Source organism: Dermacentor albipictus, chromosome 3 (assembly GCF_038994185.2).
Source record: "Dermacentor albipictus isolate Rhodes 1998 colony chromosome 3, USDA_Dalb.pri_finalv2, whole genome shotgun sequence".
In the NCBI taxonomy this organism is placed as follows: Eukaryota; Metazoa; Arthropoda; class Arachnida; order Ixodida; family Ixodidae; genus Dermacentor; species Dermacentor albipictus.
In genome coordinates, this window is record NC_091823.1 from 46,896,531 (window position 1) to 47,039,617 (window position 143,087).

The 143,087-nt window shown below is 45.4% G+C and overlaps 6 protein-coding genes and 1 long non-coding RNA gene across 10 annotated transcripts in view; 3 read left to right on the forward strand and 4 right to left on the reverse strand.

Annotated features, from left to right (window-relative positions):
* The first annotated feature begins 1,447 nt into the window (after positions 1-1,447).
* On the forward strand, positions 1,448-45,012 carry LOC135898166 (uncharacterized). Of its 2 annotated transcripts, none has more exons than XM_065426958.1 (14): positions 1,448-1,609; positions 2,215-2,287; positions 2,429-2,480; positions 4,267-4,360; positions 5,393-5,457; positions 6,130-6,600; positions 11,940-12,208; positions 17,319-17,400; positions 25,627-25,695; positions 31,856-31,990; positions 38,351-38,540; positions 39,856-39,917; positions 39,996-40,121; positions 43,590-45,012. In XM_065426958.1, the coding sequence occupies exons 2-14, from the start codon at positions 2,235-2,237 to the stop codon at positions 43,773-43,775; spliced, it is 1,854 nt and encodes a 617-aa protein (XP_065283030.1). In that variant the 5' UTR covers positions 1,448-1,609; positions 2,215-2,234; the 3' UTR covers positions 43,776-45,012. The 2 variants fall into 2 exon arrangements, with proteins under 2 accessions (XP_065283030.1, XP_065283032.1); XM_065426960.1 differs by having other exon boundaries at positions 11,940-12,157.
* Positions 44,953-48,978, reverse strand: LOC135898167 (L-aminoadipate-semialdehyde dehydrogenase-phosphopantetheinyl transferase). 2 transcript variants are annotated; one of them, XM_065426961.1, is made up of 5 exons: positions 48,596-48,978; positions 47,527-47,749; positions 47,323-47,444; positions 47,045-47,251; positions 44,953-45,176 (listed from the first exon to the last, which is right to left on the reverse strand). In XM_065426961.1, exons 1-5 carry the CDS (start codon positions 48,743-48,745, stop codon positions 45,033-45,035), a joined length of 846 nt encoding a protein of 281 aa, XP_065283033.1. In that variant the 5' UTR covers positions 48,746-48,978; the 3' UTR covers positions 44,953-45,032. The 2 variants fall into 2 exon arrangements, with proteins under 2 accessions (XP_065283033.1, XP_065283034.1); XM_065426962.2 differs by lacking the exon at positions 44,953-45,176 and adding an exon at positions 45,978-46,106.
* Positions 47,928-64,338, forward strand: LOC135898165 (endothelin-converting enzyme homolog). Of its 2 annotated transcripts, XM_065426956.1 has the most exons (6): positions 47,928-48,284; positions 50,408-50,672; positions 53,878-54,911; positions 55,713-56,038; positions 62,089-62,435; positions 63,656-64,338. In XM_065426956.1, the coding sequence occupies exons 2-6, from the start codon at positions 50,505-50,507 to the stop codon at positions 64,070-64,072; spliced, it is 2,292 nt and encodes a 763-aa protein (XP_065283028.1). In that variant the 5' UTR covers positions 47,928-48,284; positions 50,408-50,504; the 3' UTR covers positions 64,073-64,338. The 2 variants fall into 2 exon arrangements, with proteins under 2 accessions (XP_065283028.1, XP_065283029.1); XM_065426957.1 differs by lacking the exon at positions 62,089-62,435.
* Positions 64,339-64,478: 140 nt separating this feature from the next.
* LOC135898168 (uncharacterized) lies at positions 64,479-67,210 on the reverse strand. Its single transcript, XR_010563276.2, has 3 exons — positions 67,080-67,210; positions 66,926-66,997; positions 64,479-64,962 (listed from the first exon to the last, which is right to left on the reverse strand). It is a non-coding gene; the product is annotated as an uncharacterized lncRNA (long non-coding RNA).
* A 1,724-nt stretch (positions 67,211-68,934) lies between these two features.
* On the reverse strand, positions 68,935-75,949 carry LOC135898081 (uncharacterized). Its single transcript, XM_065426825.1, has 5 exons — positions 75,810-75,949; positions 73,163-73,224; positions 71,847-71,951; positions 69,353-69,379; positions 68,935-69,223 (listed from the first exon to the last, which is right to left on the reverse strand). The coding sequence occupies exons 1-5, from the start codon at positions 75,913-75,915 to the stop codon at positions 69,146-69,148; spliced, it is 378 nt and encodes a 125-aa protein (XP_065282897.1). The 5' UTR covers positions 75,916-75,949; the 3' UTR covers positions 68,935-69,145.
* Positions 75,950-89,361: 13,412 nt separating this feature from the next.
* LOC135898163 (prominin-1-like) lies at positions 89,362-132,234 on the reverse strand. The gene is made up of 30 exons (XM_070535410.1): positions 132,217-132,234; positions 128,229-128,364; positions 124,832-124,896; positions 123,281-123,486; positions 122,505-122,625; positions 122,332-122,407; positions 121,474-121,563; positions 118,961-118,980; positions 118,116-118,187; positions 116,362-116,428; positions 116,156-116,238; positions 115,352-115,434; positions 114,798-114,950; positions 113,795-113,927; positions 110,802-110,923; positions 110,280-110,361; positions 108,238-108,387; positions 108,047-108,082; positions 105,718-105,807; positions 103,003-103,071; positions 102,808-102,897; positions 99,389-99,522; positions 97,640-97,693; positions 97,539-97,577; positions 96,488-96,505; positions 96,363-96,377; positions 96,249-96,278; positions 94,186-94,206; positions 93,963-94,040; positions 89,362-89,835 (listed from the first exon to the last, which is right to left on the reverse strand). Exons 1-30 carry the CDS (start codon positions 132,217-132,219, stop codon positions 89,664-89,666), a joined length of 2,508 nt encoding a protein of 835 aa, XP_070391511.1. The 5' UTR covers positions 132,220-132,234; the 3' UTR covers positions 89,362-89,663.
* The window catches only part of LOC135898164 (acetylcholinesterase-1-like), a 14,144-nt gene continuing 2,319 nt past the window's right edge, over positions 131,263-143,087 (forward strand). The window contains exons 1-7 of the mRNA XM_065426955.2: positions 131,263-131,501; positions 132,139-132,418; positions 133,236-133,453; positions 134,726-135,034; positions 137,782-137,986; positions 140,812-141,003; positions 142,038-142,318. Of these exons, the coding sequence (XP_065283027.1) occupies positions 131,263-131,501; positions 132,139-132,418; positions 133,236-133,453; positions 134,726-135,034; positions 137,782-137,986; positions 140,812-141,003; positions 142,038-142,318 (1,724 nt within the window). The remainder of the gene's footprint in view (positions 131,502-132,138; positions 132,419-133,235; positions 133,454-134,725; positions 135,035-137,781; positions 137,987-140,811; positions 141,004-142,037; positions 142,319-143,087) is intronic.

A 143,087-nucleotide genomic window follows, 5' to 3' on the forward strand; every position in this document is an offset into this window, starting at 1 on the left:
AGAATTGCGATATCATTTTTTCTTGCTGAGTTACGGAGTTGTAAACTTGATAGTTTCGTTCTCTGAAAATTTGCGATTTTTGCCAAATTTTTATAAAAAATTGACGACCTAAATCGAAAATTCGAAACCAACAGTCACTAGATTTTACGTTTTTCTTTTAAATGCAGCAAACCTCGTCAAATTTGGTGCAGTGGTTGCCTAGAAAAACGAATTCTCCTTTTACATGTATTTAGATAGGAGCACCCGAGCTAAAGCTTCCTCTTAATGGCGACCTGCACTTCCGCCGCGGGTCGGCCCGGCATTGCACTATCTTCGGGGTCGGCCCACGTATGGGGAGTGTTTAACGCCTGCTTCGCCTCCCCCGCGGCTCGGCCCGGCATTGCACTATCTTCGTATTTCTTTTTTTCTACACGCGGACACGATAGTGGGGAAAGTAGCCCTTAAAAGCTTCGCTGTAAAATGTTCACTCTGTTAGGAACATCACGATCTAACGTGTCATGTATGCGTGAAAACTTATAATAAAACGAGAAGCTTAAGAGAGAATTACAAAACGCATCAGAAACTGTTGATTGTGATATCGGTGTTTCCTTCCCTACTTTATATGTTTGATACGCTCAATTAAAGTAATTGTATAGCTTATATTGGGTTTATCAGTTAGCGTTAGCCAAGCTGTTCAACGAAACAAAAAGATTTGGGGCAAGATACGATTTTAAGGCCTTTTGCATTGCTGTTGTGAGAGCTCTGGCAACTGAACACCGTTAGTTTCTATCTAGCATAACATGTTCTTTCTATATATATATACATATATATATATATATATATATATATATATATATATAATTGAACAGCGCAATTGGCTAATGTAAGCTGGGACACACGGTATATCATATACATGGTCGTTCGTACAAGCACTCATGGTGTATATAAATGAATTTTAGTTGCAAATTAATTATTGTGAATAATCATACAGGTGTTCGTCCTCGACGATCGCTTTCTTCTTTTAGTGGGTCAGCTGATCTTGTCAAATGTCCACATACGCTGTTTTTCACCGTGGAAATACACTGCGGTTTTAGCTAAACGTTTGTTAAAGTAATTCAATCTAGCCACTTCTAGCTGAAAGAATCAGTGTTTGCAAGTCCTTCTCCCCCATCCCCCAGCTTTCTCTGTCCGATCTCGAGTGAGTCCCGCATCACTGCAAGTTGAAGCGCGGTAGAAGCAATGGAGGCCCTATTCCACAGAACACCTATACAAACTTCCTGTACGCCCTGGGGCCCCGCTCATAAACTGCGCTGTCGCCACTGTGCATGAGATATGTAGAAGTTGCGAAAGCGCCTTTTTTATAACTATTTTATCGTGACTCGTCGTAATGAGCTATTTCTGCTGTTGACTGACAGTTCGCAAAATTCGCGTATTGGACGCAGAACTCGGGTAATTCTTATGCGCAGGCGGCGCTACCAGCGTGCCCCTTTAATAATGGCGTAGGTGCGTGAGTTTCTGACCGTTGGTGGAGCACTCTCGTACTTAAGAGTCGTCAATTACTAACTTGTGTTAGTGATTGTTTGGCGTGTTCGCTTCGCTGTTCGACTCGTTGTATACAGAACGCTATCAGGTGAGTTCGATTTTACTGACGGTATCACACGTCGCCTCTCATCTGACACTGCTGACCAGGCGCGTCTGGTCAGTTGCTGTAAACTGAGGGAGTCGTCCACGTAAATCAGCAGAATGTAGTATGATTGACTTTTGCTACGCTATTTTTCGAAAGTACAATTCCCTTAGTGTCTCTTTTTGACCTCATTCTGCCAACATGTGCGTCCTTGGTGGCGGATGTCACCCTGTGTAGCGCGACAGGTGTTGGGTACTATAACGTTAGGTCGCGCCGACCGTTAGAGTGTCCCATTCGTAAGTTTCAAGCGCATATGGCCGTCGCATATGACCCGAAGCGCTTATCGAGGTAGTATGTTCGAGTCAGCTGCCGGCAGGCTCTGTGATCGCGCCCAGAGCACAACTCGCGCAATTAAATTGGCTTCTGGTACGTCTTGTTTCCGTTCGTTTAACTTATCACTGTCCGTCAGCCTTCCGCATAGATAAAGATTGAGTCAGCTGTTCGGTACGCAGTGAATAGTGTGTGCGATGACCTGTTTATGAACGCTCGCCAACAAGCAATCAAGGTGTTCTCGTCACTAAAGTTCTCTTTCCGTTTCTTCCTCGTCGCAGCTCCGACCCTATGTGCGCCTATGGCCACAAAACCGCTCCGCCCTGCGCCTCCACCACCAGTGCCGAAAGCTAGGTAAGGTAGTCTGGTTAGCAAACGGCGTTATTTGCCTCTGGAAAATACTTCTCATTCATCCATGCTATATCGCCTGGACCCTTTCTTTATAAGGCCGTAGTACACTAGCGTACGCAGATTTTCATTCTGCATTCATTTCAGTGCACAAGCTCAAGCGCCGCCACTAGCTCAAAGAGATAGCAACAATAACAAGGTAAGCCATTTTCTGAAAAATTTTCCGTTAAGGACCCTTTCCTTGGTCGTGAAATAATAAATAAAAAGGAGGCTCAAGAAATTTGGTGAACTGCATCATTTTTCAAAGCAAGTTTTTCTTTACAGTTGTACTTGTCCGGGATACATTAAACTATTCTAGCTGGTTGCCATGAATTCATGACGTACTGGTTCCGAACTTCTGTATTGGAAAGCGGCACTTGAGTGAGACAAAGCACGACTGATGTCATGTGTGCTCGTCAAATGAAAGCATCTCGCTGTGTCGCCAACTCTTGCTCAGAATTTCTAAATACGCTGAACGCTTCCAAGAAATTGCATCCATCAGGGGACGTATTCTTGGACAGTCACTTTTGGCAATTCCATCCCCTTGACATGACAGCACTCAACCAGCCAATCAGCTCATTTGGATTTGCTTAACTAATAATTAATTGTGCACTGAAGGTGATATCGCCAAAAGTGACCGTCCGAGACTACATCCACTGCGTCCACTGGTGCACGAACCATAGTGGTCACCTATGCAGTACTGTCTTACCGGCTGCACTTAAAATGCAACAAGGTGTGCCTTTGAAGTCAGAGGACGTAAAAGCATGTTAATATAGAGTCCTTCTTTTGTAACTCCTGATTAATTTTTTTTTTTTCAACAAACCTACAAATTTCACTTTCGGGTAACAATTCATGTGTGAAGCTAATTTTTAATGTTCTAACAATGCGTACAAGTACTTTTATGGGCAATTAAGTGCATTTCTTCTGGCAATAAGAAGTGAATGAACATGTTGACATCATGATCACTATCGTTACGTCCTGTAAGTGGCAGAGCTACAGATGCCAACAGTCCTCGAAATGCAAATGCAGTTGGTAGCACGAGGTACTTCTTTTCTACTTTGTTTGGCTGCAAGTTAACTTCAAAGCAAGATAAATTTGCCATCTCATTAAAAAGCTGTTTTTGTTTTTTTTCACTGACTGGCATGATTATTTCATTTGTGTATAGTAAAGATTCTATTCCTTGTTCACCTCTGTGGGAGCTGCAGTGTTGTGTGTAGATTGGTCTATTGAAAAAGTGTTGTTGGGGATGTCATATATACAGGCATGTAATTTTTGTTGCTAACATATCATACTTTTATGATACGTTTCAGAAGTTTAGTACACCTTTAAGATACCGCTGTTTATCATAGTTCTATGATTTAAAGGTACTGTCGCAAGGACACTTTTTATTGGGCTTTACTCAGTGCAAGTAGAACTCAGTTCAGATGTACCACTTTGTATCGTTTTCCAGCACACTTGACTTTGGTGCTATCTTTTGTAGTAACTCAGTTGCTATGGTGTCGTGCTGCTGAGCACGAGTTTGTGAGTTTGATGTTGGCCATAGCGGCCTCATGCATTCCGATGGAAGTAATGTAAAAGTGCTAGTATACGGCAAAAAGCCCCAGCTGGTCGAATTTATTAATAGAGTTCCCTACAATTGCATGCCTTATAATCAGATTGTGCTTTTGGCAAGTAAAATCTTGAAACAAATTTTCTGACTTTGTTGCTGGTATACTTGCCCGTGCTTTATGCTTTGACCACACTCTGTGTTGATTGGCCTTAGTGGGGATCAGAAATGCTGATCTCATGTGTGTAAATATGGCGGTCCCTGCTTTCTTACTTTTGCCTCTTGATTAACCTATTTTTCACTTAAACTATTTTTCTGCCCCGTTGTCACGTGGCAGAAAATACTACCTGCATATGCACAGCTTAAGAGGAAATAAATTCCGACTATTTGAACATTCTAGAATGAGCGGGAAAATGGCGTTGCACCAAGCCGGCCCACAGTTATTCGACCAAAGGTCGTCCATACACCCAAGAAGAAGCCACCTCCACGACCTCGTGAGTGCCCCGCTGTTACCCACTTACCTTGCCATTTGTTGCATAAGCCATTCGTTAAAGTTACTTTTTCGGCCTTGTCTTCCTGTTATCTTTCATTAGTTTTCTTTTTTTTACTCTCATTAACCAGTTCATGCAGTTAGTCTTTCCACAATTACCCACTATAGAAACCTCTAACATCTTTGGAGATCAAACTGGTATATAGCCTGCAGGAGTGGCTCATCAATGAGAGCTATATGTCATGGATTAAGCACACCGAATGGCACATGCATGAACCGTGAACTGATCGTCTTGTATGTGATACATAAATATGTGCATGTACACATAGACAACATAATTTTATAAACAAGCGCATGTATCAATTCGTGTATGGAAGAGGATGGGCTCGCTGTCGTCGTGAGGAGCTCGCTGTCACATCTTCGTTTAATGCCAGTCTTCTTCAGTCAAACTAACAGTGTGAAGAGGCATGCAATTTTTTTTCCACCACTTTATGTATAGTGTTTTGTAGCGCAGAAAACATGCACAATCCGTAGCCAAAGCTCCACAGAGAATCCAACAGGGAACCGCTCAGAACGGCACTTTACAATTAAAACTTCCGATGTTCTTGAACTAAAAGCAAAATTTGCTCAGAAAAATGTGCAAACATTGACCGTAATGTGAGCTTTGAAAGCATTGGTGAAGTAACGCAGTACACAAGAACGACACCACATGTAGAGGCTGCTAGCAGTGTATGGCTGACCATAGTATTTTTGGTTGTTTATTTGAGTTGCACCATACATATTCACATACCAGATCGTGTTTGGCAAAAATGTAGCCCAAGAAACCCAGTGTATGATTCATTATGTTGTGTGGCCTATTGTATGTTGTGATTTACGATATGATTCAGCATAAGATACTGGATTCAGGTCGCCTTGATCATATGCTTGGTTATTTCATATTTCGTTAGGGTTCTGTTGCTAAGCCTCAGTGCTGTTTTTTTATCTTCTTTATTCAGGTGCTTGATGTACAGTATGTAATATTTCCTTTCCTTTTCAGCACCACCTAAGGTTGGTGGCTTCCATTCACAAAGGAACTCTGCGCACAATGAATCTCACATTGGTGTAAGTACAGCATGCACACTGTTGTAACCAGTTAGGCATGAATGTGCCTAGTTTTGAAAACAATTGTACACATTATCAGCTTTGAGTCATTGTACAAACGATTCGTACAGGGTTCAATGTACTAGCATTAGCCTTTGTATCTTCTTTTTCTTCAATCACAGTTCAGTATTCCACTCTCCATGCACTACTTCATCCTGTCCTTGTCTCATTTCTCACAGACGATTACAGATCATGGGAACTGAGAAAAAACTTTGATTTTTCTTAAGACCGGTGCATGCAGTTTGCAATTGATCAGCACATTGCAGGGATCACATATCTACTTGCAGGGGCTCTTTTTTAGCTTCACGCACACTGCTTGAGCTGCGAGAGCAGCCAATCTTCTTCCTTGGTTTGATTTCTGTGTACAAGACACTTCTGCGGTAGGCTGCACAGTTGCCTTGCATCTTTTCAGAGAAGTAAACATTTTCTTACCTTACTTCCTGTCCATGTTTGTTTCCCCATTTTGAAAATTGAGAAAGCTGTTTGGCATTTGATTCAGTATCAAGAGCCCATGTTTTTCTAACACATTTGAATCTATTAGAAAATCTTGTTAATCAAACATACTTAGTTGACCACAATTCAGCTTAAGCTAACAGTTCACCATCTAAACACTGGCATCCTTATCTCTTGCAGAGCAACACTGCAGCAGCAGAGATTGATGCGTTTTTCGGTTCGTCAACGAAGAAAGACTCCTCTTGGACTACGGTGCCCAATGGGACATCTTCGAGCCTGTTCTCCCGGCGGACTGGATTTGTACGCGGCCAGCTGAACCTCTTTGGCTCAACAGGAAAAGGACAGCAAAAGGGTGCGCAAGCAAAGAAAGGGCCTGCACCAAAGCAGCCTGCGGCGGGTGCAGCCAGAAGCTCGTTTCGCAAAGGTGCAGCACCTGCACCCCCCGTGCCACCCCATCGTGTGGCTCTCTCTGGTGCTACAGGCAAAGACAATGGGGCGCTGCTGATCAGCTTCGATTCTCCGCCAGCATCACCGACCTGTTCGGTAAACAGTGGCTCGTCTGGTGCCAGCAGCGCAGCATCAGGTGGTGGCCCAGCTGTTAGCAACGGAGGTGCTGTGTCGCTACTTGACTTGGATGTGCCCCCGTTGCAGGTACGTCTCGCAAGGGAATGTTTGCTCGGGCCTGTTTACTAGAGCAAACTGTTGACTGTAGTGCTTGAGGACACCGTTTCTTTCACTTCACTTCACTTCACTTTATTTCCTTAAAGACCCTCATGTGAGGGTATTACATAAGGGGTGGGACACATATAGGTTAACAACAGTAAACAGAAAAATGTTGAACGAGTTATACAAACAAAAATGATTATTGTGATGCAAGCGCACGCGTAATTTGGTTAAGGAACATAGATGGGCATGTGATGGCAGCAAGTTCTTGGGGAAGGTCGTTCCCAGTCGCAAGCAGTCCGGGGGAAGAATGACGAAGCAAAAGTTTTTGTGTGTGCTCGTGGTCCAAATCCTGGCAGTCCAGAGGGCTCGCGACAGGGCCGTCAGGTTCCACCTGATGGTCCCCGAGTGGGCCTAGCCAGGTGGCGTGGAGTTTACTTACGTCTATAGTGGACAAAATAAAGTTGTTTCACTCACTCACTCACTCACTCACTCACTCGTGGTCGAGACACCTGCTGCTGATGTCCAGTGCGAAGAGAGAAACGTGGTGGGGGAGGGCAGATGTAGGGTTCCTGTGATAGCTCGGAATAAAAGAATTTATGAAATAAGCCCAAACTAGAAATGTGGCGACGAAGTGCAAGAGTAGGTAGGTTGGACTGCGATTTCAGAGATGATATGCTGATATCAAAAGAGCACGAGGAATGAATAAATTTAGTTGCCCTGTTTTGAACTGATTCAAGTGAATTAGCAAGGTATACTTGTTTCGGGGACCAGATGGGCGATGCGTATTCTAATTTTGATCGAACTAGTGATTTGTATGCGAGTAGTTTAACATGCAGGGGGGCAGAGTGGAGATGACGCTTTAAGAAGCCAAGCGTTTTGTTAGCAGATGAAATAATATTCACGATATGGCTATTCCATGTAAGATGATGACTAAGATGAACACCGAGATATTTATATGATTGGACAGGGTCGATAGGAACGTTAGAGATAGTGTAAGGAAACAGGAGAGGATTACTGTGACGGTGGAAAGATATGTATTTACATTTGTTTATATTAAGTATCATTAGCCAGTCGTTGCACCAGTTTTCTACCAGATTTAGGTTACTTTGTAGGGATTGTTGGTTAAAGGTGTCGGTAACTGTTTTGTAAATAACGCAATCGTCGGCAAACATCTGAATATGGCAATCTAATTTCTGAGGTAGGTCGTTAATATAAATTAAAAACAAAAGAGGCCCTAGGACGGATCCTTGGGGTACCCCTGAGGAAACTGGTAGTAAGTTAGACATTTGTTTATTAATGACGACTGATTGGGAGCGGTGAGTCAAGAATTCTTTTATCCATGCTAGTATGTCACAATGCAAGTTTAGGCTGGAAAGTTTCAGAAATAGGCGGTTATGGGGTACCTTGTCAAATGCCTTAGCAAAGTCGAGGAAGATTGCGTCAGTTTGGAGATTAGCATCAAGGTTGGCATGCAGGTCGTGAACGAAAATGGCTAGTTGAGTCTCACAGGAGTAACCTTTACGAAATCCATGCTGTGATGAGTGAAAGAAATTATTTGAGTCCAGAAACTGCATTGTTAAAGAGTAAATGACGTGTTCCATGAGCTTGCAGGGTATGCCGGTAAGTGATATGGGGCGGTAGTTAAGTGGTGAATCTTTTTTACCCGACTTGTGGACTGGGACGACCTTCCCCACTCTCCAGTCGTGGGGTATGATACCTGTAGAAATGGACTGCGAAAATAGCAAGCATAAAAACTTGCTAGATGTGTGGCGAGTGTTTTTCAAGACCTTTGTGTTGATTTCATCAATGCCGGTAGATGAAGAAAGTTTTAACTTATCTATAAGAAGGGATATGCCGGTTTCTGAGAACGTAACAGCTGGCATAGCAATTGTGGGATCACTGGCTGTCATGAGGAGTGGTGGTTTTTGTTCTTTAGTGAATACAGATGTGAAGGCAGAATTAAATATGTTAGCGCACTCAACGTCTGAAATAACACGTCCATAATCGTCAGTCAGGGTAACAACGCGCGAAGATTGGGGATTTAAAAGCTGCAAGAATTTAGTCGGGTTATCTGTATGTTTGGCAAATCGATGTGGTAAAAGGAACGTTTAGCATTTTTTACTGCGACCAAATACGCCTCTTCAGCAGCGTAATATTTTTCCCATGCGCAGTCTGTTCTGCTCAGTTTAGCACTACAGAAAAGGCGTTTCTTTTTATTTTCTAATCTTCCCAGAGTCTTCGTGAACCATGGCTTGTGGTGGTTAGCGCGGAAGCTGCATTTGGGAATATATTTATTAGTCAATTCATTCATTTTATGTTTAAACATTGACAAATTTCTGTGGATGTCTTGTTCGTCAAATGACCCCTGATATGATGGAAAAAAGGCCTCCAATTCCGCGTTGAAGGCCTCGTAGTTTCCTTTGTTGTAGAGAGAAATTGTTTTTTGGCAAGTTGCTTTTGTTATTGGGGTGAAGTTAAAGCATGCATGAATGACTTTATGATCGCTGATTTCACGGAGATAAGTAATAGTGTTCAGGCTGTCGGGGTGGCTAGATAGTATGAAGTCAAGAATGTTAGCAGTATCTCCGGCGATGCGGGTAGGCTGGGTTACTAGTTGGGCTAGGTTAAAGGTTAAGCAGACATCCATAAATTCACGGGATTCATCCTGTCTAAAAATGGGATAATTAGGGGCGCACCAATCTATGCCAGGATAGTTCCAATCCCCCAAAAGAGGAATGTGTGCCTTAGGGTGTCTAGTTTTAAGTTCGTTTAAAATGTTGTGCAGTTTACGGGGGAATTCGGGGCTATTGTGAGGAGGTCTATAACAAACGCCATTTAATATAGATACTGGTGTGGCGCGACAAAGGAGCCATAATATTTCAAGGCCTGATGAGATGTTTATGTGGGAACACTGTAGCTTATTGCTTGTAGCAATAAGGATGCCACCCCCTCGAGAGTTTGTGCGATCAGTGCGGAAAAGATTAAAGTTAGGTAGGTTACAAAGAACTTCAGCGTCACTTATATTATCAGTCAGCCAGGTCTCTGTCAAGATGAGCAGGTTGCTGCCCATTGAAGACACGAGGCTGGGCACAAGATCACTCTTTGGAAGCAGGCTGCGTATGTTGGTGTAGATAACCGAGAGGCAAATATTCTCTCGAGGGGCGGTATCGCAGAGATTAGGTTTGTGAGGATGGCGAGGTAAGCGCTATGCTATTTCCGTAACCGTTTCTGTGGCGGCATCGAAGGTGTAGCGTTTCTTTCCGAGAAACAAATTCTTGTATCGCAGGAAGAACGGTCCGGTTTTTGCTTTTGCAAACGCGACAAGGTGTTTGCATGCTTTACGAACAGGAAGGGAAAAGTCTTCTCCAATGCTAAAATTGGTGCCCTTTAACTTGGGCCCGTTTGAGAGGACAGTTTCTTTTGTTTTAGAGGACAAAAATTTAACTATAATTGGCCGCTGATGGCCATCTTCGTAGCGGCCCAGACGATGTGCACGCTCAATTTGACATGGGTCCACATTTATGCGTAATTTGTCACGACAATGGGGGATTAGCAATTCTTCCGATTCAATGAACGTTTCGCGCGAGTTAGTATCCGAAAGGCCATAAAATATCAAATTGTTGCGGCGTGACCTATTTTCGGCGTCATCTAACCGAGCTTCAAGGTTAGTAACAAGAGCAGCAGTCTTAGCGGATACAGATTGGGCAGACTGCAGATCGATTTTGAGAGTTGAGTCACCCTGGAAAACACTTTCTAGATCTGCTACGTGCTTGCTCAAATCAGAAATAGTTGTGTCAATAGAACGCATCTGATGTTTAAGGTCCTGTACATCGGTTATTATTTGGTCCTGGCCAGTTGACAACGTCTCCAGCTTAGCAAGAACACGGTCCAATCTGTCAGGACCAGGGTTCGTCTCTATATCGCCCGACAAGAGCAGGAGGGATTTCATAACACCAAAACATTCACCAGCGACACAAATGCAACATTGCAGGCTCGGCAGCTGTACCAGACAGTAGTTATTAGTTTTTTTAGCGAAAAGGCAGCATGGTTTACTGACCTGCATTGCGAAAGTCAGTGGATGAGAAGGCTGTGTCATGGCACAGCCACTGAGCCCACAAAGCGCAGGCGGGAGGCGGTGCTCTTTATACGCTGGCAGGAACGATGTTGTCGCTGCCGATTGCGCTTTCCATCTGATCTCGAGGATCCAGTGGGGGAGCGCGGCTTTCGTCGACGCTTCCGAGGCGCTCAAAACAAGGGCTCCGTAGTTCCCGTTGCAGAACAGCATTTCCAGCTGTGGTAGGACGACCGAGGAAACGTTGAAGAGTGCTGGCAAGATGTAGGCGAAGGTAGTCACGAGTACCTGCATTGCGAAAGTCAGTGGATGAGAAGGCTGTGTCATGGCACAGCCACCGAGCCCACCTGAGATTACTGAGAATACTGGATCACTATCTGGTGCAGCAAATGGCAGTTCCTTAGTAGCTGTTGTTTTAAAACTATGGAGCAAGGAATGCTTGTGAGAGGCCTCAACCAGCCCGGCGGTGTTGGAGAGAGTGTGGCGAAAGTTGTATGCTGTTTTTCACAAAGGAGCACTGGGACTGCCAGATCAAACATCCGTGTTTCCATAGCAACTGCGTCTGTGTAGGTCTTGCTGCTCGTGGCCTTCGAGAAAGGAAATCGAAGTTTTCGATCTGGGCCTTTCTCGAGGCACATTTTGTTCTTAAGACAAGCTGTGTTTAGAGTGTGATGTGTGAGCTTAAAGTTGCGTTTTGGATCTATGAGCTGCAAGTGTCAGCCAGCAACACAGGTTTGTGCATAATCTTCGTCATGTTGTTCACTGCGCAGCATCGCGATATAAAACCTTGCCAATAAACCATGCAATAAAGGCACACTAAAGATAAAGATACCAAGATAAGCTGTGTATTACTAAATCATGCTTTTAAAATACTGAAAAAAAAAACAAAAAAAAGCCGCTGTTACTGCGAGAAGAGGCTTAGTAGGCTACAAAGGACTCAAAAACAGCACATGGGTGGCGATGCTACCTTGAAGTTCCTGCTCCATGTTGCTGTGACATTTTCAGCTTCTACAGCATTTTCTAATGTCTCGGGTTTCAGTGCAAAATGAAATGAAGTTTCGGCCTTCATTTTCTCTTCTAGCAATCAATCTCTTGCATGGAAACTATTGAAAACAGAGGTGTGAAAGAATAATTTATCAGTCTAAACTGACTTGTGTTTCTCTCTAGTGTACCTTTGATGCACTAGTGAATAAATGGCACAAAGAGTAATCAACAGATGCTTGAGCTCTGTTGGATTTTTGTTTTGTCGAAGGATGTGCCATGGTCTGGAGCACGTGGCCTGCCCCACTCGCGAACGACTTTCTGGGGAATGTCCCACCACGAGGGGGGTGCTGGCGATGCAGCGCAGGATGATGCCTGGAACTTTCCCCGGAACACATCCCTGCCCAGCCTGTCCCAGGAGGCAAGCCTGCCTGCTCCGTGCGACCCCTGGAGCTTTCCTGAAGCCAACAAAACCACCCAGGATGACAGGTTAGCAGCTTACCGCCACTGCGCCCCTACCGAGCGACCGTTGGTGATGCAGTAAGTTCCCTTTAGATGGACTCTAATGGTCAATTCTCGGAATAAACTGGGCAGTTTATGCGCATTTGCTTTCAGTTTCTCATAAAACCAGTTCACTCTAAGTTGATGTTTCGGTAAGGCAAATCACATTTAGGTCTTCTCAAATTCACCCGCCGTGGTAGCTTAGTGGTTATGGCGTTGCTGCTGAGCTTGAGGTCGCGGGTTCGATTCCTTCTGTGATGTCCGTATTTCGATGGGGGCAAAATGCAAAAATGCTTTTGTACAGTAAAACCTCGTTAATATGTATTTCACGGGACCAAACAGAAATGTCCGAATTAACCAAATGTCGAATCATCAAGGGTATCAAGAAAACAATAAACAAGTGCTTACTACGTCAACAGACTTTTATTTACTGAATGAATGAGCCAATCCCGTCTCTATTTCGTACAAAAATAGTGCAGAAGTTGCCATTCTCGTCATCTCATGGCCAATTAGCCCGCACAGCAGCAAAAGCCTCACGACTTTCTTCACAGTGCAGCCGTGGCACGCGTCTTCATCTGAGGCAGACTTCTTTACTACCACGCATACATCCCGATTTTTTCACCAGTGAGCTGGTCACCGTTCATCATGATGTAGCCAGTGCTCTTCATCCTCAAAAGCTTGCCAAAACGAAAGCTGCAACCACTGCAGACAAAACCGTGGCGGCTATTGATGCGATCATGGATGGCGACTATGCAGTCATGAAGGCACATGACCAACGCAGTGCTGTGCGCGGCGGTAAACCCAAGGCATTAGAGGCACAACTAGGCACAAAGGTTTCTAGTGTTGCTGTCATTCACGTATGGTTTCCACTGACAACTATGGCGATGCGGACCTCGCCACTTCGTTTTGGTGGATGCTAATGCCATTTTCGCTCTTTTGCGTTGCACATTTGCAGCACTCCTGTGCTCGCCGAGCACCAACAGTTGTTCGAATTAACCTACGTGCGGCCAAAATACGTCCGAATTAACGAGAGTTTCAATGCAAAAAATAATGCATACGTCTGCCAGGACCAAAGGACAAGTCCGAATGATTCGAATTTCCAAATTAACGATTGTCAAATTAGCAAAGTTTTACTCTACTTATATTTAGATGTATGTTGGAGAGGCGTTCGAAATTAATGTGAGGTCCCCTGCTATGCTGTGCTTCATTGCCAGATCATGGTTTTAATACGTAAAACGCCAGAATTTATTATCTTTTTTCTTAGATTTGTTTTGACAAAAGTCCTACTGTTTTACGTATTTTCTTTGGTATTTTCTTCTGTGCAGAAACAGGTGTTGCTCATAATGTTGACATAAATTCTGCCCAACATACTATAAGTGTTTTAGTGCTTTTGACTATTAGCCCCGAGAACGAACTACAGGGGCGCTGCGAGCGCCGCTCGCGTGACGTCAGGGCTCGTACTCGTGCCTGTCGTCTGCTACAGTCCGGGCACTTTCTGCGGTGTTTTCATTTGTTCGCCCTCGTTCTCTCTGCTTGTATACTTATGGCGGTAATGTCAAATATTTTACAACATCTTGATTCGCGAAAATTTATTCAAAGAGCTCATTTCTTAGACGACAATGCAGCTCTCAACGGCAATGCTACAGTGCCAGCCGAAGGAGCACAGACCAGCCCATTGTGGGTTTTTCATGTGCGGATCGACAACCACAAAAACATAGCGTATAATAATCCAATTATGATACTGTACCTGCTGCGGTGCAACAAGTATGTCTTGAATGCTGGCTATATATGACTTCTACAACAGTTACCTTGGTTTTAATCTGCTAAAACAGGTTTGCTCATGACAAGTGGTTTGTGGTATAACATTGAATTTATGCATTTCTTCACAGAAACGCTCGGCAGTAACATGAGGGCTTCACTGGACTTAACACAGCAGTTTAGATTCTACAAGCACCACTTGCTTCTTTAACTGCTTCTCAAAATTAGGCGGTTCTTCACGTGTTTATGTGAAGTGGCAGTAATTTGAAGTAAAGCTAATGAACGCTTACAGCTATTTGCAGAATACAAAAAGGAATGTACCATTATATATTCCCTTTTCCGTGCTACACATTCAACTCACTTGAGAAATTTACTGGTGCCTGTTGCTTGGGGAATATACATGACGGCAAATATACTTATATATTTGGCGAACTGACACAGGCTGCTAGGCCGAAATTTTTTAGTGAAGTATGTCTTTTCGACTGTATGGCTACAGCCAGAAAGAAGTCAAAGCGTCAGTCATTAGTATTATGGGACATATTGAAGATATCATAATTCCCCGGTGGAGGGTCAAAAATCAAGTGAAATATGTGAGGCTTGTGGTGTTTTCTTTATGAAGGTTTGCAAGGTTCTCTTTTATGTATGACAAAGCGAATAGTTTTCCGTTTGTATAATTAAACAATGCTGCATCGAGACATGGTGAAGCAGAAGATGCTTGAATTTTACTTTTCTAGGCACCCTAAGCTGCGCTGTAGTACCTCGAGAATACTTTAGGCATTCCAATTGGCACTGTAAAAAAATTTCTTATGGTTCAGTTCGAAGTTCTAGTGAACTGATGGGTTTTGCGAAGAACACGTGCCTCGCCGTACCAACAGTTTGTTCCTACCGTTGCATGAGGGGTGTGCCATATTGTCGATAAAGGCTACTGAGGGCCACCATGAAACATTTCATCGCTTGCAATTGATTGGCTCTCGGTCTTAACCATGAGACATTTATCTCAGGTGATTGCTACTTTGGTACGTATTTGGGAGTCAACTATGTAAATACTCTACATGATGTGCCGTAGTGTTAGCAGCCATGAGCAATTCGTTTTTTGGAGGCCTGTTTCAGAGGAGGATGAAAATAGCAGCAAACTTTTCCATAAGAAATGCGCGCCTAACTCTTTCTTTTACGCATTAATAAACGGCCATATTTGACTAGAACTCACCAGAGTAATAAGAATCATGATGACAGTTTCGCTGGGCAGTGTCTAACACGGATTGCATGCTGATGCCAATTACCAAGATTTTTCGTCCATGTAAAATCTCTCATAGCTAAGTACTAAGTGAATGTCATGTGTTTAGCAAAGCATCATACACAACTTAACGTGTTGAATTTTCATAAATTCTTTTTACATAAAATTTATGGATAGACACGGCGCACATATGCATTGTAAAACTAGTAGACCCCTTCAACGCTATATCGCTTGCGATATCCCAGCCACAAATTTTCTCGACTCACTTCACTTTTGAAGAAGAAACTGTGTGGTTCAGGCATGGCAGCAGAAAAAAGCCGACATATCCTTCAATAAGTACGGCTCGAGCCGCCCATACCCCAAGCATACACAAAGGGAACGAGCGCGCACAGCAGCCGAGCGAGCTGCTTCCTGGCCGGGACATCACTTGCAAGAGGGCGCCACTCCAAATTCTCGCTGCTAATAAAGCATCATGAAAATAATGTTCATGGGAAAGATACACCAGCACACACAAAATCCCATTTCTTTCTTAAATTGGAAGCTGGAATTTTTTATTTTTTTTCAGGTGAACAAGCAGCGAGTTGTTTTAGTTCTTAACCCCCTGAATACAAAAATCGCCATTTAACAAGCCTTACATCACTGCAAGTCATTTTAATTTAGCAAAAACGAGTAGCAGTAGGTGCAGGGGATGCCATGGAGTGGATGGCGGGCTCAAATTGTTGAAAACTGTCTGGACATTAACCAAGGTATTGCCGAGGCATGGGATTCGAATGCCCTGTGCTGTGTCCTGTGCATCTAGAATGCCACACATTCTGTTAAAATTGTACTTTTATTTCTTCTGGAGCTTGTCACTGCTCTTTCCACGCTAGAATCAGCGAACCGGGAACATGGCTGTAGCAGTTAGGCAATTTGGTGCAGTGAGCCACAGTGCAGGAAAGAGCAAAGCATGCAGCCATGGGCTCGTTTGTGGCCAGTTTGTTTCACTCGTACCCATTTGATGTGCAAGAGCAATCAGCTTTGAGGCTAATAGCTGTCATGAAAGTGTTTTTTCTAAATGTGCGAATCTTTTTTTCTGAGGATTTAACTTCATTATCTTTTTTTTTCCACAGTGGCAAATAATGGACTCAAATTATTGTCATAGAAATGGAAATTATACCTGTGTTACCACTAGTGGTTGCATTTTCGCACGGGAGAACGCTGCACAATAAGCAAACATGATGAGCTTGTGATGCCAGCAACAGTATCCAATTTTTGAAGAATATTTATATTTATTAAGCAGTATTTTATTTTACCAGAAACTCGGTACAAAAAGCTAGAAAATGTTGGGCTACTGGCTCTTGCCAATTTTTATTGCTAACAAATCAAGTGCACTTAAGATTTCTACTTTGTTTAGGAGCTACTACGTAATTTCTAGGTTGCGTTTCTACTTTGGAGACATAGGAAGTGGGCCTGCATTTGATTCGGTGGCGTGTTAAGATAGGGCAAATACTGACAAATGAATTGACGATGTGTTTTGGTGTTGTTGTTTTTTTCCTGTTTCTTGTTAAATTTGACCTGCTGGATGATTCAGTCAATTTTGTCTCTCACGTCAGAGTCTAATTAATGGGAATCGACTGTGCTGGATTGACAAGTGTACAGAAAACATGCAAGGGGCATTGAGAAATACCTGAATTGCTTCTTTTGCGTGTCAACCCTGGCTCTAACTTCCGTGTGACTTTCTTTTTAGATGACAAATGTAAGCCCCTCAACAAACAGAATACTGTAAAAAGCTTACAGCAGTAGGAAAACCAAGCTATAAGATGAGCAGTGGATGTAGCAGGATTTTTCATATGTTATGTTGAAACCATTTTTAATGCCACGATGGATGTCATGGCTTGCAGTAGCTTTGCACGAAGGTTGTGTGGCAACTGTAAAACATCTATGATGAGCTGTAACACTTTTGCAGGCTGCTGCAACAGAAGTTGTATGTGATGGCAATGAATAAGCTGTCGATGCCGGGTTTGAACCTGTGACCTCAAGCTGAGCAGTGCAATGCCATATCTGCCGTGGCTGGCAGGGAGTGATTATGCTGATGAAAGCAAAATAACAGCTGAATGGCCGTAACTACATTTTTAATAAAGATTGCACATGGTTCTTAAGATTCTTTCCTATCTGCAGCTCTCCGACGGAGGAGTGGTCTCCACCTCCACCAATGCACCCGCCACCGGCACCACCTTTGGAAGAGGATAGCGCTCAGCAGGTAAAAAAATGCAGACATCGATTCATTGGAATTTTCATTGGAAGCACGTGAAAGGCTGGACACTACAAAGATATGGGCATGGTGGTGTTGTGGAGCCATCCCTGCCAAGACAGTTGCTGGACAGTTTTTTTGGTCGTTTAAATTTTTAAGATCCGCTCAATTACAGTAGAACCTTGTTGATACGTTCCCATTACGTACGATTTCCCGGCGCCGACGTTTGCAATTGAGAACGCAAGAAATGACCCAATAGAGTTGTCCTCATTTTTTAGTGATTCATACGTTTCTGGAAAACACAAATTTTCGCCACCAACATTCAGTATGTTGCCAAACTGCAATCATATGATACGTTTTCCAGCCATTAGATCCCATGTAAACAAGAAAATGTGCTAGGCGCGCGCCATCGAAAACAGTATATAGCTGCCCACCGTGGCAGCTTCACCACAATACTTGCCCTCCCATCTCACGTGAGAACGCCTGCACGTACTAAGTTTCTCATTTCAGTACCAGCAAATCTCCACAGTCGTTGCACGCAGTATGCACAACTATCACTGCCAGTTCCATTGCGATAAACATCTTCATTCATCTGTTCCACAGAGCTTGGTGCCATTGGAAGCGTGGTACATGCCTTTAGTAGGCGATAATCCAAACGCGCTGCCGTTCCCTGCTGCAGGCAGCGCGATGTGGCCATCACATTTCACTTCAGCAGCATCCGGCATGGTCTACCAGCTTGATTTCGTCTTGGTTTCTCACCGCCACCTTAAAACACCACACAATAGGAAAACAACAAAATGCGTCTCGGGCCGCGCAAGCACCACCAGTTTGACACACTTTGGCGTCTTGTGCCGCAACGATCGGCACAATGCTTCGTATTACGTAGATGTCAACAACAGTGGAGTCTGTCAGATTTTTTAGTTGCTTCGGATCGTACGTTTTCCCAGTTAGTATGCTTTTTTTCTTGTTTTTTCTTTAATGAATGAAGTAGGTTCTTCTGTATTTGGGCTTTTCTGCAGCACTGCCACATTCTCTGTAGAACAAAAGTGTAACGGTAATTTAAATTTTGGGTGCCATGCTCTTTCTTGCTTGACTTTTGGGCATGATCCACGCTCGATATCACAAAAACGGCAGCCACAATCAAATTTAGTGCTATTCAGATTGTAGCTATTCTGCCCTTGCTTTACTTGGTGGGGTAGTTCTTTGGCTTTCCAACTGCCGTATGGCCACTGCGAATAGGCCTGCATTGACCTGGCACCAAATCGTTACTTTCGTTGCTGAAAAACCGACAAAGCAGAGCTGGTTAGACCTGGAAGTGTGGCCATTGGCAGCAAGCGGTTGCAGGGAGTTTGCCACTAACTGTTTGTGCAAATTGGCTCACTGGTGGTGGAGTTTGCCTTCACACAAACATTCTAGTCTGACGGCAAAAGAGGCACTGTTTGGGTTCATCTGTCTCCAACCAAAGACAGACGAACACGTCTAGCAAGTTCATGCATTTGTAACCTTGTGTCTAGGCAAAAAGACAGCTTCAACTGTTGACATTGTGCAGCTTTGGCACTTTCATGCGCAGTGCACACACAATTCCAAATGACAACTGTAGTGGTGCATACTTCGCTGCTGAATTTAATTTGGGCACTAGCGCTGCTTTTGCATTGCCCACTTGCTTTGTTCAGTGCTCACCATGCTCTGTGGCTTGTCTAAATTAAGCAGTGCGCAGCCAAATTCCTGCAGATTATACAGAATTTTATGCAAGTGAATAATGCATATGTTTGCTCGAACTGGATGGCAAGTTCAGACTATATGATTTTTCAAATTAACAAGGGTTGCATTCGCAGGAGTTTATCGTAGATACTGCAACTAAGGTGTCCCTTCGACAGCAGTGAAAATGGAAAAGTCCCTTAGCTGATCAGTCAGTGGTGCCGTCAAATTGTATAAATAATGTTCCCGAATATTGGGTGGCATGACAGGTGAATCTTATTCTCCGTTTCACACATAACAGGCAGTGCTAGGAAGGCTGTCACTGTTCGCCTTCGCAAACAAAAAGAAGTGTTCATGTATGAAAAAAAAGGTGTTATGTATGCTTATGTAATTTGACGTAACATCAAGTTTCATACTTTTAATGTTGCAATGTATGACTTAATTATATTACATGGAGGGTGTTGCAGATCTGAACTTTTCAACACCGAATGAGCGGTGTGACGCATTTCTGCGACCAGCGACCACACCGCACTGCTTTATCTTGGAACCAAAACATAGCATGTTGTGTACAGGAAGCACAAGATTGCACAGATAGTGGATGATTCAATGTGCTTTATGTTGTAGTTGCAGTATATGAAGTAGTTAATCTGTAGAAAGCTTTGCAGATAAAAAAAAAACCGCACAACAAAACCTGTGCTTTTCTTTTTTTAATCTGCGTGGCCTCCACAGTGTTGCCTGGTTGCATGAAACGGAGTGTGGTGGCCATTTCATGTCAGTGTGATAATGGCCAGAACAATGTGAGCTAGAATGGGATGTCAGGGGAGCATTTCACTGCCACTAACTTGTACAGTCGAACCTATTTATAACAATATTCAGGTGCCACGAAAATTGCATTGTTATAACTAATAATTGTTATAACTGGGTTGCATTAGAAAATCAAAATAGGGGATGGCAGAGCTGTTGTGAGAAAACTGTAATGGCGGGGAGGGCAGTGCCCCCCTCTCCACCACCTTCCTCCATCCGGCCACTGATTGTGTTCAGTCGTTTATCTACTTCCTGGGCGCTCTGATCATGTGTAACAAGCCCGGCTGTTGGCATTAGAGAATGGCACAACTATAACAATTGCAAAAAGGTGTTACGGGTGGCAAGCAATATGCGAGTACTGCCGAGGCATCGTATTGGTGGCCCCAAAAGGGGCCTTTTAAAACTTGCAAGAGTGCTGCTGTGGCAGCCTGTCAGCTTGAGCAATCCAGAATAAACGCTGAGGTGAGATCGCCACAAGCATTTCGACAAGCTTTTCACTGGTGTGCAAGTCCCTCAGCCTTGCATGCTTTACGCGAAGCTTGCCGACATCCTTCTCCAAAGCATCCAGGTGCTCCACGTAGTGCAGCAGAAGGTTCCTCGCGAAAACGAAGTCCCTGAGCGACTGAATCATCTGCCGGACTTCCTGTGAGGACAACGTTGAGGCAGCCTGCCCTACTGCGTCTTTGTGCCGTCGTCGCCGTCGCTATCTGATGCAAGCACGTTTGCAACGATCGCCTCATTGGGCAGCCTGCCCTACTGCGTCTTTGTGCCATCGTCGCCGTCGCTATCTGATGCAAGCACGTTTGCAACGATCGCCTCATTGGGCAGCCTGCTCTGCCGCGTCATTGCTGCCATCGCTATCTGATGCAAGCACGGTCGCAACAATCACCTCATTGGTTAGAAGCACTTAGTTTCCAAATCTACAGCCGTGCACTTTCTTTTCACCGGCAACGTCGTACATTGCCGATGATCAGCGGGCAGATCAGCCCTCTTCCGTTTTGGCGGTGAGAAACCCCGTGGCGAGCAACGATTTCAACAGAAATAACGAAGACCAATGCGAGCAATTAAGCTGTTTGCAGAGAGCAGAATGAGGAGCCAGCGAGCAACATGCAAGCAACCTGTGAGCAGCGCAGTTGGCGTGGTCCATTTGTGTTTCAGAGGGTGGGGCCGCGTAGTACTGTAGACACAGCTGAGCTGTGTGTGCAGCCCATTCGTGTTTGGAGGGGGGGAAGGGCAACGGGAGAGAGGAGCACGGTGATGGCTAGAAAATGAGTAAACGGTTGTTGAAGCAGCGGTGCATCTTGCAGCGGCTCGAATTTCTCGTTCTCTTTTTTTCTTTTCAAGGATTTCGCATTTCACTACCTTTCACCTGGGATACTCAGCAGCCAAACTTCATCGTTCTAACCGATAATGCGGCATCGAACATTGTAGTAAGTGGGTTATTTCACCATGGAAAAGATGCAAAAGTTGACGGTGCAGCAGCTTCTCATTCTTATAACTGATATTTAGTTAAAACCGGTATCGTTATAAGTAGGTTCGACTGTGCAACATTGCATATGAAAACTTTTTGTTGAAAAGTGCCATATTTACTCGTGTTAGGCCTGCGCTTGTGCGAGAACCCCAGGCTGGAGTGAAAACTATTGGGAAAAGAGAGGGCTTCACTGAGCATCGCACACAAAGCAACATGCTAGTTAATTTCCTCTAGCTACTACTGGATGGTGTTAGTCGTACTGACGATGATGGTATTATCACCACCATGGTATCCCGTATTGAAATACCAGAGATGTGATGGAGTAACTGAGGTTGGACCAGACCACAACTTTTGTTGCCGACTCTGATGAAGCGGCACTGGTTAGGCTTAGCCAGTGGGTAAGACGGGCAGCAAACCGTTGCAGGAAGTTTTCCCTTGAAACATTTGTACGAGTAGACCATATCGGTGATCGGGCGTGAGATCACGGGCTGGACTGACGACCACGTGTGGAAGGCAGTGTTTGCATTGTGGTCCATCAGTTGGCAACTACAGTGGATGCCTACCAAGTTTGTGTGTGCATTTGCTAGACAAAATAGCTTAATGATGGACACAGCTTAAAGAGTTCGTGGAAAGCGAGAAAGAACAGCATTCTTTAAGTCACAATATTTGGAATGGCGCAACCGAGTGCCACCATCTTGATCTTGTTGGAAAGCGCATTTCTCAGTCTTCAAATCTGCCACTTCAGCTATCTCCTTCATACAGAAACAAGCACACAAAAGAATGATTGAAGGTTGTGCCGGAGTTTGCGATTCGCTGCACCCTCCACGTGAGTTGAGGAATGTTTGCCATTAGTCCGGCACTCACACCATCTTTTCGGCTCTTTGCACCTTGCGAGTCTGGACGTCTCCACTTGCCATAATCTCGACGTGTCAAAATGGGCACTACGCGGACATCGTAGTGGCGTGGCCAGTCCCTACGTTTGTGGACGTTTAAGCATACCGAGCATTAGCGATGCAGACATTGCATGCAACCAAGATTCGCTTGCGGAATTCTCTGACACGCAGCTAAGCCTTTTAGCACTCTGTGTTTTGGAATTTGTGACCAAGCACATTGCGCATGCAATCCTCCGACCCATGGCTAATCATTTCGCGTACAGGAGTCTCCGACTCGGTGATCAAGCACATCGTGCATGAACATCTCAGACCCTTGCCTAAGAATTTCGTGCATTGGCGCCTCCGACTGCACGACTACTGTATTTACTCGCACAATGATCGCACCCTTGAATTTTGTCCTTAAAATTCTATTTCTTTTCTTTCTCATCATCAAGTTCAGGGTGCGATCATTACATGATCGCACCCTGAACTTGTCGCAGCGATATGTCATGTGCCAAGTCTAGCTAATGATGATCGTGCTTAGCATCTGTCAAATGCTACGCAAACGACTCTTGAAGGCATGCCAAGCGGTCTGCACGAACCCAACATCCTTAAGCAGATGCCCCATTTCATTCCTTTCATCACTTTCCGCAGTTCCATGAAAAAAAAAAGCTACAACCAAACTTGCCTCGACTTTATTATTTGCAGACTTTATAATGGTTTTGTTCAACAACAACAAAATAAAGGACGCCTTTTGATTCTTCTAATTTGCGCTCTTGCACATGCAACAAATCGCGAGCGGCAACTGTGGTGACCACGTTTACACTGATACAATAGAAGTGTACCCTATTCTTATGCTGACGCTTGTAGTGCAGCTAAGATATTCGCCCAACCTTAGCGGAAACATGCCGTATTAGGATAGCAGTGAAGACAAATGCCGCAGTTTGTGCAGCATGCCCGTCATGTGTTTTTATGTCACTGGCAGCTAAGTGCGCCCATCTCCGTTTTTTGTCCCCTCAAAGTAGATATGGCTACGTTATTGTTGCAAACTTGCCAATATTAACGATATTATTCATTACTGATTCGGAAGAAACTGTTTCAATGCGCGTAATGTACTCCCAAGAAGAAAAATAATTGCATTTGGCGCGTTCGGCTTGCTCCGCCAGCCGCAATTTTTGTTCTGGTGTCTCGCACTGACAGCGGCAGCCGCCTGCTTGTGGACCCTTTGTCATCTCGCTGCAAATGCGGGATGGAAAAAGAAAATGCTTCTTTTTGTGGGAAATTTAACCCACGTAGTGATCGCACCCCTGAATTTGAGTCAATTTTTTTTACAAGAAGTGCGGTCATTATGCAACTAAATACGGTAAGTACATCAAGCGTCAACTCCTCAATCTCACATCTAGGCATTTCGCGCGTCGGCACCTCGGACTGCACGACTAAGCAGATTGAGTGTCGACTCCTCGAGCTCGCAAACTAGGCATTTTGCGCATTGGCACCTCAGAATGCACAGCTAGGTATTTCGCGTGTCGGCACCTCAAACTGCGCGATTAAGCACGTCGATCGTTCACTGCTTGTATCTGCAGCTAGGCATTTCGCACGTCGGCTCCTCGGACCCACAACCGAGCACATTATGTGTTCGCTGTATTAGATATTGTTACGAGATATCATGACAATGTTATCATACCACCCCTTCATAAAGAGAACCTCATCATGAGCTCAGTTCACTAGGCCCCTTGGGCTAGCACAGACATCTGACTGCAGAAGTGATGGAGGCATAATACAAGAGTACAAGCTGGAAAGCACCTAGCAGCTGCATATCTAGTGCTGGCTCTCTGATCCTGATTTCCACAGCCATTGTCAAGGGAAGGTGACTTAAAAGGCTGCTGAAACTCGGAGCCTTCATTCACCGACATGGTCGATTCTACCAAAAGAAAAATATTCCTCACTGATTGTAGCTGAGACTGCTACCAAGGAGGCAGCCTGCAGGTACTACACTGGAACTATATTCATGCCCACACAGAGTTCGGCACCTTACTTGGTGTGAAACCCAGGCACCACGCTCTTTGTAAAGCAGCAGCAAAAAATGCCATACAAAAAAAGGGGGGTGGGGGGGAACGGAGGCACACCAGACCAGAGGCCACATGTACAAGAAGCCGCACATCACAAGACACCCCAAGGACTACAAATTTGGGGCCTTTTAGAGAAGTGAAGAGAAGATGAAAGTTTGAGAGCCGTTTTCTCAAAACATTTTTTTTTTCCTTTCTGCTTAGTTTCTGGAGCTGATTTCTTTGTTACCGTTTAGCATATTTTGACTCCATTTTTTTTTTGTCATGCTCCTTGGGCCAGTGTAAGTCGTGACTGTGCTGCTTTCTTGACTTGTTATAAATTTATGATATGGCTGTTCGTCTACCTCGAACGTGTGCTTGATGTGAAGATAACATAAAAAATGATGCTCCAACAATTTGTGTGGTGAAAAAAGAAAAGCAAGACTGTCATGACCTTCAGCACACATTTAGGTATGCAGTCAATGTTCAGCAAGCCTTCTATTGCGTTTTTTAATCTCGCCAGGCCCTCCAGAAAGTTTGAGGGAGAAAAATTCTGCTCGGTAATATTCAATAGAATGTTCTCAAGGTATCGCTTTGAAACTTTTATGGGAGCATCAGGGAGACACTCTAAACATTTGTGCCAATTTTCATCAAGATCCATGAAGAAATAAGGATGTTAATTTTCAAAGCCACGTCCCCCCTTAAGCTTGCATGTGCACATAAAGTTAATAAAGTTCCATAGTAATTTTGCACTGCTCAGCCTAAACTGACAGTGTCGCGTATCGTAGTCAAGGCTGTGTGCACAATATTTGCACTTTACTGTAGCCCACAGCACATATCGTGCTGCTCAATGAGGGAACGTGAAACGCACTCGTGGTCTCGACCATCACAAGCTTTCAAGTGAATTTTATTTTAATGGAGCACACCGCTGAGCAATAGCTTGTGAACAAATTTTCTACTGCGCTGGTGCTCTAAAAAACAACAAAATCGATTTTACTGTTGCAATCTTTTTTAGGACTGCCTGATTGTTAGGACATTCTCGCGGCATTGTGTGTGTCCGAAAGGTCGGTCAGCAACTGTATGTGTGTTCATAGTCGGCTGCCAGTGGTTGCCTTATTCTGCATAGCAGTCGGAGCACAGTTTTATTCTTCAGTGAATATCCAAAAGCCCACCTCTTTTAAGACCTACACCCCATAAAAGAAATTGTGGGGATCACATGAGTAAATATGGTATTTCTGAGGTCATGTCCTTTAACATAAGAACACTTTCCACACATTTCTTGAAAGGTGTGGTAGGACCCCCTTTTCTACCAGTCTTATTCACGCTCTCCAATTGTGTTATGCAGGACCTTTCAGGAGCAGCTGTAGCAAGGCACGACTACCAGGCATCTGCACCTGGACAGCTCTCGCTAAAGGCAAGTGTCAGTTTTATCTACGGTAGGGCACACCCCCCTTAAAGAACACTTTGCAGTCATCAACAATTTTGCGTGAGTACCTGTGGTACATTATAGTTGAATCGAATGCTGCACTATATAAAACCAGTTAATCACATTTCATCTTCATCATCATCATCATCATGTACTTAAATACTATGTTAAATACACGGACGCCGGCCGGGACCTTCAATTGGGATTATATTAACTGGAGTCAAATGAATGTAAATCTGCTGTGTTTTGTTTTCTCCTATATTACTCTTGCCAGATTCAATAAATTTATTCCATCATGTGCGGGGTTATCCATAAGTTTCACCTTCCCATCTGGCTTCACTGCCGTATGGTCGGCTTCGTTGGATTCTTACCCGAATGCAGATTTAACAACTACAGTGCCTTTCCTTCAAAACTGGTACTACACTAGAGTGAGTGAAATGCATTTCATTGAATTTAGTATTCCTGCAGAAAGATTTAAAAATAACTGAAATGCAAAGAGTGAAATGTTCGCTTTCCCCATTTCCCCTCAACATGCTTCCTCCCTGCTGAAGTGGTTCCTATGGAAGTATCCTACGTATTGCTCCTTTCTTACTTCTTTCCCTGGTGAACTTATAGTAACCCTTCAACGTTGTCTTCCAAAATTATCTTCCACGGTTGTCTTCGAGGTTGTTTGTTCCTCTATGACGTAAGCATCGGAGAGCAACAAAGAAGCATTGACAGAAAGGGTAGGACGCATAAACAAATGCCGCTTTCCATTTTGCTGGGTGATTGGAGATGTGTGTACGCATGTGTGAGCTTTTGCTCGGGAAATTCATGGTCATGAAGAATTGCCTAATGGCTTACTGGTGACTTCGACATTCCATCAGTGAACTGGGATGGCGATTTTCCTGAAGCACTTTCTAGTTCCGCTGAACCGCTTATAGACATGTTTTTTGACATGGCCTAACACAGGTAATAAAAGCGCCTACATGAATACAAAATGACAGCCAATCAATCTTGGATCTTTTTTTTGTAATCGACAGTATACTTGACCACGACCCGAACATTGATATCTTCAAAAGAATCTCGAACCATAAGCTGTTGTGCTTAAATCTGGAAGTAAAATTCCAATTGAGGTTGACAAAAAAAAAGGAATGTATTGTTCCTGTGTTCTCGCGTGCTAGTGACGTCGATATATTGTATGCTTTAGATAATTCATTTTCTTTCTTTACCCCATTGTATGAATCAGATGCATATTCTGTTGAATATATGTGGTGTTTTTTTACGAATCTTGTATTAACTTGTGTAAGAAGCTTTGTTCCACAAAAACTTAAATTACAGCATACACATAATCCAAGGATGACTAAGGAGACCGCACGCCATTGGTGCAAACTAAACAAAGTAAGGACACAGCTCAAATTGTGTCCGTGTTTCCGCAGTTCAGATAAAATATTGGAACTACGGGAACAATTAAAGGATATCATTGAAAAGGCCAAAGGTTCTTATAAAAGCATTCACCTAAAAAATTTCATTATGTCTTCACCCAATAAGTTAGAGCGACATATTTTGCCAGAAAAAGAAATCCGCCCCTACTCCTTCCATCGATGGTATCCCTGTGATAGATAACACAGTAATTGCCAAAGCACTTAACACTTATTTTGTTTCTGTATTTTTCGTCGATGATGGCCGTACACCAGAGTTCAGAAGTTTGATAACGAAGGAGCTATTAATGATTTATGTATCCTCGAAGAAGGCATACTTACGTCATTCTTAAAATAGGTGTCAACAAATCACCACGTATATATGGTATACCTAATATATTTTTAACACGTTATGTAGAATGGTGCTCAAAATATTTGTTTACAATTTAAGAAATTGCCGTTTAATGCAGAGCTTCCGAGCGACTGGAAATACGTGAAAATCACCCCAATTCCTAAAGCAAGCGCGCCTTCAGATGTGTCATCACATAGACTGATGTCTTTATTATGCACATGTGCAAAGCTCTTGAAGCACATAATATTTAAACATATTTCTGCTTTTCTTGAAAATGAAAGCCCAATATGTTGCTTCCAGCTTGGTTTTCGCCATGGTTATTCAACGATAACTCAGCTCATCGAGACTATCCATGATATAGCAGCTGCCCTAGACAGACATAACCAGATTGACATTATATTTCTAGATTTTGAAAAGGCATTGGACCGTGTTTCCCATCGAAAACTATTATTGAAGCTAAAAGCAATGCTGAAAAACATCACCTTAATTGCTTGGATAGAATCCTATCTATCACATAGACGGTAAGTTATGTGTCCATTGACGCCGTAAATTCACGTGCCATTTCAGTACTTTCATGTCGTAAGAAGCCAACAAAATCGGGCCCCTCGGTTAACCACCTTTCTTCTTGTTTATTTCAGTACTTTTAGGCATTCCACAAGGATCCATCCTTAGTCCTCTCTTTTTTCCTCAACGTTATTCAGAACATACCTGTCAAGATACGGCTCTTTGCCAATGATTGCATTACATATCAGGAAATTACTTCACCTAATGACTAGGTTTTACTAAACATGCCTCTGGATCTAATACATACATGGGGTTCAGAGCACCTAATGACCAGGTTTTACTAAACGCACCTCTGGATCGAATACATATAGGGATTCAGAGTGGCAGATCACCATTAACAAAAAGAAAACCGTTGCAAATGACTATTACTCGCAAAAAGTATCCCATAAATTTCTCGTACAGCTTTGATAATCAGCCTTTAACAGTACTAACCAAGTATAAGCATTTGGGAGTCGTCATTTCTAACAATTTGACATGGAGTGACCACAGTGACTATATCCCAAAGGTGATGAAAAAACTAGGATACTGAAGGGGGTGTTTGGGTATGTCAACACAAGAAATTAAGCTTCTAGCATACAAAACCTTTATTCGGCCACTACTAGAATACTCCGCAGCTGTGTGGAATCCATACACAAAAAGAAGCGTTTCAATATGGAAAAAAAAAATACAGAGGAAATTGGTTAGATTTGTTTATAACAAATACAGTTGGCAAGCATCACCTACAGCTCTCTTAGAAAATGCTAAACTTGAAAAACTAGAAATTAGGCGACACCATGAGAGAATTAAACTTTTTTATATACTTTACCACAGACAATTAGACATAATGAAGGATACATATTAAAGCGACCTAAACCGATGGCCCACTCGCTCCTATCACACTAAAAAAGTAACTGAGCTTTCATGTAACACCAACTTGTTCCGATATTCCTTTTTCCTAAGAACTATAACCAATTGGAATTCACTTCCAGCAGCTATAGTCAAATGCCCGACAGTATCACCTTATTTAGATGTTTTCAATTCGATAACATATAACTCTGATGTGCTACATAAACCTTGATGTCAATTTTTTGCACCTCTTTATTTATTTATATATGTATATGTTTTGTAACATTGCCATACAGTCTTCTCATTTTGTATGTATGAAAACAATAATTGTAAGCCACTCCTGCCTAAGGTCTGAACCTAGACCGACAGTTCTAAAAAAAGTTTGTCTTGTTGCACGGGTTTGTGATATTTGATTTGCATGCTCTTGGCACCATTGCCTACAGTGTGTGAATGTTTCCTTACTGTGTTAAAGAAGTGTTGTAGTGCCCTCTTAAAGGGTCCCTCACCAGGTCTGAACATTTTGAGCTGACAAGTGCAGTGCTTACAGTGCGCGTTCGCAATCATGTCTGCTAAGAATTAAATTGCTACATGCTGCAGAAAGACCTGAAATTTCAGACTAAATGCTGTTTGCACTTCTCCTCACGGGCGCCACGCTCCGAGATAGCAAGCGCACCTACGTACGTATGTATGCTGTGACATTGCTCATATTGACACATGACTCCCCGAGAGTTATTCAAGGCAACATCTGTTATTTGTGTAATCTGTTGCTTCAATAGACAAATTAAAGTTCAGAGAAATGATAAAACACACAGACCGAATGTCTGCATGTTTTTTTTTTACTTCAAAACACAGTGAGAGATGTACTTCCATTTTGTCTGCTTGTTCCCACGTCATTGCGCATGCTGAGAGTGAAACTGTCATGAACCGTGAACATGAAACCGTGTTTCAGCGCACGATCATGCTCTGTGATCTGCTTGCATCTGCCTCAGTGTTTGTGTAGCACTGACTTAAGATGCTAGTCAGGCGTTCTCGTGCACAGCACGCAAAATCATGCACTGCGCAAAATGAGGCAAATGCAACAGTTCGCGTGCACAACCATCAGTGAAAGTGCACTGCACAGCAATAAAGCGAGAGAGGAAAAAGAAAAGAAAAAAGGTGGGGCCCGTGACGTATGGTTCACACGATCCTCCAGCTCTGCTATGGGAGAATGCAGGGAAGGAATTTCAATTGTGGAGGCTAGACGGGGCAAGTGTAGAGAGTCTCCTTGTTGGCGGCGACGCTCGCCACCTCAAATCATGGGTTCGCGGTACTGAAATATTTCTGTCGGGGCTATTAATGAACCAACTTGAAAAATGCTTGTGGTAGCATACTCCCGAGAGGGCATGTCACAACTTCCAGCGTATAAACAAATTTGTTATTTGGTCTGTTGAGGGGCCCTGCTTCTAATTGCTGTCGAGCTGTGGTAATTTAATTGGACAGCAGCACTGGAAGCAGCGTTGGTGAAAATATAGCTTTGCCTTGGGATTCCATCTGCTTTTGCCTTGGGATAAAAATGTGCTTGACTGATTTTTAAATTTCCACTGTACATGTGGTTACACACATGGTTCCTTTCCTTTCTTCCCCCTGTTTTTCTGACGGTGCTGAGTGTAGCATGGCAATACAGAGGCATAAGTGCTGAAAATGTAGTATTCTCAGATGTTGCAAGTTAGTGTGTGCAAAGTGCAGAGCATGTATACTGAGATATGGAGGCTGTAGGCAGTAGGATTAAATAGGCAGTAGGATTAAACATAAGTGCAGCACATAAAGATTTGATAGCTTTTCTTTCTGGAATCTTTGCTTGTTCTGTAGGCTGATGTGTTGTGAAGTGTGCAAGTACATCGTAAGAGATAAAGTTAAACCTCAATATAACGAAGCTGGTAGAATTGGCAATTTGCTGCATTATATCAAAATTTCATTGTGCTGAAATTCGACGTTTTATGCAAATGATTACAGTTGCCGATTAATTTTTCCTACACGGGAGGGGCCGAGAAATTTTCTGAATTATCGGGCAGTTGGAAAAGGCGAACTAGAGTGGAAAAAAATTCATTTTGTTGAATTTGAGAGTCGGTATCTTTACATTGGCAGTACGAGGCGAGACCATCCATTTTTCTGCATCCACTCCGCCCCCTCGGCTGATAGTGTCGCCGGCAGTGGCACGATGCTATCATGAAAAGTTCGCAGCAGGAAGTGAATGCTTCGTCTGCCTGTTGCTTCAACGTGTCTCCGAAACTTGACATTGCGCAACCTCCAGTACTGAACATGCGGGAAGACAATGCATGTGGTGCCACGCCTCTTTGCACAAGCTGCAAATTACCTCTAAAACAGGACATGCAAGCTGTGCTTCCGTGGGCTGTGTATGCCCTCAGCTGCACTAGAAAAGAAAACACCTGCCAACCTGCCCCCTCCCCCACTTCCTCCCCATCCCGTTGTGCGCACTTGTTTGCGTCGTCGCGAGTTAGCTCCCCTCCGGCCCTTTCCTCTTGCTGACACAGGGAGCTGGTGCTCATCAAGCACCATCTTTCTCAGCTCACTCTCCCACGTTTTCGCTTGCACCAAAACATACATCACGGGGGGCTTGATAGGATCTTTATATGGAACACGAAGCTGCTCCACTTCACTGGTCACTTTTGATCATGTGTGCACTGCTTGAAAGGTGCATTTGCAAGCAGTCACTTTTAGTTTGACCATCTGTCTCTGCGGAAGTTTCCATTTATTGTCTTGGTATCCCTTTACCACAGCAAGCGAAATTTTATTATTATATTGATATAGTGTATAAACACACTTTGTTATATCAAGAATTTCGTTATATTGAAGCGTGTTATATTGAGGTTTAACCGTATATCACTTAAGTTGGTACTCTATTTGATAGCAGTACCTGGTTATTGTGAGAAACTGCATTGTGATTTCGCTAGTTCCTTCGTTTTCTCATATGAATTGACTTCTCATGTTGCAATGCTTAATTTTCTAGGTTCATGACCTCGTTGCCCTCCTTTCTGAAGAGGGTGCTGATTGGTACCGAGGTCGCTGCGGTAATGAAGAAGGCCTGGTACCCAAGAGCTGCCTGGACGTACTGGTTCCTCCAAGGAGAAGTCCCATGGAAAATGTAGGTTGCATTGCTGGCGATGCGCATCTTTCAGTAGCTTCACTCGCATTGCTGGTATGGCCAATGCAACCCTAACGGGAGCTGGTTGGCTATTCATAACGATGGACAGTGTACTACTTTTTCTGACTTTACAATATCAAATTTGAAGCGAGAATGTGAGGTATGAAAAGGAAGTTCTTCTTAAACAATCTAAAAATTTTCCAATAAGTGAATGAACTAGTGTATCCAGAGTCGCACTGCTTCCAAACTTCCTAGATAATCTTCCTTTTACCCTGCCATATAGAAAAAGCCTCCGCGCAGGCTGTTGCAGTGAGAGAAGTGCAATGGTGAGATGCTGCTTGTGCAGCGCCACCATTTGCGCAGCTACGCGCGCCGTGAGAAAGACTAGTGTAGTTCGACGGCGTATTTAACAAAGGATTATTGAACTACCGTGTTGTACTGTGGTTGAACCCTGTGGAAACTGATGTGCTCGGCGCACAACTATCGGTATTTCATGGTTTTGGAGACGAATCTAGTTCGTTATATGTATTGGCAGGGCAACTTTACTTTATTGAAGCAGTTTTAAATTATTGATTAAATTTTACATTATTGAATGTATCAAGAAAAAATAAACTAATGCTTACTAATCAACCTACCTTTACTTGCTGACCAAATCTGCAACCCCCACTTTTATTTCACACAAAATTGGCACGGATACTGTAATCCTCGTCATCTTGTCAGTGTCCTGGGGCTCCCGACTTCCTTTGCAGTGCAGCTGTAGCACGAGACCCACATTTTCATCCAAGTAGAGGTGCTTTTCACTATCGCGCACACATCCTGATAATTTTTCTGTCAGTGAGCTGGTCGGCAGCAGATTTTGCGTTCATTGCGATCTAGCTGATGGGTTTGACACCAGCGTGCGGGCCAGGGCAATGTCGTGCTTCATCCTCAATGTTTCTGCCGTATTTGTGGCATTGTGTGTGCCTTGCATTGAGTTGCAGCAAAATTACTGTTCGCCCCAAATACTGCAGATAAATCCGTTGTTACTATCAAAGTGATCGTGGATGCCAACAACGTAGTTCCTGAAAACAAGCAGCCAACATTGGTAATGCTCGGCTGTAAATGAAATACAGTAGAACTGCGTTGATATGCTCTTGCTAAGTATGGTTTCCCGGCGGCAATGTTTGCGATCAAGAACAGACGAAAAATAATCGGTCGCCAGATCCCATGTGAACAAGAAACGGTGTGAGGCACACGCAGTAGGGAGCAGTTGGCACCTGCCACGGCAGCTTTCTTGCAGTACTTACCGACCCTTGTCATAGGGAAATGTTGGCACGCGCTCAATTTGCTCTTCTGGTACCAATATCCCCGCGGGTTGTCGCATGTTCCATTCACAGCTGTCGTCACCAACCCTATTGCAATAAGCATTTTTCACCTATCTGTTTTACAGCATGCATGGTGTAGTGCTACTGAAAGGGTACTGGATGCTTTTAATAGGTGATAATCCAAATGCACTGCCTGCAGCATGGAATGGCGGCACATTTGCGTTACAGTGAAACCTTGTTAATTCGACCGTCATTAATTAAGAAAATCGGATAATTTGAACTTGTTCTTCGGTCCTGGCAGGCGTATGCATTATTTAATGCACTGAAACTATCGTTAATTCTGGTGTATTTGGCCACACTTTAGTTGATTCTGACATTTCTCGAAGTTCGGCAAGCACCAAAGCACCGCAAATGTGACGCAAAAGAACAAAAATGACGTTAGTGTCCACCGAAACAAAGCGGCGGAGTCTGCATCGCCATAGTTGTCAGTGGAAATCGTAGGTAAATGACATCAATGTTAGAACGCTTTGTGCCTCTCTGTGCCTCTAAAGCCTTTATTATGTTTACTGCCGCGCATATAGCACCGGGTTGGGCACGTGCCTTCATGACTGCGTAGTCGCCATCCACGATCACGTCGATATCAGCCACGATTTCGTCCTTAGTGGTTGCGGCAAACAGTATAGTTTTGACTCGATATGTGCGTCGGCCGTGTGCCTTTAGAACTGCCAGGTCGCCATCCATGATAGTGTCGACAGCGGCCATGGTTTCGTCCACAATGGTTGCGGCAAACAGTACTTCCGTTTTGACACACTTTCGAGGGTGAAGAGCACCGGCTACATCGAGATGGACGGCGACCAGCTCAATGGTGAAAAAATGATCGGGATCTATGCACGGTAGTAAAAAACCTGTCTCAGGTGAAGACTAGTGCTGAAGCAGCACAGTGGAGGAAGTCATGAGGTCTTCGCCGCTGCAAGCGCTAATCAGCCACGAGATGACGGGAACTGCAGCTTCTGCACTGCTTTTGTGCAAAATAAAAACAAAATTGGCTCATTCATTCAGTAAATAAAAGCATGTTGATGTAGTAAGCATTTGTTTGTTTTCTTGATACCCTAGATAATTAGACGTATGGTTAATTCGGATATTTTTTTTGGTCCCGTGAAATCTGAATTAATGAGCTTTTACTGTATCGCCTGTTCCGTGCTGCAGGCGTTGCGAAGTGATTGTCACATTTCATATTGGTGGCGTTGTACTCTGGAATCGCCCGCCAGCTTGATTTCATTTTGGTTTCGTGTTTAAAATACTCCACAGTTAGAAAACGACAAAGCAGACTCTGGCCACTTGAGTCCCGCCAGCTGTGTGATGCGGTGAACCATACTGAGTGGGGAAAGGTGCCACTGTTACGGGACATAGCATGTGTTCCTTAATTTACACACAATGTGCCATCTCTCATCACAGTATAAGCATCGAGACAACTAATAAATTTACTGGCAGACCTTCAGAATTTAAGGTAGACCTCTGCCCTTTTGTTGGCTTTTGTTGCGAAAAATAGCCAAAATATCGATTTCTTTGAAAATTACATTTTCAGGTTCTGTAACTCCTTTTCTGTCTGATTTTGAAATATCGACACTGTAAACCACATAGAAGTGCCCTAAAAAATTTGTTTTATCAGCCAAGGTGGTGAAAAATTTCGTGGAAGTCAAGAAAGAACAGCATTTTTCAAGCCACAATATCTTTGAAACGATGCAACTGAGCGCTGCCATGTTGGTCTCATCGGAAAGCGCATTTCTCCGTCTTCACATTTGCCACTTCAGCTACCACCTCCATACAGAAACAAGCACACAAAAAGCAAATTATTGAAGGTCATGCCGAAGTCTGCGATCGGCCGCGCCCACCACGTGATTCCAGCACGGTTTGCCACTGGTCCGGTGCTCGCGTCATCTGCTCGGCTCTTTGCACCTCTCGAGTCTGGAAGTCTTCACTCGCCGTAATCTTGACGCGCCAAAACGGGTGCTATGCGTACATTGCAGTAGCGTGGCTGATCCCTACGTTTGTGGGCATCTCAAACCTACGGCTAAGCATACCAAGCATCGGCGACGCAGAGATCATGACCAAGATTTGCACGCAGAATACTCGGACACGTGGCTGAGCCTTTCAGAAATCGCCGTTTCGAAATTCGTGACTAAGCACATCGCACATGCAATCCTCAGACCTGCAGCTAAGCATTTGGCGCATAGGAGTCTGACTTGGCGATCAAGCACATCGCGTGCAGACATCTGGGACCCTTGCCTAAGCATTTTGTGCATTGGCACCTCCAACTGTGCGACTAATTACATAGAGCGTTGACTCCTCGAGCTCGCGTCTAGGCATTTTGCGCGTCGTCACCTCAGACTGCGCCGCTAAGCACATCAAGTGTCGACTCCTCGAGCCCGTGGCTAGTAATTTCATGCGTCAGCACCTCAGACTGCACGACTAAACACATCGAATGTCGACTCCTTGAGCCCATGACTAGGCATTTCGCACATCGGCACCTCGGATTGCGTGGCTAGGTACTTCGTGCTTCAGCACCTCGGACTGCGTGACTAAGCACATCAAGTGTCGACTCGTCGAGCCCACGTCTAGGCATTTCGCGCATCGGCACGTCGGACTGAGCAGCTAGGTACTTTGTGCGTCAGCACCTCGACCTGCGCGTATAAGCACATCGAGCATTGGCCGTCAGTGAGCCAGAAAATTGTCTCGTGTGCACGATATCAAAGGGCAGAGACCCAAAGGACCACCTGTAAGCAAAGATGGCAAAAACTACAATCCTGGTGCATTTAGAGAGATGTGAACTTCTCCAAAAACTTTGACAGACGTTTTCTCAAAAGTGTGTTTTGGGAATTCTGCATTGTCTGTGGAAAAGGTAGCATGGGAATGCCTGGACCAATTTTGATCCTGTTTGTTTTTATGTATGCCCTGAAGTGTGCTTGAGGGTATGACAGTCTTCAACATCTTGCTGAGGGCTTAGTTTTCCTTCTGCATGCTAATTTGTGAATGACAAGTTCTGGTACAATTAGTGAAGGTGAACATGGTGTTCTGTGTAAAAAAAACAAAGCGGTTAAAAAGTTTTTGAACTGTTGTACCCTTTAGTGCTCTTTTGAGCAAGGATTAAAACTACAGGCAGCTCCCTGGCATGTTTCGTTAAAGTTCCAGGTTTTCCACAAGCAGAACACGTGTAACTTTTTATAACTTTAAAGCTAGTCAAGGTATTGTAATGAAACTGCATATTTCTTTATTTGAGACACCTTTGAGTGTGGCTGCCAAATTTCATTGCTCTAGGTCAAAGAAAAAAAAAGTTACATCCCCACCTCCCCCTTAAACATCCCCTCAACTGTCTTTTTTTCATTTTGCCATCTTCTTCGCTAACTTCCCCAAAACACAGATGTTTTTTTTTTTGCTTCCTGGCGCACAGTGCATGCTCATGTATACTTAAGGAGCGCGTACTATGTCCTGCAGACAGTCTCATATGAAATGCATGGCAGGCGAAACAAGGGCTCGAAGCAGCACAAAAATGTCAGAAACAGCTCTGAGTGGGCGCCAGTATGCTTATTAGGCATCTAGGCACTCATACTGTGACCGGAGACAGCGTGTGTGCAGCTGTATAATTAAGAAACTTGTACTATGTCTCGTGACTGGCTCGTTTACAGCAAAGCTCTTTATGGCTAGGTACTGGCAGATCTCGTTTCCGTGGACATAGATCAACAATTTTTCATACATGTGTAGATCCCGAAGATAGTGCAATGCTGGGCCGACCTAGGGCAGAGGCGAAGCAGACGTTAAACACTTGCCATATATGGGCCGATTTTAGTACAATGCTGGGTTGACCTGCGGCGGAGGTGAAGCAGGCATTGAGCACTCCCCATACATAGGCCGATCCCGAAGATCGTGTAATGCCAGGCCAATCTGTGGCGGAGGTGCGGTTCGCCATTAAGGGGCCCACACAGCTTCGCTGGTCATCTTTCTTCACAGAGTGGAAGGGCACTGAATTTTTCATTCTTAGCATGCTTCACCTCAATAAATTGTATACGCTTCAACAGCTGTATTGTGGCGAAGCTGACCAATCAAGTTAGAACTATTTGGCAAAGGCCAATTTTGAGATCAAAATAACGGAAGTTTCGGCCCATAGAAATGTATGGACACTGGCTAGGACCTTCGGTCGGGATCGAATTAAACAGAGTCGCTAAGCAAGACTTGATGAGGAGGGGAAACAGCACTCACTCGGGCGTCCCAATAAAGTCACGGCATCAAGCACGTCGCTGACGTGCCCTCTGTCGTGAGTCTGCTCGCTGATAAGACAAAATACGTGTGGCATGCTCTCTGAAGAGGCAGTATATCAGACGATATCGCAATTTTTGTGTGTCACGTCTATAGAAGAACATATAAATGCAGTTTTCACTGTAGCACTACAGATGACGTGTCGGGCGTGCTGCGATCATTTCCTCCTCGCCCGACCGCACATGCTGTCGCAACCTAGCAAGTTTCTCTCCTCAAATATTTCTTTCTCCGTGACTGGAGTCGACTCAACGGAAGTTTACTGTATTTCTGGCGCTCTGCGCGTTCCAAGGGTCATTGAAATTAACTGGTGCACCGCCGAATACATTCGTATTAACAAGAGTTTACTGCCAATAAATAATGCCTACACCTGCCAGGACCAGAGGGCGAGTCCAAATTATCCAATTTTATGAATTAGCAATTGTTGAATAAGCGAGTTTTGACTGTACAAGTGATTCTACTGCAAGGAAGCGGCGGTTTCGAACAGCATTGTGTGTATAAATTTTTTTTTACAACATGGACTCCACAATACGCTAAATATGTATTTCACTTCACTTGAAAAAGACAAACTGTTTGGTATTCAACCTGATATTCGAAGGGCGTTTCTGTCTTAATATTTGCATTCGATTACGAAATTTCGTTAATCAAACACCCCTAAAAATGGCTTATTTAGTTTTAGTTTTGACCACGCACTTGTTCGCTAAACCTGCTTGGGTGCTTTTTCCCCTCTCTGGTGTTCTTTCCACAGGGTGTTTCAGTGGCATACCGCCGAGCTCTGTACGACTTCGAGGCAGAGTCCAGTCAGGAGCTGAACATTCGGCAAGGGGATGTCGTGCGCCTCCTCGGTGTCTTGGACGGCGACTGGGCCCTTGGAGAAGCCCATGGAAGGAGGGGCCGTTTTCCTCTTGCATTCCTGGAGCCCGAAACCCAGCCATCAGGCAAGTAGTGTTTCTCACTTATACAGGTTGGCACTGTTTATGTGAAATGTCAGTGAACAAACATCTTATGCAAGACACCTCTCTCCGGAATTGTTCCAGATCTTCTGCGTTCTCTTGTGCCAATGCACATCCAACAATTTGGAGTTGGGACTGTCTGGGATATTGAGTCACAGTTGCCTATAGACTAGAATCTGCAGCGCTTGTAGGTGGCAGCCATCTTTTGCAGGAGCCGCTAGAATTGGCTGAAGAAAATGGCCGTGATAGCACTCGGCGTTTTCTAATCACATGCTTGCCGCCAGAGTTCACTCATCACAGCTTTGCTGTCAGCTGACCCATCGCAAACCCACAGCCTCTGTGTAGGCCGGGTCGACAGATGGTGGTGGAGATTAAGTGCGCTTGCTTTGAACAAGAGTACAATATTCTTGTCTGTAAGAGGATTTGAAAATCTACAGCCTGGTGTGTATGTCCATGCCTAATGGCTGGCATCTATAGGTCGTTGTGCTTCACGAAATTTCATTACTAAAATATCTCAAAGGGTAAAAAAAAACGGGGTGTTTTCTAATGTTGCAGGAGAGAGAAAATGTGTTGTAATCAGTGTAATGCAAAATTGTAGGTTCCCTGCTGCAGAATTATATTTGCATACCTGCCAAATCTTCCAAATTTTGCGTAATGTTTATGAATTTGGGCTTTCCTACGATTTTGCAAATATTGTGTGAAGTTGTATGAAATATTTGTGCCGAAGGTTCATCATTAAATAATAATCATTAATAAAGTGTGTATGTATTCCGTGAAAGGCGTGGGCTCAGGAATAACTTCTTAAAATGTGTGCTACGTGCCTCACTACCCATGGTGTTCTATCCGCGGGATTTTTACCAAATTAAACACTCACAGGTTGGCAGGCATGTGTGTGGCTTGCATGTCAGCATTGTCTATGCATAATTTTCTTACCATGTTCAAAAAGTATTGGGGTGCTTTTTTAAAGCATCCCTTGCTTCGTTGAGATCTGAAGCTGTATGCGTAGACCCGCAGTGGTAGCTTAGTAGTTAACGGTTTCACGTTGCTGAGTGCGAGATCGCAGGTTCAATCCCAGCCATGGTGACCGCATTTCAGTCAAGGCGAAATGCAAAATGTGCTTATGTACTTAGATTTAGGTGCACATTAAGGAACCCCAGGTGGTCAAAATTAGTCCGGAATTGTCCTCTGTGGTGTAGCCTCATAATCACATTGTGGTTTGAGCATGTTAACCACCTAGACTTCAATTTAACTGTGTACATAAGTGGGAACTGTGTGTATGACGTTCCTTTATTTTTTCTAGGGTGCCCAGCAATTGCACTGTACAGCTTTAATGCAGAGCAAGATGGCGATTTGGGATTCTCGGTATGTATTGCTTTCACATTGCTTTCACTTGTGTTTGTCGTCCAAAGAAGCTGCCAAGTGACACAATCTGGTTTGCAGGAAGGAGACACGGTGGTCGTGCTTTCTCGAATCAACAAGGACTGGCTGTATGGAGAAAACGGAGACAAAAGAGGGCAGTTCCCGGCTTCCTTTGTGCAACCAATATCAAAGAGCCCCTCCACAAAGGTACTTTACCATTCCTCATGGAGCAGCCTGAATGCTTTTCAGACTGGAATTTCATGTTTTTTCGTGGTGTGTTCCTTGTTTAGTGTCAAAACATTGCAGTGCCTACTTTTTCTACTTTTTCTTTACTGGGCTATGCACGTGCGTGCATATAAAGTGTTCCAGGGACAGCTTGAAGAGGCATGGAGTAGTTTGTGTACCATATCTACATGATTCTAATATGCACTTTTTTCCTCTAAAAATAGCTCTCATTCGTGTGTGCATTAGTCTGGTGCAAAAGTAAGAATGGTTTCAGAAAATGTAAAAAAACCGGCTGCAAAATATCTAGCAGCATCGCCATGGATGTTAACTCTCCCTAAACATTTAGACGGGACAGCCCAATCAACATCAAGCAAGTAAATTTTTTTGCCCGCATGTGTGTGCCTGTGCTGTCGTCGCTGCCACTCCTGGCTCGTCTCTCTTATCATTTGATTTAGTTGCAATGGCTTCAAAGGAGTTGCACTATGAGGCATCCCTTAAGCAAGAAGTCGTTTAACTTGCCGAGGAGAAGGAAGGAAACCAAGTGACATCGCATGTTTTAGGTGTCCCGGAGACTTGTGAGCGATTGGCGGAAACAAAGCAATGCCATCTTTTCATGCATGGCTTCCTGCAAGAGATTTACCTGCCCGGAGCAGTGACATTTTCTGGAACTGGAAGACTACCTCACAGATTTCATCAAGGAGCAATGACTTATCCAACTGCCAGTCACTTCACAAATGGTGAAAGTTAAGGAGTTTCTGCTTGCGATCAACTTGAACATCTCTTGTTCTCGTTTTAAAGCTAGCAGGAGCTGGATCGCCAACTTCATGAAGCATAAGGGATTTTCACTGTGCCAAAAGACAAGCATTTTTCAGAAACTACCGGAGGTGTATGAAGAAAAGCTGATTGCCTTCCAGATGCTTGTAACTAAGTTCTGACATTTCCACGGCTGCCCAATCGGCATGATCGGAAATGCAGAGCAGATGCCAGTTTTTTTTTTTTACATGCTGTCAAACTACATGGCGGAAGCACAAGGCACGAAGCAAGTGTAAGTACTTTCTTCTGGGAAGAAAAAGACCAGAGTGACAGCACTGCTGTGCTGCTTGGTCGATTGGCACAAGCTGAAACCCTACCTAATATTCAAATAGGAAACATTGCCAGCAGATGTCACATTTACAAAAGATGTGTTAGTGCGGGTGCATCTGAAAGGGTGGATAGATGTTGATCTGATGATCAACTGGATAGACGTGTGGGGGAAGAGGCCCGTTGCAGACCTGGGTGTACGTGCCGTGCTAGTTCTTGATTCGCTCAGGTGTCACGTCAATGACCGTGTTCCCATGAACCAGAATATATGGCTAGTGCACCAACCGACATGCCTCGTGCCTTATCACGTGTGGTACGCGAAGTGTGGCTTGTAGCAGCGACGTTGTCATCGTCGCTAACTATTGGATGCTTCTAACAAACAGTAGCTCTACTCATGGCTGGTCTGGAGCGTGTTCCTGGTCAAACACCCAACCATGCCTCCCTCCTCCTCCACTGCAATGTGCGACACATTTCACCCATAGTGTAATCTTCAGTTGTTAGTGACTGTAGTGGTGATGCTACAGGTGACACAAAATGTGTCGGAGAGGCATGATCAGACCACGCAAAAAAGTTTCTAGTACACTCTAACCATGTTAAGGAGAAGCTTGTGGCCTGCCACAGCAACCTCGCAATCATCTGTTAGACGTGTGTTAGACATGTGGTAATAAACCTTCCAAGGACAGGGTACATGTGGCATACAATGATTGGCTGCTTGGAGGTGAACACTCATTGATGCTGACTGGGGGAATGAAAGGCCAGTGCTGGCAGACCTCATGACGTGGGTTTAAGGCATGTGGAAGGCACTCCTGTGAGCAATGGTGTCACATTCATTCAAGAAGTTGAGCATTTCTAATGCCCTGAATGGAAGCGAGGAGGACCGCCTGTGGTCAGCTGAGGGACAAGGAATATTCGCCGGAATCCGACACAGACTTGTAATGCTAGTTGTGTCAATGGTGGGACGGTTGTGTGCGTCAAATAAAACTTGTTGTGTCAGGTACGTGGTGTCAAACTTAATTTTTTTTATATCCGCATGGTAGAATTTGGATCAAATTACATTTTCTTAATTTCTGCACATAACTTACCTGTGCAATCATGTACATGTTAGAATCGTGAAAATACAGTATATGGATTGTTGTCAAGTTAGTTTCATATGGAGAATTTTCAGTGAAAGCCTGAGCATTAAAGGAAAATTTTTGCATGAGGGTAAAAAATTTTTCGGAGTTGTGAAACTGTAGTAGTGAAAGGGGCACAAAAATTGTGGTCAATTTCCTGCTCATACATAGCAGCTTCAGGTAAGCTGAAAAAAATTCATCATAATTTAGTGGCAGTGCTAAAGTAATTTACCTGAGGAAAACACAATGTAAATATATTATGAACTTGTACTGCAACCTGCATACATGTCGCAAGCACTCCAAGCAAGTAATGCACATAGCAGCACTAGAGTACTCTCCTGGCAGATGGCCGTATGACACCATTCATGCATATGGAGCGCTATCAACCAAGAGATGCCTGTGCACATCATTGTGGTTCATTTTTGTCACAGTGTTAATAACTAAATAAAATGTGCAGAAACTGTCGACGATGATTGTCAACATAAGCGAATAGCTCCAGCGAACAAGCAACAGTCCCCCCACTCTGTCCATCCCTCCCTTTTGCCCATTCTTTCAACTCTGTTGCACTAGACGTCTCACATGACAGCCCTGCCCTTCTCCACTACTCAGTTGCATGCGAGCGCACGCCCTTTCCCTCAGCACCTTTGTATCGCAAGTCCAACCATCACTCGCCATGATTGTTTAGTGGCTGTGGTGTTGGGCTCCTACGCACAAGGTCGCAGGGTTGAATCCCGGCCACGGCGGCCACATTTTACTAGCTGCATTTCGATGGGAGGGAAATGCAAAAACACCTGTGTACTTCGATCTAGGTGCACGTTAAAGAACCCCAGGTGGTCGAAATTTCCGGCGTCCCCCACTATGGCATGCTTCATAATCAGATCGTGGTTTTAGCATGTAAAACCCCATAATTTAATTTTTTTTAAAGTCCGACCATCGACCGCCGCCAACCACAAAAACGGCGAAAGAGCCAGATAAAGCTAGTCACTTTAGAAATGTTGTTGCCAAGATCCTCGTTTTACAAAACATACACCATCCATACCCAAGAAGCGTGCTCTAGCAAGTCACTAGTGTACAAGAAATGCCATCTCCCGACTGCATGTCACCATTAACAACAAAATCCCACCAAGAGTGAAAATTTTTCAACTTACTGCAGTTTCTCAGTGTGCTCATCAAATTATTCAGTATTCCACCTATTTCTTATTGCTTCTGCCTGATGACTGTGTTATGAAGCAGCATGTCCTGTGTTTTCTGTAAACAGGGTGTGGACATCTACCGAGCTGCATTTGCATTTGAAGCCCAGCACGCGGATGAACTCACCTTGCGCCCCGGAGACAAAGTCCAGGTGACCTGCAAGGTCAACAACGACTGGTGGCAAGGGAGGCTGCTGGGATCGACTTCTAGTGAGGGAATCTTTCCTGCCGCCTTCGTGGAAAGCCTGTCTTAAATGGTGTTGGATAGCAACCAAGTTCTCTCCAGGAGAAGAAAAAAACGCCTGTAAGGCGGCTAAATTGCCTCGCCTGAGGGTCACAAGACTGGGACACTCTGATGTTTCTTCCGAAAATGTTATGCACATTGGAAACTCGTCCCTCCTGTGACTTCAACAGAGCCTTTGTACAAGTATCATCATTGCAGGGCTGTGCGAGGGTACTCGTACTGGAAAATTTGTGCGCGCGTGATCTACAGACCGTAGCAATGCAAGTCGAACAGATCACACCTTTGGGTGGTTGGCATCTGTGTGTATGCATCAGTTGGTAGGCGTTGCCACAAATGTGTGCGTCCATCATGGCATACCGCACATGTAGTTACGTTACCATAGTGGCCGTGCTTGCCATGCCTAGGTTGTGTAAATACGTGCTATCATGTGTTTATGAAACTGTTAGGGTACTGTGTACAACATATGCAAGTTGCCAAGGAAATAACTGTTGTGTTCAAAGGACTGCAAGGTCACACCTTTCACGTAAAATAGGATGGCATGTTCATCGCTGGCCATCTGTATCAATGTACTTGATGCTTTCTGCGGGTACTCTTCCTCTCTGTGGGGGTTGCTTATTTTTTTATTTTTCGCCACAAATGCCCATAGAGAGAGATGTGCTAGCCTAGTCAGTGGGACACCTTAAAGAACAAGAGAGAACTAATGATGCTGTAGCGTTATCTTTTGGCTTCTGCCTCCCATGGCCAGAGGTTATTATTCTTTACAAGTGATTTGCTTGTCCATTGAATATGGTAGAGCATTTGCTTGTTTTGCATGCGATCATGTTTTGTGTGCCAGGCATTTAGCTTGTATAGCGTCACGCTTGAATGCACTGCAGAAAAAGAAATTAAACATTCGAGCAGTGTCATCATATTGAGATCTGCTCGTGTATTTCCAATGTGAAGAGCGCAGAGAAAATCTACTGGAAATCCTAGCTGATCAAAGAAACATTTGGGTGCACTGCTGTGCAGCTTTCGGCGTCGGATGACATTCCGAGTGATGATATTGTTTCTGTCAGAGAATGTTTGCACTTTTCTAAGTACCTGGTGAACAAAACGTGCAAACTGGACGGAAAGGTTTTTACACATCTTTTTTTACTAAATGACGCCTGCTCGACTAGCACTGCGGCTGTCTGATGCGTCAAGATGACTGTAAATTTCTGAAAATGCTTTTATTTACATGAAGAATAAACTGTGCGCAGAATATTTAATAGTGTAATATTCTTTTGGTTCAGCTTGGAAATTCTGACTTTTCTATGAACTGGGTCCAGTCAAAGTCATTTGAAGAACCCAAAGGATGACTTCCACTGGTAAGTTCATCGAAGGACAGCACGGTGAAGTGCTTGCAATTTGGTGAAGTGGCCTCGTTTCCAAACTGTAAGCACGATCATGTCATTATTATCACTGCAACACAAAGGCCTCTGTCAACAAACCCACCACCACCAGCCGTGCCCTATGCCAGCAAACTTCATAACCTCACCAGTTCATCTTATTCTTCTGTCCCACATTGCTGCTCCTACCTCAAAACATCAATTCTGCTACTTCAAAGTTAGGTTTACATGGCAGACCATAGATTGTGCGATGACTAGGGTGTGAGCATTCACATGACAAAAGGATGTGGGGCAGTACAGGTGAGTGGGTCTTGCTCTCAAACCAAATGCAAAGTTCCCAAGATATTTTTCTTACGATCCAAAATTGGGGGCTTTAAGTTACAGCAACGTTATGAATTTCTCCGCTAGGACGAGACAAGCACAATAGGAATAGGTATTGCTTGATCACATGGTCCACAGATGACATACAACTATTGGTCCAGTCTGTGAACACAAATGTGCCACCAGTTACTTTAATGCATGGCCTGCCCAACTGGACTTCTTCCTCTTATTCTGAATTAGAATATCAACAACTCTTGCTTCATCATGTACCATTACTGTTTCTGTCAGCAATGTTCCCATCTCTTTTTTCACGGCTCCTTTACAGTTCATGGCTTCCTTCCAGGATGTTTGGTCAGCTTTTAGCAATCAGCCACATAGGTGTGTACTGTTAAAATACAGTATTAAAGCAAACTGAATGTTAAGCCAGACAGTTGGGGGACCATTGTATAATTTCTCATATATACAGTACACTCCTGGCAAGCAAAAGTTTTGGTAAGTTCTTGAGTTTTCTACACCTTGAAGAGAGTTGAGAGTGCACTGTACCCGACATTTTGCTATCCAAGGTAAGCTGCTGTTCACGAGTTCAGAGTGCCTATCAAGTGCATCCTTGGCCTGTTCTTGTAGCCTTTTCTTGCTGCCGGGGTTGGGCACAGCTAGTGCATGTAGATAACTATCTTTCACTATGTACTTCCACAGTAGTATAAGCACAAACTATTATGTTTTTCCCAGGCTGCTGAGCATTAGATTAGCCTTCTGTATAATATGTAATTTCGTCCTCAATTCTTTTCTTTAAGTCTATCTCCAAAGCTGGCTGACAGATTAATTCTCTCATGTACTGGTTAGCCTACAGGTTGACATTTTACTTTGTTCTTGTTATAATTAGTGCACTACAGTCTGCACAAAAGACAGCAGCCATCTTTATGCACTCGTGCAGAACTAAGTTGCATGACATGCAAGCACCACATCATTGTGCCTTGCTAGAAAGCATGCAAGAAGGTGAGTGTTAAGCTGAGGAAATGCAATACACGCAGAATTCTGTATATGGCAATAAGCTGATCTATATCATGCATATACTCTGGATTTTTCTATGGAATAACTACCGCATATATTGCAACTTGTAGCGTTATCTCATATGTATTTGCACCTTTGTGCTTCCAGCATGCAATGTACAATTTTGTGGTCAAGAGCGCGAGCAGTGGCCACGAGTCTGAGAACCGCGTCACTCTGCTCATTCGGTGGTAAATACGTTCAGATCTGTAATGGCTTCAATCTCGGAAATATGTCGATTTCGTAGGCTGCGGAAGTGCTGATTGGCTAGGCAGGTGCCAACAGCCAATCAAAACTTCAGCAGCAGACAGCATGAACATGTTCATTAGGCGGACACTCGCGGAACACCTCCCCCAATGTACATTTCAATGTGTGACGCATTACTTTTCGGTCAGTAATGCGAGCAGTGAGACAGCTTCCTAGCCTTCGTAGCTGCCAGCTATGTATGAACAGGAGGACAGTTCATATTTATTTATGGTTTCACTGTATAACTTGCAATTCCTGAGATAAGACAAAATACAGTGGGGTGCAGGGCAGAACTTACGTTGAGGGCTGTACAGACGCAGTGGTCATGATCAAGCATTGTCTCTTGAAATATCCAGTCGTTAAGCAGCTGGTTGTCGAAATACAGCTTCGTGTCACTTGTGATTATGCCCTGCTTGAGGTCTTTTGTTGGGCAAGTGAAATTCAACCGCTGCAGATCAATAGTCAGTCCAGCGCCTGTAGCCTTGACAAAGCTCTCCTTCAAGCACTGTAAAATAAAAAGCTCAAGGACATTCTGCCAAATGTGTTTTGTAGCTGGAAAAAAAAAAATCTACTTGCCCAAAGTCGATAAAAACGTCTAAGCAAGTCACTCTCGGTGCCTGGCTGCTCAATGTAGCTCCATTCTTTTGGAGTGAACTGCCTCTCCATGACTGCGAAGAACTCGTGTATCGTTTTGCCGCCTGCACTGAAAAGTGTTAGGTCATCAAATGCTTTCATGAATGGAAGCAAAATGTTTACGCAAACACATTCAGTGATGTTCACCGGAATACTCTGTTTTCATGACGTCAACGCCGACGTTGGGGTAGTCGTCGGCTGCCAACACTGCGAAATCCCCTTGATGTGAGACATTGAAGTCAAAAGAGTGAACTGTAAGTTCCGGATGTTTTAAGACGGGCCTGTTATGCTCATTTCGACCGAAGTGGATGTCGTGGTAGGGCACGCCACGAAGTTCACTGATGCATTTTCTGAGCAGAAGTCTGCCGATCTATTAAAGACAAAAAGAAAACATAGCAACCATAACTTTTTAAAATGGGTAATGTCTGTTTCTCTTAAGCACCCTGCTCATGGCCACTCTTATACGTGACCATGTGCCACAGACATTTGCGAAAATAATCATGCAAACGTGAGCTGAGAGAAAAAAGGTGCAGTTGGCTTACCAGCAGTGCAGAAGCATTGGTGCACCTTAGTACGAATTAGTGTGGGCAGCAATGATACCCTACCAAGCTGGCTGTCATATTTGTTAGTGCAGTTAGCATTCTTGGGGGGAATGTCTATGTGTCTATCTGTATCTAGCCTCTTTTACATACCCTGTGACTCAAGTTGTCTGCTATAGCTTCGGCCACTAGGTATAATTTGCTGCTGGCTACTGTCTGGCCTAGTAGACAAGTTGGGTCATTGGGTATGTGCCCAAATAGAAGAATTCGGCGCTACCTATGTAACACCGGTATGTGCCCATTCTTGGCGAGTCCCCCAGAGTGAGTGTGCCAACGTGACACAAGGGATGTGTAGCCATGATACAGGTATACTACCGAGTTTTAACTTGGGTGCAGCGATCACAAGACATACTGTGTCGTGGTATGATTTGGCATTGTGGTTGGCAGTGAAATTGCCACTTCGTGTGTGTGCGGTGGCAATCGCTACATTGCTACGCTAATCGCGTTAACGTCAACATTTACCGTTAGACGGGTTCTGTCAGCATCTTTATTAGAAACATTTGAGGAGCAATGAAGAACAAAAGGGAGAGGTGTGCATCAACAAATATATTCGTAAAGGCAGTTTACATAACACGTCAGTTTAGCAGCCAAACAACACGTCACGATGCTTCACTAACCATTGATGCTTTGGCATCCTTAGTGAACACAAACTTTTGGATTCGCTCTTTTTCTTCGGGTTGAACACACCGCAAGGCGTACAGCCACTGTTCTCGAGTCGGTTGCCATGTACGAACGTTAAACGCCCACCTTACGGAGTTCCGAGGCATACTGCAGTCGCTGCGGGCTAATACCACTGCCGATGATTGGCTTCTACCCTTCACTTAAGCAGCTCCCCAACAGTACGTTGCCCAACTCGAGAACAACAGTATTGCAGGCAAAGGCTGTACTACGGCTAGTAAGCGAGGCACAAATTATTACGAAATTAGAATTTTAAATCACTCTACTTTCACAGCTTCGCCACAGGTTTCACGCACTGAGAGACTGGACGCGTCCATTTTTAATTTTCTACGTTGGTGATGATAGTCGTTAGCCATAGAGTTTTACATTTATTTAGAAACTCTATGTTGTTAGCGGATTTAAAAATCAAGTAATGTTTCTACTCAACATACTTTAAAGTGACAAAAATACTATTATTGTGACAATGCATATTAGTCATAGCATATAACGTGTTACAATTGTGTTCTGCTTCTGGTTTCGGTATGAGCTTATGCACGCAAACAAAATTTGCCGCATTTGCTTAGAAGTAAGTGTATAGAAATGAACAGCAAATGAACCTCTGCTGGTAAGAATCTGCAAGGGCTGCCACTCCATAATTTCTTTTTATAACCTGCTTGAGTATATCGTACCAATATTTGCATAACGCGTCATAGAGATTTCTTGCATGAAACTGTATACAACGCGCAACCATAGTCGCGTTGCTCACGTATGTACGTTCCCAGAACGTGAAAGAAAGTGTCACAACGATAGGATTCACTGCGTGGAGTCCAGACAAGGACAACTACCAAATGGGGCCACAAATTGTCATCATATAGCGAACAAAGACAAAACTTCGCCCATCACCGCCATTTGGGATCAAACCCATTTCCTGCGGCGATGCGTAGCCTTACTTTCGTGCACAAAAAATGTCTCAGGCTGAAGAGAAGAGTGTACCTAGAAAAATATATCTCTTCACAGCCGATGAACTATACAGCCATAAGCTTTGTAACTGCAAGTGTAAGGTGAGCTAGTAAGCTTCGCAGGCTCATAGGTGTAGCTAGGTTTCCACGCCGGCCCTGTTCCTCGTTGGTGAGGTGCAACGAATCGATGTTTTCAACATCACATTCGATGTAGCTTACGCGTGCATCTGAGCTACTGATGCGAAAGCATACTGTTACAATTTAACCACAGAAAGTCCGAACACCGTTCCAGAACAACTTGGTACCTTTATGACCGGTCATGGGGGCTACATTAGTACAAAAAAAAAAAAGAAATCAATTTTTGTAGTTAGAACCTGATTGCTGCAGCAATCAATAAATTAGTCATTGGTTTGCTGAACTAACCAAAACTGAAGATTCGCTTCAGCGTGTGAGAACGCTGGCATATATGGGCGTTGTTTCTCACGTTAAGCTGTAAAGTATGCGCTGGCCATTGACTGACCATTGAAATGTGCTAAGCCAGTTACCCTTCCCTTTCCACCCATTTCTATACCTTAATTTTCCTGACCCCAGCATAGGCTAAAGGGCTAGCATTGTCAATAAAGATATGTTATTCATTCGTTTACTCATTCATTCCAGATTCATGTGTTTCTAGAAATTATTCTGGTATCAGTGCCTCGCTGTCAGCAGTGCATGCCTTTAATTTAGTACTGCAACATTACTGATTTAAATTTTCTGCCATAATTCCTTGCAGAAATCACACTTTATATTTCTTCTCATATTTTTTTCTCTTAGCACCTGCTCTTGGGCCAGAAGCCTGTTGTAAGTGAGTGCCATAGATTGGGAACGAGACCACGAAGAAGAAGGAAGAAGAAGAGCAACGCGACGAGCCATGAACGTGTGGATCGGTGGAGACACGTCGTCGAAGCCGGAGGACTTCCAGCTCGCCCGTCTGGCGGCACCGCCCTCGAATGAGTCTCTTAGGCGCCTCAGCCACACTGGGATCGGGGGAGTGGCTGGCGAGGAACACCATCCGCGTCAACCTCGTGACAACGAAGAGGTACGACGCGCCCTCTCTCACTGTCTCGATTATCCTTTTTCTCGGGTCCTTGACTCTGGACCTGTATAGCCACGTGGGTGTTTTGCCTGGCCATGTGCTATGCTGTTTGTGACAAAAAAGATTGCTGCGCTAACTTGAGATTAGCGCTGTTTTCAAGTTTCATTTCATTCACCTAGTAAAGACTGTTTCTTTTCTTTACCTCTTCCTTTGGCAGCTTTAAATTCTTGTTTCTTTTTTTTTTCTTTAGAGCGCAGCTCTTAGGCACCCGTTCCTACGACGAGTTTCAGCGTTGTCCATCGTAACCAAGCGAACGAGTGCCGCGAACGATGAAAACACGGAGCGCAGCTGGAGATGAAAGACGGCGATAGCGAAGAGAGCGCGAGGAGGAAAGTGGAGGAGGAGGGCAAGGCGAAAGCGTCAGAAAAAAAAAAAAAGCGCAGCGCCGCGCAAGACGGGCTTTGCGGCGACGATGGCGCCGAGATGGCGCCACAGTAGCGCGCGTCGTCTGTCTGGAAATAGAGCGCTGCGCGAGCGGAGGTCTGTGTGCGGCGGCTGCTGCAAATCGCACCCGCGCCTCACCCACGCGCTGCCTCTAGTGATCGCCCGATAAGCGAGGCAGTCGCGCCAAACTTCGCTCCGTTGCGACGTGCCGCACGAGACAGACTGTCCGCGCCAGCCAATGTATGTCGAAGTGAAAGCACGTATAGAGTTGAGCTGAAATTTCGCATTAGGACGTAATCGTGGATAATAGTTTTCCATTGAGTAGACTGTCTGCTAAACAATTTCTAGTTTCAATGTTCTCATTAATAATTACTACTGGTACACCGTGATAGGCACGTGAGGCAGACTCCAGTAAAAGGATACTTTTTTTAGGAGATACAGATTTTTTTATGAAAGAGCTATGACCGTGAGAGACCTGTCGTCTCCGCACAAGAACACTACGGCGAGGCGTAAATACTTTGCCGCTGCTTAAGTTACTCCGAAAAGACTGGTTAACAACATTTTTTAATTAACATTTCTTTTCTTTGTACTTGAGGGCAGTTATTCATATGGAAAACTTGTAGGGCGGCACGATTTATGGCATACCCACTTTTTTTTTTAAACTTGAGAGTCGCATCTAATTCGAGACATTTATCATCAAATTTCAGCGGTAAATCCATGCAATATTGAAACCGAGTGCGCCGGGAGCGCGGAAAAGGTGGCCCCGCTATCATATCGCACCGAAATGCCCCGTGACAACAAGCGCGAGGAAGTTCGAACGTCTCGGCCCCTCGCAGCACCTACACTGATATTGGGGGCGAGCTCCATCCCTGGAAAAGCTGGCGCCGCCGCCGGCGTGACGTGGTGTGAGGGATCACATGGACACAGCGGCCGCGTCGGCTGCTTCGGAAGCGCCGAAGCAAGCTGAAAACGAAAGTTTAAATTCCCACTAGCGCTGCGGGTGTGACTGAGTGGGGAGGTTTTCCTGCTTCAAGTGTGTGCTTGAAAACACTTGAAAGCACTCTAATAGGTAGTGGCTGCTTTTGAAGGCGTCCAACATGGTATAGGATACTGCTCAGTGCCACAATGCCGGACGTATGCACTTGACCGAGGACGGGAAGGGGAAGGGCTACGCCCCTGTAAGTCACTAACAGTTCGTCTTGCAGTTCATTATCTTTTATCTTATCATTTTATCTCATTGGGATAATATAGATAAAATTGTCACGCCTTTCAAATGTTTCATGTAAACAACTGACCTGAAGCTATAACAACAAAGTTAATTTAACACATTTTAGGTAAGTAGTCTTTTCAGAGTAACTTAAGCAGACACAAAGTATCTCCGCCTCATCCTAGAGCTCGCGTGCTAAAGACGACAGATGTAGTCTCATGGTCTTAGCTTTGTTGAACAAAATCTGTACTGTGTAAGGAAAAAAATAGCACTGATTCACTGAGGTGGAAATTTGGGTTTGTTGATGATCGATAACGCAGTAGACGTAGCGGGCTGCGGACGCGCGCAAGAGTGACTGCAACAGCTTATTCAAAAGTTCCTGACCGTTTTAGTACCAGACAAATGGTTCACTGCACATGCATGCCAAGAAACATCGCATTTGCAGATTAGCAACCAGAGCGCCCAACGTTATTCCACACGTGTATCACATAAACTTAGAAATGCTAACTTTTTAGCAGACAGGGAAACTGCTAATGTGCACCAAGCTTAGTTGTGTGTGCGTGTTTTTTCCTCTATATTATGCCAATGAGATAAAGTGATAAGATAGATAGATAGATGATAGATAATGAACTTCAAGATAAACTGTTAGTGACTTACAGGGGCGTAGCCCTTCCCCTTCCCGTCCTCGGTCAAGTGCGTGCTCGAGCTATAGAGAAAAGAAGTAGAAGAAGAAAAGAAACGCACGCGCATCCACTTTCACAAAAATTCAGTAAGGGACAGGGATGAGCACCATGACACGAACAAGGTGGAAAGTGGAGCTCTACGGCGCCCGTCAATAAACAAAATGTTAAACAAAACGTTGTTTTAGTCATTGAAGCACAAGAGTAACTGGGACGCCAATACATTTCATTGCAATATTCGGAAATTAATATCGCCAAACTGGTATCATCTTGAGAAATCGTTTCAAATGGATCCGCCTTGCCAACACTCCGGCTGGAATTTGTAAATTGCAATATGTGCTATAAATAATTATTTAAAACTTAATTATTGAATTTCTGTAAATTATTCTTATGCGTTTGATTTGTTTGTGCAAGTAATGGCCGCCTCTTTCAGTAGACCAGCTCATGTACCAGAATTGTGCTATTTGTCACAGGCAAACCTTCAAATTTTTGAAAGTGTTCGCTGAAACACCTGGTACATCAATCCTGTAGCAGCATGCCAAACCTTTTGTTCAGCTAAACGCCCGCCTATCATTAACGTTTATTTAACCAGCGCGTACGCATTTATAATATTGGTTCTTATTACGGTTTTCTTGTCATGGATTCTTGGAATACCCAGATTACGTACACGCGGCCGGTGGTTGGGCTATATGCGGTGTGAACAGAGTACGATGGTAGTGCGTGTTCAAGAAACCATTGCCCCAAAAGCTAGCGGTTTGGCATAACGCAGCTCCAATGATCTGAGCAGCTTGCCTAGCAGGATGCAAAAGCAAAATATCATATCTTTTGTTCACTACTCTACGTAGCCGCGCATTTAGCAAGCTTCGCCTACATGCAGGGTGGCGTCAGGCGAAGCATGATCGTCTCACTCGTCGCCAGCATGGTCTTTTCGATCGCCATCTACGCCATGTGGCACGTGCTCGAAGTTTCTTACCGGCACAAGGCCGGAGCCCTGGTCAAGGCCGAGGACGACAGCGCGACCAAGCCGGCAATGGTGAGCGGCCGGCCAACGCAAGTGACCGCGCCGTCGCTCGTCTGCACGTCGTCCAGCTGCGAACAGTTCTCCAGCATCTTCCAGGACGCACTCTCCTACGACCAGGAACCCTGTTCGGACTTCTACCAGTTCGTCTGCAAGCGCTGGAGCTTGCGGCTGCCGCACGAGTACACCGTCAAGGAGGAACACCGGCACCGCATCGTCGCGCTCATGAGCCGCGTCCTGAAGGAGCTCCCGCACTCCGCGGCTACCAGCTCCTCGGAGGCGAAGGCGGTCAACCTGTACTGGGCCTGCATGCAGCCGAAGCGCAACGTGGAGGCGCTCAGGGAGTTCATGCGCATCGAGGGCGTCACCCTGGACGATGACGACGAGTCGGGCGAGCACCCGCTGAAGCACATTGTGCATCTGAACGTCCACTACGGCTTCCAGACGATCTTCAACGTCGGACGAGCCCGGAGGGACGCCGTCGCCCAGTGCAGCGGCGCCAACTGGACGTTCGTGTTCGAGAAGGTCGACGTCCACATGTACGCGCCCTTCATCGAAGACCTGACGGGCAGCGCCCACTTCATCAAGAGGGCGTTCGCGCTAGTGACGGGGAAGGACATTCCCGCAGCAGTGCTCCGCGACATCATCCGGGTTGACGCGTTCCTGGTGAGCCTGCTTCACCGCTTCACCTGGCTGCCCGTGAGAAGAGCGTTCCAACTAGGAAATGGAGGCGTCTTCGCGGCCAATGTGACCGTGGCCGACATGTTCCTCTACCTCGGCGAGACGCTGGACATCCAGTTCGACGTCAAGGACTGCATAGTGGTCACGTCGATCCACGTTATCCAGCTGGTCGAAAAGATTCTCGCAAAGTTCAGCACGACGCAGCTGAACAGGTGGGAAATGGTGATCTAAAGCGGAGCGATGTTTTTGCTCGCAATGTCTGTTCTTCCTTGACGACTGCTGTCGCTGTCATCGTTGCCTATATAAAGCGTGTTTTTTTTTTCTTAAGCCATACAGATTTTTTATAGAGAAGGAATAAGCGTAGCAAACGTGGCATTTTTGCATACGAGTTCCTAGGCGAGGCGGACATACTTTGACTCTAATAACGTGAGCTTCATAAGACTTATAATGCATGTATTAGCTGCGAGGTGAGAGACAAAACGTCGTGCGAGTGATGTAGCTTCGCACCTATCCTTGATTGTTTTTTCAAGTAGTCCCTGTAGCACCATTGCTGGCTTCTCCTTGCCGCGTAGACACTTGTCGCTTCAATCCTGACTTTCTGCGTCCGTTTTGGGTTCTTCGTATCATGCGTCCACGCTACAGCAAACAATTGGTTTTCAGTGTATACTTTCGCGCAAGTTCATCTAATTAGAAGATTATGCATAGTCAAGCTATATTGGCCAGCATAAACAAATTTCCACCGACTCTTCAGTTCAGCGCACAGTGTGGTGCCACTTGCTTGCCTGCCTAGGTGCGATTGCAAGCCAACGGAAGTATCAACAGCGGACAACATTTTCGAAGTAAACTCTACAGGGCGTAAGACACGTGCTTTGTCAAGCGTTTCGGCACACACATTTGGCGTAAGAAAAACGTTGCGCGGTTTCTTAGTGGGCTAAAGTAGACGCCTATATCGATGAAGTGTTTGTCTTGAGGGTTTTATTACGTTCTGTCGTGCATTCCTGGGCCGGTTGCAGGTACGTGCAGTGGTCGGTGCTGCGTCGCATCGCTCCCATCGCCGAGCCGGCCCTCCTGGAGCCAATGGAGCTGCGGCACTACTACTGCTACACCACGCTGGAGCGACTGCTGCACTATGCACTATCCAGACGCTTCCTGGATAGCGTCGGGGTGGCCGGAGGTGCCGCGACGCGCGAGGCCTCATCCATGATCAGCATCATCCTGCGCTCAACTCTCTCCTTGGTCGAAGCAAGCAGCTGGATGAGCGTGGGCCAGAAGATCAATATTCGCCTGGCACTGGCTAAGAAAGCACGCGTTTCGGTCTACCGTCGCTTGCAAGAGCTTGGTAAGCGCACTCAACTCCGACGCAGTCATTATAGTCAAGTGTATCGCTGTAGCTGCTTGCCTTTCGACTCGGTCGATCATCGGCAGAATGGAAAGCCGAGCGGATGCGCATAGATTCATATCTTAAGGTCGCGTAAACGAAGATTAAAACCAATGTTATTAATACAAAAAAGTGGGTTTCACATCCCCGAAACTGTACAGTGAGCAACGAGAGCCTCCAGATTATTTGGCCACCTAATGTTTGGTAATGTGGACCTAAACATAAGTACGCGAGACTTTTTGCATTTTGCGGGCATTGAAGTGCGGCCCCCCTGGCTAGGAATTGCTCCTGTGACGGCGTGATCAGCTGCAGAATGCCATAGCGTGTCAAATGTGAAGGGGATCTTTACCGGAAAACGTTGCGGGAAGCGCTACGTGCTTAGCATTGCTATCACGAGTGCCTTATCAATTATGTGCTTCAAATGTCTTTTTCTTAACTTGACCTATATTGAAACGTATGCTGTTCTGTATGTTCTACGAGTGATTTTCTGTTTCTGTCCCCTCCTTTCTGAAGAGTAGGCAGGCGTTACGCCTCTTCCGGTGGCAGTTGGCAGCTTGCTCCTCGCTTCCCCTTCGCTGTCAAATGCATATGTGTTTTCAAAACAAAACAAAGAATGTATGCACTGTTCGCTGCACTTTGCTGAGTGTTTGTAGCCTCTGCCTTACGGGGGTATGAGCCATAAATAATGACAATTGTCAACGTGCTGTTCTGTATGTTGTATGCGTAATTCCAAAGAATGTAAGCACTGTTCACTTCCTATTGCTGAGTGCTTGTAGGCTATGCCTTACGGGGCTATGAGCGATTAGAGTGGTTACATGATTACGGGGGTACGAGCCATTGATGATGATAGCTTTTGTTCACGGAGAACAAAAATGCACGGAACCCTAGTGATATACAGCCTCGCTGCTAAAAAAATAAGAAAGACGCGGTGATAAAATTAGCAGTTTCTCTTTACAAGCTCTTGCTAACTTTAGTGCGCTGAAACTAGTGTTAGTTGCCATGGCAACTAACAAAACAACAAAACTGATTACGATTCAAGGAACATCGGTAAACCACATAAAACCAGGTATTTCCGCAGCCTTTAGCTGTGTCTCCCAAGGAAATTTATATAGAATTTTCCTTCAACAAACAGAAAGAAAGTTAAAGAAGAGTCGGTTTTAGTGAAACGTGCTACACGATTATCTTTACGGCATCTGACGATTTGGGTACCCAGATTGTGGCGCAGTGACACTGTCAGGCTCTCCATCTGATGGTGCACTGTTTCGATGACGTCGCTGACTCCTGTACTACGTCGCTGACTCTTTTCCACTGAGCTTTCAATATTGGAGACGAAAAAGGAGACTGCAGTTGCTAATAAAACAAATTTTAACGCATGGCTCACCAGTGCGTTTATTGTATGTATAACGACACAGGCGTTCGCGACCGATTCATGAAAGATAATTACGCAGAATCAAATACTTCGTGACGTTAAGCGTGGGGAATGTCGAAACGACAAATGCTTAAATTTTAACATAGCATGCGCAAAGCAAGGATGTCACTTATCGTATACAACACAGACAGGTCTGATATGAAGACATGTCTGTGTTGTATACGATATGAACCTGCCGCTACCTTCTTCTTTCTTTTAAGGCGAAAGCCTTAAGTGGCTCATACCCCCGATGGCCTTGAAAAAAAAAAACGCGTCGTCCGGTCCATTGGTGCAAAAACTATCATCATCAGCAATGGCTCATACCCCCATAAGCAAGCGAAAAAATGCAATGGCTCATACCTCTCGTAATGCAGAGGCTACAAGCACTTATCAAAGTGAAGCGTACAGTGCATACAATGATTGAAATGAAGCATACAACGTACAGAAACGCGGTATCTAGTCGAATGGCACAAAAAAAAAACACGTGACCTTCTGAATGCCTCATACCCCCGTAAGGCTGAGGCTACAAGTGTTCAGCAAAGGGAACCGAACAGTGCATACACATTCATTGAAATCACCGATTCAACGCAAAGAGCAGCATAAGTTTCCATTCCCTGCTGGGAGGGTGCAACGTAAAGTCGAAGAGAAACGGCGTTGGCTTGAGTCTTTCCCCGCTATACGAGTGCGCGAAGCCGCCGCTGAGCGTCGAGGACGAGCCGAAGAAGTCGAACTGCGAAAGCAGCAACGCGACTATGCGAGGCGGCGCGTTACCAAATGTGTCAGCAGGCTTTCGCCTTCACGTGTTACAGGAGTGTAACATGTAGCCGAATTTCATTTTTCCCCCCGGAAAAACCACGTCCTTGACGCGTGTGGCTCCCACTACCGAAGCAAATCACGCAGTTAAGAACGTGCTATTAGCTACCAACCTCAGTGGTTGTCTGGAAATTATGTGATAAACAATATGCGATTGCTCTTGTCCGTCCAATTATTATATTACGTAAAAGAAAACGGATAATTTGGTGCGATTTCTGTGGCACAGCATGGTGTACGCACATGTTTGCTTGTTTAGATGCTAACTATGCGACTTGTTTCTAAGCCGGTACCACACGTGCATACTTATGGTCGATTAACGCCATGCGAATGCATCTTATTTCCCCGCTATATCCGGTCTGTGCGGCAACTTATTTGGAATATCTGTTTAAAATAAAGGTCGCTTTCATCTCACCTGCTAACAGCGGCATTAAAAGTATTAACATATATATTTCGGTTGGAGCTTCCTTTCCCTCGAGAAATGATTGCCAACAGTGGTGGAATCCGAAGACGAAAAGAATAAACAAAAAAGGCGGCAGCTTTAGATTTCATGGTGTTAAATTGTTACTTATAACAAACTAATTATTTCTGGTGCGAGTAAGACAAATTCAGCAGATAGTCATTTCGTTATATTTGTGACGAGTAGTATAGGTGTGCTGCTCAAAATTGAAGTCTTGTACAAAAAGTACTCATTTGATGCTATGGTGAGTTGTGAGAGCTTAGCTGCTAATTACTATAGTGTAATAACAATAATACAGGTCAACGTATGAAACAAAAGTAAAGCAACTTCCGCGCAATGAAAGCTGTCGAAACAGCGAAGCTGGTGGTCATTTATCTCAAGTTTGAACTCGTGTTTAGCGTGATTTTCATGAAATTATTTTGGCTCGTTGTCATCATGTTGCCAGATTCGAGCTTCTGTTCCGGATTGAGCACTATTCAGATGCACGAGGTTGTGATCAAACCACAGTCTATCGCACACCTTGCAGCTGTGGCCGAACTCACGGTCGACGAATTCTCTCTTGAACCATCCACTGGCAACCTCCGTGGGAGGAGCATCTCTGCGTCGACGTCTCTGCTCGGCCTTCTATACTTTCGGAGTTGGGGGTTAGCTTGCCTCTGCTGGCGCTTGGCTTCAGTTGCCTTCTCATGAAAGTGCGGGTTGGCTTGCCTCCACTGCCTCTTGGCTTGCGCTTCCCGTTCTCGATCCTCGGTGGTAGCGGCTTTCCTTCGCTGGCACATTGCTTGCGCTTCTCGCTCTCGAAGCTCGGGATTTGCGCGACGTCGGCGCTGCCGCTCGCGCCGAGCGGAATCCATGGGGCGAAAGGGTTGGCGCCGGCGAAACACCTGCTCCTGTACCCCTCTCTTCTCCCCAACCCCGGTGCGCCCTCTGATTGGTCCCCTCTCATTTCGGCGGGGCCCCAGATGGATGGATGGGTGGATGGATGGGTGGATGTAATGAGCTTCCCTGTTGCGGTGGGTTGCGCCATCAAGCTCTTGCTTGATATATATTGCTTAATTATATTGCTTAATGTCTTACCTGTGTTAAAAATGCAAAAAAGAAAGAAAACACGATTAATTCTATAACCCAATGTTCTGAATCCCTACTGTGGGCTTAGTTTTTGTACACCTCCGTTGTCTCCGGATGGATGGATGGATGGATGGATGCTGTCAGCGTCCCCTTTGGAACGGGGCGATGGGTTGCGCCACCAAGCTCTTGCTATTATACGGCCTAATATCCTACCTAGGTTAAAAAAGATAAAAGAGAAGGAAAAGAAACCACTATGAAATTCCTTAACCAAATTTCCTGACCCCCTATTGCGAACTTAGTTTTTGTACGTCTCTGTTGATTATTTCCCTAGTTTTCTTCCACCAATCTTCCGATCGGGTCCTCAAGGGCTTCAGGGAGGCCAGTGGTGCCTAAATCGATCGCTGGGAAGATATCTTCACATTCTAATAAAACATGCTTCTACCTTCGGCGCACCCGCTGGCGGTGAGCTCCGGAACCTGCCCCTCTGTTTGACACCAGAGCTCCGCTGTTAAATATATGAGCACCCTCAACTCCATTTGGCATCTATGTTGTGAAATAGACTCATAGAGAATGTTTTCTACGAATCGTATAACTGTTTTTCAGCGAACGGTTAATGCTTTCGCGAGGTGTTGCAAACTGATGAGGAGTGCAGCGCGTGATGTTTTTTGTTGTTATGGGACCCAGTGTCCCAAGTCGGCGCCGAAGAGATTCATTGAATAGCGACACCTACCCAGTGGCGCACACCCAATGGCCCCTGGGACACACATGCCCAGTGGAGCCCTCATTCTAGACTGCGTTACCTTCGGAATCGGCCCACACATTTAGACTGTACTATCTTAGGGATCGGCACACGAAAATGGCCATATACCCGTTACAGTAAACTGGGTTGAACTCGTCAAGAATGCTTCGCAATAAAGTTCGGAATGGGCTCGGATTTGGTCCAGCAGCCGTCAAGCGAAGTGAAGTTGCATAGTCAGTGACATGTCTACAGAAATGTTTATAGAAAGGTCTGCAGAGACTGGTAGTATACTCACTCGGCGACAGTTGTCGCCCACTCGTCCCTTCGTAGCAGGCGTGCGTTTTTGTTTCTCATACGCCAACCAATCATCATTGTTCGTTTGCGACCTCCTATAGCGTGTGCGCGCATTGGTGTTTCTTCGTCGCGAAAGCGACTCCGGCATCATTTTTCTCTGCCAGCACGCCTCTGCAACGTGGTGCAGTGCGACGACAGCACTGCTTCTGTGACGCTTCTCTGTGTGTGCATGATTGCGCATGACTTGTAAGTGCTGAGCACACGTTCCCTTGGCGCTGCAACAGTTATCTCTGCTTCGCCCTGAAGAACGGCAAAGGCTGCTCCCCGTGTCTGCGAGAAACGTGAAGCATTTACGGTTACCTTCTCGGGTATAAGCGTGTGCAAATATTCGAAATTTCGAATGCGAGTCGAATAGCGCGGGCTATTCAATTCGTATTTGTTTCGAGAATTGACTATTCAAAATTTTCGAATATTCGTTTCTTTTTGTATATAACAAATAACGATTATTCCCTGAGTCTACAGGGAGAAAGATTGATGTGAGTAGGGACTAATGTATCTGCTGCTAGTGCAGCAACTGTTGCGAAGAGGAACCGTTTCTTGACCGAACTTATGGAGCATACTTCTGTTCAATAATTTCCATTCGTACAGTAAAGATTACTCGACTTTGGACTGCCCGCAAATTTGTAGTCGCAAAAGATGCAAGGTAAGTTATCCTTTGGCCAACCTCACCATGTTCGTGTCCTCGTAAAACGATGTGTGGTAGAGTAGTACGTATTGCACTTCATCGAACACAACACTCTTCGTGCATCTGATGGTATTCTGTTTCTTTGTCGCGTCACAGTCATTGTCGTAGTGCACTGCAGATAAGATCACTAATGAATACGTTATTTACAAGCTCCGCAGGAGACCGGGCGTCCAGCTGTTAAGGGCATTACATGTATCAGATAATGTAAACAAATATCCTCTTTATCAATTGAACTCGACGTAACCTTTATATTTTACTTGGCTTAAAATTGAGAAAAAAACTATTCGATATTTGATAAGATATTCGAAGGTGTTTTCTTCAAATTTGTATTCGACTCGAATTTAGCATTTTTTTTTTACGAATGTCCTGTCTTTTCCGAGGGTGGAGGGAAGCAGAGCGGGCGCAACACCTTTAACGTAGGTGCTTCTCCTGCGTCGTACTGCTGGGAAATGCGAACGCTAAAACGAGACCGGTCGTTTACCTCCAGATTGCCTGCAGGACTACTCTGAGAACATAAGCAGCGCCAACGCTCTTCTCGCTTGGGCCACAGCGGCGTCAACGATCAGGTCTTGCCAGCTGAACATGACGTCGCCGTCGCAGGCGTTACCGATGAGCACGGAGGTGACGTTCGGTTTGGAGGAAAACACGCTGTCCGTGCCGGAGGCGCTGCTGATGCCGCCATTCTTCGGCTCCGACGGCCTTCCTGGGATCAACTATGGCGCCCTGGGTTTGGCCGTGTCCAGCGCGTTGATGGGACTCCTGGAGCTCCACTTGTCGGGTGACCGACAATATTCGGGGGACTCCGACGGCGAAAGCGGCTTTGGCAGCCGATTAGTAAGAGTCGCTTTTAAATGCCCGTGAGCCAGGATTGCCTATTACTAGCAGGGGTGCGCGAATATTCGAAATTTGGAATACGAATATAACAGCCTTTGTCATTCGATTCGTATTCGATCCGAGAATTCGCTATTCGAGGCTGTCGAATATTTGTTTAAGTTCGAATGCTGTAAGGGATTACAACCAACTGTTGTTGCGGTCTACGGCGAGAAAGACTCAAGTTGTCTTGAGGTCATTGCTGTCGGGCCCATTGGTGCGCCAGATACGTTTACCTTTGCGTTGTTTCCAAGCCTCTCAGTTGACGTGACATGCAGTTCAATGTAGGTATCACATAACGTAAATGCATATTTTCTTTCTTCTGTTAATTTGACTCCAGCAAGCGTTTATACTTTACTTTGTTTAGTAAACATGCGGCATTAGATCGCTGTTCGAACGTTGCTTTATCAACTATTCTTATTTGATTCAATTCACAAATTTCTCTATATTCGAACCACCCCGAGGGTAATATTCACAAAGCTTTTCGTTCATAACTTTTTTGCCATTGGCTGGCCGCCTTCTCTAATAATATATCTAGCATCAGGATTGGCTCGGTTGCTCGGTTGTAACAACTCGAGCGCAAGAGCTTTCTGTGAATGCAGGCTCTAGTTATTGGTTCCTTCCCGGTTAATGGCGAAAATTTGCGCTGATATATCTATAAAAATTTGTTTTTTTTTGTTTTTTATTGAGCATAACTGTATAAGTTGAAGTATACATACTGATTTCTGCGTAAAGCAGTGTTGGCTGCAAGTGGGTTGCCATATGGAGGAATTGGCGAAGCATCACACCGAATTGAAACTCTTATTGGAAAAGTTAGGCAACGGGTTGGGCTAAAAGCTAATAATGCAGTACACATTTTTGATAGACATTATCAGACACTGATCTCGTCTTAATTAAGTCAACGGAGTGATTTTTTCTGTCACATATAACCGTGAAATGCCGATATTTACCCTACTATATAGTGCAGTGAGGTGGCGCGTTGCTTGCCGGCTTGAAATGCAGTGCTTGTCATTAACGCCGGCCAGAACGATACGTGAACACATCGCGGAGTTACGAGCCCAGTGCCTTGAACCTCGCAGCTGTTGTACGTGTTTATTGCTCATCCACTGCTAGCGGGGCGCTATAGACAGAAGTGTGAGCGTCTGTACAGCCGTAGTTCCAAATTACTGCTATACAACTCGCAGGAATGCCTGAAAAAGGCCTACCAGGAAGACATGCGCGTCGACCGGGGCACGCTGAACAAGATGGCCGCGCTGCGAGACTTCGTGGGGCTCCTGCCCGCGTACCGGGCCTTCGTGTCGACGGCGTCCGCGCAGCGACTCAAGGGCCTCGGGTGGATGAGCGAGGAGCAGCTGTTCTTCGTGGCCTTCTGCTACCAGCAGTGCGAGAACGCGGGCGACGAGCGGTCCTCGAAGGCGCTGCCCGTCGCCGCCTACCGCTGCAACGTGCCGCTCAGGCACACGCCGCAGTTTGCGGACGCGTTCAACTGCTCGCTGGGATCGCCGATGGTGTCGCCCGAACCGTGCGCCTTCTGGGACGAAGCCCTGGATCAAGCCGCGATGCGAAGAAGCGAGAAACATCTGACGCACGCCACTGACTGACCCGCGCCACTTTCGAGACTCGTGAGTGCAACGCGAGCACGGATAGGCGACGGCTGTACGCTGTGTAGCGGGAGAGCGAAGGTGTTTGCTTAACGCCCGCACATAGGTCTGGCCGTATGCGAACTATACTGTTCTTGTTTTTTTTAAATCAGTGAACAGGGGAATTTGTGTTGTGAAACTCCCGCAGCACGTTCGTTGCGGTACGTTTAGTTTGCGGTGACCGATGTCTTTTGTTTACGTGTTAAATATTTAATTTGTGACCTTGCCATCGGCACATCGATATCGTTTGGGATCCATTTTTACTGTTCGTGGAGCAAACAGCTCTATCCTATAGAGCAATTTTCTTTTCCTTGGTGGCGCTTTCTGCTTGAAGGATCATCGTTATATCAAAGACGATGTTTTTAATATGCTCATAAATCAACGTGTTTACCATAAAAGGAATGTTTGACTTAACAAACCGCTAAGTGTTTTTTTTTATATGATGCTATACGTACATTGGCCGTTACGTATCTCCATCGGCCATCATTTCTGCACGAGTGCGACTATTTTTCGCGTGACACTGTTACGCCGGAAGGGAACGTTCGAGCACTATACGCCAGGCTTCGTGGCTCTTACTGAACCGCGGTGAAGCCGGTGTAAACAGAAACCGCGTTAGCTTTCTTTCTACCAATTTATTTAGCAGCTTGTCGTCATATATATGAGAATGTGAAGAACAAGGAGCAAGAAAAGCTACGGATAGTCCTGGATCTCCCGCATGCCTTTGAATTCTTCTTGGGGCAGGCCAGTTATGTAGTCCTTGACGTACTTTGGTATAAGCTTAGCTACCAAAGACCTGAGATATTCCTTTCCAGTATTCAGCAGAACTCTCCGGTCCAGGCAACTTGCAGGCTCTGGAAGCGAAGCGAAAAAGAAAACGTTACGACCTCGAATTGGAGGCGACTTGAGGGCACTTGTCGCGACTGCGTTCCGTCTTTTGCACCGAAATTGGCTTTTTATATTTATTGGCATAATGGCTTCGCTGCGAGGAAGGAGCTTTATTATCCAACGAATCGAACGCTGAAATGGAAACCAGTAGCTGGTAACACTATAGCTTCTGATACTGCACGACAGTCTGACGTAAATTCATTGGTAGCCAACGTTAAAACAGTATACGTTAATTGGAACAAGGTTGCCATAAACGGGAGGGATTTATATGCAAAGGAATGGGATGCATATCTCATTGTCGCTAAGCGTCATGGGCTCTGGGCAACTACTACTACTATCCGCAGCAACAGCGGAGCTACGTCAGGCGTTGTATTGGAAAGTTACGAACTAATTCTTGCCGCGTGGGATCATTTAACGCGCACACAAATCTCAGTTGGCGAGCGCTTTCGCAGTTTGCATGTCATCATCGAAATATGTAAGGCTCGGCGACAACATAAACAACAAATAGAACCAGCGATAGCATTGCAGAAACTTTCGACCGATACAGTAAGCCTTGCGTTGCGCCGGGCGATAACTTTTGACATTTGTTAGCTGGTGAAAGACGGTCACTGGGAAAGATAAATAAGTGCACGGGGAAATATGATTAGCAACTCGCGATATAGTAAAGTGTATATGCGTGTACTTTCTAGATTTCTCAAAATAGCGAATAAAAAGAGAAAAGAAAAAAAAACTATGCCTGAAGCTTCAATGCCTCATATTGCATTCTCAAGGGATAGAAAGAGAGAGTTTAACGAAAATATGCTGAAGATGTCAGTCCCGCTATATGCATGCAGAGTTTGCTATTTCGGATGAAGTGGTTAAGTTGACTTGAAGAGATTAAAAATATATGCAAAAGAAAAAGAATGCGTGCTGCGTCACTGGCGCCGCCATATACCACCGCGCAGTTAGCATACATATATATATATATATATATATATATATATATATATATATATATATATATATATATATATATATATATATATATATATATATATATATATATATATAAACGAGAAGAAAGGGGGTTAACCGAGGGACCCGATATTTATTAGTCATATAATGAGAAGCCAACAAACACTGACACCAAGTACAACATAGGGGAAATTGCATGTGCTTAATAAATGAAATAAAGTAATGATAAATTAATGGAAATTAAAGTGGATGAAAAAACAACTTGCCGCAGGTGGGAACCGAACCCACAACCTTCGCATGTCGCGTGCGATGCTCTACCAATGCTCTACACTCCCAGGGTTTACATAGTACACATACATAGTACACATACATACATACATACACATAGTATACATAGTTCACGAGTACACATACATACCCAAGAAAGTGGATGGGGAATCGCTGCCGCGGTAGCTCAATTGGTAGAGCATCGCACGCGACATGCGAAGGTTGTGGGTTCGGTTCCCACCTGCGGCAAGTTGTTTTTTCATCCACTTTAATTTCCATTAATTTATCATTACTTTATTTCATTTATTAAGCACATGCAATTTCCCCTATGTTGTACTTGGTGTCAGTGTTTGTTGGCTTCTCATTATATATATATATATATATATATATATATATATATATATATATATATATATGAATGCATTCGAGTACCGAATGCATTCTCGAAGCGTCTGGTACATAGATAAGCCAGCTCAACGATGGCAGAACAATAAAGAAAGTATTAACAGCACCGTGATAAAGGCGGGTACCATTGAGAAGGGATGACAAATGATGAAGCGTACACACACACGTGTGATATGCAAAAAAAAGGGGGGAGGGGAGAGTGCGAATGATAAGAAGCATTCTCGTCGTTAAATCTGCCACCCGACATCGTCTCATATTTTTTTTTTCTGGCGCCTTCACGGTGCGTACACGTTTAGCGCTTACCTTGAGAGCGAACCAGCTCGCCTGCAAGCAACAGCAAGACGTAGCAGGACAACAGGTTTCTCATGGCGGCTTCTGTAAAGAAAAATAAAAAAAGAGCCTGTTTAGCTCACGATCACTTTCACGTAATGTTTGCTAACAAGATCGTCATTCCTACCTTATATGAGCCAACGATCCTTTTGTACCCACGAAGCTCGCTGCAACGACGAATGCGCGGATATGCGGGTCACATTCTTTACACACCCAAGCGTGGGGCGCGACTAAGAGGACACCTCTACCGGAAGTCTCAGACATCCGCGCCTGCGAGATTAGTCGGTTCCGGCCACGCACGTTACATTCTTTCTGGTGTACAATAACTTCAGCAAGTTCGACTCATACAGGAAAGCTCAAATTCCAAGAATAAGTTTTGTCAGGAGCAATTAAGTTCGCGTCATCATTTTTCCCAGCCGCATCACACGTCGTGATAGCTGCGTGGTACGTATATTGGGCCTGATCAATAAACACCGCGGCAGGCAGACCTGCGCTCATGGTTCGAACGAGGTGGATAAATTCGACTAAATCCCAGCGGTCCAGTCAAGGAACGGCTTTTTATTGCGATAGCCATTACATGAACCCTCCAAGCGAATTTCCGTCGTCGTCGACGGCATTTCCGTGAGGTTCCGCGTATATTTAGTTTTAACTTTGCTACATGCTATGTCATGCTATAAGCCATACTGTACATGTGGTTTATATTGCTACGCTAAACTATTACTAAAGTTGCTCATAGCAGGTATATTACGTTCGTGACTAATTTATTCCTCAGCAATTTGAAAATGGCAGTCCGCAAACAAATTTCATGAAACAACACTCACAACACACGCCTTTCATCTTAAAATCTTCTCAAACTAGCGAACGTTAAAAGTGCCAAGCAATATCAGTGCTCAAACCTGTATGTGATGTAATTTTACTAGCGCGGATTTTTACGGGCAGCATAGCGGCGCCTGTGCGGTATCTTACAGGCGCGAAATGGCGTGGTAAAGCTTTTCAGGGCGCAAGAAATTTCGGCGCACCCGCATTAGTCGGGCCGGAGTACAGTTAGAACACCGTCTCAGAAGGTCAAGCGCAACGCTAAACCTTGCTATCTCGCAGTCAGCGCTTCACTCTCCGGCGAATATGGCAATGTGTGTGTATTTTTTTTAACGCGTTAGCATTAGGGGTGTCAAAGTGAAACAAAAAAAAGCGTACGTGTGCGAAATGTGGGGAGCCGGTCACGTGGTGGAGGTATATGCACACATATAATGCAACTGGTGCACGGTAGTCTGCTCCGGACCAATGTAAGGTGCACTTCGCTCCTCGAAGAGCCAGGACGTGTGTGGAGTGATCTCCTGAGCAGCATGTTGCAGTGTGGTGAACGTGGTTTAAATGATGGGTTCGACAACTCAGAGGTGCGACGTAACGCTAAGGTATTCCTTTCACATTTACCTCTAAAGCGCCACTGAATTTTTCTTCCTACCCACGGAACAGTGCTGCGAAGTAGACGTGGAACTGTCCGCTAAATTTTCAGTTGTGGCCAAAACCTTAGATTGGGATCCTCTGTGCTAACTTCCCCTTCTGCAATTTTGCTCACCACAACGACCAATTTCAACGAGCAGTTTTCAACGTAACTTCAATGACGTATTTAGCAGCATACAGTGTGTCTTAGGAGGAAGTTCAATAAATGTGGTCACGAGAGTGGCTGGGTTACTGGAACATCTCTGATGAAAGAAGGCATGCACTCTGAATTGTGACGCTCCGCATAAAGGCCAAAAGCCCCTTGAAGACCATGCTTTAAATAAATAGCACTGTTTCTTGACCTCGCCTTTAAGTAACGCATATCTGTACCTTTGTGCATGTAACGGCATGGCTCGAAGCACATGCGCCTTTTCTTCTATAGGAAGAACTGATTAGTCATGCCGAATCCTCTGGCATACATAACGACCGCTTATAGATGGCGCGTGAGTAAACGTGATCCGACAGCAATAATACAGACGGCATAGGTTTTAGAAACATGTTTAATGTGCGTGAAGGCAACCATTACTGTTCGCGAATTTGAGAAATCGCAACGAAGAAATTCAGAATAGAGCTGGGAAACAACGCACCAACCGTGTGTCTAACTTTTGTTGTTTTCCGGGAAGCTCTCACCGCTCAAATGAAAGTAAAGCAAAGCAAAGATGAGCCAGAACTATTTAACTTTCGGGCTTAGTTCTACGCGAAGCCGAATTCTTTGTTGACGCCGGAGAGGCAATTTTTCACGGCTGTGTTGGTTCGCTCTTGGTCTTCTTCCTGTAGAAAAAAAAAATAAGAAAAAAGTGAAGGGAGGGGGGGGGAGGGGTTGGAGACGGAGTGGAAGTGAAATAGATACACATACAGGAAAAAAAGCAAGAAAGTCCTATTTACAAATTTTTTACTCACCTTAAGCTCACTAAGGAATTCCTCGTACTGAAATGCAAAGAATGAAGGGATTGTAAAACAATTTGAAAAACATATTCTGTATACTAGCATCAGAAACAGGCGCGTGCGTGATGAGAGCTTAGAGATTCCTGGTCTGCTACTGTTCAAATAATGTGACGGATATAATATATCGGTCTTAATGTAATCCAGTATTTTATCGAGATAGCGCCGCGTAAGATGTAAAGACAACAAATTATGGGGTTTTACGTGCCAAAACCATTTTCTGATCATGAGGCACGCTGTAGTGGAGGACTGCGGAAATTTTGACTACCTGGAGTTCTTTAACGTGCACCTAAATCTAAGTTCACGGATCTTTTCGCCCTCGTCGAAATGCGGCCGCCGAGGCCGGTATTCAATCCCGCGACCTCGTACTCAGCAGCTCAACACCATAGCCGCTGAGCAACGACGGTGGGTATGTAAATCCTACAGTTGACAATGGACAGCTAAGTACGGTCATGGATGGCTCAATTACGAGCCGCAAGGTGCAGAGAGTTTTGTGAACACATTTTAACTTCGAAGCAATGTTTGTCTCATACGGGGAATTTTGGTAGTAGGCGTGGTGGCTCGGTGGGTAAGTATGTATAAGCTCTTGACGAGCAACCCTTAAAAAAAAAAGGGGGGGGGGGGATTTATGCACATCGAACCTGCGTGTTGGAATGTACGGGAAGCGATGCTTTGGTGAAGCTGGTGATTAAACGCCACACAACCAAATACAATGCGTACGATCGTGCTTGTTTTAATGTCACGCAATGCGTAAATACCATGCGATATTTAGCACTGCATAAGTCCCAACTTTAACCTCAGGCAATGTTTATGTTTATGCACTATACTATTCACAAGCTACGCCGATATGCAAACACAGAATCGGCCGGATGCACAGGGTGGTATGTCGACGCAGCGATGGCACGAGGGCGGAAGCGATGCATGATGCTTGTCGAATGAAGAATGGTGAAGAGCGGCGTACGGGGGCACGGAACGCAGTGCGATACATATCTGAATACTAAAAGTGCGTTAATGTTCTAAATATTGAATACGAATCGAAGTCACTACCATTCGTTTTGTATTCGATTTGAGAATTCAATATTCGAAGTTGTCACATATTCGCTTCTTTTCGAACATAAGGAATGGTCACATCTCTTTGTGTGTACGCGGAGAAAGACAGACGCAAGCGCTGACTATTCCAAATGTTTAGGCTGCGGGGGAACCACGCGGTTGCTTCGCAGAGACTCCAGTTGCTGAGCAAACGCGAAGAGTAGCTATAACTATAACTAGTAGCTATAACTCCTGCTCAATAATTTTCAGTCGTTCAACTCGGTATCCTCTCCTTTAGGCAGCTTAACATTTGTTTTCTCTATTACAATAAAACAGCTTCTTATGTGAACGCTCTCACCCCTTTACACCCCTTTAGTACGATGTGCAGTGCTGCAGTGTTACACCTTACTCCTGCGACGAACACAATACTATATGTGCTGTCCATATGTTTCGTTAGTGTCATTGTGATTGTGCGCGAGATAATATCAGCTTTCAGTTGTCTCTCATTTACAAGCTCCTCAGTTGACCGGGACGTCTGCTTTTGAACGATAATCCGTGTTTCAAGTAATGTAAATGAGCCATATATATATATTTTTTTGGAAACAGACTCCAGGCAGATTTCATGTCCCACAGTCCTTTGAACTTTTCTGCGAAATACTTTACTTTTGTAGGTTGTATTTCGTGCGCGTGATAAGTCTAGTGTGTCCTGTGTGTATCATTTCATTTAACATCGATTCCTTCTGAATAGCATGGCTTGCCGTCAGGCAAAACTAACCAGTTTTCAATCTATCCATTTCCTGGTCCAATCGATTCCCCCTCCCTACCTCTCCAGCCTTGATACGTGGGATAAAAGAAAATCGATGTACCCTGTTTTCGCACGCGCTCATTCAAGGTACTTGAGCGTTTATTAAAACAGAGGGTTAGCTTCGCTGTGGGTCGCAAGGTGCGTGTTCTTCGAAAAATCACAACAGCATTTCCATCGGAGCAAGGACCGCTGTCGTCTTTCACGTCGTCGTTGTCCCTGTCAACGCGATCGCTTTTCTCGGTAGCATATGAGAATTTGATTTCGCTTACGATTATTAGTTCTATTCGTGCCGTATTTCTACTTTCGTCATCCTCTACAGTAGTTCAATTAGATCAACCTGCGATCACGAACGCTTACTGTATATTCTTGTACACAGCGCTCTGCCCATACCGCTCTCTATGGCCAACGAAGCTCACGCTATACTTCAGAACTCTTGAATTTCACTAATCCAGTTAACTTCCTCACCCACCCACCCTCCTCCTGCCACGCCTCCTCTTCCCACCCAATTACGCTCCTTTAATTCCCTAAGTGTCTGCTCTATTATCTAGCATAGTGCACTAAGTTGTTCTCGGCCAATTTCGCCTCGTGAGTGCAACGGAATTTACCAAATTTACGCACCATGACAAGTCCCGCCTGCCGGTTGGCCTTGCACATCAAATCAGCGACTTCGTGAACCTCTAGGCCTGGAGTGCGGTTCAGAATGGCCTCAACCTTAGCTTTTACCTAGGAAGTGAAAGAAAACGAGGAATAAATTCAATCGCAAGATTACCATTTATCGATATGGGTCTGCATTGGCAGAGCGAATTGGCGCCGGATTCAAATTGCCAAGCGAGACGAAAAACAGGTTCGAAATGCAAGACACTTTATTGTCCTGCTTAAAGACTGACGTTGAGATATTCGCCTTCCCGCGCCTCTCACTGCAAGCGCGAATTTGTCTGGTGGAGGGAGTATACAGCGCAACGATAACAATAGGGACAAAAAAAATAAAGGAGACACGGACAAGTGCTGACCGTGCCTACTTTTTTTTTTTTGTCCCTCTTGTTACCGTTGTGCTGTACGCCCTCGAAGATGACTCACCAATTAGCTCAAGCAACCACTTGGCTGGTGAGCTCAGCACCTTCACTCTTACACGCGGTTACTAAAAAAGAAAGGTACCTCGTAGTGGCGTATTAGATGGAATCCCTCAAACAATAGGAAAGTCAATTTTTACAGACACCGAAGGTCAAATATAGGTAGTATTCAACGTTCCAAAGCTTTACTATACTCGAGTATGAGGGACATGGAACTGGAGTGCTGTGGAATAATATTTGGTAGCGTGCGCTGCCCTCTTAATACCGCCATTTGGGATATTTGAGAATATGTGGATTTGAGAGTTAAGGAGAATTACTTGTCATCGTGTAGTGCGTAAATAAGTATGTATGTTCGATTATGTTGTCGCTTCATAACTATGCACGTATTCCTGACCATCCAAGGTTGTATGACAGCAGCCTGTCGTGATGTTTTGGAACTTGCATGAAAAAAAAAAAAGTCGCATAATCCGGAATGGTACTTAAATAGCAAAGCATTTCGTCACTTGAATTCATTCCTCGATACTGCATTTATCCGTTTGCTCAGGTGAGAATGTACAGAATAACCGAAGCGTCTGGTCAAAATAACAATTTGGTGTTTTGTTATTTAAATTTACAACTGCTCCCATGTTACGATGGCTGAGAGACTCAGTATCGTGCGCACGGGTACTCTAACGCCGCCACTCTAGTGCTATGCGTATCAGCTGTGCTTATATGCGTGTAACCGCTATGCTTAGCAGCTGCACACAGCGAACACAACATAACCCACAAAGGTTTGCTAGTCAAGCCGATGGACCTTTACGTCCATCATTCTTCAGGCCAATAAGGCAAATAAGAATAAGAAAAGTCACAAAAGTACAAGCTTACGTCATCCGGCATCGACTTCATTAGGCAGTGGAACATCGCTTCGAGGTGGGTTCCCGGGTAAACTGCGGTAGACGTGAACACAACGCTTTCCACACGCCGAAAATTCTTCATTCATTTCGTTCTGTGACTTGTGACAGCTAAACTGAGGGCCCAGTATTTTGATGAAGAGTTAAAAAATGAGGTCTCGCCTTTAAGACGAGCACTCCGGGCGCAGAGCTAAGTAATCCAGCATTCTTCAAGCTCAATTAGCAGAACACGCGTACCGCGCAGGCAATGCAAGAGTGCCAATGCGCGTATAGGTCTCTAAACCGCTCGAACACATGGCATGCGCGCTGTTTAGAGACAAAAGGTAAATGAAAGCACGCGCGAATTACAAGTTCGGACGTTACGTCACACAGCATTCGCATTAAAAGACGTGCTATAGAAGCAAGATGATTGCACTAATCGCCGCCCACGTTCCCTATTACAAAGTAAAGGCTGTCATCTTCCAGGTGAGCGGTTTTTTGTAGGCAGGTCCGTATAAGGTCATAGAAATCTGCAGAATTTTGGCTGGGGTGTCTTTGCTTCTAAATATACCTTTGCCTATTCTCCGGGGTTCTTTTTCCCCTGGGAATCTTACTTTTAAGTGGGCCTTTGTTTAGATGCTATACAGAGGATGACGTGCTTTGCGCCCGTTTAACCACCGCTTAAACTTCCACTCAAGTGGGATCATAGTGGCTGTTACAAAAGTCATGATGGGGGAACGTAAGTTTTTTTTTGTCATCAATGGTTGGCCCATGTCACTGGGACGGCACGTAACATAATTAAGGTTTGCCGTTTCGCAATGCCATCCGTGCACTTGCACGCAATGCGCATGCGCCGCCCAGCCACGAACAAGAAGTGCAGTACAACCTGAAAATGAATGTTTTACAATAAAACGAATTCGCGGTAAGTACGTGTCATTATTCATTGGCCTGTGGCTATGGAGTAAAATAAACAGGAGCACCGACTCGCCTGATCAGGCGTTCCGACTTTTGGAATATTTGGTTCCAACTTGTGTCCCGGCGAGCAGGCTGATCGTGAGAGATAGTGAAGTGGGTAAGTAAGATTAATTTTAAGCAGCGCGCGAGCGCACGTGGAAGGCCACGAAAGATCACAGGACGGACGGGCACGCTGGTTATTGAACGAAGGTTTAAGAAAAGCGTGCTATGATGAAACAAATCGAAAAAAGAAAGATACCCTTAAGGTGACATGAATCATGTTGTCAGTAGAAGCGATTTCTTCTCTTGACGGCCCTAACGAAGGGTGTGCGGAACTGCATGGCTAACGTACATTCCTTCACACTTTACAATCTAACTGATTCAGTAATTTGAGACGTGCGCTTATCGCAATGTTTCTTGATTACCGACGTTCTATCAAAAGACGGCACGCGTCTACGCTGATGACAATGACTAGAGGGGTGAGGGCATGTTACACTTTTGAGACAATTCGCGTGTCTTCGCAAACTGACGTAAATGTAGACTGCCGTCAATGTATAGTCCCGATGCAAGAAAGTTAAGAAAACCAGGGAAGCCATCGAATAGACTGCGTTACACCATCAAGAGGTCTGTGAATTTCAGATATACGTGAGCTGACATTATATGTACAGGTTTTACCTTATTATTGATTGTCCTAATAGGTAGAACAGATGTGCGCTCACTGGCACTTAATTGTCGGTCGAAATTTCATGCCATTACGCTACCTATTTGGGATAACGCACCAACGTTGAAATCCAATGGAAGAGAGAAAGAAAACTTAATTTTAAGAAGTTACCTGTCTGATAGATGTAACCATATATATATATATATAGTTTGCGCTGACTTTGCGGAGTCTTTCAGCGCAACCGCCCGATACTCTATAGATATTAGGGCATATAGACGCACGCACGAGAAAACAGCAACCTTACTGATCTGTTTGCCTCACACAAGAGCTTTGAGATGTCGCATATATGGCAACGCTTTGTTTCCCTCGAGCAAGAGTGTGCCAGTTTCCCCCATCTCTCTCGTGGCAGCTGTAGCTTTTTGAATCGTTGTGCCATTGCGGAGCGTTCAGGAGATGCCCATTCTGCACAGCACACTATCTTCGGGATCGCATTGCAGAGCCAGAGTGAAGTGCTGTCTTCATTGTCACAATTTCATCAATGATCGTCGCGTCGACGCGGCTTCGCACATAGACGTTGTCGCAAGTGTCGCGTAGTCCAGATTAAGTTATGCGGCAGCCCACGTTGCATGCAATGTGCCCCAAATTCTTGCTGAGAAGCTTACGTCATTAACATTTTCTTCTCTATAGCTCCCTGAGTTCCTCCTAATGTGTTTATGTCAAGACAATCTATCGTGAAACCTTCACTAAATATCAACGACATCCACAGACAGTATAACTGATACATAAAGAACTACACACCATGCTTTCCGAACGTGTATATGCGACTGCCGTCAGAATGTTTCCTTCTCTAATACTGTGCTTGTCAGTTAAATCAGAACTGCCGAATCACTGAAAAGCGACGTGGACGAGCGACAATGCGTGCCGAACTATCTATACGCGGAGCAGTATGCGCATCAGGTCTTTTTCAAGTTTTCCGTGCTGTTTGGAATACAACGACATCGCTAGCGCACGATCCGGAGACACTCACCACATGGGTCGTAGGCGCACACATATTGGCGCAGAAACCTCCATGGTGCCGAGCAAAGGCAGAGCAACGCCAGGAGCAAGGCGCACGGCCGTTGCGTGGCCCGCATGCCTGCTGACTCGGCAGGATGACGCAACTTTGGGTTGAATGGCGCGACCATGCAGTGGAACCGCAGGCGTGCTAAACCTTGAAGTATGGCATGCTCTCTAGTTTTACTTTCTTTCAATAAACCGCCGCCACTCGCCTTCCCCTCGTCCCCCTCACAACCACACCATTTCCTGCCGTCTAATGACCGCAACTGCTAGTTTATAGATCAGCTAGGTAGCCTTTTGATTTTGCTTGTTCATCTGTAAATACTAAGGGGTCACTGTTGCGAAACCCATGGCTTACTTTGTTTTTCTTTCACCGTTAATGACCTTCTGCAGCGCCATGGAATAGCTTTTTTTTTTACTCGTGGCTGAAAAAATACTGCTAATGAAATCGTCAGGCTGGACCTCTTTTATTTTTCTTGCGGCCGGCTGGGTAAACAGCTCGTTAGTGATATTAGATCAAAAATGAGGAGCACAGCATTGCACGGGGCAAGCGAGCAACAACAAAAACTGATTTTTTCCCGCATATTAGTTTCAAGCATTTGCTCTTGTTTAGCCAACCAAGGCAGCAATTAGGGATAGTTGGCATGTTCTAGCTGGGAAACTGAGTAGCGCTAAAACAACACAAGGACGGACATCGGAACCACATCTCACGGCGCCGTGTGTCGTTATCACTATATAGAAAGCAATGAAAGAGAGAAGCCAGAACGAGATTATGCTTGTTGTTCGAGTAACCAGAAATTAACCATCGACCTCGATCGGATCTCCCAGGAGCATCACCCACTATCCTTTCATATATTTGTTGCACATATAGTGCGACTGCCGATGGCCTGTTCCGGACAACCGTCATTTGCGCTTCGCTCCTCGAAAAGGTAAGGCCTGTGTCGAGTGAGCTCCTGAACACATTGCAATGTGGTGAGCACGGTTTACATCACGGATCCTGGACCTCAAAGAGGTGCGACGTAATGCTAACGCATTGCTCTCGTATTTACATCTATGTCGCCACTCAATTTTCTCCCCTTTCTTTTACAGCGAAATTGTTGAGGGGAGTTCCGCAGCGGTTCTTGTGTGGCGAAGGCCGGTGTATACGACGACGCGTTCGACATCAAATGTATGTGTTAACGCAGCATGTGTCGGAGTTCCGAATTGCTTTGAAACGTAGTGGTCAGTGCTTGTGAATTAAGCGTTACCCTGCGTATATATCTCATTCGAGTAGTCAATAACTTATACGCACGTTTTTTTTTTCAAGCAGCAATTCGCCATTTTCGATCTCACGTGCGATGTACCGGCTGCACGTTTGAGGTGAGCCAGTATAGTTTCTACGGCTGCGGCGATGAAAGCTTTCGGCGTTCACTAAGAACAGCTAGCCGCGACCGCACTCGAACGCACGCGAGGCTGTACGCCAGCAAACGCACCCCTAGTTCTTCCGGAGGGTGCGAGAAGTCACTTATAAAGCTTCGGTGTCTTTGATATATCAGTTGTTAGATTGGCACGCATCTGGGGAGGATTTTACAAGTGTAATTTTGGGTCTGCTTCTACCACCCTTAACTACCTGTACCCTCTTATCTCAGCAGAGGTTAGCCCGCCATTGTTACACTAGCTAAAATGAAGTCTTTCCCTCTCTTTTTCCTCTCTCTCTCTCCCTGCTGGAGTGAACATACGAACATTAGACCATCTGCCCCGTGCTTGTCCTGTGCGACAATTCGTTGTCCTATTTGACGCTATTACACTTGTGCGCGTGTTCCGCGACTGCTTTAGACACATGATCATCTTTTTGGACATCAAGTTCGTTCTCTTTGGTCATCGAGTGAAATTGCCCATTTCGTCTGATGTAAAAGCTAGAAGTTTCACCCCTTGCAAGGTGTCCTAGATTACCGGCAATTTGTCGTCCAACTAGGCAGTCCTTCAGATTTGCGATATTGTTGCGGAGCTCGTTAAATGTCACGTGTGCAACCTGCAAATCATATTTCGAAAAAGAAAAGAAAAGATACGGGGGACGATGCTTCGCTGACGCAGGACACGTATGGAATGCTGCCTTGTGTATCGGCTTATAGGGCACAGTAGATAGTTTTCAATATTGACACACACATCGTCCGTTAGAGTCCATCACTCTGGCGTGGTACGTGATATCACTGTCAATCTATCTATCTATCTATCTATCTATCTATCTATCTATCTATCTATCTATCTATCTATCTATCTATCTATCTATCTATCTATCTATCTATCTATCTATCTATCTATCTATCTATCTATCTATCTATCTATCTATCTATCTATCTATCTATCTATCTATCTATCTATCTATCTATCTATCTATCTATCTATCCTTTCCCCATCTTTCATCCCCCCCATCCCGCTCCCATGTGTAGGGTAGCAAACCGGTTAAGCTAAACTGGTTACCCTCCCTGCGTTTTCTTCTCCCCTTCCTTCCTTCTTTCCTTCCTTCCTTCCTTCCTTCCTTCCTTCCTTCCTTCCTTCCTTCCTTCCTTCCTTCCTTCCTTCCTTCCTTCCTTCCTTCCTTCCTTCCTTCCTTCCTTCCTTCCTTCCTTCAATCTTGACGAGCCAGCTTGCGCTCATTGCACAATGCCTTCCACACGCCCTCCGCGCACTTATAAGTAGGTGCGGAACTGCGCAAAACTGCACATGTAGGACAAAGGTGCATAAAATTTTGATTGCAAAGGGCCTGCACGATCAGTCTAAATCGAAATTTGTGCACATGTGTGCGAAATGTGCACTTTTTCTGCGCGCCCGAACGCGTGCGGAGGCGTGCGGAAGGCCATGGGTTAGGAGCGTAAGTCGACCCTTATACAGCTTCGCTTTCTTTGGTGCACGAGTTGCTCGGATTTGTATACATCTGCGAAGGCTTTTATAAAAAAATGAGGCGATGCTCTGAATCTTACATTTCTTGGAAGGGGTTTGAGGCTATCTAGACGCCTCCCCTTTCTTTCTTTTTTTTTTTTGCAGTCGCGTAACAACGCTAGGAAGTATGTACAGTCATGCGCAATGTGTGATGAAACACTCAATTTGTAGCTTTTAGGCAAAGATAACTCGTGACGCGTGAGTGAGTGAGTGAGTGAAGAAACTTTATTGCAGGTCTGGCGAGGACGCGAACTCGTCGCGCACCCGGCTAGTCCCACGTCGGGACCGGCAGATCTAGACGCGTGAATCCAAATCAGGCATATTCGAACGTAGCGGGTAGGTTTCCCCCCTGATGTTTATTCGCATTGAATACTTTTATGTGAGATGTACGTGCGTAGCCACTAGGACATTTCATTCGGGTAACAATTTCCATCACATTTGTTCGCCAACTTGATAAACAGCACTGAAAAAGTTACAACAGGGCTGCGAAACAGCGCGCCAAAAGTGTGTCTGACAGCGCAACGTTAAATAACACGTGCTCGAAGCTGTAGTGCTTGGATTTTTGTTCGCGGAATTGTGTCCCCTCTCCAGTAACGACATTGAGGCGCCGGTTAGCCAGAACGTTTAGTGTTCAAGGTTAGACCTACGCGAAGCCGAACTCTTTGTACACGCCAGCGAGGCAGTTCTTCCCGGTTGTATTGGGCTGATCTTGATCTTCTTCCTGTAAGAAAACAGAAATTCGGTTGATTAGGGTAAGGGGAGGGAAATGTCTAAAATATATTAAACAAGAAATCATATGTTTAATATATTCACTTGCCTCAAGTTCACTAAGGAATTTTTCGCACTGAAATGAAAGGAAGACGGTCAATATTGAACGACTTCAAAAGACGCGGCGGGGCGTCTGTTTTCGTACAAGCATCAGACACAAACGCATGTGTGATGAGAGCCTAGGGGCTCCTAACATGTTACAGCTGAAATAGTAAAGAGGACTACAATAACATATCGGCTTAACTGTAATATAGCATTTCATTCACACAACTCTATATAATGGCGAATAAGCTCTGTCGGATCCTGCAAGATGGAGGAAGTATGATGAAAGCGAAAAATTGTCATACACGCGAATGTAGCACGAAGCTACAAAGGAAACCTATACAGGTCTTTCTAAAGAAAGCTTTGCAGTTGAGGAAAAATTTGTCATGGCCCGGAATCCCAGTTGAGGAAAAATTTGTGCAGGGGCGGCTTGCATGAAATTGAATAACTAAAATAATAATGAATTTAAGAACGTGTTCTTGTGCGGACTATGCGTTGTCCATAAAACGTTTAAGAATGGGTTCTTATATTCGTTATTATTTTCGTTATTGAATGTTTGTGCAAGCCACCCCTTGTCCTGGATCCCGGACCAGGATAAATTTTCTGTCGCGTTGCGCGCTATTTCAAGATGGTTCTCGTGCTAAAAGACCAATTGGAAAAAGGACACAGCGCAAAACAACGCAAAAACACACAGCGCAAGAGGACACAGCGCTGTGTGCGAGTCGCTCTCGCGTGTCCTTGTTCTTTTTTTTTTTGCGCTGTATCCTTTTTCCAATGAATCACCAACAAGGCCAAGCTTCCACGCTAAGTAAAAGTAACATCCAGCCCAACATTCAACTCTTTTACAGTGGTACTTGTTGTTGAACGAAACACGGAAACGGTGTAGTAGCTTATTAATGGGTCGCCCGAGACTGCCTTTCGATGATGATGATGGCCTTAAAGGCAGTGGCACTTGCCCACTTGTGGGGATTGGCCAAGTATGTGGAACGCAAACAAGATTCCACCAGATATTTTGTCACCTTTGAAGTTGTCGATATTCGTTGAAGGGAACAGCACGAAAGACATGACAAGTGCGCGGCAAACACGCGCAGAGCGCTATATGAAGCCGACAGGTAATGAATCTGAGGAAAGTATAGGGAAACTATTTGTATTTTTAATTGAAGCGTAGGAATGAAAAGCTGAAGAAAAATTAAAGTGGACAAAAAAGCAACACGCTGCCGGTGGCAGCCGAGTTCCCGTTCGGCTCCTAAAGTCCACCTACTACGTGACGCCATCGGTCAAATAGATGCTTCACATCCGCCTTCATAACTATCAGTGCCGCTGGCTAGTACTTCCCGCGTTAGACCTTGAGCACACACGTAAATACTCAAGAACGTGGACGTGGAAATAACCGTCACCATAGCACAAGTAGTTGTGCAAAGCATGCGTAATGTGGAGGTTGTCGGGTCGGTTTCCATTGGCGGCAAGTTGTATTTTCGCCCACTTTAATTTCCCTTTATTTATCATTTCTACACTTTTTTTTAAAACCACAAATAACTTCTCGTATGTTTTCCTTGGCTTCATTAACTGTAAGCTTCATATGGTCGTAAGTAACAAAAATCGGGCCCCTCAGTTCCGTTTCTTCTTGTTCCCACAGATAGCGCTGTTTTTTAGTGGCAAACACTGACACAATGATATGTGTGTGTATTTGCCACTCGCTTGCCCTGTCTCTTGCGCTGTTTAAGTCAAATATGCCGCCTTACCAACTAGCTCGGGTTCAGACCTCATTATCCTTGTGTCGTCCAATGATGCCATCCTGCTTGTCCTTTCTTTTTTTCAATAAATATTTCTCCTCCTCCTCCTCCTCCTCCTCTTACGCAGCTTATCGCTAGCCACTCTGACCGACTGGGAGGCGGCCCTTAAAAGTGGCGACCTCTCAGAGCAACTACAGGCTTTCCAGAGGGCCTGCGACAGGGCGGAGGACCACGATCTTCCTACCCCGACGTGGGTGCGGCCCGCGACGGCTACGGTCCTTGCCTTTAGCGCTACCAACCAGTGTTTTCGCCACAGGAACTTTTCTGGGGACATTTTCAATCTTATGTTTGGAACAAGAATTGTGTGCTATAAATCTTCTTCCGTGCTGCCACGTACCCGCGAGAAGGGAAGCGCACGGCCACGGCGGTGGTGGTGGACGGCGACGGGATTCTGATCACATGTGCGACGGCAAAGGCAGCCGACACAGCGGAGGCCGAAGAAATTGCCGTGGCGCTGGCGGCAGTAGAAGGATATAGGACAGGCAGGCCTCTAAACATCTTAACAGACTCGAAGGAAGCGTGCAGAAATTACACGAGGGGCAGGATTAGCAAAGCCGCCCTCAGAATTCTTGGCGGAGCCAACTTCGCCGAGAGAAACGTTACACACAAGTTAATTTGGATTCCGGCCCACGCAGGCATAGAGGGTAACGAAAGGGCAGACAGCCTAGCTCGAGAGACCACGTTCCGAGCAGAGCAGTCGCGCGCCCCGGAGTATCACCCACACGCTTGTGAGGGAGGATACACAGAAATCTTAAACTTATACAGAGGGATGAGAGCCAAATATCCCCCACCGCACAAAGCTCTAACGCAGGAGGAAGCAATGAGTTGGCGCAGATTGCAGACAAACTCCTTCCCAAATTTATACATCCTAAACAAAATGTACCCAACACAATACAGAGACACCTGCCCATGGTGCGGGGCCACACCCACACTATACCATGTCACATGGGAATGTAAACACAATAAATCATTCCACCAACACAATAACCCGAGTGCGGAGCAATGGGAGAGTCGGCTTACCAGCTGCGAGCTCACGGCCCAAAGGGCCTTAGTGCAGCACGCTAGTGAGGTAGCTAGGCTCAGTGGAGCCCTGGAATAGGGGCCCACCCTTGCTGGAAGAGGCTCCAAGTCGCCGGCGCCCAAGAAGACCGAGACCTCGAGACGCTAAATCCTTGAAGGAACCAAAATAAAGTTTCTCTCTCTCTCTCTCTCTCTCCGTGTTCTCATTTTTTATTTACTGTAATATATAGTTTTATACACTTCTAATCTCTACCAGTAACTTCTAATTTAACTATTGCAAGTTATTAATTTTGTGTCAGTTTATTTTCCTCCTTTTTTCTTGAATCAATGTACCACTCGATTCAGGCCCGACCCCAAAAGTGGGTCGCGCCATTTCACCAAAGAACAACCAACCAATCTACTTGCGCGTGTGGTTCGTTCTTTTCTTTCGTCAGCGCCTTGTCTTGATAAAACTACCGTTGCCACACTCAAAATGTTATTCAAATTATCTGCTTCTTACCCTCTAAACACTATCAGCCACTCCTTAGACAATGCCTGGATTCCTTATAATTGGAATATTGCTACAGAGGGATTACTGTACCTCAAAAAACTGGAATCAGAATACATACAGCATAAATAATACCAGATCAATTTCTCTTACGTCTCTTATGGTCAAGCTTATGCGTCCTACAATAAATAATTGCGATCTGAATGTGTGATCATCTTGAAGAAGTTCAAATCGGATGGCGTGTAGACCAGAGTGCTTGATTTGGTGTGCGTACGCTCATGTGAAGAGCCGCATTCACGTTGCTCGACAAAGTATGCTGCCCTGTGGAGTCTAGACATAGGTAGAATGTGCCACAGTGTTGAACATTCGATCTTACTCAGTAATCTAGAGAGACACAACTTCCCAGAATACATGGTTGCGTGGCTGTAGCCAAATTTTTAAGAGCAAGAGAACTGAATTGCTTAAAAAATAGCTGTTGTTAGTCTAAATACAAGCAGGCACGTGGTGTTCCCCAAGGAAAAGTTTAATCTACAACCTTATCTCTAACATTAATTAGTTACGTTATGAGAAATCGGTCGATGCACTGCTTTTATTCTAGAGCAACGGCGCGAAGCAGAGCCGAAGCACACCGGCGAGTCAACAGATGATGATGAGTACTTACAGATGGCGGCGATGACGTGTACATATAGCACTCACAATGTTGCCATTTGTGAGGACGTACACACATGTGCATGTTTACGCAGATGGCACTGCGTATTTCGCGTCTGCCAGTTACATTCACTCTTCACACCTGAATTTACGGGCATACATGCGCAGTCTTTAGATATGGCTTCGGAATATTTCCATGGCATTAAGCGTCAGTAAAAGTTCAGTCCCTGTGTTTCCGCTATAACAGACCCAGCTTTCACTTCAGTCTGCCACAATCTAGAATCCAATGCCCAGGTAGAATCCTTTAAATATATGCGCATCTGGCTCAACTATGTTCCACAGGCTCAATGTGGGGAATCAAGACAAAAGTCTTCGAAGCAATGCAGAAACAAAATCAGTAATGCAAGCTTTGTTTTCGGTTCCGTAGTGGAAGCGTGGCGCTAGCCACTCCTCCTCTAGTAATTAGATCTTGCACACATACATAAATAGTGCAATGCATGCGTGATGCAGAAGTCGCAAATGCGCCTCCCACCGGCAGCAAGTTGTTTTCTTCCTGCGCTGTCGCTGCCTTTTAGCTTATAATTTTTACGCTTCAATCAAAAACTGCAAATAATTTCGCATATGCTTTCATTTATTTTCATCATTATTTGTTCACTCCATGTAGTTGTGACTAACAAAACTCGGGCCCTTCGGATCCCCTTGTTCTCGTCCATTACGTGAGAACCGGTTATTTTTGCTTCTGGTCTTCCGATTAGTGTTTCTATCAATCTAATCCCGCAGCAGTGTTATCTCTGACACTACAATCAGTTAGAGAAAGAGAAAAAAAAAACTTCATTGAAATGTTGATTGTGCTTGGTTACTGCGGGTGGAGCACTTCTTCCAGGGCCCCACTGGCTATTGCGGTTCGCCGCGGGCCTGGTCGAGGGTTGTCACTTGGCTTCTGAAGTGCCGTTCGGAGAGTCGCGCCCCCCACGACGAATTGCTGATCTTTTCCTTGCAACGTGCACTTAGTTGTGTCGGCTGCACAGAAATACTTCAGCAACTTTTTCTTTTCCACAACCTGTGTTTTTTTTTTCAACAGACACTTTAATATTAGTGTGTTTGGAAAGCTAGTCTCACAGCAGCTTGTCATTCTTGGAAATCTTCTTTTCAACCAGGCTCTAACGATGTAGAGTGGCTATTTGTGCTGTTATTTTAATGAAAGTTATAGTGATCTTGTGCTTAAAACTGATGCTAATTGACCTTGATAGTTGACTATTTTTCACTTGTCACTACATAAGAATGTTGCCTAATTATACCGAAATTAGTATTCCGGCTGTATATATGTGCGTCTGCGTCTGAATATTCGACATTCGAATCCACTTTCGATACTTGACATTCATATTCGATTCGCATACGAAAAAGCAGAAATTTGTCGAGGGTTGTCACTTGGCTTCTGAAGTGCCGTTCGGAGAGTCGCGCCCCCCACGACGAATTGCTGATCTTTTCCTTGCAACGTGCACTTAGTTGTGTCGGCTGCACAGAAATACTTCAGCAACTTTTTCTTTTCCACAACCTGTGTTTTTTTTTTTCAACAGACACTTTAATATTAGTGTGTTTGGAAAGCTAGTCTCACAGCAGCTTGTCATTCTTGGAAAGCTTCTTTTCAACCAGGCTCTAACGATGTAGAGTGGCTATTTGTGCTGTTATTTTAATGAAAGTTATAGTGATCTTGTGCTTAAAACTGATGCTAATTGACCTTGATAGTTGACTATTTTTCACTTGTCACTACATAAGAATGTTGCCTAATTATACCGAAATTAGTATTCCGGCTGTATATATGTGCGTCTGCGTCTGAATATTCGACATTCGAATCCACTTTCGATACTTGACATTCATATTCGATTCGCATACGAAAAAGCAGAAATTTGCCACCCTCTAGCGAAAAGATTTTAATAAACTGAAGTTTCGGCCGTGGGCGAAAACACTCACCGCATGGATCATAGGCGTCCACATAGTGGTGAAGAAGTCTCTATGGATGGATGAATGGAAAAACTTTATTGAGAGTGCCGAGATACGCGATTATCGCGCAGAGGAACGCTCCCACGTTGGGACGGGCAGGCCGCGAGCCTGGCCGCCGCATCGTGGGCTCTCTGGGCGGCCCAGATTTGGTCCCTGTAGTCGGAGCTTCGCAGTGAGGTATGCCATCTTGACTGGTCTGCATGCTTGATCTGTGCCTCGTAACGAGAGGCATCGCCATGGGTCAGCGAGAAACCAGATGAGCGCTGGAGTAAAGCGCATGGCCTATGCGATGCCTTCATGCACTCTGGCTCAACAGGAATACCAGAACTTAGGTTTGAATCCCGTAATAGCGAACCGAGAATCGTGCTAAACCTCGAAGTATGGCATGCTCTCTGCATTTTTTCTTTCTTTCAGCTGTCCACCGCACATTTCCCTCCATTATTTCCTGGTTTCTAACGGCGGCAAGTGAAAAACAGAACAGGTCGTCCCACTGTAGCTTTTTGCTATTGCTTGCTCCTCTGTCAAAAAAAAAAAAAGAATATGGCAGCCTAAACGATATTTCATTTCTCTTATTGCACCCTAATGACTTCCCGAGTATGTTGCCTTTGAATAATAGATTTTCTTACCTGCAGCTGACAAAATTCTCGATCAATTCGTCAACATGCACATTTCCTTTCTTGTGGTCTGCTGGGTATACAACTCTTTATTGATTATGATAAAAAAAAACTTTTTCGCGTTTGTTCTCGCTTTCTTTGCGTAGGGCAAAGAAAGCGAGGACAAAAAATTACACGCAGGATCTCCTGCGGGATTTATCTAAATGATGCGTAAGCATTTGCAATTAATCACCTGCTGTTTCGTCATCGTATGCTGTTGCGTTTGGTATGATTGCGAGAAACACCGCGAAAGAATCGTGAAACGGAGAAGTGCGGTTGCAACACCGAGATATTAACTGAGACCAGCACGAGACTACGAAGACGAGGGGTGTAGTAGCAATGGTCACTCATGTTATAGATAAGTCCCAGAGGATGTGGACGTGGAATGATATGGCGAGATATATTTTGTAAATGAAGCATATATATATACATCCATGATGTGTACACTGTCTCTTGTTTGGTTCTTCGTGTTGCGTTTCTTCTTTATCTTCAAATTGGATGATGGTACATCTGTATGGTGCCGCTCCTTCGTAGATTAGCACTGGCCGATGCGCGCTGTAGTACGCGACGTAATTGAACAATGTCACGTTTAGTAGACTTCGTACGTTGACGTGGTAGATGACGCTGCATGCCTCCTCTCGATACCAACCATTGTCAACAACCGTGATCAACCGTACTCCGGCGGTGGCTGCGTATATCGCGGCCTCGCGGGCCTACTTTGAAAGCGATCTGCGATGGGGACACTGTGCGCCGAGTACTGATAGCTTCGCCTGCAATGTTATCGCCATTTAGTTCGCGCTGAAGCGAAAGGCAGCACGAAGGTCAATTCACTCACTGCTGTGGGCCCTATCTTGAAAGCACTCGTCTTACGTGACGGACGGACGGATGGACGGGTTTTCTCGTTATGTAGGCATAGAAATGCTTACGCACTTGAAAACAAATTTTCCCGAAGGTCCATTAGAGCCTACCTGCACATATGCTTCGTCTTTTCGAGCACGATGGTGCTCGATTGTTTATGTGGGTTCTCATCTCGAAAGGAGGCCGTATAAAGTGGAATGGCATAGACAGCGTTATGAGTACAGGTTACAAATTGTTTGTGATATTGAGCAGAACATGCGTGCCTTTTGTTATTCTCTTTCGTTAAACAATTTGTAACCTGTACTCACAACGTCGTCTATGGCATTCCACTTTCATGCGGAAGAACGTACGTTGGTTAAACCGGCAGATGCATCAATGAGAGATTAAAAGAGCATCGATATAACGCCACTAGGGTAATCTCGGGTCATTTGGGTATTCACTGCCGAGATTGTTCCTGCAAGCCCATGTTTGAAAGTATTTCCATTCTGTATAGGGCTCATAGCAGGATGACGAGGGAGATTGTGGAGGCCTAAGAGATTGCAAAATTAGAGGAAAAGTGCGCAAGCAAACCTTCGGTATCGCTATCTGAAAAGGAGATACCATTCCTCAGTTTATCTTTGTGACCACTGCAGTACATGTTTTCCCCATGCCTTGCACACGTATACGGTTTAACGAAATTCACCACTGAATGTCCTTTTGGCTGTTACGTTTGTTTCCGCTCGTACGGTATATATTTATCGATGCGTGCGAAAATAAAATCTACAGTTGAAAGTGAAGCGCTGTGCCTGTGTATCTGTTTCTGCCTACGTCCTCGTGCAGTTGCGCTTATACACTGTACCATGGCTGCATGAAAATTGCTTTACCTTGCGCTTTCTGCCTATTAACAGGTGTTACATGACGCGCTTGCAATGCTTCTCCGATTCCCTTAAGGAGTCAAAAGTGGCAGCAATATTATATCTGGAATGAATACATACCATGTTATGGGTGACGTGTACGTGAAGCTTGAAGTGCGTAGGTTAATTACGTGCTTTGAAAGTAATTACTGAATACTCGTTCGCTCCCTATTTTCCAGAGCTATACTGAGGTAAACCAAATACGCGCATGTGTTTGGTTTTTCCGGTCTCCTTGGTGAACTAACGAGACACACTGTTTATATTTCTTTGAGATGGAAACATATATGTTGTGCGTAATTTACGAGAAAACGTTTAAAGTGTATAACTATAGCATTTGTAGAAAGTTACCTCTACGAGCGTTTCCGAGCTTTACAAGCAAATTTTATATACGATCTGCGTAAGAAGATTGCACAAATGTCTTGAAAGAACTTATAGTGCTACGAACTTGGGGGGCATTTCTAAGGGGAATGTTAAGGGTGATGAATGGACGAATTTTCAAGACCATGACCTATTTGCAGGCGTTGGAAAAAGAAGTCCTTAACAAATGTTAGCACTGTACTGCGTTATCCGCAATATTTCGCAGAGTCCTAAGAGAACTGTGTGTGACGTTGAGTTCACATTAAGTGAAATTGCGGTACGTGTTAGAGGTGATGTATTGAGAAAGTTTAACGTTTTTGTCTTATAATATATAATTACGATTATTGCAAGTATTTACTGAATACTTGCTTTCTGCTTATTTTCGTGCGTTAACCACGAGGTTCGTGTAGGTTCTTCCGGTGTCCTCGATGAACTAAATAAGAAACCTCATTAATAATTTTTTTGAAAATAATGAACAGGATGTCGGGAATGTGTGGACAAACTTCGAAGCGTGTGGAGTAATTATGGCCTTCGCAGTAAATTACGTATGCAAGCCCTCCGGAGCGTTATGATCGTGTTTTATGAAGGATGCAGCATTTAGTCCGCTGTGCCGAAAGAATTAAACAGGCGCCGAAAAAAATTTCGTTATAAAGGTGGGGGGTAACATTATGGTTGATGTGCACGCATAGTGAAGTGCGTGAATTTGAAGTACGGCCTTTGCTAAAAATACTTCAAGCAGATGCTCGAAGGTGGTTATATGCGGCCAACGCTTCAAACGGGTCAGTCATATGCGGGCACCGCTCCAAAGTGCGTGAAATAACCAGCAATTCACTGTGAAATTGGGCTGATTCTGCAAGGTCACATAAGTCCCCTGTCATTTTTAGCACACTTTGGCAAAGCCGTAGCAAATGCTAATTGGGCCACACGAGTGCCCCCCTTCCCGCCGCAGCAATGTTTACGCGCCAGAAAACTCTTGGCGGCCGCTTCGAGTGCAACTGAACTGACCATATACATAACTCTGGAAGCGAACTCTACTTTCTTTAGATTTTGCAGTCTTCAGGGACCGGCGACACCTGAGAGTGGGAAAGACAATCATGATCACCACCATCCTTATCGTTTTGAATACTTATTCAACAAACGAAACCAGCGCGCTACGCGCAGAGAGCCGCGTCATGCAGTTCTTGCAGGACGTCAGAGTGCTGCCGATGGAATTTAGGAAAACGACGCTCACGGAACTTCGTGTGAAACCTGCATGTACACGTTACCACGTTTCGCGACGCCCGGTTGAAGCACTGCATTTCGAGGTGCTAGCAAATGGGAGTTCAGTTCCTCTGGCGTGCTTCTCCAGTCATCCCCGAACTTCCGCCAGAGGCACCTGTGCGGCGCCTATGGGGCTCGGTGAGCGCCGGGCGGAGCCGCTGCCCTGGGTGACAAGACTCGGGGCCCGGCCCGTCCCATGCCCGTACGTATGGGTTGTTGGCCGCCGATGGGCAACGGCTGATTGGCTGGGATTCCCAGCCGCTGGCGCATGTCGCGGACGCGCCTCACCTCGGGCTCACTGCGTGTGCGGCGAAGAGAGAACTTAGCCAATCACGTGAGCGCAGGAGAACGCTATAGCAGTGCAGTGCAGCGCGCTGTGCGAATCCGCATCCTGTAATAGTCTTCAACACTGTAGTTGCATCCAATACACAGAATAACAGTGTTTAGTTTCGTACTATCTTTTTTGGACAATGTTTAAGTGTGGATCTAGGAGTTAAAAGGCTAAACTGAAATATTCGTAGTGAGGAATCGTCCTCCTTGACTGATTTACAGACGACATAGTTTTATCTTATACTGAACACATTCATCTGCTGGCACAAACCACTCACAATACCGCGAAATGTAATACGACAACTTTTCGAGAAGCATATTCTATAGCCGTACAGAGCAACGCCATACGATGATGTCACAATGCAGGAACCGAAAGTGCATTTGACATTCGAGCAAAACTATGATGAGGCTTAATTGGTAACATTATGCGGGTACAAATAATGCTACAATGAATAATACAGGAGAAAATGAGTTAGATAGGATCTAGCGATACTGTCAGTGAACTTGGCCAGTTAATTCAGCGCAGCGACCTCAGCGCGAAACTGAAAGGAACCGAGCCAGGGCTTTCCCGACCCGTCTGCGCATTCCCTCTCCCGCTTTTTCATCCCGGAATCAACTTTTTTTTCGATGAGACTAGCAAAACAGAAGCGAACAATACAAAACTTTTTTAAACCGAATGCCTGAAAAAAAGAAATGTGCCAGCGTATTTCTTGATTTTTACTCCCGTTTTTTTTTCATTCCTTTTATATTTAAACAGATTACAAGCTTGTAAGTAAAGTTGGGTTTGTCACTTTCGGCAAGTCATTATTTTTCTTAAGGGGAGGGGGAGGAGAGGGGGCGATGAACGCATCGGCGTTTTATATCTTCCAAAGCGTAAAACACACAGTCATTCGTGTCGTACACATTCATTCGTGTCGACATTTCCAAGCGGCATGAACTGATGCTACATTGAATCCTGAACTCTTGTCGGAAACGAGGAGCTGAACCGAAAAGCCGCGAAAGGCAGCATTGCGACAAAAGCAGGACAATTTCTGACCCTCTTCTCTTAAAGGTTTAATCGATTTCTGCCATGATAGAAAATGTACGAAAGTGTAATATCAAAAGCGAATTTTTAATACGAGAGCATTTACAACCGCGAAAAAGTGGTGTGTAATGTGTACTAGGAAGTGAACGGTTTAACCACTCCGCAAACGTGTAGCGTCGACGCTTGCTAAACTTTTTTGCGTGCCGCCAGGGGCGTAGCCAGGCCAGGGTGACCTGGGCACGCTGTTCCCTCGGCATCGGGTACGTTGTAAGCTTTCAAGACCTTTTTTTTGGGGGGGGGGGGGAGGGAGTAGTTATTTTTATCAAGCCTAACACCTTATTTAGGCGTATATGCAGAAGTCTACCCACTAGCTCGCACACATTACAAGTTTATCTGGTCACACTGGTGGCTGCTTGCAGTAAATTTCCCTAAGGCTTTCCCCACAGGCGGTTTACTAGTGCAAACTACACCTATTTGCGTTGTGTGGAGCGTTGCGAAGCAGCAGCATAGAACAGGAAAGAAAGAAAGAAAGAAAGAAAGAAAGAAAGAAAGAAAGAAAGAAAGAAAGAAAGAAAGAAAGAAAGAAAGAAAGGAAGAAACAAAGAAAGAAAGAAAGAAAGCGTCCCCAGTGTTGGGTCTGTCTTTCAGCGCACACGTTCAACATTTATTTCTTGCCCCGTTATCGGCGCTATCCCCAATTTTGTTGACCGAGGCAAGTGTTGTAGTTTGATCATTGTTGTATATATATGTATATATATATGTGTACCCTCTTCTCAGAACTTAAAGCCAACCGTCAAGAACGTGGCACGTACGATATGCGGTGTCGGACACAGCCGCAACGGGCTCACGGAGGAAGAAGCCCTCAGGCTGGTGTACGCCTTCGTGATTAGCCGCATCACTTACGGCATCCCGTTCCATAAACTTAACGAAACTGAAATGAAGTAGGTGGACACACTTATCAGAACGGCGTATAAATATGCTCAGGGATTCCCGAACACATCCAGCACGGAGCGCCTGGAGCAGTTTGGGATCTGCAACAGCTACGAAAAACATGCCGCTGCAGTTCACATATCGCAAGGAGAAAGGCTGAACTCTATATACAGCTCAGGGCCGGTCTATTCTCCAACGATTAGGGCACGACACTCCACCCCTGTTCTGCGGAGACGAAACAGACTTGTCGATGCGGAAATTGAGGGACCAACATCTACGTCTCTCCCATTCCCAGAAATATGAGCGTCAAGTACCACGCAGGTCGCAGACAGGCCAGTACCAGGACCATGCCGAAGCGACTTGCCATTACTACGCGGACGCGGGTGCGACTTCTCGTGAAGACTTCTATGCGATCGCCGCCACCAACAGAATCACCACGATAACCACCATGGTTAAGACGACCTCGAGCTACACAGCCGAGGCCGCGGTGATAGCGCTGGCTCTGAGACGCAGACTTCAAGGGCCAGCCAGCTCACGTGCTTACAGACTCGCTGGCGGCGAGTCGACTTTTCATGCGAGGCATGCTATCCCACAGCGCCAACAGAATACTCGGCTCACGCCTTGACCTGGACCGCGGCATTACGTGGTGCCCTGTGCAAAATCGACTGGACGGGAAAGAAGGGGAGACCGCATATCTCGAGGAAGCAACGACTGAGCGGCGAGCCGAACCCTAGAGGATCCTAGAGGCGAAACCCTAGAGGCACAACTCGCGAACGAGGACCGAGAGAGCCAATTGACCCTCCTGGTCCAAGTGCAACGAGCCGCAAGAGCCAGTGGAGCCCTGGAATGAGGGCCCCACCCAGACCTGCCGTCACACCAATGGACTATTCAATAAAGCTGATTCCTCCTCCTCCTCCTCCTCCTCCTCCTCCATCCTACATCTTATAGCACGCTCGGTCATGCGCGCGAAGCACCATTTCGCGCTCTTTCTCCGTCGATACGCTTCATAAATTGTGCAAAGCAAGTTTTAAGATAGCTTCGTATTGCAACTATTATATCTTAGACAAAACGGCACGAATGAACGGGACAGCACAAGAAGACGGACGGCCAAAGTGTTAACTTGCAGTTCTAACGCTTATTGCATGCTGCGAACAGAAGATAAATACACTGAAAAGGGGGCAACACAAACAAAAGGACATCTTGACGAGGACATTACATATTATTTCGAATCACGGGGTGCTATTGATCCAGCCGCGTACTCAGACAATCACCAAGAACTCGATCTCTTAATGTGTAGATATTAATGTATATATATTAATGTATATATATTATGATGCTATAGACAGCGTCAACGCTCTCTTGTACTGAGAAGGCAATGGAACAGCGCTTCACCTAGGACGAAACAAAGACGACAGGACGCAGCCCTTATCCTCTTTGAAGCACTGTTCGATTAACTTGTAAGAATGCACCAACCAACCCAGTTCAGCACACTCTTGCCCTCTTAGGCACATCTTGATCTATAAATTGTCCAGTATTTTACTTAGTTTCGTGTTGCGCGGCACATTTAGTACAGTGTCACTTTTTGGTCATTGCTGCGGCAATCGTCTCGTTATTGCGTACATCTTAAAACGAGTGGCAGACGTCCAAGTGCTGGCGAATAAAAAAATTCTGCTACATAAGAGAGGTTGGTCTTGCCCGCTGAAGTAGCCCGCTTAAGTAATTGGGAAAGATGTTGTGAAACGAAACGCGGAGGTAAAGGACGAAAGTCGCGCATCGAAGTAAGCAATCGACACGATCGTACGCTGATCAACGCCTCCCCACCTCCCTCCCTTAGAAACGGGTAATAAAAAAGACGTGAAAGAAAGAAGAAGAAGAAGAAGCAACCACAGGCGTTCGTCTTCGCAAGAAAGATTCTTAGGCTAAAACCGTTTGTGGGGGCCCGCGCCATCCAATCGGAATATATCGGACTTATTAATATATCGAAGGCTATCGGCCAACGACAAACAGCGCAGCCGAACGGAAAACTTTGTAAATTTGGCCCCCGGTGACGATGTGATCCTGCAACTGAATGGCGCCAGTAATGATTTAAAGCGAACACACAAACACACGCAAACAAAACAAAATTACGAATGTACACTCACAGCGTATCGGGAACATACTCTCGCAGCCGGTCAATCTCCCACCGAGCAGCGTCCAAATCAGAATAGTCGTCCTGGAAGCTGCAATAAGCGGCAAAGCACATCGGGAGTGAGCACGAGTATAAATGACGATAAGGGTTGTTGTTCTTTTCGCAACACAAATACAGGGTATATACTCTGGGAGAGTACATCTGCCATGGATCATGGTCATGGATCGTTTGCTTACGCGAGTATTTCCACGAGGTCCCTGCAGCATCAAAATGAACGTGTATTAGTCGCAGGCGCGGACTCAGTAAACCATCTTGCAAGCGTATGGGTGTGTCGTACAGGTGCTATAAATCATGTGCATGTCATACTAAGTGTGAGCCGGGTTTCATCGCAATGCTTCTGCTTCTGAAGATGAAGTTGTATTTAGTGAAATGGCAAAAACTACTTTCGGCCGTTCGCTGAAATGAAGCAGGCATATTTAACGGAAACTGGGAGGAGTCAATTAGGTTCGACAAGGTTGCTTAAGAGGAAGCTTTAGCTCGGGCCTAACTCCTACGCGACCTATTCAAATACATGTGAAACGCAAAAATGTATTTCTGGAATAAGCCCTGGATCAATTTTACTGAAATTTGTTGCATTTGAGAGAGAAAGTTAAATTCTAGTGACTGTTGGAAGCAGAATTTCGATTTAGGGCCTGAATTTTGTTAAAAGTATTTTCAAAACTTCGGAAGTTAGAAAAATATGGAAGCACGAGATCTAAAAATTCATAGCTCTGCATCAAGAACAGATATCGCGGTTCTGTGAACGGCTTATGAGATAATTGAATGCGGGAAAATTTGTTATGTCATTTTACATCTTACGTGAATTCGTTACGTTGTTTACAAGGGTTCTGCAAACGCTGTATTTCCATGTTATTAAATTTTTTGAGATGCATGTGTAACATATCAATTTTGTCCGCTTTGGCGGACAAAATTGATATGTTACACATGCATTTCTGTCAAATGAATTAGATTCATTTGACAGAATTGTATTATCATTTCTCGTTGATGAGTTACAGATTTGTAAACTTGATAGTTTCGTTTTCTGAAAATTTTTGGTTTTCGCCAATTTTTAATAAAAGATTCACAATCTAAATCAAAAACTTGAAACCAACAATCACTAGATTTTAAGTTTTTCTTTTAAATGCTACATACCTCGTCAAATTTGGTGCAGTGGTTGCCGAGAAAAACGAATTCTCCTTTTACATGTATTAAGATACAAGCACGCAAGCTAAAGCTTTCTCTTAAGCTCTTGGTGATTAGTTACCTTTAGTGATAAGGTGGTTAGTGATCAATTAGGAATCTTTCTTAATTAGTCAGTTATGCATTTTCATTTCTTGTGCAAATAATGTCCACCTGATTGAGTAATACAGCTCAAGGATTACAACTATGGTATCTGCCACGCGTGACCTTTATAAATTAAAGCTTTCGCAGAAACACCCGGTATAGTTCATAAACACGCTCGGCGTGCTTAACTTGTATATTTGGTCTAAACAGGGGTAGAAGCAACGCTTTTAAGCCTACTGTTTCAATAAGTCGGCTTCCTTCGGCACACTATACATACCGGCATTTAGGGCAAATACTTTAGGTTATTATTATTATTTTTTAATTCAGTATGGGTAAACCGGTTGTCTGTTCGGCAACACATTATCCACGATGGTGCATACCACAAATTGTGCGATATCATTAAAACGTTTAATTGAAGATAAATGGCCAACTTTTCGGTGCTGTAGAGAACGTGTTTCTGTTTGCGAACCAGAAGCCAGTCAATGCTCAATACACGTGCAATTGAAACGTCATATGAGAATACCACTGTTTATAACATGTCTATCCACAACTGCAACACATCCCTTTACCCGCCGTGGTTGCTCAGTGGCTATGGTGTTGGGCTGCTGAGCAAGAGGTCACTGGATCGAATCCCAGCCACGGCGGCCGCATGTCGATGGGGGCGAAATGCGAAAACACCCGTGTACTTAGATTTAGGTGCACGTTAAAGAACCATGTAGTCGAAAATTTCCGGAGTCCTCCACTACGGCGTGCCTTATAATCAGAAAGTGGTTTTGGCACGTAAAACCTCATAATTTAAGAAAAACAAACCTCCCTTTCAACTTCATAAATAGCAGGGAATCGCACAGTAATGAGTGACTCTGGAAACGTTAAGGCGTGCGACGATCTAGTTTATTTTTTATTGTCTGTTAGCATAATCTTTGCGTATTGGAAAAAATACACATGGCGTCTTTATTCGTCCATGAAAAATACTTACGGCTTTTGGTATGGATGACTTTCAAATTTCCTGGGTTGTAAGAGCATAGCAAATATAAAAAGGATGCCGACATGAACAGGTAGTGATAAGTATTTTCTATAGTGGCATACTTACTGGAACCGCCCATCGCTGTCGTGAGAACGAGCGTAAGTAAGAACCAAACCCCCCAAAAAATATTGAGGAAAGAAACCCGCTTTCTCAGTTTGTGCAAGGAAGTTTGGCGGATAATCAAAACTTACGGATCATTCTTTGGCCGTCTGTAGAACAAAAAGCGCGACAGCTTTTGTCATGTTGCGCGAGAAAGTGTTAACCAAAATGGAGAGTTTAAACGACGACGTCAGCAAACACTGCACGACATCCGAAGACGACGCCACTTAGCGCCACGCGAGGAGCCACCTGCCTTTTTTGGCCACCTTCCTTTTTTGGCCACAATGAACTAACAGGATATGCCACGGGCCTGAGCCGACGTTTCGACAAATGCACTTCGTCGAAATGTTGGCTCCAGTCCGGGACATTCCTTGATGTATGACTGGTGATCACTGCGGATCTACACCTTCCTATAAACCTCTGCCTCACTTGGACACCTTCTTATTTGAGTCAATAAACACTGCAATGTATTTGTACTGTTGAAGAATCAGTACATTACTTTCTTTATTGAGAGATTTATCCCCTTCAGGTGTTATGTGCATGCTAAGATAGAGCATCAGAAGGAATCAGAGTACACCAAACAGCGATTTTTAAAATGTGCCGTAAACGTCTTGAAACACGTCTGACTGGACCTGTGCTGAATGTTTGAATAATATGTTTAAGGTACTTTAATAAAACGAGTTGGAAGGCGTTTGCTCTTGACATATAGGACACCACGTGGAAGGTTAACTCTTTTTATTCTTGCAAAGATTTACGTGAAACATTTAATTCGAGTGGCCGGATTGGAGCCTTCCAAGTGCGCCAGACATGAAGTAGGTAATTTTTTCATATCAGATGTTCCTGTAGAGAGTTCTCGCATGGAGTTTGCATTCCAAAGCATTGAAAATTTTTAATCTATTCTGCGGGAGTACGCTTTTCATGATCTTAAATTTAAAAAAATATGAATTGGCGAATCTAAATTTTCAAGGGACGTAAATAACTGAGCACTTAAATGGTTATCGCAAGACCACACGTTCACACCTTATGGTGCCGTTGTCATAACGGGGAGGAAGCTAAATGTAGCGCGATGTTTGTTTTGAGTGCAAACAACCAACTATACACATTGCATAAAGATCTAAAAAAAAATCGAATAGAGGCACTCACCTCCACTTGTAGGGACCCATAGGCAGATTGGAAGCGGCACTGCGATGGAAAAGTAGTGCGTCAGTGCATTCACAAAACCCGTCATGAATTATTGTCCATACCTGGGTGCGTAGCTGATGCTCAGACCCGACGTCTTGTCATCCGCTGGACTGACGCTAATGTTAAGAAGCAAAATAAAAAGAAGTCTATATGCTATCTTCTTTTTTACAAATTGGGAGCGATAAAAGACTCGTAATCGACTCGCTATTTTTACTTGCGACGATAATATTGTTGAAAACTGATACTTCGGTAACACGCCTGAAGGAGCTCAGAGAAAGTCTAGGACTTGCAGGAACAGAACCACGGCGCCGTCTGTCAGTTGAACCTGGGTCCTTCGGCTTAACGGTGAAACGAGGTGCGTGTGGGCTCGTTTCGCCCGTAGCCTATACAGTTTCGCCATCACAACGGGAGACCGTTGATTTCCCGCTAATCAAAAAACGACTTCTTAGCATCACCGCAGCTGAGCGTTTATTTTGATGTGCAGGAAACAGGAGGACTAATATTTCCAACCGCGGCATCAAAATAATCCGACGCAAAACGCTACAGCTGTGCGACCCGACAACCACGCGCTCCGACGACGGCCATACCCTCTCTTTCCTGCGCGACAGCGTTCACGGGAAAGCCCCCCTCCCCCACGGGGAGAGCAGCTTCGAGCTTTCGCTTTCTATCTTCGTTAGCTTATCAAGCCGACCGCAGTTTACGTAGCGACGTAATGAAACGTTTCGTTGTGCGCTATGTCGCCACGAGCTTGATTATCCCCTCTCCACAGCTGGTAAAGCTCCAGACCGCTGCGCCAGCGCTCCAGTGCCCGTTTTCAGAGCGACAACGAACCCGCGGTTTGAACGACACAGTAATAGATAGCTGGCGTTGCTATCTGCGGAACGCTCTGTGAACAATTTGGAGGTAGTCTGTATGGGTGTGCAGTTGTCTTGCACCTCTATAACTAATCTGATCACACTGGCCGACGGGCCGCGTCCTTAATTTTAAAGCAGAAGACGCCTCCAGTGATGCGAGAGCCCATAGCTTGGTGCTATAATGCACGCGTAGAATTGAAATGGTTCCTGTAAACACAATGGCTCTCAGGCAGCAACACTGAACCATTTTTTTAAAGTTACGATAGCCTGTATAAAATGTGCAGAATGCATTAAACTCAGTAGCTGCACTGTCTGAAAGTCACAAAGCTATATATATACCTGCGGAACGCCATGGAACGGGGATCCGATGGAGCGATGAGGATTTGCGTTAAGGGAGGACCTGGGAGCGAATTTACAAAGCTCTTTGTTCATATAGGAGATATATATCATTTGCCTTCCGCCTTCATTATTAGCCACCAGTGGTTGGGCTGACCAGGGCACGGACTCTCAGCACGAGCGGCGTTCCCCGAGAACAGCGCCGGAGAGCTTGACCCGCTAGAAAGCGATGGAGAGGATGGCCCACTACAGTGTTCCTCTTCTTCGCTGCAATATGTTCAGCAACATGGTCTGTTTGCCTGTGTGCTTACAAATACTTCAAGCGTAAGAGGTTTTTCGTTAATATGGGGCCCTGGTGTGGGCGAAGTCACGCCGTCAACTGCGGTGCCGTAGTGACGCCCTTTTAATGCGACCAGGTCTGGTTACACCACAGCGGTAAAAATGGAACTGGCGGGTTGCGCGTCACAAAGCTGCGCCAAGAAGGGAGACGAGCAGCGACAAGCAGCAGCGTAAATGACCGTGCATAATAGGGTCGTATGTGGCGCCCGCAACGGTTAAAGGCGCATTAGTAAGCACTTCAGGCCGCGCTTTAGTACACCAAGACGTAAACTAAGCACTTACACGGACTCCTCGACCTCAACTCCTTCGTACATGTAGTCGTCCATTCGCATCAGATACTTGGCGAGCTTAAGGTTGATTACTATTGTGGCCGAGAAAAATAGGCTGACGAGCCACAGGGCGAACCAAACACCGTTCTGTAAAAATAAAAAAATAAAAAAAAATATGGATCACTGCCGAAGAAGTAGAAAAATGTCAACAGACGTTCCCAAACATGCAAGGATCAAACAATTATTCGCTTTACTACCACCAGGGCGTGCTTTAACTCCACTCAGTACACATCTTAGGGTAGAACGAACGTGAAAGCGACGAACAAAGAAGACAAAAAAATATTTTTTCGCAGTTTCGCTCAAATGGCGAAGCATCGATTGCGATAGCAGATTATTAGAGAACTATATGACGCAAGGTTAGTAGGTTTCCCCGTCGTCTTAACTCGTAAACATTCGCTTACTAACTAAATTAACGAGCATGGTGTCCAACGCACACAAGCAAACATGAACACGTTTCATTCGACGATCCCAGACACTCGCTGTCGAAACGCTGGCGTGAGGAAGAGCGGCAGCATCAGCGAGCGAATTGCCCTTCGTGCTGCCTCTCGCTTCAACGCAGACTAAGCAGAGAGAACACAGTGCATACGGAGCCATCAGCTCTTGGCGCGCCTAGACTCTTCCCCCACTGCAGATCGCTTTCATTTCACTCGATGACCCTAGAAACTCGCTGTCAAAACGCTGGCGTGAGGAAGAGCGGCAGCATCAGCGAGCGAATTGCCCTTCGTGCTGCCTCTCGCTTCAACGCAGACTAAGCAGAGAGAACACAGTGCATACGGAGCCATCAGCTCTTGGTGCGCCTAGACTCTTCCCCCACTGCAGATCGCTTTCATTTCACTCGATGACCCTAGAAACTCGCTGTCGAAACGCTGGCGTGAGGAAGAGCGGCAGTATCAGCGAGCGAATAGCCCTTCGTGCTGCCTCTCGCTTCAACGCAGACTAAGCGGCGAGAACACAGCGCACACGAAGCTATCAGCTCTCGGCGCGCCTAGACTCTTTCCCCACCGCGCGGCCGCGCTCAGCCGCGCCATACGCAGCCGCCGCCGGAGTAGAAGACGGCCTACTTCCTGCCTTGCGCGTACGAAATCGAGCCACCATCATTCTCGGTTCACCCTCGCAGGCTTTCACTCGCACCCACAGCATACGGCGCGTGGCCGCCATGCTATCGCACATAGGCTTTATGCGGAACATCACGGCTACGGCGACGGAAATTCGCCTGGAGTGGCCATATAATTGCTATCGCAATAAAAGAAAAGACAAGCTGCTACGACGTTGTCACGGCGTGCACAGCCGCTTCTCCAGCCATGTGGGAACACACGCTGAGCGCTTAAATATTGGTTTAAAGAGGCCCTGCAACACTAATTGAGCATGGTAAATAAATCATACTTAATTCGAGACAATGCCTCAGTGAATACATCAAACAAATATATTAGTCAACTACACGCAGTGGTAGACGCACAATCCGGCGTCGATGTCCGCAGGATAAAAATCATCCCGAACCATGCATCCCGGTCGACGCAGGCTCTCCGCGTGGCGCATAGACGTTACTGTACCAACTGTATTTCTCAAAGTAAAATACATCAGAAAATGTGTTAAGTACGACTTACACACAACCTATAGACATGATGGGGTCGGATTGCAATTTGAATGTACGAGAAACGTAATTATGTTACGCGGAAACTCAAGCACAAAACCATTTTCCAGCTGCCTTAGAAAACCATCCCGATGGCGATCCGTTCCGCGCGCCCATGGCAGTGGCGGAGCCCGCCGTTGTGGGGAAAGAACAAAATGAACCAGAAAGCTCGTCTTCGTGCATAGCGTTCGTCGCCAGCGTTTCCAGGAAAACATTACGGTTACATAGGCTGCATGCAGTTGCCGCGAAGCGTGAAAAGCAGTCGGGGATCTTTGAATCGCGCTCCACTCTTGAAAGCAAAGCTTAGGCGTCTTCTCAATTTTTTTAACTGCTTTGAACGCGCCGCACTAAGCGACAGAGCTGGATCGACGGTGCTCGCCATTGCAGCATATAAGCGCTTTATAATGCTCTGTACCTACTCAACTGTAAGTTGAGGAACAGCCTCCGAGTTTAGCGTGTCGAAGACGCCAAAACCGGAAGTTGTGATGCCTATGTGGACATCCAAAACCAAATTTAACTGCGCCCCCCCCCCATGGCGTCCAGTGGGCTGAGTGCTGCGGGCAACACACCACTCCGCCGTGGCCTCCATGGTGCGAGCCGGCGAAGATGGGGCGGCAACATCGCGAGGGTGGGATGAGGGGCCATCTTTGAACGACGACAATTCCGCTTCTACTGAACGCATTCAAATAGTCTTTGCTTCTAGAAACTTCTAAAAATGGGTTCTTGCAGGATAAATGTTTTCCACGACTACAATAAAAAGAAAGTGTTGCAGGGCTTCTTTGAATTCCACTTGTTCAGATTCTATGGAGCGTTATTCATGGATGTTTTCTGGGGTCCAGTTAATACTTTGGGAGCCAAATTCACAAAGCTTTTTGCTTTATACTCATAGGCATTCGCCGGCAGCCTTCGCTAATAATATGTCGTGTATAAATATTGGGTAACATTTTCTCCTACGAACAATTCTAGCGTAAGACGTTTCCGTGAATGCGGGCTCTGGTTCGCAATTGCTCTTTCTCATTGGCCGGCCACCTATGCTAATGGCTGCCCAGCATTAGTATTGGTGGGGAGTCATTCTTATAAGCAATTAGAGCGTAAGGGATTTTTGTGCATGCAGACCCTGATTCCGGCTTTTTTTTTCTTTTCTTGAGTAGTAAAAAGCAGTCACAGCGTCCATTTTAGCCAATTAGAGATTGCAAGGCTGCGGCATTTGACGGCGCCAGTAATAGTCGCTGTTTGGAACCATTTAGCATTGTTTGTTCCGAAGAGCGTCTAGAGTGCGTTGTGCTGTTCAAAGAAACACACAGTAAATTTCGAACTTCAAAAAGCAAAGCTGGCATACCATATTGCGGGTAAGTTGCCTTAAATAAAGGAAGAGAGCGAGTCAAAAGCTTCGACCATTAAAAAGATACAATAAAGAAGAACAAACCTTGTGCCAATTTGCCGAACAGGGAAGATGCGTGAGGGAAACTATGAATGCGCACCACTGTGCCTGCATGCAATCCAGCCAATTTCGACGCGACTTTGCAACAGCCTTGAATATCAATGTCTCGTATTCGCGGAGCCCTTAGGAACACATCTGGCCCTTGCGCCACGAAACGTCACACACGAAACAAATGTCAGTACCTTGGACAGCCACAAGTTCGTCTTTATTTAAAACCGAGCCACATGTTTGGCTCGGGTTAGGCTGTTAATGCAAGTTTAGCCGCCGTGCGACTGCATTTGAAGTGCATACCGCAGCTTACCAGGTTCGCGAGTATCGCGTGGCAAAAGACGTTGAAGCTCCTTTTGTAGATGGTGGCCACTTGTAGGCAGCTACTTACGTGGCCATAGAACTGCATGGAACGCACAGGGAACGTAACACAGATTGATGGCCCCCCTCGTTCCCGTGCTTGAAATACCGAAAACCTCTCTTAGATAAAAAATACATATATTCTTACTCGATCAGTCAACCTCTGTATGGTACTTAGATGACCGCCCACTCTGGCCCGGATGAAGTTGTAGTGGTCCTGCGCGAGAAGCATGCTTATGTTTAGGAACAAAGGTATATATTATTCGAGATTCACAATGACGATCGAGCTTTTCGAGGCTATGCAAATCTGCTATCCGCTTACTTTGACTCATAAAAATAAAGTAACAGACCGACTCTGGGGCGAACCTCTTCGCCTAATTGTAATGCCCGTCTCCTCAAATAGGCTATAAACCTTCTTTTCTTCTAAAAACCTTTATTTATTCATTCACGAACTTAACTTACCAAAGCATCGCTGGCACTACGAGGTACGATTAATCATGGTCGATGCTTCAGTATAAGTTGAACAAATGTTGTTTTAGTGTGCAACTAAATTTAACAGAACGAATTTTTTTTGTGTGTTTTACGTGGAACGTCCTTCAGTTTTGCCTGCATTAGGGGTATAGCTTGCTAAAACCGCATGTAACAAGAACATGTTAAAATATTATCGCTTATATCTTTTCACCCGTACCACATGTGCGCTTCGCTTTGATATCGTTGTGTAGAGGAAAGAAGCCATTACTCGATCATGCTTGCGTCACCCGCACAGATGATGCCGTTGTCGCGCCGCGAATGACGCAATCAGAGCTAAATTTAGCTTTTCGTTCGGCGTTCAGAGAAGCGTGTAGCCCGCCAGTACGTTCCTCGATCCGAGCAGGAATTTGGGACATCTAATTATGCCATTGTGGGCGTAATTCAACGAGCTCAAATTGGTGCTCACGAGAACTTTAACACTTACAATTGTGTAATTTATTTCACAATTTGACGGTCGCTCGCCTATGGCGCCTCCGCGTTCGATCCGCGAAGTCCAGAAGTGGCGTGCAGAGACTCGAGCAGCGAGGCAGGGAGATGCATATTCGCGCCCACAACATTTGACCACGGCGGGCGTACTACGAATAGGCAGCGAGCACGATTACAAGATTAGACCGCATAGGAAACCCCCTAGCTTTATCATAAGTTAAACAGTTAATCTTTGTAATGCGTGAATAAATATCGCTTGTGTATTTTGTTACGTCATTTCTGTACTCTATAGTGCCCACACACCCTCAGCAACGCTCACAAGACGTTTCACGTGTAGTCCATTGCGGGTGCATCTGCAATACAAACTATACCCGCCGTGGTTGCCCAGTGGCCATGGTGTTAGGCTGCTGAGCACAAGGTCGCGGGATCGAATCCCGGCCACGGCGGCCGCATTTCAATGGGGGCGAAATGCGAAAACACCCGTGTACTTAGATTTAGGTGCACGTTAAAGAACCCCAGGTGGTCGAAATTTCCGGTGTCCTCCACTATGGCGTGCCTCATAATCAGAAAGTGGTTTTGGCACGTAACACCCCATGATATATTTTTTCATCGCACGTCTAGTTAGAACTCTGTTGTCGGCATCTATAAATTTTTGCAAAGCCCCAATGGTAAGGGTGTTTTCAGTGCGACAAGAAAACACCCTTAAGGATGTAAACGCTTTTACACTGTATATACCATACTCTATAGGGTGTGTTGAGGGAAGCCAGAGTGTCCAAAATCTGGCCGTTTCGCCCGTAAGGCAAAACATAGAGATCATTAGCAAGGTTCATCGCTGCGCTTGGACTCCTTGGGTGGTGCTCTATCTAAACGTTCGGCCACGGCGGCCGCATTTCGATGGGGGCGAAATGCGAAAACACCCGTGTGCTTAGATTTAGGTGCACGTTACAGACCCCCAGGTGGTCGAAATTTCCGGAGTCCTCCACTACGGCGTGCCTCATAATCAGAAAGTGGTTTTGGCACGTAAAACCCCAAATATTATTATTATCTAAACGTTCTTGCGACATGACGGTGCGACGTAGTACGCAAGGCGATTCCGGCTGTGCAAGAAGGAACAGCGCCATGCAGCAGCTAGCGCAGGCATCTATGACAACGCTTGCGCGATGAAGAGCGTCGCCAGTGGCGTTACAGGCGTTGCACCGAAATGGCGTGTAAGAGATGACACCGACGGTAAACCGCCTGCGTTAGTCGGCGGTTCGACGTCAGTCAAGTTAGCTTGACGTTTACTGTCCCATTGCCACCTCGGAGCAGCCAATGCACGCAGCAGCTCAGCAGGAACGATAGTGCGCTTGCAGTGGCGTGCGCACAACGTTCATGTTAGCAGCGATAGGTAGAACGGGCCACCCTGGCTCCACCACCGAGTCGATTGAGCATAGCGTTGTGAGTGCGCTGACTTCATTTCGTATGTCTTGCAGCCAAAGCACACTCCGCATCTCTGGAGGCCCGTGCGCGAGCCACGCTTGCACCGTCGAGTGCAACGGCGTGACAACGGTGGCGCCGAGGGCATTTTTGAACCTCGAGCATCCGTGTATAATTGCTATCGCAATAAAAAAAAGATACGCAAAACAAGAAGCGAAAGGGCGGAAGTGTTTAGTCGTGATAGCGAGGGAGCAGGTAGGGGGCTCTGCAGTTCGTTCTTTCAGAAAAGTAGAGAACGTGAAAAACGAAGAAAGATCTACACGTATAAGCAGACGTTGTAAGTCCAGTGTCTAATATCCCCAGGAAGCAGGTAACAAGAAGCGTTGCGGTGTCAACTCGCGCCTCTCTTCTGTACGAACTATCGCCGCTTCTTTGACTAACCGTGTTGGCAGAATTTGTGGCGAGTTTTACGCTGAAGTAGCATGCTTACGTCGTTCATCTTGACGCTGATGGTATTCTCCATGGCCTCCCAGCAGTCGTATAACGTCTTCTCGGCCTGCCTCCATTTGACCACGTGTGCCTGCGATATAGGTTGTTGCGAGTTGCGTCGGAGCGGTGTTGTGGTGCAACAAGACGCGAACTCGGGTTCTTACTCGGAGAAACTGCACGGTCGATTGCACTTGTTTTTCGGTTTGTGCTGTCAAGGCCGAGCATTAAACCATCGCATCACTTAAAGTGGAGGTATGAGTCAGGTGTACTTATACTGTTAGAGTTAATGAAGACTAACCCAATCGAATGCCAAAAATATCATTTTTATATCAGCAGAAAGGTGTCCCTCGTGCTGATATAAAAATTATATTTTGACATATTTTTTAAGAAAAGAGGAAACGTATAAGTATTCCCTTTCTTCCAATTCGTCATACAAACCGTTCTGCAAATACGGATCCATGGGCCCGTTATTCAAAAAGCAGTTTGTGCTCTATATAATGCTTGGCAAAACTCGACCCAATTGTGATGCAGAACAAGCAAGCGACCAATAACGAAGTAAATGTTTTGTGAATTTTTCGCCAGTCTTAAAAATACTAAAAATACGCATTGTTGTTTATATAACGCTTGCATGCGCCTACTCCCCATTTCCCTTCTATCAGCACGTCCTAACTCCTCACAAAACCTTTCGAGGCACATTGAAACCGAGGAACACGCATAATGCAGGCGGGGCCCGGACGCACAGTTTGAAATATAGGGGCGCATTGTGTCCCGTATTCAGAATTCTGAAGAAACAGCACAGGCAACGGGAACACGGAACGACGACAACAGGTAGCCTTGTTGTTGGCACTATTTGTTCAGAATGTCGACGCTCTCCAACTATATCCCTAACTAGCACTCTTGTCCGATACTCTACTTTCCTCCTCGGAGCGGTTACAGCAAGCGAGGTTGGAGTCACAAAATTTACATGCGAGGGCTGTCTGGCAGCGGCAATAATCTGGACATTACGTCGAGCGCTATCATGTCAATAGCGAGCACGCGAGCGCCAGCTAGTGAGGAAATGCTCTTACAAAATAGGACGAGCCGAATTAACAAAGCTTCTTCTTCAGTAAGCACGTGCTATTCATCATTAAAAGGACGCCTTCCCTTTCAATATGTACGTCATCACGATTGCCTGCACATCTGCTCTTACGAACAGTTCTAACTTAAGTAACTCTTTTTTGTATAAAGGCCCTAATTAACAAAGTTTTTCGTTCGTAAGAAGGGTTTGTCATTGACCGGCTACTTTCGCAAGTATTACAATCGCTCTTACGATTGGCTACCAAATTTTCTTACGAACCGTTCTAGCATAGGAGTGGCTTTGGGACGCCTTAATATGTCCCATATTCACAAAATTATGGGCTGAATTCACAAAGTTTATCGTTCTTAAGAGCTTTGCTAATTCTTAATCTTTTCTAATGTTACTTTCGCTATTATATACGGCGCGCGTCTTTTTACGGATCGCTTCTTAAATTCGACCCTGAATTCCTTGAATGCCCTAGGCATTGTTACGATTGGCGTGAAGCGCCGCGCGCAAATTGGATCATCGAGAAACCATGCCTAATCGGAAATCGCAGGTTAGATCCAAAATTTCTATGGGAGTCTCAGGTGGTTCCCGATTTGGCTGGCACCCCGCAGTGATTACGGGCCCCTCTGTGTGTGTGCGGGACAGGGGGGGAGGAGGGGGGGGGGCGCCTTCCGATAACTATGCGAGTCAAAAGAAGCACCGTCTTTCTCGAACCAGACGGACCCACGGGTTACTGCCAACGGATGCGAGCAACATCGCCCAGGAGAGTGGGAGCAGCCACCAATCACCGATCGAACTTGGTACATACCATGTGACGTTGGCGTGAGCAAAAGCCCGCCTACGATTTTAGCGGGTTTATATTAAGCAGTGCCGCAATGTATCTGTATGTATCCTCTTCTTTCTTTCCTACTTCGTTATCATGCAATAAACAGCGCAACTTCCGCACTAGAAATTGTTTCGCTCTGCTTGGTCGCGATGGTCTCCCGGACTCCTGCGGCCTGCTGGCAACGTCACGCTACCCAGTAGTAACGCCGGTTGAGGTTCAAGTAACCGGCGTCGCAACACCATGCAGGCAAGCAACTGCGCTTTCAGAACAGCAGTACTAAGTGGCTCAAGGCGCTGGCTGAAGCCAATTCAAGACGCAGAAGAAGAACGCTCCATGTCAAGTCTCTATACGTGGTGCACCGTAAGCACCGAAAGAACGTAGCAGTGATTGGCAGGCTGACTTTGAGAAAGCTTTCCCGCTGACTTTTAACGTGACTCTTACCTTCGCACTAGAGATGTCCTTTATGGGACCTTTATGCTATAGAAAGGATAAAAAAGAAGGGGAGGGGAGGGAGATAAGATGTTAACATTCCGGCAGCAGACATAATCCATACACTTTACTGCCGTTATATTGGACAAATGTGTTGAATGAATTCACTTGAAGTCCTCTTCTACAGCAATTTGTACACTTACCGTGTCGGTAGACAACGAGTTGTCGAGCTTCTCCACAGGGGTCGCCAGGTCTGACAAGTCGGTTCCTATGAGACCCTTCCAGTCATCGCTGTAGCCTTTGGCGCTGAATGCAGTCTTGTTAATCAGCTTGAGCAGATATTTTGGCGGATTCTAAGAAAAAATAAGAATACAAATGCTCACAAGTCCAATTTTGCTCGGCTCATGATAGTTTTAGGAAACTACTGCAAAGATAACGTTACCGTGGCGTCATTATTTCGCCTTCGCAATGCGATGCAGCAAAGCTAGATGTTCTCGATAACTATACTGCACAACAGCATCTTCAAAACAGTGAAGCGCAAATATTCACAAATATTAAGGCTCTTCTCCGCAATAAAGGTAAGTATGAAGAATGAAAAATAATTTTCCACATTTAAACTTGCGGTGATGTTTGTCCCACGAGAATGCAGAATGTCTTTGGATGGGCGGAACCATACAAGTAAGCTCGTCTGGAAATCCCAGTTATTCATTATATCTGAAACACGGTGTCAATCCATACAGGGATTCATCGTTACAACCGTGCAATGTTTCCTTCTAACAAATGAGGGTGCACTCAAGCCTGATTCTAAACACATTGGCCTATAGTCACAAAAAAGCTTTTAAGCTATAATTGTTCGTAAGAGAGAATTTCGGTTAATCTTGATGCTGGGGATACTAGCAGAAGCAGCCACCAAGTAGCAAAGAGCACTTTCGAATGAAAAGCATCGCGAATTGGGCCCCAGGGACCGAATCCACGCGCAAAGCTTTTCCTTCGCTAATAGTATGTCAAGCATCAGGATTAACTGAAATTTTATCTTACGAAATTGCGTAAGGGGCCTTTACGAATACGGGCTCTGGATCCACATTCACAAATCTTTTCTTTCGTAAGACTTTCGCCCTATTGGCCAGCCACCTTCGATTGCACGTTCGCCATCGCGATTGGCAGACGCCTGTTTTCTCAAACAATTTTATAGCGTGTGAATAAACAGAGGCCATATTACGTAACGATTCTTCTAATTTTACTTTTTCATTGTCACTGGCTAGCATAAGACTGCGCCTTCTCTATAGCAGATATCGGCGGCTCGGCGCGGCGGATGATAAGAAATCAGTGCAATTGAACGAAAATAATTCTCCCCTCTTAAAAGAAAGTTTGAACCGTTTGGGGCTCATCTCCTTCCGCAAAAATAATCGCCGTCTTGCGCGCATTTCTTTCTTTAACGCTGTGCGCCCGATACTTCTAGGTCATGAACGACATAATGACATGCACGTTATCAGCGTGACATTGCATTCTTGACAGGAAAGCATAGCGAGGGCAGAGTTTTCAAGAAAAGACACGCAAGCAAGGCAGATGACGATTATCGTTGCGGGACAAGATAAAGCATAAATGGCGCAAAATTTTACAAGTGTTTTTAAAGGGTTTTATTCGGTTCGATAAGCAGCAGCAAGAAACGCAGCGGCTGCACCGAAGCTGAGCAAGGGCCGTATTTTGAAACGATCCACTTCGGCGTTACTATCGCCGACGTTGATCATTTCGGAATACGGCCCCAAGATGACGAGCTGAGTCCAAGCCACGTGATAGTGACTCAACTTGCGAAGCTGTCAATCGTTTTCTTTACATCTAATACGGCCCCAGGTGTGTGAGCGCGTCACCCTGAATCTTTTGCATGTTTTTGCAAAAACATCAGCACACAGTACCGAGCCCCATATTTACAAAAAGAGCTCTTGCACCAGAACTGTATCTACCATCAGATAAACCAGGCTTACCAGCTTTTTATTGCGTTGGCGTATTGTTAATAAAGGAGGTCGGCAATGGAGAAACGGCTTTTACGAACGACAAGGTTTGTGAATTTGGCCCATGCTCTAAACGCAATCTCGCGCGTTGCTTCCGTTCTCACTTCTTATAAGTGTTCTTACGGTTGTGGTGGGCTTGTGACTGTTCTCTCTCTGTGTTCACCGACAGAATAATTCCATAATTGTGACACATCTAGTGCAAATACTGGCACTAACATGTATGCGCATGTACTCACGGCTACTATGTACGCTGCTTCGAGTGACTTGAGGTCACTGAGGCTAGTAGTCGCCAGCAGTGTATCGTTTTTGGCGCACTTCCTGCACCGAATCAAAAGCATGTATTACACGACTCGTAAAACATCGCGGCACACCGACAAGTAAATGGCTAGTTGCGCGACTCTTATAAGATGTATTTCGGTTCTTTCATACTAATTATCGTCAACATTTTGATGCTTTTACTCGTTGCTAACGTGGTAGAGAAAAAAAAACATTTTTGTAAATCGTGAAGACTTTTAGTTTCGATACATAGTGTAATTGTTATTATTACTTCCTTTTTCACAAGAATACGCGTACACATGTCCTTCTGCTAACATTAGTTAATGAGTTCGGTAAATCATTGCAAATTCTGACTTCCATTTTGACATTAACGCGCAATGTTGCTCAAAAAAGTTTAGCAGTCGTGTTTCGGTGTGCAGAAAATTCGCGATCCATGGTCCACCGTTTATGCGGAGAAGTGGGAATGCAGGCAAATGCTTCACCTGAGTACTATGCTGGGCTTCATGGTGGTATTATAGAGCTCGATGGCCTTGAGGTTATAATCCGCCTGGTGTGCCACATCGGAGTCGTCTTCCAGGTGTGGCACGAACATTGTGAGTATGATCTGAAATGAAAATGATAATTAAAAACAAAACAGTGGTGCAACTTCACGGTGCTGTGTCCCAGAGAATGGCTCCATTCCTTCCTAATCGCTTCCCAGTGTGATGTTCTATTTGAGCTAACGTAGAGCAGCGAAAAACATCAGCTGCTATTCCATTTAACCTCAGAATCACGAGGGGCGCATAAGAGAGCAAATTTGCATTCTTTTCTTGATAAACCGTACACGTAACAGTTCCAAGAGCTTATTTATTGATCCAGACCATATTATGCGGAGAATGAGTAGACTATGTCGCTGAACGAGTTAGTTAAGCGCTAGCCCCTGCGAGTCTATCTAATTAATGCAATCTTGGTAAAAAAAATTCAGCAAGAGTAGAGCAGTGATAAGCAGAGTCTTTCTTAATGCGATTAGCATTCTTTAGGAACTTCACCCAGTTTGCAGTATGCCTGGCTATGTTTGTCTTTGGCTAATCGCTTTCCCGCCAACCTGTGGGATTCGGTAGTCCATGGTCTAATGGGTAGATTATCGGGCCGTTGTGCTGAGGAAACTGGGATAGCTACCACGTGCCGGATGAACTTCTGTCACTGCGTATGTGACAGTGGGTATATGCGGCCCTTCAATGAACCTCTTTGACGCCAACTTGAGTCACTGGGAATGTGACGCTGGGTATGTGCCGCCCTTCAATGAACCTCTTTGACGCCAACTTGGGTCACTGGGAATGTGACAGTGGGTTTGTGCCACCCTTCAATGAACCTCACTGACGCCAATTTGGGTCACTGGGAATGTGACAGTGGGTTTGTGCCACCCCTCAATGAACCTCTTTGACGCCAATTTGGGTCACTGGGAATGTGACAGTGGGTTTGTGCCACCCCTCAATGAACCTCTTTGACGCCAATTTGGGTCACTGGGAATGTGACAGTGGGTTTGTGCCACCCCTCAATGAACCTCTTTGACGCCAATTTGGGTCACTGGGAATGTGACAGTGGGTTTGTGCCACCCTTCAATGAACCTCATTGACGCCAATTTGGGTCACTGGGAATGTGACAGTGGGTTTGTGCCACCCCTCAATGAACCTCTTCGACGCCAATTTGGGTCACTGGGAATGTGACAGTGGGTTTGTGCCACCCCTCAATGAACCTCTTTGACGCCAATTTGGGTCACTGGGAATGTGACAGTGGGTTTGTGCCACCCCTCAATGAACCTCTTTGACGCCAATTTGGGTCACTGGGAATGTGACAGTGGGTTTGTGCCACCCTTCAATGAACCTCATTGACGCCAATTTGGGTCACTGGGAATGTGACAGTGGGTTTGTGCCACCCCTCAATGAACCTCTTTGACGCCAATTTGGGTCACTGGGAATGTGACAGTGGGTTTGTGCCACCCTTCAATGAACCTCATTGACGCCAATTTGGGTCACTGGGAATGTGACAGTGGGTTTGTGCCACCCTTCAATGAACCTCATTGACGCCAATTTGGGTCATTGGGAATGTGACAGTCGGTTTGTGCCACCCCTCAATGAACCTCTTTGACGCCAATTTGGGTCACTGGGAATGTGACAGTGGGTTTGTGCCACCCCTCAATGAACCTCTTTGACGCCAATTTGGGTCACTGGGAATGTGACAGTGGGTTTGTGCCACCCTTCAATGAACCTCATTGACGCCAATTTGGGTCACTGGGAATGTGACAGTGGGTTTGTGCCACCCCTCATGAACCTCTTTGACGCCAATTTGGGTCACTGGGAATGTGACAGTGGGTTTGTGCCACCCCTCAATGAACCTCTTTGACGCCAATTTGGGTCACTGGGAATGTGACAGTGGGTTTGTGCCACCCCTCAATGAACCTCTTTGACGCCAACTTGGGTCACTGGGAATGTGACAGTGGGTTTGTGCCACCCTTCAATGAACCTCATTGACGCCAATTTGGGTCACTGGGAATGTGACAGTGGGTTTGTGCCACCCCTCAATGAACCTCTTTGACGCCAATTTGGGTCACTGGGAATGTGACAGTGGGTTTGTGCCACCCCTCAATGAACCTCTTTGACGCCAATTTGGGTCACTGGGAATGTGACAGTGGGTTTGTGCCACCCCTCAATGAACCTCTTTGACGCCAATTTGGGTCACTGGGAATGTGACAGTGGGTTTGTGCCACCCTTCAATGAACCTCATTGACGCCAATTTGGGTCACTGGGAATGTGACAGTGGGTTTGTGCCACCCCTCAATGAACCTCTTTGACGCCAATTTGGGTCACTGGGAATGTGACAGTGGGTTTGTGCCACCCCTCAATGAACCTCTTTGACGCCAATTTGGGTCACTGGGAATGTGACAGTGGGTTTGTGCCACCCCTCAATGAACCTCTTTGACACCAACTTGGGTCACTGGGAATGTGACACTGGGTAGGTGCCGCCCTTCAATGAACTTTTTTGACTCCAACTTGGGTATCTGCCAAGAGAGAGAGAGAGAGAAACAACAAAGATTGAGCCGAGCTCGACATCTTCTTAGACGCCGTCGATGGAAGTGGTTCCCTCTTCACGGGACCCATATGCTTCCCTAGCCGCCTGGCCCCTGGAGATCAGGACGAGCTGGTCTTCCAGGGCGGTGCTGGTTAGCAAGGTCTCCCATCGCTCGGTAAGGGTGGATGAGGCATGGGGTAGGGTAGTGGGGGGGGGGATCGCCTTGATGAAATTGCATACTCCAATGACGTGTCAACTTAGGTCACTTGGATGTAAGATGCGGGAGAGTTCTTGTGTCCAGTGGGCGAAGAACCCGCTTGCTAGAACCCTTCCTTACACTGGGTATGTGTCTCTATATATGAGCTACTGGAAATGGCACATGAGAGGCATTTTTAGGGATTCCACGAGGGCGAAGTAAGTTACTCACGCTGTCGAGAAAAGTTAAATGATTGGTAGTATAGGGCTCGCATATGTACTTCTGGGAGATCACGCCGCCCATCATGAATAGCACCGAAGACGGCGCCATGACAGTGCTGAAGAGCCACATGAAGAGTGTGCTCCTGCGGCGCCAAAGAGCAATGACATGTAACAATTAAAAAATATTGTCATGATTCAGCGGGGAGCTTTCGCCACGGCGCGATATATTAATGAGTATCTTTAGATAAGCTTCATATCAGTAAACAGAAGAGCGTGGTGACTTGGACAATATTCTTAAACCTGGTTAAGTTCTCGAAACTGCTCCTAACCATTAACGTTGACCTTGAAGGACATTCACGATATCATTTGAAGAAAATGTACTTTATTTACAATTTATATGACGACTGCATATTTATGACATCATGTTCTGTGGCTCTTCTGTTTAGGTGTTACTGTTAAGCGGGTTTGTTTTTTACAGCGGTTTATTGTTTACCGACGCAGGCGAACAGCGCCCGGGGGCCGGCTAACCGGTTGGCACGATGTCATGATACGGTACTTGGTTACGGCGACCGCGTTCCAAGGGGTCGAATGGAAAGATGCGCGTGCACCAAAATTTCGGCGGACGCTGAAAAACCCTGCAGAATGATGGAATGCAATGTTTCCGGTATCCCTTCGTTCCCTAGCTTAAATACAATCGTGCTTATACGCTTAAACGTGGCTCGCTTTAACACAACCATGGTACGCACTAGCGGCTAAATTCGCGTCATTCTGAAGTAAATCATGCGAACGTGTCCGCAGTCTTTGCAAGACGTGTGATTAACTCAATATGGGTGATTTCTTCCCGAAAAACTAAATCTTTAAAATTTATTTAGCCCTTCCTTTTTTTTTGGGGGGGGGGGGTGGATATAGCCGCACGAAGCCCATGGTGCTGTCGCTTTGAGGCTGCATTTCTTGAGTATCTACTTCCCGACGGGGCGTTCAAATTTCGCTTAGCGCAGACATTTCACACGTACACGACAAGCAGAATTCCGCACTGGTTGGAGAGGAAGCTGCGCTTGTTGGGCGGTATTTCCGGGCTGTGGACGAGGATTCCCAAGACGAAGCTTATGCCTGCGACGGACTCCAGCACAATGGCCGCCGTAGACGCCACCTTGCTGTATTCCTCTCTGAAATGTGTAATATTGACAAAATTTAATTAGTGATATGGTGAACAAAGTTTCGATCGGAGGAAGACGGGACACAAAAACACAAGAAGAGAGGGAATAGTGGATGCTTTCTGTCGATCGTGAGAACGCGGCGGCAGGAGCAAGGGAGAGCACACAGCTCGGACTGGGTTGTTATGATCACTGTGTCTGAAGCCAACAATTCAGGTATAGCTTGTAAATATTGTCCCTTATGTATGATCTACTGGTTCGCTGACAAATTGCTTAAGTGACATGACACTTCCTGATTACGTCATCAATAGAGTCGACCAGATTCCACGGCAGATGGTAAACGCCAGATGAAATAGAAATAAATAACAATTGTATTCGTGCTTTACTATACAGTGCACTTATGAAAAACTCACCCTTTGGCAAAGACTACGTCATACGGACTCAGGCTGCCGAGGACACCCATGCTTGACACGTTGGGGTAGCGTGTAGCGAGCACCTTGAGAAAAAAATAAAATAAAACGAACTTATAAAGACAGCCTGCGAGCTTGCAATTGTTGTGCCTAGAAAGGCACGAAAACTAAGCAGGCTACCGCGGTTGTTAAGGTATTCTTTTCCTTATTCTTTCCACTGATATGGAAAAACACTGAACAACGAGGTCGTACACAATGCCATGTGCTTATTGCATTTTCTTCATCTTGATAGCGCTGTAATTCATAGTCTTTATATATATATATATATATATATATATATATATATATATATATATATATATATATATATATATATATATATATATATATATATATATATAGACGTTCTACGCGTAGTTGCGCTGAAATTCCTTTTTAAATATGTGCGCAATTCGATGTGCTAATTGATAACTCTTTTTCATGGTAACGAGGAGCTAGAGAGCTAGAGACCTAACAGCACTTGCGCGTAGCTTTGAATGCACAATGGCATGCATTAATCAGTATGCGGAAGCTTTGTGGAGCGGTGTACAACGGCTACGACACCTTTAACGGCCAAGCCTGCCCAAGCAATGCTGAAACTCGTCCAATGAATTATGCGCAACACATCACGGGCGGTGTGACACATGTACTCATTCAAATTCCGTGAGCCTGTTCATTTGTGCCGAACACGTATATCGGAAGTGGAAGAAGTCACCTCGTCTGCATACAAATGTCGACACTTTCTCTGCTAGAGTGCGCTTCACTTACAGCTGATTCCAAGAAGTTTATTTTCTTGATCCTGCCCAAGTCATTGCGGTCTATGTCGTCGAACTCGGTCTGAATAGGAGAGACTGGGGAGAGAGGAAAGTAAACGAACGACAAAAAACACACAAACAAAAAGTTAAGTTTTGAAATGTGGACCCGGGATTTAAACATAATTATTGACAAATTTTCGGGCTTATTTAAACACTCACGCAACAGGAAGCTTTCTACGGAGGCGTTGAATTTTTCTTGGAAATCTTCGTGAATTGTTCGCGTCACCTGAGACAGAGCAACAAAATTAACACAACACTTTAATGTTTTCTAGTCTTTTGTATCGTACCCTCGAGTTGTAGTGACGGTGAAGGACCGCGATAGCGGTGAGCGAAACGATGTGCGTGTGCCAATACAGACAAAGCTCTTGCCGAAAACAATAATTATGCAGAGTAACGTAGTGCCTAATAGAACAACAGCTATTGTAGTTTAGGTGATTTTCAGGTAGCCGACTCTTTCAGCACGAGTCTACTTGAAAACTCTAAAGCTAAAGCGTCTGTCCGTCTGGACATCTGTCCAGACGGACAGACGGACGGACGGGCGGACGGACGGACGGACGGACGTCTGTCTGTCTGTCTGTCTGTCTGTCTGTCTGTCTGTCTGTCTGTCTGTCTGTCTGTCTGTCTGTCTGTCTGTCTGTCCGTCCGTCCGTCCGTCCGTCCGTCCATCCGTGATAGATCAGTGCTTGAAAATCTTTAAGGCGTCTCTATTCTCGCGCACAAAGGCTTAATAATCGAGAAACTGAGGTAAACGCAGGACATGATTGGAGACTTCCCCGGGACATTGAAGTACTTGCCCGATGACGAAAGCACTCCTCAGTTAAATTCTCTTAGTAATACTCAACCACTCATTGCAAAAAACATCATTGTATTGTATTACAAGACTATATAAAATGCTACTTGTCCAGTTCTGTTTCATATTTAGAAAAAAGAACTCATTGAAGTTACCCTTGACAACGACGTGGGTGGTCGGTCGAAAGGATTCCTTCTCGCTCGAATCTGCGCTGCCCACGCTTTCCCGTTTCAGCACTTTCGTTATCGCTTAAGGCCCGTTTATAGTCCGACGTTATCGGCGCGCGGGCGAGCGTCCTTCGCGGTCAGTCACGCTACGTCGGTTGCGCTGCGCCAGCCGACATGCCATCCCCTCTATACTTCAACGCGCGCGCCGTAGGCTGCTATCTTCGGAGCATACGCAGAAGGTTCACCAAGTCGCGCGCCGTCCGCAAAAGCCGTCTGCGGAGTTGTGTTGGCGCCTTTTTCTTCGCGCGCAGTGCATTGTGGTGCGAGAGTTCCGCCGACTTCGACGCGCGAATGGCTCCGGAGCCAAATCGGCGCCGAGCCCGCCGGGGCGCGTTGGAAGCCGCCGGTTACGTTAGCTGCGCCGGTGCGCCCGACTATAGAGGTGTCGTTTTCGCCGACGTGACGTAGCGTGCGCGCGCGCGCGCGCGCGCGTGCGTTACGTCGGACTATAAACGGCCCTTTAGTGCTGCGCTGGTTTTGCTGGCTCGCAAAACTCGCACAAACTTCAAGTAGCCGAGAATACAACTTCCATGTTATGTCGCGGGATGCCCGAACGGTCTACGCTACATGACCAAAAAGCAGCTGCAGCGGCGAATGCACCACTCTGTCCTGACTCGGTGCCGCCGTCTGTCGGATGCCATTTTACTCACAGACGGTAGCAAAGAGTGGTGATCGCGTATGCAACGTCACCAATTTCCCGGTAGGATGGCGGGAGATTTGAATTTCCAAAAATGTATTCGGACCCTTCAGGTGCAGTTTTCTCGTAAACGAAGTCCTTTCTAGGCACGAAACAAGCGTTGCGAGGTTTCTGGAATTGTATTCAAACATTCCACGTCGACTTATTATTTGCCTTTAGTGTCCCTTTATTACAATATTATTCTCCCGTAGGTACTTACGTTGAGTATATTCTTTCTGGCCGCTTCTGCCTCGTCCACATTCTTCTTGCACGAAGTATCCGACGCGCATTCCTGAGTTTTGCAAGAAAGTTGAACAGTCAAATGGCTTCTGTAGATCACCAAAAGGCGGAGGAAGTTTCATAAGCGGAAATTCAGCGGAAATTCAGGATATACAGGAGCTGCTATGATCGGCAGACTAGTTACGGCAGTAATTTTTCTCGATCATATTCAGTCTCCCTCTCGATAGGCTCGCACCAAAGCCCTAAAGAAACTGAACGGCAAAGTGGCCGATTCGATACGCTGTGCACGTTACAGGGCGGGTGTTCACAACGCAATTCGTACGCATATGCAACTCGTAAGAACAACCAATCGTAAAAACAACAATCTCTTGCAATAACTATGAAGACATCCAGTAAGACAGTTTTATGGCTCCCGTGCAGTGTTTGTCGAGATCAACTCGACGAGTTCGAAACATCAAGGATTTGACCGTTGGGAAGGCTAAAGATCGGGAATAAGTAGGAAGCAGTCAGGCGCACGTCGGTGCAAGTAAAGTAAAACGCAGAGAGCGGTGGAGTGATACTTTTTTCTTACAATATCTCATACGATCAAGTTATGGTGGAGAAGCAGTAAACGTTGTTCATCGCTTTCCTGCGCCATTTGCTGTCACGTCCCATGTACCAGCTGTCCCAAAAAATGTATCCAAGAATTAAAAAAAATTAACGGAACGACTGACGCTGAGCTTGTTGGTGCGCTAGGAACGAGCTGCATGCGATGCCCTTTCTCCACCAAGTCAGCAGTTTTCAGTGTCCTTGACTAATGGTTCTAGTAGTCCCTTAGGAACTTACTTGTCTGACACCGTCAAGAACTGTAGTGAGGAGAAAAAAAAGCGAGGAACATGTTTGTACAGATTTAGGCGAACGTTACTTCTAGGTGATCATGTTCTCTTACACTGCTTTCAAATCAAATGATGGTAGCTAGACGTTACTTCACTGGTTAACTGGGTAATGACACATAGGCCACAAAGGGCACGTCTGTTCAGTCAACGTTTGGCACACAGATTCAAGAGAACAGATATTGGGCTCATGTATGCCACCATCTACATATCTACATAATACAAAAAATAAAAGAAATGAGGGCATCTCTTTAATACGGATGTGATTGCGTGCTTCACTTTAAGAGAATACTCGACTACTTTAGAAATACATTTAATCTTGTGATTCACAGAGTGCTTCTACGGCATTGCCGGAGATGGGCTAGCCAGAGGCGAAAGGTGAGGGTCAGCAGAAGGGGGGGGGGGGGGGGGGGGTTCGTGATTTGTATGGGTCGATTGTACGGCCAAGTAACTGGAAATTGGCCAAATATGCGCCACTGCTCAGTTACTTCGATAAAGAAGGTTGGGTGCAGAAATGGAGCCGAAAATTTTCTGAAATGGGATTAAATAAAACTTCCGCAAAGAAAGTTAGCAGTCACACTTTTATTGTTCGGGTGCAGGATAGCATTATAAATGTATTTCACCGGCAGCAAACTTCGATAAAATTCGATAGCGCAAATCGCTAGCACGAAGGGCTGGCAAAAATCGCCCAAGAATAGGCACCTTTAAACACGAGGAGTGTGCAGGCGACTCCCTTTTCTGAAGAAAATCTTTGTCTAATGTTAAACGCTAATATCCAGAGTTCTCGAACTCCCTTCTATGAAAGCTGTGCGCGGGGAAGATGTGAGTAGTGCCGACGCCCTGTCTAGCCGTCTCCAGCCCCCGTGACTAAGCGCTTTTCCTTTGCGCATTCGATGCGATTGACGTTTGCCCTTCCAGGCGCTGATCACTCAGGCTTGTGGCGCACTGCATGCCCGCTGACTGGGTATATATAGAGAGCGCATTCCACTGGTGACTACGTGAATTCTTGGATACACTGTGTGTCCCGCGTAACTTGAGCCAAGATTTTTAAATACGCATGTGTCACGTACCTGGAAAAAACCAAGGTAATGCTTGCGGCCGCTTGCAGCAAGTCGGGCTGTATTTTGTATTTCGCCTGATTACATAATTAGTTATTATTGGTTATTTAACTGGTTCAATATTAGATTCAGAGCAAAAGTGTCGATGAGAAAATTGTACACGGCCATGAATTCCTCATCCCCCGCTTCTGTTCTCAAAACGTGCTGCATAAAAGTTTTTCCGAGCTTGAAAGAAAGCCCGCGAAATTTGATAAAAAAAAGCACATTTTCATTTGCTCCAAGCGACTGCAGACAACATTACTTTGGTTCGGTCCAGCTACGCGACACTTGCATATTTGCAAATTCAGGCGCAAGTTACGTGGAACGAGTGGTATAATCATGCTTCAAGGAGCTGCGAGCGTTCCATTGTGTTCAGACCGCGTGACGGAAATGCCGAAACAACCACCCGGGGCAAGACGTGTGCGTCTCGTTTTAGAAGTTACGCGCGCATCAACAAATACTGGCCTGCATTCACAAAAATTCTTTTACGCAAGTGCCGTTCGGGACTGGCCATCGCAAGCGTGGTCTTCTCGTTATCCCCGCATTCACTCACATAACTGTATGGTGCTTATGAGGAAAAGCTCTTAAGCAAGATAAGTTTTTTATTGACTTAGTAATTATATGCGCACTTCAAGCGAATTTTTGCCGTGGTCGTCGCCGTCGTCGTCGCCATGAGATTCCGTATATATTTATCATATGTATGCTACACATGTTTAGGTTTATGGTACATGGGGATTATATTGCCACATCATTCTATCACTAAAGTTTCTTATACAAAATCTCACATTCTTGACAAGATTATTCCTCAGAACATTGAGAACGGCAGCCCAATAACAAATGTCATGAAGCAATACACCCGACAGCGCTTACCTTTTATCTTAAATCTTCTAACACTTAAAGATTAAAAGTGCGAAATAATAACAAGGTTCAAGATCAAAAATGATGTTATTTTATTGGCGTGGCTGTGAAGTACCTCCGGGGTCGGCTCAGAAGAGAGGTTTGGAACATACCCGATGCGGAAAATTGGTGGTAAGGTCACTAAGAGAGACGTCGTCTTTAATTATTAAACAAATGAAATTGCCCAATGACAGTTTTCAAACGAAGGACCCCTAGCACAACAGGTCGTTCTTGCTTAGCTTACGTTTACTTCAATTCCCACTGCCCATCAACTACGAGTCTTACACTTCGTGTAATAGTCAAACATATTGTTATCGCATTCATTGTTTCGCCCTTATGACGAAACTGTGATAATGTTTATTACACGAAACGAGATCCTTTGATCGAATGAGCTCCCTAAAACTTGTCTATAATCACGCTTGAAATTTGAATTAGCGCCCAGCAATAGAATCTTCAAATTCCTGTCACGTACAGTCCTTCAGCGACGCGAGTACAGATGGCGTTGGAAGGCCACAGTCGGTTAGCACTTGGTCAGCGTGATAAGTGATGCTCTTCCGGTACTCTGAAAAGATAAGAATTGGGCTAGGATTTTCGTTGTATAAGAACTGCTACTCTTGAATTGTCGAGCATTCTCTACCAATTAAGATGAGAGTGTCCGTTTCACTACGTTCGCACTGCACTTTGACGGGCTATTGAAGCTTCAGAACTGTTACGGTATTCAGAAAACATACCATCCATTTGGGCGGTTCGTAAGTTCTGTTCTTGCGAGTGTGACAGGGTAGTGACAGTATCGTTAGCCAAGGTCGCTGGCTAATGAAAAAAACAGTTGCCATAAAAGTAGCCTTGCGTATCTGACCGGGTGTTCGAATGTTGAGACCTTTGATGAGCACATTTTGCCGCAATCGGAGAGTGTTACACTGTATGGAAGTGTGTGTTATCTGCGACTAAGCATCCGACGAAAGCTTCGCCCATCCTCCCGGCCACCAGCAAGGACTGGGTGCTTCCCACTGAACATGACAAATGTATCGTTTGCACTTGGATTATCCCTCGCTATTCATGTCTCTCATTGTGCAGATCAGCCGCTTTTTTAGAGATGGCCCAAGGTTATCCCATACGCTTTTGGGCTTTTGGTGACCGCTGCATCGAAACATTGTTAGACCATCTTGACTACATTGGTTTGGGCCTCATGAGGCTCTGCGAATACCAGAACTTATACAGACTGCGAGAGTACGACAATCGGTTCATTTAAAAATTCAGTTCAATTGATTGTTCATTTCTTAATTCTGATGTTTTCTCAGATCATGAAGAGCAACCTGAACAGAGTACAGACCTTCGTTTCCAGAGGTCACGAGGCTGAACATTTGTTCCCTCGTTGACTTTAGATCGGCAAGAGTGCTTTTCAGGTTCTGTTCAGGAGACGCACCGGTGTGAAGAGAAGAGTTTAGGACAATCAGACTCACATAGGCGCAGGAAACTGATTGCTCGATAATTTTGATGACTCACCTTGATAGTTTCGACGATGTAGCTCCGCACGTCGTTGACGCCTGGCTGTATGATTTTTTCGCTCTTTGCCACGGCGGCGGAAAAGTGGTTGGCGCTGCCCCACAGCCAGAAGATGGAGACACTTGGTAGCGAAGCAGTCGCATTGAGAAGAGAAATTTGTTAATTTTTCCGCTGGCATTCACAATTGAAATATTCAAAATTGAAGTTACACTCCCTTATCAACGATAATTATTAAAATTGGTGAAGTGAAGCTTTCCTTGCTGACTCAAGCGAATATTGTTGAAAAGGAAGGTAATAAATCGAGGCGGCCAGCTGCAGAAGACTGCGCAGTAAGAACCAACCGTGACGATGACACCGGGCTGACAGATGCGCTCCAGCGCAGGCTTTTGTGCATCGGTTAGCCTTCTGTACATAAGGGTGTCTGCGGTCTCGACTAAATACATAAGCCCCATGTAACTAGACCGGAAGTTCAATAACAACCGTAGTTGCAGTTAAACTAAATTGTGGGGTACGCCGTATTATGAGGCACACCGTAGTGTGGGACTCCGGGTATAATTTTGACCACCTGCGTTCTTCCAAGTGCACCAAATGCATGGCACAGGGGCGTTCTCTCATTGCGCCCCCATCGATATGCGGCCGTAGCTGCCGGGATTCGATCCCGCGCCCCTCGGGCTTAGCAGGGCAACGCCAAAGCCACTACGGCGGGTGCTATTCTCAGCAGCAGCGAGAATATCAGTACTGCACTGGGACTACTAGAGAATCGACGTAGTTCTCACGCGTTCAAGGAAAGCAGCAGCACCATGAGGACGGTGTAGAAGTGCAGCACGCGCATGTACGTTGTGGTGATGTTCTGCACCTTGCGGCCGCCAAACGCGCCCACCATGCGGGCGAGCACAAAGAAGAAGCCGCCCACGAAGGAGACGATCATGAGCACCGACTGGACCAGGCCCACTAGGCACAGTATCGGCTGGTCCGTGAACAGCTGCCGTGCGCAAGAAAACAGAAGAGGCTCGATGATCGATACCACGTGGTTCACAGTTTAGCGATGCAAAGACAACGACGGCAGTAAACTGTCAGGACAATGGTCCTCGCTGGTATGAAGATAACCAGCTCTCGTATTTGTTGGCACATTAGATCGAAGTATGAGCTTTTTATACAGAGGCTCAATAAAGAATGAAAGCATGTCAATGGTAAGGGACCGCATTTATCAGTTCAGTCTCATCTCAGTGCTTTAGCGGGAACTTCGCAGCCTGCGCTTCTTGATGCTTGGAACTTTCTAGAAACTATCACTATTTCGCTCAATGGAAGGCAGCGTGCACACTTCCGCTTGTGCGTTAGTGAGAAAACCGTCTGTGCAAAATGATACTGTTGTGAATGGGATGCAACGAAATGCTTCCAGTTGAGTCGAAAAAAAAAGCAATTTAAGAATGATTTATTAGGAATGTGGTCAACTGTCCAGAATAATTTTTTTTTACATTTGTAGAAAGAAGTCAAATTATACTGACTGTGAGGAGCAGACTATTCAAGCTCTGATACCATTTATAAAAACTGAATAATATTGGAGTTTTAAAAACTGATCATCCAGTTTAGCTGTGTAACTGTGCAACAAAGGAAGCAAAATGGCGCGTATTAAAGGTAACAGATAAATCGTGTTAGGATCGGATTATCGTTTGTTTAAGTGCCTTTCTCAGAAAATACCTGCGTGCTGTGAAGCCCTCACATAACGTGCGAATTTCCCGTGTAAATGTTCATTCTTGCCTCAGTGTCCGGCGTTCACAGTGTGCAGTTGACTGAAAGCCCATAATTTTAATTTTTGTAATTTTACGATTGCAATCTAGTTTAGTAAAGACTGATTTCATTTCATTCCAATTACTACTCACTGTTTAAGAATCTTACAATATCGCCTCGAGCCGGTATTGTTGCAAAACTGGCTTACGACTAGGTCTTTAAGATATTAAGGAAGTAAACCAAACTTAGGCACCTGAAAATTGACCTTTTCTTTGCAAATAAGTAAATTTGTTCCATTTCATTCAGCGGAGGCCTAACCAGCGCCTCTTTTCTAAAATTTTACATGTATTTCAATAATGGAGGTTCCACCCAAGCTTTATAGTAACTGAGGTCACAGCGCTGGATTCACGCGGACAAGAAAGACGACAGGACGAGTCCGTGTGAATCGAGCGCTATGACCTCAATTACTTCAAAGAACCAACTAGTCAAAAAATCCGCACTCCTGGATTTATTTCATAACTGACGCGAGTTTTAATTGCTTGCATCATTGTAGAGAGCAACACGCTGATAATTTACTGCCACTTGCTTCTGCAACTTACTGCGGTTATGTACGTGAGGAGCTCGTGTTCGGTTTCCTTTCTTGTCAGGATGGCGTTGATTAGGCCTACACGAAAAAAAATGTAAGAAAATATAAAAGCTTGACCATTAATTATTATACTCGTTTTCACGGTACATCGTATCTTCTATTTATTCATTAAAGTGAGGCTCTATTCGTCTACCTTCCTGGGTTTGCCGTGGTAGCTGCTTCCTTATCGGTCGGTATCTCAGCGGATATATTCGTGGTTTTACGTGCGTCGAATGGAGGTTCCAGCAAACGGACTTAAATAAGTAATGTGTTCTGACAGACAAAGCAGCGTCCGTATGCGCATCTCTGTTCCGCGTAATAAGAGATTAAATTCCTGCATAAGGAACACATAATGTTCGCTGTTGAGTAAATCTAGAGCACACCTGACCCCTTAACGAAATAGCGCATTTTATTCAACAGATTCTTTTATTTACTTGATTTTCTCTGATCTAACCATTCGGTATGTGTCACTGGGTATGTGTGCCCATTTGCGCCCAGTACTCCAGAGTGGGCATGAGCCAACGCAACAATAGTGGCACAGAAACCTTAGGTGCATCTAGATATGTGTGGTAATTCTGTGTGAATGCTCTTTTGATCACCATTCTTTCCTTGACAAGCATCTCACATCGTCTTCGTCCTCGTGAAATCGCTGCGTAGACCATCTCTAACTGGGCATCCGGCTGTCTAAGTGTTTGCTTCTGAGCTGAGTAGAACGTAAACACAAAAACTGAGTGAAATTAAAATTGTGACCTTCGTGGTGGGTAAACGTAAACACTGCATGAGCTTGTCCACTGTGCAACATGAAAATAACATACAGTTACGCGCAACGTCGTTAGCTTTATAGGGTTTAATACACATCACTCGACTAAGCTGCACCTAACATCTGCCGGTTGTTCTAGTGAGGAGTACCAAAATTTTTTTAGCTATCGCCTGTGGCAGATAGTACAGTATTATTTGCGAACCTTGAAGCTGGATTATTCAAAGAGGCGGACCTTATCCGGGCGAGAAATCAAAATATGCATTAAACTAATTAGCACAATTTTGCAAATTAAGTTATTAACTGGTTACGGCGCATGTATAAATTTACTAATTGTAGCCTGTGAATTTACAAGGAGTATCCACTTGGAAAGAATTCTGAAAATGACAGCAGTTTTGAGATATCCATTTGAAACTGTGCGACGAAATACACTAGCGTTCCGGTTACTTTTGTAATTGAGTGTATAAAACGGCGCTTTGATAAAACAGCAACTGGAAGAGCAGCGTATCTTCATCGTATTACTGACAGCGTATATCTGAAAACTGGTGTCATCGTCAGAATTCATTCCAAGTGCATATGCCGTGCAATTTCCTCTGCTACAATTCGGAAATTGCAATATGAAGTTTGACTATAATTAGTTACTTTGATAATGACTTAATTATGCATTTCGATTTTGTCTGGCGACTAATGTTCACCTCTTCGAGTGATTTAGCTCAAGGACTAGAACTGCGCTATATTTCAAAAAAACAAAATTGATGGTATTGACACGTGTAGTTATCTTGTCCTATTCTCGGGAACTGCATATCATTCATTAACAACATAAAAGTTATCGCTCAGCGCAAGACGCGCCTACTTGATTGGAACTTACTGGAATGTTATCGATGATTCTATGCGTTGTCTGCTGTCACCGATGCTTGTATAGCTGCTGAGCACGAGGCCGCGGGATCGAATCCCGGCCACGGCGTCCGCATTTCGATAGGGGCGAAATGCGAAAACACCCGCGTACTTAGATTTAGGTGCACGTTAAAGAACCCCAGGTGGTCGAAATTTCCGGAGTCCTCCACTACGGCGTGCCTCATAATCAGAAAGTGGTTTTGGCACGTAAAACCCCATAATTAAATTAATTAATTACCGAAGATTGTATAATCTGATCGCATGCGCGACGCGAATTTTGTGGTACTTTCTGGAAGACACGTGGGCACCAGTGATTGCTTTGGAAACTTTGATGACTCATGTATAAAAGCCGACGCGCGTGACCGGCAGTTAAGATTTTCGACAATCATCGACTGAGTTCGCCGCTATTGTTGTGCTTTGAGAGTAACTTGCTTTTGCAGGCACATGTTCGCCCAATGATAAGTTAGTCAAGCTATTGACAGTTTTGCTGCTGTGTTTCTTGAACGTCACTACCTAGTGACAGTATTCACAAATACACCCGGTATATTTATTTAACATGTGCGGGAAGCTGCATAATAATATTGATTTATCTCTCAATTAATTAATTTTTATTATTTCATTATTTCAACAGTTAAACAAGTCAAATAAAAATAACGTGGTGGTAACTTGTGGCACTAATGTATAATTAAAGTACAATATTGGTAAATGTGTCAGTTGTCTAATTACCACTCTCGGAAAGAAACAATTTGGAAATAAAGTAAACCGCTGATTCTGTCATTGAAGTACGCCTACTTCGTATTCCCACCATCCCTTTCTTGCTGCGTTATAGTACCTTACGACGCGTTAATGATGGCTGTTCTGGATAAGTATGTCACATAAATATAACCAAGTTTACGGAGCGTGACTTTGGCAAACAGTTGATTTTCGTCATGGATGTCATGTGCATTGCTCGTTTAGCATTGATGCGCTGAGCCTGCACTATTTATATATCTATATATATAAGTGAAGCTTATTGGTTCCACTGGGACACTACTGCCAATGTATTATAATGAAATCTGGCACTACAGACAGTCTTGTTTCATGACACTAAGTCTATCCCTCTTGTGTTATAGTGTTTGTGGCTGATTACGAATGCATTATGATGAAAGTGCGCGGGAGCTTACTGTAACACTGTAGTGCAGAGGCAACGTATTTTTCGTTTTCTATAGGTCTGGCTGAAAACAGAAGTTGCCTTCACATCAACACCATTGTATTACAAGTAAACAAACAAATTACACAGAAACTCCTCGGGGTGTTCTCTAAGTATGCGTAATCATTGTGCCACTTGCTCATCTCACGCAGGCCGGTGCCATAATCAATGTTATGAAACTTGATCCGACCAGTATACTTGTCGTTAGCCTTTATTATCCCTTATGGCCCTTATGGGCCGTTATCAGCCTTATAGAACAAGATCGGACCCTTAACAACTCTTATCGGTCCCTATCAACAGGGATGTCCAGTGAAGCTGTTGCAAACCCACCACAACATTTGCTGAGAAGGGCATGCAATGCTTTATTGATGGTTCGGGCGTTTGTTTGGAGCTTGCTGTTTATTGAAACGTATGGTGTTCTGTGTGTTGCGTGGGTGATTTCAATGAATGTATGCACTGTTCGATTGACTAGTATGCTTTTCAGTAAATGCTTATAATACAAAGGTATGCTGATAATACACGAGTACTTACTGGTGTCAGTGACTTCCACAGTCATTGCCGACACTGCCATCTGCACCAAGCGGTAATAGGCTCTCAAGTAAATCGCTGGCTCCACTCGATCAGCGCTGTCGCCCATCGCAGATGATGTCTTTCGCCCTTTTGGATCCTTGATGAAAGAACGATGTACGTTTACACTGCGATGATTACAAACAGTGAATTCGCTTGCTGGGGTGGTATTCTCGGACGACCACTCTTGAAGATATACTATAACTTTCGCGTCATAAATTCGATCGCGCGTTGGACGATTCGAGGTGGTTTTGCTCAACCAGCCAATCAGCGCAACCTGTTTTGCTCAATTTAACCTGTTAATCAGCGTGCACTGAAAGTGATATCTCTGAACGTGATCGTTCGTGATTGCGCCCCTGCACGGCTCCCTGTTCAGAGCTTTGAAAGATAAGGAGCGAGATATGTCAATACATACCGCTTCAACGCTCATCTGTTGGAAGTAAGTGATGCATTGTCATTTTCCATCCGACATTAATGCTCTGCGTGCGCTCCTTAGTAGACACTCTATGTCACACCAAACATGTTAACACCCTTATATGTGTGTATGAAGGGCACATTGTCAGATAGATAGCAGCCTCACCCTTAAGGAATAAGATAAAATTGTTGATGTGGACGACGGAATTTATTTTTACGGTGACCTTTTATGATAATGCAGCTGCGTCAGATGACACGAAAAGTGCATGACGAACTTCAATAGCTGTAGCAATAAAATTGTCGTGTCAGATACGTTGATGCACATAAGCTGACTGGAACTAATAGACATAATTTCACCTATGTTTCCCTCATCGCACATGTAGTTTTAAATTTTTGGCTAGCTGGGTCGTCTACATTACTTTCTTTATAGCCTTAAGGGCAAGGGTTCAGCCATAGGACAAAAAAAAAACATGTAAGAACGTTTAGGGTGTAACTGCACATCCTGCGGAAATTCAGCGTAGCGAGAGGTGCCACTTTCTGCATAATAAAGAGGTGGAAGCAAAATGAACGAGAACCGCTTTTTTTTCTCTCTAGTGAGTCTAGAGCGTAATGCACAATTACAATACGTGCTGACATCACTTGGCGTTTAAATGTTGTTTTCTTCTGCATTGAAGCACGCGAGGTCTTGTGCTAAGGCACCTCAAGGTTTAACACCGAGGGCGTTACACCGCCAAGCCACATTGTACAAGGAGTCGTCACATAGCGAACTATATCAACGCACTTCCCAGACGCTTTGTTCAGCCCATTGCACCAAAAAGGAGACGCTGCAACTCTTTAATTTGTCACACCCGTGACGCGGACAGCTACCGCTAGGCGTGAGATGAAAATTATATGACTATCCAAACGCCACGGAACGCTAGTTTGAGCGTTACATGCCTAACTCTATGGCTTAGTCCAATGCCCAAGCTTTGGAATGTTCTGAAATGAAACTCTATGAACGAGCGCGACTTTTGCAGTAAGCTGGCGAAGACTGCAAGCAGGTACGTTCTTCAACCTGCACACATTACACAAAATGTTCCCTACCCAGTACAGGGATACATGTCCGTGGTGCGGAACAACCCCCACGTTATATCACATCACGTGGGAATGCAAGCGTAATTTCGCATTCCATAAAGTAAGTAACCCAAGTGCGGAACAATGGGAGGGTCTGCTCACTAGCAGCGAGCTCGCAGCCCAACGGGCAATTGTGCAGCACGCCTGAGAGGCAGCAAGACTCAGCGGTGCCCTGGAATAGGGGCGCCGACCTTGTGAAGCGGCCAGGACTCAAAACATGAAGACACCGGCCCACCGCCAATCTCTCTGAGATATAGAGAATTAAAGTTTTTCCATTCCATTCCATTTGTCTCGTGATAAGCGTGCCGAAGCGTCATCGCAAATCTCAGTCGCGCGTTTCCAGCTTTGCTTCCTCCACTCGCTAGACCGGGCGTTTAGGCATTGCTGTAAACTGCGTGTGGAAAACTCCAACCCAATGCTACGTGTGTTTCCATTATTCTCAAAGGAACGCTACGTCACAGCAGAAGGATTGCGCTAGAGGGCACAAGCCTCTTCAGCTATGTGGTATTTGTATATCTTTAAAGATTGGCTCAAGTAACGTGGGACAGCCGGCATATATGAGGAACCAGCAGGAAACAAGATGTGGGAACGCTCGCATTGCTGCGTACCTATAGAGTGACGCGATCAGGCTGCGGACGTCCGAGAATGCCTCCTCCTGCTCGTTGCAGTCCCTGTAACGAAGAACCAACGCTACAGTCTGTCGAAAAATGCTACTTCCGACGACTGAACGTGCACACTGCATTCCACAATAAGAGTTCTGCATCCCCCGCTATACGCCAAGGTGGGACCAATGTGAACGTTTGTCTGATTTGCATATGCGGAACACGCTTCTTGGAGCAGTAGAAAAATACAACTTTGCTTCTACTTACCTTAACGCACTTTAGCTCTTTGCTGTCTTTTTTTTCTTTATATCAAAGTTCGAAAGCTGCTGAGAGACTAAACAGCCACCCGGTTGTTCGCTTCGTTTTCTTCTTCTCAGCTCACTCGCTGCGCGGTTCTGCAAAAGTGTTTTTATTGTGGAGGATTCTTGCCATTTATGAAGTTATGACGTCCGAGCCGAGGAAGCTAAAAGCTTCGCAAGAAAATAGAATATATGTAGCATAAGTAAAGCGATTGCGTCGCAATAATTCCGTTTCAGGCAGGCTGCTATATATTTACGGTTTTGCAGTTTCGAGTTTTTGAGCACTGCTCGAGCGAAGACGCAATCGGTGGCGATGGCCTGACAATAGTTAATGGCCGTTTCATTCCCTAAATTTACGTCAATCGGCGTCCCACTGTGAAGCCTTTCGCGACTATTACTTTTCGGTGCTCGTAACCCAGTTTCACCAACTTTTCAGAGCCACGTTTGTTTACACTTTAGCCCTGCAACGTGTTACAATAGGTACACCATGGTCATGTGCGCGCGTGAGGACAGATGAAAAAATAAGAAAAAGAAGAATAAGAAGAATAAGAAGACGAAGAAGAAAGGAAGATGGCGAGCACGCTGGATGGTACGAGGCTCACAGTCAGCAAGACGGCCGAACGGCACTCTCGCAGGGCTGGCAAGCGGTGCTCGCCGACGTTAGACGCCATGGTGTCGGTCGAGGTGGCCCGCGACAAGTCTCAGGACTCAACGAAGTCCACCGTCGCTAAGAGCACGCAGATGCGGTCGGCTCAGGCACTGAGCTTCTGGAGCATGTACTCTTCCGTCGCGGCGCACATAAATCCAACGTGAGTATACGGTGTCGTGTCCAGATTATCTGAAGCGCTGGAAACGGGAAAGAGGGCGGCGAGAGGGGGGGGGGGGGAGCGAGGAGGACTACACATACGTATTTTATGTAAACGGGTGGTAAACTTCAAGTGAGGTAGAGCAGGTAGTGCGGTCGAGCACCATATAGCCGTAGCGCTGGTTTGAGTATCAGTGCAGTGAATGGCGTCGTGTGCGTGTGTGCGTGTGCGTGTGTGTGTGTGTGTGTGTGTGTGTGTGTGTGTGTGTGTGTGTGTGTGTGTGTGTGTGTGTGTGTGTGTGTGTGTGTGTGTGTGTGTGTGTGTGTGTGTGTGTGTGTGTGTGTGTGTGTGTGTGTGTGTTTGTCGGGGCCGAATTCACAAAGCATTTCGCCCGTAAGTGTTGGTATTGGCTAACATCATGTCTCAATATTTCAGCGTAAGAACTTTTTGTGAATACGAGCCCTGTTCTAGGGCTATTGTCAGATGAAGTGCGCGCGAAATGACGCGAAGCGGTCAAACTAACCACGGATTGTTCCACTACGGCAGCCTTAATTTTAAGCCCGCATCTTAGTTTTTTTTTGGAACCCGTTAATGGCTTGCCACTATGCTCTGCAGTACAGTCTGTGTCGCGGCTTTGCAGGCGCTACATCACGGTGGCTGATCTGGCGTGTGCGGTGGCCACCGTCCTGGCCATTGCGGTGCTCATACTGAGCCTCACCATGTTCGTCAGCAGGCCCCCCAATTCCGGCGTGGAGAACGTTGTCGTGAGCGGTCGCTTCGGTCGCGTCCAGGGACTCAGTCACAAGGTGTTCGGCTACATGGACGTGTACGCCTTCCTGGGCGTGCCGTACGCTCACCCGCCTGTCGGAGAGCTGCGATTCCGGCGTACCTTCACGGACTACAGCCTCGACGTCAGACAGGTGTGCTTCCCTTGAGTGAAACTCGATCTCGCTCTGGCATAGAATAAAGCCACATCCCAGTTTAAAAAGCGACAACAAATAATACTGAGTTTCAGAAATAGCAGACGCAAGCTGCTTGGCGTAAGCAAGAACAGCGTTAGCAGCAGTGCGACACACGCAGAATCCAAACTAGCCAAACTCGCGTTGCTCTTTTTTTTTTCTCTTGCGCGTGGTGCCGATATTGCTGGCTTTGAGGCCGCTATTCTCGAGATACGACAATAATTCGTTGTAAGCCTGACGTGTTGTATTGACATTATTTAATCGTCACAACAGAACTGTCCTTGTGGCAACAGAAAGACATCCGGCTTATACGACAGACAGAAAATATGGCGTTTCACAGTATGGCTGCTGCGATCTGCGATGCACCGTGAAAACCTCCCATAGAAATATTGAGCTCAGCGCCAACGCACTGGGGGCTTCGCAAGTCTAGGTCAGGATACCTCGAAAAGGGAGGTAGCGTCAGGATTCCAACTTAGCGGAACACTGACTTAGCGCAACTTTTATTGCGGCTTCAATTCCGCATTTGCGATATGTCCGCAGTGTTTCGCTCTGCATTTATCAGTAATCATTGTTTAATTAGCGAATTGAAAATTATCCCACAATTTCTCTTCACACGGCTGTAAATTTTCTCCGGCAAGAATTGTCTCTCTCTCTCTCTCGAATCCATGCACAATTTTCAATGACTGGTGATCGCTCAGATAACCCTGTATTAGGTGCAAGGTACGCCGGAGCTGAACCGGCATCTTCAGCAAGAAACATTGGCAAGCTCAATGCACAGGGCTTGCTGATCGACGCGACTGGGCCCAAGCCGGCGTGCGTGCAGAGTTCCCCCGACAAGTCGTTGTCGGCGGTCTCGGAGGACTGCCTGCACCTCAGCATCTGGACGACGTCGCGCGAGTGCAACTCTCACGACTGCGCCAACAAGGCCGTGCTCGTGTTTCTCCACGATGGCTTCTTCCAGACGGGCGGCAACAGGAACCCTTTATACGACGGAAAGTACGCTTCCAACTAAAATCTAATTAAATTCCGGGGTTTTACGCGTCAGAACTACGATCTGATTGTGAAGCATGCCGCAGTGGGGAACTCCGAGTTCATTTTGACCCCCTGGTGTCCTTTAACGTGCACCCGCCGCAGCTGGTGTTCGATCCCGCGCGCTCGTATTGAGCAGCGCAACACCAGAGCCACTACACCTCCCTGGCGGATCGCGCTCCCAATGTGGCCACTAGCCTGCGCGTATGCCGATCTTTTATGCGATGCATGTCAGCTTAATGGAGTTTCAGCGCCGATGACGTCAGAACCAACAAATGCGAGCGTAGCTATACTGCTGATCGCCGCTAGCGACCGTGACGGGTATGTGCAATCTGAACATTGTGATTTATGAAAAGGAGCATGTTTTCGAATTTTCGCTTGTATGAAAGCACTAGACTTTCTTAATTGTACTGTCAAATACAGGCGAACCTTGATTTAACGAAACAAGATTTTACGAAATCTTTGATTTGACATTTTTACAGAGCATGGTGCGTTGAAAACCTCGAAGCAACGAACTCAAGCTAACGCCTCGCCGGGCTTAACGAAGTTTTGGGGGAAGTATTGTTAAAATATTGATATGTCGGGTTTCAGTTCTGGTGGAGGCTGCCATTGAGCGGTTGAAAAGGTTTGCCGTTTCCATGAAGGAACGTAAGACGTACTCAACGCACTCCCTGCCTACAATAACTGTATTCGCAGGGCAACAATTTCCTCCTTTCTTGCTATCGAATTCAATATTTCGCGAAATAATTCTGGGGTAGCATCGAATTCGTTATACCGACGTTCAGCCACACCTCAATAGCACCATTGACTGGGTTTAATTAGCATCGATGCCAACTTTAAACCTAACACGATCATTATTTATAAGTCACACTATAAATACTTAGAGTATGTTAGCGTTATCTAGAGGCGAAACAGTTCCGGTTTTCTAGAGAAATGCGAAATACGCACATATATAAGACGTACCGATTTTACTCGCGTATGGCTGCGAAGCTGCGTGTGGTCAAGGTAAACGATGACGATTCCAGACACGTCCTAGCGCGTCGAGGACCCATAACAGCTATCGACAAATAAGAGCTGTCACAATCAGCTTAAGTTCACAAGAAATTAGTCCCTCCTCCGCAGGTGGCACTTCTTACATACCTCTAATGGTCAATGCCCCTTAAAAAATAGACAAATTTGTAGATATTTGTGTATACACTTATATCGTATGGTATTTCGTTGAATGGTATTGCGTTGCAGGTACTTGGCCGCATACGGCGACGTCGTCGTCGTGCTGCCCAACTACCGTCTCGGGGCGCTTGGATTTCTGAACGACGGCACCGGCAATGCTCCCGGAAACGTGGGCCTGTACGATCAGCTTCTGGCTCTCGAATGGACGCGCCACAACATCGGCAGCTTCGGCGGCAACGTCTCCAACCTCGTGCTGGTGGGCTACGGCGCGGGCGCAGCGGCTGCCGGGTACCTGCTCCTCAGCAGGGCGGCTGGCGTCGCCGACGCGGCCGTGGTGCCCCACCGAGCGATCCTGATGAGCGGCAGCCCGTTCACCAGGTATTTGATTAACGCAGTTATGAAAGGGAGAGAAGCCTGTTCGGGTTTCCTTTGTAGCTTCACGCTACAGTTCGGGTGGTTGTCAATTGTTCCCTTTCGTGCACTTTCCTCCACCTTGCGTGGGCTTCCCCACAACTTATTTACCATGTTCATTGACTCAGTGGCTCAAGTCGTTGATTCATTCGCCCTCGCTCTGCGATCCGCAAGCCTCCTGGTTATCTCAGATGGTAGAGCGACCGCCCCTGAATGGCGTTTGCCCCAAGTTCGAATCCCAGACCAGGACGAATTTTTCTTCAGTTGCGAGGCTTCCTTTCTGAAAAACCCGTATGGGTTTCCTTGGTAACTTCATGTTATAATGTAGGTGGATGTCAATTTTTCTCTTTCATACACTTTCCTCCAACTTGCGGGCTTCCGCACAACTTATTTGCCATATTAAATGCATTTATGTGTTCCACGTAAGACGCCTGCAGAGCGGGGTCCGCATTCTGTAAAGATTCCTTTCTTTTACCCTATTATTTTCTTCATTTGAGCTATAAGGTTTCTTTGGGAACCGGACGGGGGTTTGCTCGTGTCTGGCGAAATGCATACTCGCTCTCCAATCAGTCATTTCCAGCGCTCATGTCATTCTGTCCGAGCGGAGCAGGCGCAGCTGTCGCCAGAGCACGGAGAAACTGGTCGGCCGAGAAACTTGCTAGGGGTTGCTGGCCTCACCGCCTTGGGAGAGAAGGTTCCTATGCTGATGTATGCAGACGACATAGGATTACTAGAGGACAATCCAAGACATTTACAGAGACTTGCGAATACAAATCTTGGCTTTAATTTTAGAGGAAAGAAATACGGAATCATGAGCTTTATTGAAGAGACGAGCAAATAAGTGGTATTAATCCATTAAGTCATACCCATAGTCAAGCATTTTAAATACCTGGGCGTATACACAAATGTGGGAGACACTTAATCAAACATCCGCTGATATAACCTGAGGTTTCAGGGAAAGCGGAATTTCAGCAATGTTGAAACATTGAGTACTTTGGGTCTACAATAAAACGAGCTGGAGCGAGGAACTTGAAAGGGAGTCATCAGCCCAACGCTAGGGCTCGGAAACGCAATTGTGTGCTTAAATACAGATATCTTTTTGGATGGGAAGCTAACCAAATGTCGATGATTCAGTAATCAGGATTGGCATCGGGGGCATACTGTAAAACCACAAATGAGGCATTGCAAGGTGATATGGGTTGGCCCTCTTTTGAAGTCAGAGAAGCGCAGAGCGAAATGTGTTTTGAAAAAAGACTCCGGAAGATTCACAAAAAGGGATGATCGGCTAAAGTGCACACGTGATCTGTGCCTCAAACGGATGGACGCGGAATGGAAGGAGAGGTCAAATAAGTTCGTAACCAACTATAGGGTAATTGAAAGGGTAAGTAAACAATCATGGATCATAAAAAATAAAGTGGGAGAAACAGAGAAGGCAAATTGGATGCAAAGGGTCGAAACAAAAAAATCCATGGAGATTTAATTAAATACGGCAAGACAGAAATCATGAATGAAAATTTGTAAAATAACGAAAAGTGCCTTGCTATTTCATGCATGAGCTTGCTGCCCGGAGACAAGAACATATTGGAGCAAATATGCGCCGCAGGACGCGGTATATATCTACTGCAGCAAAAGTTCGGGAAAGACTCAGCACATTGCAATGGAATGCCGTGATATTCGCCCAGCATGGCCTGTAAGGAACATCCATCTTCCAGAAGTGCTGGTGTTCAAAGCGGGTGGAAGTATTAACTGGCCAGCAGTGCAGACAGAAATGAGATGTTTAGAGTATTGATGGGGGAGAAAAGGAAGAAAACAAATTAATATAATCGAAGTCGTTGCAAGCATAGGTTTTAATGAAAAAAGAAAACTCAAAGATAGCTGGGCAGAATGCTAGACTGCGATAGAGGTACTAAAACTGGTTGAGCTCAATCAGACTAGGTGTCTGTTTGTCACCACCCTGTTTCAGAGGAGGATAATGGCGATTCAGTAGCGTTCGAGCCAGTAACGAAGGGAGAAAGGAATTTAGCAGAAAATTGGGTTGGTACAAAGTGGGGCCCCTTCTGCCCGTACCGGAAAAAACTACGCTCAGCATCACCATTGCCGATACTAGGGACATGTACCTAAACATTGGGACTTTCTTTCGCGCCGTAGGAACGTCTTGCCTTCATAGCTGCGGGGCGGTGGGACCTTTACGACTCCGAGCCTTCCTGATCACAAGGATGTACTCTCCATACTGATCATCATCAGTCTATTTGTATCCACTGCAGGTCGAAGGCTTCTTCCAGTGATCTCCAATTATCCTTGTCTTGTGCCAGCTAATTCCATATCACTCCTGTCAATTTCCTGATTTCAGAACGACGCCTAATTCATGGCCGTCCTCGATTGCGCTTTCCTTCCATTGCTATTCTACATGCTATATCTGATTAATTGTGTAGCCAGAAGGGGTGCCATCTGTACCTCATAACTACAGTACTTATCACTTTTGTGAAATCATTTACTCAGTCCTACAAGTCTTGAGGATTTACATCGTTGAAGAATTTTATAACATGACAAATAACCCTTTTATCCATGTTACCCTATCAACCTAACAGTCTGTGCAACGTGGCGATATAGAAGTCAACAAACCTTGTAAATTGCCGACACGTTCATCTGCATCTTGATGTCTGTCGCTGACGAGATGTGACCCAAACATCTGCAATGTGACTTTCGCGTTCCAGATACCCAGACAACACGAAGTTTAAAGGTCGCCGCGTGGTCGACCAGGCGAAAAGGTTGCGATGCATGAATGGCTCCAGACCAGACATCAGGTGCCTGCGTGCGATAGACAAGGGGCTCTTCGCAAAGACGGCGGCTCCACCTCTTTTTTTCCCATCGTTCACTGGGGTTATTCCGTCTCCACCACGACAATGGATGCAGAAAATGGTGCGTGTGCTATCTATCTATTTATCTGTCTGTGTGTCCGTCTGTCTGTCTGTCCGTCCGTCCGTCCGTCCGTCCGTCCGTCCGTCCATCCGTCCGTCCGTCCGTCCGTCCGTCCGTCCGTCCGTCCGTCCGTCCGTCCGTCCGTCCGTCTGTCTGTCTGTCTGTCTGTCTGTCTGTCTGTCTGTCTGTCTGTCTGTCTGTCTGTCTGTCTGTCTGTCTGTCTGTCTGTCTGTCTGTCTGTCTGTCTGTCTGTCTGTCTGTCTGTCTGTCTGTCTGTCTGTCTGTCTGTCTGTCCGTCCGTCCGTCCGTCCGTCCGTCCGTCCGTCCGTCCGTCCGTCCGTCCGTCCGTCCGTCCGTCCGTCCGTCCGTCCGTCCGTCCGTCTGTCTGTCTGTCTGTCTGTCTGTCTGTCTGTCTGTCTGTCTGTCTGTCTGTCTGTCTGTCTGTCTGTCTGTCTGTCTGTCTGTCCGTCCGTCCGTCCGTCCGTCCGTCCGTCCGTCCGTCCGTCCGTCCGTCCGTCCGTCTGTCTGTCTGTCTGTGTCTGTCTGTCTGTCTGTCTGTCTGTCTGTCTGTCTGTCTGTCTGTCTGTCTGTCTGTCTGTCTGTCTGTCTGTCTGTCTGTCTGTCTGTCTGTCTGTCTGTCTGTCTGTCCGTCCGTCCGTCCGTCCGTCCGTCCGTCCGTCCGTCCGTCCGTCCGTCCGTCCGTCCGTCCGTCTGTCTGTCTGTCTGTCTGTCTGTCTGTCTGTCTGTCTGTCTGTCTGTGATGGTACATTTGAGGGGAAGGGAGGGTTATAAACGTACAGAGCAATAAATGGGGCTAGTTGGTTCGTGTTGATTTTGAGGACGCCCTCACTTAAAAGCACCACACGAGTAAGAGTGGGACACACAAGCTTATATGAGAAAGCGCGACTATAAATTGTTTATTTTTTCACGCATCTTCATAATGAGATCTGTAAAAAATAGGATAGTACAATAGCGATAATGCACCCCCCTCCCTTACACCGCATCATTCTTCCGCGCACCAGCAATTAAATCGATTTCCACGGATTACAAAGAGATGAACAGTGCATTCGCATACTTTTTCTGCACCCAGTGAAGCCATAACTACCAATTCATAAATGACTCTTTTCTTGTCGTCTTGATTTTTGTTTTGGCAAATTCCGGTGTGCTTAAAACATCGCGATTACAGTGTGTAACTAGGTTTCCGGTGTGGGTTACCTGCGTACAATTGTTTCTCTGCTTTCATGTTAAAGGAATTCCGAACCACGTTTTATTGAAGTCAAGAAATGCATTTCACGTTAAAACACTCTGTTGTAGAAATAATTTGCCCCAAGAAATACTTCAATGCGCTCAGCAGAAGCGCAGTTATTGGCAATGAAAGATCGCCCGGCCCTTCTCCAAAGCATTGCACTGCAATGGCTACGACGGAGCAGGGTGGTGCCCAAAACGCTCTGCCTACTGAATGTCACCATGGCTCGCAGTTCAAATTTGATTTTGGAAGTTCACGTGTACGCCACTACTTCCTGTTTTGGCGCCTATCACGTGCCACACTCGGAGGCTATCCCCTAGCTTACGGTTGAATTCACGGCGTCTAGTCCCTTCGCTGTGCTACAGTGTACTAGATAGCTACGCGCGGCTGTTCTCGCACTTAGGGACATGAGTAGAAGATTTTCTTTCGCACTTACCTCGACGACGATCACACAATTTCCGAGGGTCGAAAAAACGTCATGTTCGCTCGTGTGAGTACGTCGGCAGCACGCAACATATATAACGTTGGGCAGCGCGTTTAAATGATTCCTAACGTGACGAGCTTCGACCGTGGTGGCGACACACCCCGAGGGCATGCAACTCGAGAAGCAGATGATCAGTTTGTAGTATTTTGCCTATCGGGACTTGAGGCACGTCACTCTCAGATAGATCAATAGATAAATCAGAGCACGCTGTTGTCTTCAGCGAGCCGTAGAAGCTCAGCGAGGGCGCTCGTCGTGGCACCCCGCGGCGGTCGTTCTGTTACTAAAGACGTATTGCATGATCTACGTATTGGTCTGCGTATTGGTCTACGCATGGTCTATGTATTGCACGACCTGCAACGTTAATGTCAAATAGGACAACCACCAGTGTCGTCACTCGTACCTATACTGCCCATACTGCCGTTTTAATGCCTTAACTGTACGCCTCTAATTTCTCGCTCGGCCGTTGCGTGGTTCTTAGCTCCCCAATTTGTTAAGGTTCAAATTTGGTGGCGAAGACGTCGTTCTGAAGGATGCTTTACGGCAGCTTGACCAGTCATAGCCTTCCGCGAGTAATGATGCAACATAGTGTCAGTAGCAATGTATGTTATAAAATGCGGCAATACATGGAAATACAAGCTATGACACTAAACCATACATATGATGACATAATAGTGAATATACATTTTAAAAATAACAATTACATAACTTATTATGTAAATAGACAAACCAATAAACATCAGAAAAATGTGATGTAGCTACTTGCAAGAAAATTTTAAATTAAATTATCTTACGTTCGTTAGTCTTTGTTGAAAGGCAATAGAATCAAGCTTAAATAATTTGTACGTTGAAGTGGAACTGCACAGTTTCCTGTTTATCGACCACTTGATGCGACAGGAGAAGTGATGCCGGATGTTAGCCACGATTCGTCAGTATTTAACAAGTCCTCACTTAGAGGATAACGGGAGCTCATATGCATCCTTAGCAGAAATACGCTGCGCATGTGCACGGTGATGGGGACCGAAGCATTGCGGTAACGACAGAGGAGTAGCAGGTGTGCTAAATATATCCAGTAACGCACTGTTTCCCGGCTTGTAGGAGCGCATAACCGGCGTTGAAATTCTGCTGGGGCACATGGACGACGAGGGTCCGCTCGCCACGCTGTTTGCTCTCCTGGTCATCGTACAGCAAGAACGACTTTCTGAAACGACGAGGGCCGCCACTACAATCCTCGAGGCACTCAACATAAGCGGCGACACCCTGAAGGCTGCTATGCATAATTACGCGAAGGTAATAAGCGAACGTGCGAAAACATGAACCCAGTTTGCCAAAGCACTTCGAGCACAAGTATGTATGAGGCGAAGTTTGCAAAACCTTTTTTTTTTTTGAGGGAACGTTTGTCATTGTCCAGTCCCTTTGCTATCACTATTGACCAGTGGACATGAACTATTTCTTTTGCTGTTAATGCACATAGCACTACAGACTAACATCATCCACCGTGGAGATATCTAACATAATATATGGGCTGATCCCGAAAGCAGTGCAGTCTAACACAGCCTCTCATAAAGCTATTGGTCACGAGAGAAGAATGGGAGAAACAGGGACGTTACGCACACGCAGGACAATTCAAACAGCGACTTTGGTACAAAATAGGCGTGCGTGGCCTAATGACCTAATGCGTGGCCTGATGCGTGGCCTAATGGATAATGCATTAGGTTGCTGTGCTGGAAGGCAGTGGTTTGACCCCTCTATCGTTCGTGCATTTCTGTGCATATGCGGACTTCATCCACATTTAGAGGTATCTAACAGAAAACTCGAGATGTGTTGAGCGTACGCGAGCGCGTCACAGTGCACTAAATCGTGGGTTTGTAAGGCATAGAAACGCGAGGTATGAAAACATCACTGTGCTAATTGTGGAGATGCCACAATCATCAGCATCTCAGTATTATATCTCATACTTAGAGAGTTAGTGCTGCTAAGTTCTTTTTTAGTTTTATTGTAGTGCTATACATGGATCCTGCGCCTGTGCAAGCAGGCAGTTCCGGCGCTGGAGTGATTCTGTCAGCACATATTATTATTAACGGAAATGTCCGGCCAACAGAAGTTCTTTACTCATAAACGCCTTGGTTCAGGAATTTGTCAGCCATGTGCCGTCTGACTAACTTGGCTTGACTTGGCTTCACTGACTAACTTAGTGGCTGGCTGGCTGGCTTGACTTGACTTGACTTGGGCTGGCTTGGCTCGGCTATGACTGTTAATGACTGACTGTGGCTGACTGATTGCGACTGACTGACTGCGACTGACTGACACTTCACATCTTTCAGGTTGACCACTTGGAAGTGACGGCCCTTACCAAGCTCCTGGCGGACCTGCTGGTGATATGCCCCGTGCGTGATATGGGCCGGCTGCTTGCCTCGGCCGGCAACAACCGTGTCTTTCGCTACCTCGTCTCTACAAACACAGAAGCCAATGCCGTTGCGACCAAAGCAGGCGACATGTTGCGACTCGTGTTCGGCGCACACTTTCTGAGACCTGTCGAAATGGCCACTTGGCGCCACGCCAGCGAGGCCATCATCGCCTTTTGGACGCATTTCGCCAGGACCGGGTGCGTACAGCGATTCCTTCGCCGTAACTTTCCCTGTAAATTTGGCCTCGAAGGTCGAAATAATAGTGTTTTGCTCTTAAAGGGACCCTGAAACGATTTTGGCGATTTTCTACAAACGTACTGAGTCGTTAGAGTAGGTTCTTCTGATCATTAATTGATGCATCTAAGTGCTCTGCGTAAAGCGTGTAATTTATTATAAGGTTTTAAAAATACCCATCGCTGCCGATCGCAGCGCACTGCTCGGCGGAATTTTAAGCCGCCCCTACCCGTATGATGCAAATAACCCATATTACGTCACATGGGCGAGCTATCTGATTGGCTGACAAGGGCGCGTGGTCGATAATTTTTCCAACTTTATGGTGAACAAATGATGCTCGTAATAGTTGGAATGTCAGTTACTTTGTTTTTGTAAAAAGAAAATAACTTAAAGAGAATACACAAGAATAGTTTTTTAGTACACTTCAGCACTTCCGGCACACAGCAAGTGTCGTCTGCTTGTGTTACAACGTACTCCATTTTGACGAGAGCTCCGCGGTCAGAGTCGGTCTCAGTCTTTTCGCGAGCACTATGATTCGACTTTGTTGCCTTGTGGACTGCAAACCTAGCGACCTGCAAACCGCGAGTCCAGTATTAGGGCAAACGCAAGCGCAAGGGGACAGGGTCTGGCCGCTTGACTGTGCCGGGATGAGCCACGAGATGAGCAGAAGGGCAAATGTGAACGGTCTAGGGTGCATCGATGTGCGCCCGCTCTCGCGGGCATGCATCGAGG

Excerpts from the sequence above, each read along its gene's own strand:
- LOC135898081 (XM_065426825.1), bottom strand. The coding sequence starts at position 75,915 with ATGCGGGCCACGCAACGGCCGTGCGCCTTGCTCCTGGCGTTGCTCTGC. Across the intron at positions 69,380-71,846 it reads GGCAGGCGGGACTTGTCATG|TACGAGGAATTCCTTAGTGA; the intron begins GTGCGTAAATTT and ends TTTGCATTTCAG. Across the intron at positions 69,224-69,352 it reads AATTCCTTAGTGAGCTTAAG|GAAGAAGACCAAGAGCGAAC; the intron begins GTGAGTAAAAAA and ends TTTTTTCTACAG.
- LOC135898165 (XM_065426956.1), top strand. The coding sequence starts at position 50,505 with ATGAACGTGTGGATCGGTGGAGACACGTCGTCGAAGCCGGAGGACTTC. Across the intron at positions 56,039-62,088 it reads CCGTCGCTTGCAAGAGCTTG|ATTGCCTGCAGGACTACTCT; the intron begins GTAAGCGCACTC and ends GTTTACCTCCAG. Across the intron at positions 62,436-63,655 it reads GCGGCTTTGGCAGCCGATTA|GAATGCCTGAAAAAGGCCTA; the intron begins GTAAGAGTCGCT and ends TACAACTCGCAG.
- LOC135898166 (XM_065426958.1), top strand. The coding sequence starts at position 2,235 with ATGGCCACAAAACCGCTCCGCCCTGCGCCTCCACCACCAGTGCCGAAA. Across the intron at positions 12,209-17,318 it reads GAGCGACCGTTGGTGATGCA|CTCTCCGACGGAGGAGTGGT; the intron begins GTAAGTTCCCTT and ends TCCTATCTGCAG. Across the intron at positions 17,401-25,626 it reads AAGAGGATAGCGCTCAGCAG|GACCTTTCAGGAGCAGCTGT; the intron begins GTAAAAAAATGC and ends TGTGTTATGCAG.
- LOC135898163 (XM_070535410.1), bottom strand. Across the intron at positions 114,951-115,351 it reads GACGTAGTCTTTGCCAAAGG|AGAGGAATACAGCAAGGTGG; the intron begins GTGAGTTTTTCA and ends TACACATTTCAG. Across the intron at positions 89,836-93,962 it reads GAGTATGTTCCCGATACGCT|TGAGCCCGAGGTGAGGCGCG; the intron begins GTGAGTGTACAT and ends CCGCACACGCAG.
- LOC135898167 (XM_065426961.1), bottom strand. The coding sequence starts at position 48,745 with ATGCCTCGGAACTCCGTAAGGTGGGCGTTTAACGTTCGTACATGGCAA. Across the intron at positions 47,445-47,526 it reads CATGAAAACAGAGTATTCCG|GCGGCAAAACGATACACGAG; the intron begins GTGAACATCACT and ends TTTTCAGTGCAG. Across the intron at positions 45,177-47,044 it reads GCGTCTGTACAGCCCTCAAC|TTTGGAAACGAGGCCACTTC; the intron begins GTAAGTTCTGCC and ends TCGTGCTTACAG.